Source organism: Protopterus annectens, chromosome 2.part0 (assembly GCF_019279795.1).
Source record: "Protopterus annectens isolate FY-2018-M chromosome 2.part0, PAN1.0, whole genome shotgun sequence".
NCBI classification, from domain to species: domain Eukaryota; kingdom Metazoa; phylum Chordata; order Ceratodontiformes; family Protopteridae; genus Protopterus; species Protopterus annectens.
This window is the reverse complement of record NC_056728.1, coordinates 107,381,441-107,525,619: the sequence shown is the minus strand read 5'-3', so window position 1 is coordinate 107,525,619 and position 144,179 is coordinate 107,381,441.

The following is a 144,179-nucleotide window of genomic DNA, read 5'->3' as shown; positions in this document are numbered from 1 at the left end:
TTCCTCCCTGTCCTTGCCACATATCCCCCAAAGCATCGCTACCACCTGCCCTTCACCTAGCATCTCCAAGCAGCAGGTCATAAACTCTCTCTCGAAAGCCAAAAACACAGCTTCTATGGGAACTGATAATATCCCAGACTGCACTCTAAATGGATTAAAACAGGAACTAGCTGCTCCGCCAGGTACTCTTTTTAACCACAGTCTAAGCACTGGTTTTGTACCTGCTGAATTGCAAACAGTAACCATCATCCTGTTACATAAAGGAAGTGCCTCCACAGACCCTGGGAACTATGGAACCATAAGCCAAACCAGCTTAATCTGCAAGCCTATGGAAAGAATAATCATGGACTTTATCAACAAAGATAAAGGAGACCTCTAAACATTTGACCTGACCCAGTCTGGCTTCATTAAAGGGAGATCCTGACTCTTGAACTTGGTGGACTTCTTTTTGACAGTCACCAAAGCCTTGGACAAAGGCAAATTCATGCAAACTGCCTATCTAGACCTGGCCAAGGCCTCTGACACTATTCCCCACTCAGGCATCATTGATAAACTCACCCAGATGGAGATCAACTCGTATTTTGTCAGGTGGGTTGCAAACTGGCTCAACGGTAGAACGCACACAGTCAAAACAAGTGACTCTACCTCCACCAGCAGACTCATAACCAGTGGTGTTCCACAGTGATGTGAGCTGGGATCCCTATAGTTTGGAATCTACTTCTCAGATGTACAGGCTAAAACAAAAAGCCTATGGCTGACAAAGTTTGTTGATGATTGCGAACTGAGTGCAACATCCTACAGGAGGGACTTACACAGACAAACGACTGGTGCCAAAGTCATGGGCTAAAACTTAATGCAAAAAAATGCATTATCCTCTTCAGCAAGAGCGATGTTCCTGCAGATTACCACATTAATAACAACACTGTAATCGTGCAATCAGTGGTAAGAGATTTGGGTACACAGGTTGACAGCAACCTTTTCTTTGACTTCTATGTCTCCACAGTGATAAAAAAGGCATTCTACATCACCCACCTCATGAATAAGGGCACTGCATCCAGAACAAAAAAAAGTTATAATCCACCTGTACTCTTCACTCATCAGGCCAATAATAGAGTACAATACTGCCTTTAGTATGTACCTTACCAGGCACCTGCAGCAACTGGAAAGACCTCAAAGGTTTCTTACAAAGAAAATTCAAGGGTTTCATGTCATACATTGACAGATTGAAATCACTGTCACTATACTCTGTGTCTTACAGACTTCTCATAGGTGACATCTGACTTGCATATAAAGCAATCTCAGATCCTGCTGTAATGGAAATGCTGCACATTCTTAAATCAAATGGTATAAGATGCACTCACTCTAGGCAACTCAGCCTAGTATTTGACATCAACAGGACTTGCTGGAGAAATAGATATGTCTCACAGAGGTTACCTGTCCTCTGGAGCAAACTTTCAATTCATGTGAAGCAGAGCCCTTCACTGACCCTATTTAAGCAAAATTTGGATGAACGGCTGGGAAACCGCAAATTCACTCTGGGAGTTTCATCTGTGTCCCTCTTGGACAGGGGCAGTAGTTGTTGATTTAGTTCTGCTTAATACCTTTATATTCTTGGGAACAGAAGTTGTACTTGGTTAGGCTTGGGCCAAGTAACCTCATATGATCCTATGTTGACTCTGTTACTTGACAAAATATGCTTGTGAAGTTCATTGGTCTAAAATAAAAACCTCCTTTGCTGAGTGGGACCAAAACCTTCCTTCCAGATAACAGGTAGATAGCCATTGTTAATTCACCATTTTTGGTAGCATATATTAGGCTTCCTGCTATCTCTTCACATGTTATGGAAATTATATTTTCCAACTTATTGAAGGCAGAGTATTCTAGCTGAGATCATTTTGAAGGGAAGAAGAGTAAATAGAATTGTCCACTGCGGCCAGATAATTTCTCCAACTCTGTAATATAGTGTGTTAGTTTATCTGCTGCTTTTGTTATGGTGGTACCATTTTGTTCTTGCACCTAGCACAGAACATTGTTCTTTCCCCTTCATTTTTCAGCTGTGGCTATATAATGCCTTATTGTCACCCTTCCTGATAACAAGTATTACCTCAAATGAAAATCTCCTTCTGATTGTTTCAGTATTTTTTTTTTGGTAGACTTGATCTGACCCTTGTTGTGTTGGTTCATGCATAGTCTGAAGGCTTCATTCTCTCTTTTCTTTTGGTTAAATAATTTGTAGATTTTCTAATGCTACCATTTAGGTTTATTACATCATTTTGCACTATGTATATGCCTCATAGAGATCATTTTGCCAATACAGCTGTTAAATATTGAGGAAAACCATGAACAATTTACCAACAGGTTGTGTGTGTGGCGTGGGGGGGGTGCTAAATTGTGATCTCAGTTAATAGGCACAAGATGATTGCTGACAGCACCATAGCTGCCAGTTGTAAAATCCAAAAATATGCATTTTATTAAGTTTGGTATGCATGAGGAATTTCACAGCACTATGGTCGGAGTGAAAAGGGGATAGGTTGAAACTTAGCTTGGCATTAAGGCAATCATGTTTTTCAAGATGATATCTGACATTTTTCTATTCTTTGTTAGTGAATTTTGCCTTCTGTACAAAACTGCTGATGTTTATAATGTCTAGAATTGTTTTCCCTATGATTGACTGGCACACAGTTTTCCCAAATCAGCAGAGGCATAATTTATGTCATTTAGTAGAAAAGAATTTCCTGCCTTTTCTAATTTCTCAAAATTATTTGGATTTCTTATACCATGACAGGAATTTACCCAATTCTTACGTAAGGGTACAATTAAAGCTCTTGAAATTAGTATTGTTTCAGTCTTTATGAACAAAAATGTAGAACACAGCACCACAGCAAACCAATAAAAAGCAGATGGCAAAGAGCAGTGTAAAAACCAAATAGACTTTTATTCGAACACAGGTGAGCGCTTTCACAATAAAATTGCTTCTTCAGACCATACAAAAAATCAGCAGCATCTCAAATATTTAAAATGCAATTAATTAAATTAAGATGGATTCTTAAACTATCAGCACATAGAGGTGCAGGTTTGAATGAATCAGTACTTCTTAAGCCAGTTCTGAAAGAAAGAAAGCTTCTTGAATAAGTATACTGCTATGTGTGTTTTTATGGCAATAGCCTTTATGGTTTCTGTCTTAAAAGAAAGCTGTACCTTTAAATTTTTATGGCTATTGTACTTGAATGTTTTTTACTGGCAGATATTTAATTGATTGCATTTTTTACATATTGTTTCAGTCTTTGATGTTAACCAAGAGAGCTCTTCTCAACATCTGCAATGTACCAGAACTGCTTCCTTCTGCAGTTCATATAGGGTAATGTGTATCAGTAGCATATTTAAGCATGCTTGAAAATATTTTTTATTAGACCTCTTGAATATATTATTATCTAGGTTCCGTTTTACACATTGCTCTAATTCCTGCCTACATACCCTGGTACTTTATATCTTTGTAGTATGAAAAATACTATAGGCACTGGGATTAGCTATTTCATTGGTTAATGTTACTTTTGCCTTTTTTTCTTGGACTACTTTAGATGATATTTCTCACTTCTGATTTGTTAAGTATTAGCAATGGGTGATCCTAAGTGATATAAACACCATTCCCTATAATGTTTTGTGTCTCTTGTTTCCAATGCTTCACAGCTACTTGTATATTGTAGTGTTTGCACAATCCCCAGTGCAACACGATTGCAATATTACTGTGCCTTTCAGCGCACACAGACCTTCAGCCATGATTGTTTTGCAGTCAGCAATGGGGTGTACAACTGTTTCTAGTTCTGTTTTACAGAATATGCACTTGCCTTTTTTCTCCCATTATTTCCAATAGACTTTGTAAATGTAGGTTGCTCACTGTCTTGGACTTGTATTATCATATTAGACTTTTTATCTTTTGGTTTAAATACACATCTCCTTAACCATATCTGTGTCAAATATTGGTCAACATTTAGATATTCTAGACATTTTGTATACTTGACAATATATTTGTGCTTTCCAATTTTCTTTCCTTTTCTTCTGGCCCTTTTCTTTATATTCTTTCTTTTTTGGCACATACATTTCTTGTCTGATTCTCATCCACTTTCGGTTTGATTTCCATTTATACTCCTTTCAGAATGCTTCTGCTAAACTTAGCAAAGATGTAATGCTTTAGAGCTTATACTGTTTTTGGATATGATGAGGTCAGCAAATATGTATGCAGTCCCACAATTGTAGACCTGCACATGTAGTCAATTTCAAGGACGTCCATGCTCCTTCAGAGAGAGGGATATATAATCATGGCATGCATGTTTTTAATATATCATTTGATAAACATGAAGAACTTTTCTTGTTTTCTTTTCCATTTGATTCAATGTTGTTTGAGGACAATCAATCACACCAAAGCTTCAAGTGAGACCAGAAAGAGGAATTTGTAGTTTGGACTTTGTTCTCAGATGTCAAGGCAATTTTTGGCATTAGCTTTTGCCTTCTGAAGTATTCCTTAGTAAGCTCTGTCCTCATTTGCTCATGATTTACTGCCAACCCTTCATTTACTCCCAAATATGTATGCACTCCATCCTGGTCAAGATCCTTTATATCATATTCTTGTCCTAGATTCATATTTTCCTGATATTGCAGAATCCCCTTTATGAATGTTGCTTTTGTACATTTATCAAGACTAAACTTAATTCTTGTATCATTTGAGAAAGTTTTAACCATTTGTAGTTGTTCTTTCAGATTCTCTTCTGATGAACTCATCATTTTTAAATCATCCACAAAAGCTAGAAATGTCTTTAAGCAACAATACTTATTTCTGGAAGTTAAGTTGGAACCACAACATGGTCTATTAAGTAAACAGCGAAATGAGTTAAGGGCAAGACAAAACAGCAGTAGTGACAAAGAATTGCCCTGGAATATTGCTATATGAATTTTTATCCTTAAGTTAATAATTTGCCCTTTATCATGGTTCAGAGGCAAAGTGGTTTGCCATTATTTTATGGTCAGTTCAATGGAACTGGTAAATGTAGGGTACATATGATATATCTATAAGCATTCCATAATCCACAAATGTGAGATAGTGTTGAATGCATTTTTCTAATCTATCCATGCCATACTTTAATTCCTTGCCATTTTACAGCTCTCTGTTATGGCTTTATCAATACTTGATCTTTTGTTCCATATACGTTTCTTTTATTACATTTTTAAAATGTCCAAAAAGTGCACAACAAGCCAACAGAGCATGGAACCAGCGTAAGAACAAAATAAAATAAACAAGTCACCATATATCAGATGCTGGTACCTAATGGCCCATACTCCACAGTTGCAAATAGATCAATATGACGTTCAATATGAAAATATACCAAATACGCTGCTCTTCGTCATATAAAAAGTTCTTTTATTCACAGATCGACACAAGTAAGCGCTTTCACCCATAGGCTTCTTCAGACTAATACACATCATAAAACACCTTCTAGATTTAAATATCCCACCTTAAACAGTGATTGGTTAAGATTTCAACATTTATAATATAGATTTAAAGCGCTAACACTGCAGAATTAGATCACACATAGAGACAGCTATAATACTCCTATACATAAAAAATGTGTATGAGAGATATATGAAAAATAAAAATAAAAAATACAGCAGTAATACTATGCATAAAAGAATCATGCATAAGAAACAAATAAGCATACTGAATAAGCATGTAAAACCAACATGTATATATATCTGTCATCACATGTATTAAAAAATATTATTAAAAACAACATCTATAAAAAAGCAAACAGTACAATTAATTAAAGGTCATTAGCAGCTGTTTATAATAATAAATAATTATTAGTGTGACTTAAAAACACACAAAACATATATCTGGAGGTTATTATTTGGGTTTAAGGAGTCTCCTACTTTTTAAAAATGGCTTGATTTGGACTTTGTCATTCAACCCTGGTAATTCATCCGCCCTCCACCTAATAATCCATCTTAGTTCACATTCAAGGGTCTGATTTATCAAATCACCACCTCTGGAATTACTTTCTAACTTTTGTAACACGCTAAATTTAAAAATGTGACTAGGACCATTTTCCTTATGATGTTTGGCTAGGGCATTGAACTCTGAACCTACCCTAATGTGATAAATATGTTCCCTAATGTGTTCCTTTAAAGACCGGTTGGTCTTCCCAACATAGAACGCAGGACATATTTCACATCTGGCCAGATATATGACATTCTTACTATCACAACTAGTAGAAGTATTAAAATAAAATGTCCATCCTGTAGTAGGATGAACAAAAACAGTATCCTTGTGAATGTACATGCACTGATTGCATTTGCCACATGGTACCGTATTATTGTCAGATGCATATACTCGTCTCCTAGGGAGAACGTTTCTTGGACTACATAGTAACTTCTTAAGATTTGGTTTATTCTTGAAAACAATATTGGGCTTTGGGCCAACAACCTTACTAATCTCATTATCCAATAGTAAGATATCCCAATGTTTAGCCATTAATTGTTTTAATTCTGAGGCATCCTTGGTGAAAAACATGGGAGCCCTAATGTCCACAGAAGTGGACACAACCCTATCCTCCATAGGAGTTGTACATTCAGAAAAATAAGGTTTCGCTTTCGTGGCTCTTAAATCATTGACTTCCAGAATAGTTTGTTCAACCATCCCTGCATCATAACCCCTTTCAATAAACTTAACCCTCAGTCCATCTAATTCCTTCTTATATCCTTCCTCTGTGGGGTTAAGCCTAGACGCTCTCATAAACTGACCTTTCACTACATTATTGAATACATAATGAGGGTGCATGCTATGCCTATGAAGCAGCGTGTTCCTATGGCATGACTTCCTATGTACAGAAGTATTAAGAAGTCCATTGCTAAGCCTAGTAACAGCAACATCCAAATAAGAGATCTCGCTTTCTGAAAAGTTTAAAGTAAACTTCAAAAAGTCAGTGGAGTTATTCATACTTTTAACAAACTCTAATAATGTATCCACATCACCTAACCAAACAAGGAAGAGATCATCCACAAATCTCCGATACATACCTACAAATCTCTTGAACAGGTCTAATTCAAACAAGAACTTATCCTCCCAGGCTTCCATCACAAGGTTGGTGTAGCTATTGGCACAAGAAGTGCCCATAGCTGTGCCATCCCGTTGCAAGAATATCTCATCTCCAAACATAAATATGTTGTTCAACAAAATGGTTTCTAGAAAGAGTGTTATTAAATCTATTTTCTCTGTGGTGTAATCAGAATGGTCACAAAGGTAACCTTGTGTAAATTGTATTCCCACATCATTAGGGATAACAGTGAATAAACTTACAACATCTAATGTGACTAAAAAGTACTGCATTTCCGAACCTAGTTGGCTGGTATATGCGTACAAATCTAATAAAAACTGTTTGCTGTCTCTAAGAATATTAGTATTCCTATCTACCAAAGGTCTAAGAAAAAATTCTGTATAAATGGAAAGGGGCTGCGTAACCCAGCCTTGACCAGCCACAATAGGTCTCATAGGGGGCTCCGACAAGGACTTATGGATTTTTGGTAACCCCTGTATAATAGGTATAAGGGGATTTTTAACCTTCAAATATTCATATAATTCCTTTGTAATAATGGATGACATAATAAGGTCATCCAACATATAATAGGTCTGAAAAACCTTCTCTTTCACTATTGTCATATCTATTTTAAGATAGAAACTCCTGTCACTTAAAAGTTGTTTCATTTCATCATTATAATCTAACAAGTCCATTAGAACAATAGGTCCGCCTTTGTCAGCTGGCCTAACAACTAATGTTTGCTCATTCATTAAATCAACTAGTGCCTGTCTTTGATGAAAATTTAAGTTATTCCTATACTTCATATCATGGTTACCTTCGAAATATTCATATATATCATTCTCTAACACTCTTCCAAAAACATCAACAACTGGGTGTAATTGTGGAACATAAGTACTATTAGGGCAAAAACGTTGACTATACCTCGTAATATTATCTTGACCAAAGTCCAACTTGAGTTGTATATTTCTAATAAACATTTTAGTATCAATAATAGCATCAACAACGTTATTCCTCTTAGTAGGGATAAAATTAAGTCCCTTATTTAAGACTTGTTCTTCATATTTAGTTAAAACCCTGTTAGACAAATTCACTATTAAAGAGGGGTTTTCTCCCACATTTTCTTTAACGTAGGACCCTGATGCTCTTCGGTCGATCCCTTCCTTTTGTGTCTGCCCCTGCTGGCAGAACGTCTCCTCCCCATAAATTGACCTTGTGCTATGGGGAAAACGGTGTGCACATTCTTATCAGGTAAATGACTCACTGATAAAGGATTAGCATTACTAGTAAAAGCAGTCTTACGACTTACAACTGCCTCTCCCTGTATGGGGGTGTTAGTACTATTAGACATAGAATTTGACATATGCACTACTGTTACCTCAGGCTCCGTATAGTCATGAGCATCACTACCATTACTTCTACTAACACTGTTCTCTACAAGGGGGTTTCTCATCCCTTCAGTCAAATTCGCTCTAACAGTCTCAATAACTGCAGAGCTGTTATTACTGGTAGATTCCTGATTAGTAGAATCGTTACCACAAGAAGCATCGTGCAAACCTTTATTAGAATTCAAGTTCTCAGACACAGAAAACACATGACTACGAGGATTATTACGTGTATTATTATTCTCGTATTGTCTAGGCCAAGTGAACACATGGCTATTTTTGAAATCTCTAACATCTCTAAATATCTTATTCTTTTTCTGTTCAATTAAACGTCTTTCGAACAGTAACACATCATCTAGTACTTTATCAAGTTTAACATCAACATTTATGCTCACATAGTTCTTTTTAATAACATTAAAAGATTCATTAACACAAGACCTTAAACTATCCTCCTCCAGTGTGTGAAAGTCTATGAGGAGTTTCATGTAATTGAAGCTGAGCTCAATATTGAGCTGTTGCCATTTAAAAAGTAAGTCAGGAAATCTGTTACCTGACGTGGGTATCTTGAGGATGCGTAGTCCACGGGGTACAATTTTCTTGGTGAAGCAAGCCTCAAAGTACTGTCGTTGTACTTGTAATTTCTTTTCTAAGCTGGATCTCTGTTATGGTTTAATGAAATCTGAAGAAGCGCGGTTGCACCGCGTGAAAGCGCTTATTCCTTTTTTGTTCCTGTTTCTGTTTTTGATTAAAAGGATATCTATTTTTACAACGAAGAGTCATCGTTTTATGTCAGCACAGGCGCTGCAGCTCTGTGTATGGTTTTTGGTTTGTTCAGATTAACAATTTGGTGACTTACTATCGCCAGTATCAACGGCTGAAATTGCAGGAGTATCTCACTGAATTGTCCTAAGTGGCTGGTTCACCGCTTTTGTCATTTACTGTGTTCTAATGGACTTGTTAGATTATAATGATGAAATGAAACAACTTTTAAGTGACAGGAGTTTCTATCTTAAAATAGATATGACAATAGTGAAAGAGAAGGTTTTTTAGACCTATTATATGTTGGATGACCTTATTATGTCATCCATTATTACAAAGGAATTATATGAATATTTGAAGGTTAAAAATCCCCTTATACCTATTATACAGGGGTTACCAAAAATCCATAAGTCCTTGTCGAAGCCCCCTATGAGACCTATTGTGGCTGGTCAAGGCTGGGTTACGGAACCCCTCTCGATTTATACAGAGTATTTTCTTAGACCCTTGGTAGATAGGAATACTAACATCTTTAGGGACAGTAAACAGTTTTTATTAGATTTGTATGCATATACCAGACAATTAGGTGAGGAAATGCAGTACCTTTTAGTCACATTCAATGTTGTGAGCTTATTCACTGTTATCCCTAATGATGTGGGAATACAATTTACACAAGGTTACCTTCGTGACCATTCTGATTACACCACAGAGAAAATAGATTTAATAACACTCTTTCTAGAAACCATTTTGTTGAACAACATATTTATGTTTGGAGATGAGATATTCTTGCAACGGGATGGTGTAGCTATGGGCACTTCTTGTGCCAATAGCTACGCCAACCTTGTGATGGCAGCCTGGGAGGATAAGTTCTTGTTTGAATTAGACCTGTTCAAGAGATTTGTAGGTATGTATCGGAGATTTGTGGATGATCTCTTCCTTGTTTGGTTAGGTGATGTGGATACATTATTAGAGTTTGTTGAAAGTATGAATAACTCCACTGACTTTTTGAAGTTTACTTTAAACTTTTCAGAAAGCGAGATCTCTTATTTGGATGTTGCTGTTACTAGGCTTAGCAATGGACTTCTTAATACTTCTGTACATAGGAAGTCATGCCATAGGAACAGGCTGCTTCATAGGCATAGCATGCACCCTCATTATGTATTAAATAATGTAGTGAAAGGTCAGTTTATGAGAGCGTCTAGGCTTAACCCCACAGAGGAAGGATATAAGAAGGAATTAGATGGACTGAGGGTTAAGTTTATTGAAAGGGGTTATGATGCAGGGATGGTTGAACAAACTATTCTGGAAGTCAATGATTTAAGAGCCACGAAAGCGAAACCTTATTTTTCTGAATGCACAACTCCTATGGAGGATAGGGTTGTGTCCACTTCTGTGGACATTAGGGCTCCCATGTTTTTCACCAAGGATGCCTCAGAATTAAAACAATTAATGGATAAACATTGGAATATCTTACTATTGGATAATGAGATTAGTAAGGTTGTTGGCCCAAAGCCCAATATTGTTTTCAAGAATAAACCAAATCTTAAGAAGTTACTATGTAGACCAAGAAACGTTCTCCCTAGGAGACGAGTATATGCATCTGACAATAATACGGTACCATGTGGCAAATGCAATCAGTGCATGTACATTCACAAGGATACTGTTTTTGTTCATCCTACTACAGGACGGACATTTTATTTTAATACTTCTACTAGTTGTGATAGTAAGAATGTCATATATCTGGCCAGATGTGAAATATGTCCTGCGTTCTATGTTGGGAAGACCAACCGGTCTTTAAAGGAACGCATTAGGGAACATATTTATCACATTAGGGTAGGTTCAGAGTTCAATGCCCTGGCCAAACATCATAAGGAAAATGGTCCTAGTCACATTTTTAAATTTAGCGTGTTACAAAAGTTAGAAAGTAATTCCAGAGGTGGTGATTTGATAAATCAGACCCTTGAATGTGAACTAAGATGGGTTATTAGGTGGAGGGTGGATGAATTACCAGGGTTGAATGACAAAGTCCAAATCAAGCCATTTTTAAAAAGTAGGAGACTCCTTAAACCCAAATAATAACCTCCAGATATATGTTTTGTGTGTTTTTAAGTCACACTAATAATTATTTATTATTATAAACAGCTGCTAATGACCTTTAATTAATTGTACTGTTTGCTTTTTTATAGATGTTGTTTTTAATAATATTTTTTAATACATGTGATGACAGATATATATACATGTTGGTTTTACATGCTTATTCAGTATGCTTATTTGTTTCTTATGCATGAATCGTTTATGCATAGTATTACTGCTGTATTTTTTATTTTTATTTTTCATATATCTCTCATACACATTTTTTATGTATAGGAGTATTATAGCTGTCTCTATGTGTGATCTAATTCTGCAGTGTTAGCGCTTTAAATCTATATTATAAATGTTGAAATCTTAACCAATCACTGTTTAAGGTGGGATATTTAAATCTAGAAGGTGTTTTATGATGTGTATTAGTCTGAAGAAGCCTACGGGTGAAAGCGCTTACTTGTGTCGATCTGTGAAAAAAAGAACTTTTTATATGACGAAGAGCAGCGTATTTGGTATATTTTCATATTGAACGTCATATTGATCTATTTGCAACTGTGGAGTATGGGCCATTAGGTACCAGCGTCTGATATATGGTGACTTGTTTATTTTATTACATTTTTGTTCTATTGCCATGAATTATCTTTTCCCAGTTGTCTATAACAATTTCAGTATATAATTTATATACTGTCAGAAGACAATTTATTGTTCTACAGTTCTTAAGATTGCTTGCAGGTTCACTGTTAAGGAGGAGTATAGCTTTTTCTGTTGTTATTCATGTTAGTGTCTAATCAGGATGTGCATATAAATAATTTTGACTCAGGGTTAAATCTTAGATTTCAAAAACATTAACCAGAAGTTAGGTATTACATCTCGACTCAGGGCTTCTCAGATCAGATTTATTTCTTAATTGTGTCTCAAATTCTTTGGCTGTCATTTCCTCCCATTGAATATCCCCCAAATTAGAGCTTCTGTTTATTTTAATTCTTCTATTCTTTTTGTATCGTTATGTTTAAAAGGAAGTTCATAAATGGAACTCCAAAATGTACTTTTTCTTCCCCTTCTTTTTGGTATTTTTGTTGTTTTTGCTTTGTTCTCAGTTCTCCATAAAATGCTTTGGGTCATCAATTAAATGCATTTTTCCTTTGTATTTAGCTGCATACCTTGTAAGTTTTTCTGTTTGTGCATGTATTTTTAGTTTATTATTGAAAATAGACTACAAGAAATCTGGTGTGTTTTTTATATTGTGTGTTGCTTTTACCACATCTGTCTAAAATGTTTGATGATCTGTATCCTTTTCTGTATTTTTATAGCAGTGATACTTCTTGGGCAGGATTTACGAAAGCTTGCATGGAGTTGTAGAGTAGTGTAAGACATCAAACAGGCAATATGTCTGCTGTGCGATCCAGGAACAGCCAGCAGGGGCGTGCTCGAGAGCTGCTAAAACTACTCTTGCACGGACAGCGTCATGTTATACAAATTACCTCATTTGCTGGTGAAAGCCATGCAAATGAGGTAAATTTGCAATCCAGGAAACACTAACCTGTGCGTGGAAGATTAGTGTTATCTGCAGAAATGTACTCTGTTGGTAACGGAGTATCGTTCTGCAAATAGCTAAACGGAGCTATGACAGATCCAAATAAAGGATGCATTCAGTTGAGGAAGCATGCCAATGGCCAAATATAAGGCCATTGGCATTTATAAATGTTTAAAATTACTAAAATCTAACTTTTTTCCCCGATCTCCAATGTTTAAGTGTAGCGCAGCACCGCACAAATGTGCAGTGCTTTAAAAAACAGAAAATAATTTAAAAAGATCCAAAATAGCCATTTTCACTAAAAAGCTTATCCTGCCATGCAGGTGAATGGCAGGATGAAGACAACATGGCCACTGAGTAGTGACTGCTAAGGGGGGGAATCTCAGTGTAAGAGATGTAAACATGCATTAGTAGGCAATCCTATGCAAATGAGGATAAGGATAGAGAATCCCAATTTTCCCCAGCATGTGAGCCATGTCCCAAGAGTATACATGTAGGAGTAGGGGAGTAGTAGAGTAGAAGATAGGTGACATCATGGGGGGTGGGGTTGTCAGAAAGACTGTATGCTTATTGGAGCACATTGTCTTGTGTTTGCCCTGAGTTGCTCAGAATTGCAAGAGGCGTCTCTACAGTTGTCCTTTTTGAAAACCAGAAACCAAAGGTGTACGCTGTGAATATATCTGAAATTTCTTGTAAACGTGCGTGCATGTGCGCGTGTGTGCTTGTTTATGCGGTGCTGCCCTGGGCGGAAGCAGAAAGGGAAAAGGAAGGAAAAGAAGTAGTAGGAAGTTAACCAAGGAGAACTAGCAGAGTTGCCAGGTGAAATATATCATAATCAGCCAATTACACAGGTAGCAGACTAGCCCATCCAGCCCAGCACTTTAAACTCTGCAAACAGCATTCTTCCCTGTTTTTTTCAAAGAACACTGCAACACTGCAGTATACAAACAGGGAAAGCTTAAAAACTTTAAATTTAGACAAAATGTTAGGGGCTGCTATTGCTATCATAAACCAACATGTGCAAGGTGCTGAGGGTGGTGATATTGTGAATGCTGCTGAGCAACCCACAGTGACGGAGAAGAGTGTACAGACCCAGGGTAACCTACCAGGGGTTACATGAGCTGGAGATAGTGGAGCGCTATAGGGTGGACAGAGACCTCCTGCAGCAAATTGTTGAGCTGTGCCGGCCACGCCTCACACACAGAACCAACAGAGGGGAACCCATCCCAGTTGATACCAAGGTATGTGTTGGCCTAAGAATACTAGCTACAGGTACCTACTAGAGACCAACTGGTTATATGATGGGGATTTCACAGACATCAGCATCCAGGGTACTGCACCAGTTCCTGGATGCCATTTCAGCACATGTCGGTGAGCACGTATATTTCCCCAATTCCCGTGAGGCATTGGTCAGCAATATGCATCTTTTCCACCAAATAGCAGAATACCCTGAGGTAGTGGGTGCAATAGACTGCACGCACATACACATCAAAGCACCACCTGGTGAGCGGGGTAGGGTCTACATCAACCGCAAGGGCTTCCCCTCCATCAACTGCCAGGTCATGTGCGATGCCCATGGCATAATAATGAATGTGTGTGCTGGCTGCCCTGGAAGTTAGCACGATTCCCACATCTGGCATCTAACACAGCTGTACCAGAGATTTGCCAATGGGGACATCCCTGATGGTCACCTAGTGGGGGATGCTGGATACTGACTGGAGCCGTGGCTGATGACACCCATCAGAAATGCACACACACCTGAACAAGAACTCCATAATGAGGCACACGCACAAACAAGAAACATAATTGAGCTTGTGTTTGGGATGCTCAAGTCACAGTTCCGGTGCTTGAACACATCTGGTGGAGCCTTGCAGTACTCACCAACTACATGTACCCAAATTGTCATGGTATGTGCCATGCTACACAATATGATCCTGTGGAAACAGCTGCAGCAGGAACAACATGGGGCAGGGCCAAACAGCCCCCCACCATTGCCAAGGCCTGCACAGGCATAGCATGACTCGGAGGAACAACCTGAACCTGCCCCAGTAGGCAGAAGGAGGCATGCCCAGTATGCCCTGGCCTTGGCAAAGAGGCAATGCATAGCACATAAACTGACTCATTAGGAACCCTGGAAATGACACCTCTCTCTGACTCGCACATACAGTAAAAGTGGTGCCTAACTTGACACTACCTGTTTTCAAACATGTATAGGGAGTGTACTATGTGCATCCGACATAGGCAGCCCTGCAGCACCACCTGAGGCATGAGTCCCTATTTTAAGCAATATAAAGCACTGCTAAGCAAATTTTACCAGTATTGAGCATTTTTAAATACAATTGCTCATAGCTGCGCACTGCGTTAACCAGCGCAACGTCGGGCAATGTTGGGCAATGTTGGGCAAAGTCGGGCAAAGTCGAGCAAAGTCGGGTAAACACGCTCACACCTGCTTTACTGTTCCTTAACCAGTCAGGTCTGACCAGCAGGAAAATAAAAAGCAGTGACAGGGCTCGAACTCATGATACTGTGCACTATAGTCACAGTACTGAACCACTAAGCCATGACAGCATTTCATTGGCACAGACACAACTTAAGTCATTCACACATACCAGTTGGGGGTGGTCACATACCTAACAGTCACAGCCAGCAGGGCAATTGTAGACAAACACAAACAAATGCTGTATCCTGCCCTCTGAAGAAGCATATGAGTAACCTCCCCCCAGGCCTATGCAGACAAATACCAGCAGGCCAGGCAGTGTGATGTGGGTTGGGTAGGCTATGAAGTCACAAACTAATATGCATGTAATTGGGAGCTAAGGTCTGTAGTACAGTGGTATGCCTCAAGCCAGTATGATAGGCAACATTACAGACTGAAATGGAGTACCTGACATAGCAGTGCAGGCCTAGCAAATGTGTATAAGTGTCAGGTGTACCCCTCATCCTATGTACACCCACAGTAACAATCAGGTGTGCCCCCCCCTGGGTAGAAATGTACAAATAATAGCTGTCCTCCCTGTATGTAGAAATGTTGATAAGTCTATGCAAATTGACTCATGGAAGCCATGCAGGCACAGCGTGCATCCTGTCGATGTACAACACAAAGGTGAGCCCTGAAGTAAAAAACAACTTGATTTTTCACACACATATAGTATATATGCCCATAGTGGGCATGCTCACACACTTAAACAAATTTAGCAAATTTCAGTCAGCAACATACTGAAAGGTCATACTGGGCATGCTCACACACTTAAACAAATGAAGCAAATGTCAGTCAACAACATACTGAAAGGTCATACTGGGCATGCTCACACACTTAGGCCATGTCTGAGTACAGCAGTGGGCCACACATATCTGCCAGTTGCAGTTCTTACTCCAGACACTTGTAACTATTCACCAATCCTGCCTTGCATACACAGTGATATGAAAACAGGCCCATATAATATATTGGACTCCTGTCATAATCAAACTATGTACTACAAGTATCTAGGTTGTTCAATGAAAGTGAAAATGCAAAGAAGATCAATAAATCTCCGATCAGTATCATCAAGAAACAATGAGCACTCCTAACATTATCCAAGCCATGTTCTAGCAAAAATATTGCCAAAGAGTCCATAGAAAACCATGAAGCTTTCTTTCGCTATGTCATAAATATTAATGTAAACTCATATATGTTCTGAGTCAGTGCAATGTGTAAATGAATACATGTACATGACTGACATTGCCAACATCTTGTCAGACAGGTTCATACATATTTGCCCCCCCTCTAACTGACAAAAGGGCCCATTACCATACCTGGAGATTGTGAAAACCCAGAAATCACATATATAATGGTTAAACAGCTCTATCCATACCTAAAAACACGGCATCAATGGGATGACATGGTTTCCCTGGCTGTGTCATATGTGATCTCCAAAACAAACAGACCCTGCACCTGAACAGTCTGTTGAGACTCACCCTCTGTACAGGATATGAAACTGTTGAATGGGTTACAGCAATGTTTGGCACACTCCACAAGTGTCGGTGCACAGCAGACCATGGGAACTGTAGTCTTAAAAGCCTAATAAGCCTGATCTGCAAGGCCATGGAGTCCATCATTATGGAACTCATAAACAGAGCTATTGGGAGCCTACAAACACCCGACACTACCCATTGTGGTTTGGTCAGGGGCAGATCATGGCTCCTAAACCTGCTAGACAGTTATCAAGGCAGTCACCCAGGACATACATCAATGAAATTAGCTCCACATGGCCTACATAGACCTTTAAAAGCCCTTTTCCAACATCCCACACACATGCCATATCCACAAAATCAACAACCTGTGCATAAACATGTATGGCATCTGATGAATTGCCAACTGGGGCACAGATAGATCCCACAAGGTAATAATTGTGGTCTCCTGTTCAAGCTGGTAACAATTGCTGTCCCCATGGCTCAGTCCTGGAACCCCTCCTGTCTGGTGTATACTTTTCAGAAATACAGTCAAGCATACGAGGGCTATGTTTAGCAAAGTTTGCGGATGACTGCAAAAAGGTTGTCATAATCGATGTTTGGGACAACAGAGACATCCTTAAAAAGGGTCTCAGTCAGACAGATGTGGTGTCAATATTATGGCCTCCAGCTACAGTCATACAAATACCACATAGGTGCCAACACCCTAAATATGGAGGTAATAATAAGGGATCTATGGACACATGTGGATAGTCATCTCTACTTCCAGAAACACATTCACAAAGTGGTTAAAAAATCATGCTATGTGTTCCCACAAACTGCCAAGGTCTTTGCATGTAGGTCAAAGGAGGTTCTCTCTGCTCATCAGTCATCAGACACATCAGAGAGTATCATGGCACACTTGCGATGAATCTGACTAGGCACCTTCAGCAGCTGGAAAGACCACAGAATGACTTCAACAAGAGGATTACTGTCCTCAAACAGTTGCCCCATGCAACAAGACTGAATTTAACTCAATCTGTACTCTGTTGCATACTGTCTACTCAGGCGATCTCTGCCCAACAGACAGGTCCATGTCCAATGCAGAACTGATGTACATGCGTTATCTGAAGTAAACCCAAGCTCACTGTGCCACATGCTCTAGGGATATCATCATCACAACAATAAATAGAACATGTTGGAGGGATATGTTACTAACTCACAGACTTCCCTTGCTTTGGAACAGGCTCCCAACCTACATTAAGCTAAGTCCCTAACTGACATGTATGTGAAACTGAACTGTCACACCATGGATCACTTCATTAGCTCTACTACACAGAGGCCTAGGGAACTAACCCCATGCGTGGTGATAGCTGCACACTCTGGCCATACTACAGGGAGCCATCCAGGACTGTCCCACCCAGCACACATCGCAATGGCACAAAAGACATGAGGTGCACATCTCACCCACTGTACATAACAGCCACCAGTATCTGTAAGCATTACAGTGTATGTGGTCCATGTGCCTGCTGCACAACATGACTGTACAATGAAGTACACATCTATTATCTGTAGACATGTACCTGTCACATAGGTTCATAGGTATGTAGTAGAATATCTTCGTGAAGGCATATATTAGCCTAGGCAAGTTGTGCAGCTTTCATCACCCCATTGGGTAGTCTACCAAGCCCTAGTTCTAATAGTTAGTACCCTACGCACCTTTCTAGTGGGGCTGCTGATGTGATGCCTGGCATGAATTGTCTGTTTCCCATCCACTCATCAAGGTTGCTATTGAAGAATGTCAGCGAGGGGCTCTGTCTGATATACATTGGGACTCTGTTCCACAGTAAGGCAAGTGTCCAGGATGGTACTCTATCCCACCAGCATGTTGTATTCATTGTTGTGATTAGGTTAATATGCCTGGAGTGTGTAGTGTGACTCAATTTTGTTATCCATAGATGGAGCATGTTCAGCAGTAATGTGTTGGACATGGCTCTGTATGTTAGACAGAGTGTGCCTCTGAGTAGGTGGTACACAACGGAGAACAGATTTAGTTTTACCAGTTGTGGCCAGTAATCCTCTTGGTGAGGTACCTCTGTGGTCTCTACAGATGCTGGATATGCTTAGTTGAGTACATCCAAAATGGTGCATTGTACTCAATGATGGGTCTGATGACTTAAGAGTAGAGGGCCACCACTACCTCTTTTGATCCTGATGCAAACCCTTTGTTGATTATGTGGGCCACATAGGATTTCCCAATCACTTTGGCAACATGGTTGTCAAAGGAAAGATGACTATCTACTTGTGTCCCCAGATCCCTTATTATATTATCAGTTTTAAGGGAGTAACACCTATGTGGTAGTTTGTGGGTACTTTGTTTTCCCCAAAGGGGATTACTATGCATTCTTCCACATTGAGCTTGAGGCCATGATTCTGACACCACACATCTGTTTCATAGAGTCCCTTCTGGAGAATATTTGTGTCATCCGGGAAATCTATTATGGCAAACACTTTACAGTTCCCAGCAAACTTAGTCAGCCACAACCCTCCTGTGTTGGCATGTACTTTTGAGAAATACCAAACATGAGGGACCCCAGGACTGAACCCTGGGGGACACCAGTTGTTACCGGTGTAGAGTCTGACATGTAGACAGCAACTCTTAATTTGTGGGATCCATCTATGAGCCAGTTTGCAATCCATCTTGTGATGTATGGATTCATGCCCAGGTTGGTGAGTTCATCTATGATACCTGACTGGGGAATGGTGCCAAAGGCCTTAGCGAGGTATAGATAGGCTGTGTGGAGCTCATTTCAATCATCTGTAGCCTGGGTAACTGTCTCAAAGAAATCCACTCAGTTCAGGAGGCATGATCTGCATTTGACAAAGCCAAACTGGGTGTGCTCAACTATGTGAAGGTTCCCAATGTCTTTATTGTTGACTTCCATTATGATTGGCTCCATTGCCTTGCAGATCAGACTCGACATGTTCATAGAGCGTGAATGCCAAGGGTCTTTTGTGGTCCCACACCTGTGGAGTGGGAAGAACATTGCTTGCAACATTCTGTGGATACATATCCTGTAGAGAGCATGTAGAGAGAGGTGTAAGTATCCTTGATGAATATGGATACATCCCTACCCTATGTGCTATGATCCAGGTTCTGATGTTGGAAGGTATGGAATGAGTAGTGTTGTGGTAGTGCTGGTGTGCTGTCTGGAGCCTTGAACTAGGTCTCTGTTACTGCACATATATCAATATTCTCCATACTGAGATGTGCCTCGAGTGTGTGCATCTGGAGGCTGAGACTTCTGGCAATGAGTAGCATTTAGCTCACTTTGTGGTTATTTGTGTTGGTTATGGGCTTTGGTTTGTCCTGAGTGACCGGTGTTCCACACCTGCAGTCAATGCCTCATTGGTCCGATCTGACCATAAGCTAATTACCCTACATATCCACATTCTGCCCTCACCCCCCATTAAGGAAACCATGTTAAAAAATATCTCCAAAGACAACTTCATGATTCTTAAGACAGAAGTGGTGAACTTCATGACACCCATGCAGATGGACAATATAATTACTACTACTGAATCATATACAATTGTACTTTATAAGCACTTACATGAGTGCATGGATCGTGCTATCCCAAACAGAATCAAGACGCTTTCCTCCAAGAAAAGGAAGCCAATCTGGTGGTCCCCTGCCATAAACAAACTGCACAACAGAAGGAAGAAACTGTTGCAAAAGGGGGTAAAACCCATGAGTGCAGGAGCTCCCTGATCAGCCTCAGTAAGAAGCTGTGATCCCTGATAAAATCCTCCAAAGCTAGTTATGAAAACAAAATTGCCACTGATTTTAAAGACAACCACAAAGCATTCTATAGCTATGCCAAGAATCACAATGGCAACACTCAGATCTGCTCTGAGTTACAGCACAATGGCACTAAATATACAGACCCAACTGATATTGCCAACATCCTGGCAGATAGGATCAGTGCTAACTTTACCCACTCTCACCCATGAAATAGCCCATCTCCATACTGGAAGAATGAAAAGTTGCTGTCTTCACAGCTGCACAGGTGAAAACCCCTCTGCAAAGCCAGGAACACAGCATCCATGGGAACAGATAACATCCCAGGCCGCATTCTACATGAACTACAGAACGAACTGGCACCACACCTAAGTACCATGTTCAATCTTAGCCTTACCTCAGGCTTTGTGCCTGCTGAATGGCGCACAGCGACGGTTATCCCACTACACAAGGGTGGAGCCACCACGGACCCCGGGAACTAGTGCCCCATTAGCCTGATGAGCCTGGTCTGCAAGTCCATGGAACGTATCATCATGGAACTTATAAACAAAGACATTGGCAATCTCCAAACTCTGGACCACAACCATTTCGGGTTTGTAAAAGGCAGATCATGTCTCCTAAACCTGATAGACTTTTTTGAAGCAGTCACCAAAGCAGTAGACAAGGGTAAGGTGGTTCACACAGCCTATCTAGATCTTGCCAAGGCTTTCAACACCATCCCCCACTCTTGAATTATAGATAAACTCACTAAACTAGGTATAAATCCCTATGTCACAAGATGGGTTGCCAACTGGCTCACTGACAGAACCCACACTGTGAAAGTAGCAGACTCCAAGTCCGACTTCAGACCAGTGACAAGTGGAGTACTACAGGGTTCAGTCCTGTGTCCTGTCCTGTTTGGTATCTACTTCCCTGAAGTACAGGCTAACACAGAAGGTCTTTGGCTAATGAAGTTCCCAGATGACTGAAAACTAGGATTCATAATCAAAACTACTAATGATGTGGACAGCCTACCAAAGGGCCTCACTGAGACAAATACCTGGAGTAAAAGCCATGGCCTCAAGCTCAATGCCAAAAAGTGCATTGTCATCCAATTTGTTAAAAACTCTGTACCCATGAACTACAACATAGACGGTAGTATACTTAACACTGAAAATTTGATAAGAGACCTTGGGACACAGGTGGTCAGTAGACTCTCCTTTGATAATCACATTGCCACAGTAGTCCGGAAATCCTTCGATGTGGCACACCTCATCACAAAAGGTTTCTCGTGCAGAAAAAAAGAGGTCATTGTTCCCCTCTACCCATCACTCATTAGATCCATTATAGAGTACAATGCCCCTTTTGGTATGTACCTCACAAGACATCTACAACAACTGGAAAGCCCGCAAAAATACCTCATAAAGAGAGAGGATTAGCAGCCTCAAATACATGCCCTACACAGACCATCTCTAAACATTCCAGCTTTACTCTGTCACATATCACCTACTCAGAGGTGATCTCTGCCTAACATACAAAGCTATGTCAAACACAGAGCTGTTGGACATGCTCTACTTAAAGAAATCCCTATCTCTCCGAGCTTCGGCCCCAAAACCCAGACCAAAATACAAAAGGAGGGGGTATATCCATTTTCATAAAGGATACCCACACCTCCAGGTTAGTGGCACAGCATGAGGCCTCGGAGACCATCCAAGTGCAACTAACAGTGGGAAAAGCTGCTTATCAGATTGTAGCCTGCTACAGATCACCTACCTTGTCTCAGACTCTCACTCAGCATTCCTGAGAACACTGGAAAATATAAAGGTCCTACCGAACACCATGATATTAGGAGATTTCAACTACCCAAACATTGACTGGGAGAATTACTCAAGTACGAACTCCTTTGCCTAATGCTTCCTAGAGTTTATAAACTCAAATGCCCTGGAACAGCTAGTCACCATGCCCACTAGAGGTGACAACATACTGGACCTGATCATCGCCAACATGGAGGATCAGTGTTCCACACCAGAGGTTAACCCCTCGCTGGTAAGATCAGATCATAAAGTAATCACACTGGACATCCACATCCCGACCCCACCCCAGTCAAGGAAACCACTGTGAAAAACTTTTCAAAAGCAAACTCCACACTTCTCAAGAACGAAGTGGAAAGTTTCAAAGCCCCCTTGCTACAGGATAATGCTATCCAATCCGCAGAATCTTTACAAGTGTATTATATGAGCATCTACAGGGATGCATGGATCGATCCATCCCGAGTAAAACTAAGACTCACTCCTCCAAAAAGAGGAAACCAGTCTGGTGGTCCTTGGCTATAAATAAGCTATACAACAGAAGGAGGAAACTACTACATGATAGATAAAAATTCCAAAAAGGTATCATTGATCATTATTAGCAAGAAACTACGATCACTCATAAAATCATCCAAGGCCAGTTTCTAAAGAAAAATTGCCAAGGAATCTAAAGATAACCACAAAGCCTTCTTTATGTATATCAAACATTCAGGTGGCAACTCTCAGATATGCTTTGAGCTACTGCAAAATGGCAAAAAATACACTGAACCAACTGACATTGCCAACATCTTGGTGGACAGGTTTAGTGCAAACTTCACCACCCCTCACCCCCAAAAGGGCCTGTGTCCATCCCAGAAGAATGCAGAGCCGCAGACATTACGGACATGCAGGTAAAAACAACCCTCTCCAAAGCTAAGAACACAGCATCAATGGGACTGGATGGTGTCCCAGGCTGCATTTTACACGAGCTCCAAAAGGAACTAAACCCTCACCTAAATTCACTGTTCAGACTCAGCCTTACCACAGGCTATGTACCCAAAGAATGGCATACAGCAACAGTCATCCCACTCCACAAAGGTGGTGCCACAACAGAACCTGGGAACTATTGCCCTATAAGCCTGACCAGCCTGGTCTGCAAAGCCAGAGCGAATTATCATGGAACTCATAAACAGAGACATTGGGAAGCTCCAGACACTGGACCCTACCCAATTTGGCTTTGTTAAAGGCAGATCCTGCCTCCTAAACCTAGTTGACTTCTTTGAAACAGTTACCAAGGCCATAGATGAAGGGAAGGTAGTCCACACAGCCTACCTGGACCTCACTAAGGTCTTTGACACCATTCCCCACTCTGGCATCATAGACAAGCTTACTAGCTTGAACATTAACCCCTATGTCATGAGATGGGTGACCAACTGGCTCATGGATAGAACACACATGGTCAGAGTTGTGGGTGCCATGTCTGACTCTAAACCAGTCACAAGTGGCATTACACAGGTCTCGGTCCTGGGACCCCTCCTGTTCAGTATATACTTCTCTGAGGTACAGGCAAACACAGGAGGGCTATGGCTGACCAAGTTCACAGATGACTGCAAACTAGGGGCCATAATCAACTCTCTGGCTGACAAAGACATCCTCCAGAAGGGTCTTACAGAGACAGATACCTGGTGTCAAAATCATGGCCTCAAGCTGAATGCCAGAAAATGCGTAGTCATCCCCTTTGGAAAAAACAAAGTGCCCACGAATTACCACATAGGTGGTAATCCACTAGGTACGGAAAATGTAATTAGGGACCTGGGGACCCAGGTAGATAGTAACCTGTCCTTTGATAATCACATCACCAAAGTGGTTACATACTCCTTCTATGTAGCCCACCTAATCACAAAAGGGTTCACCTCTAGATCAAGAGAAGACATTGTGCCCCTCTACTCATCACTCATTAGGCCCATAATAGAGTACAATGCCCCATTTGGTACGTACCTTAATTGGCACATGCAACAGCTGGTAAGACCACAGAAGTACCTCACCAAGAGGATCATGGGCCTCAAAGAGATGCCCTATGCAGCTCGACTAAAGAAACTCCAGCTCTACTTGGTTGCTTACTGCCTGCTCAGAGGTGAGCTATGCCTGATGTATAAGGCCATGTCCAACCCGGAATTAATGGACATGCTCCACCTCAAGAAAAACAAATCTCTTAGAGCCACACACTCCAGTGAATTAAACCTCAGCAAAGCAATAAACAGGATGTGCTGGAGGGATAGATTCCTGTCCCAGAGACTTCCCTCACTCTGGAACAGAATCCCAGTTGATGTTAGGCAGAGCCCCTTGTAGACTCTCTTCAAGAGGAATCTTGACGAGTGGATGGGAAATTGTGAATTTACCCCTGGGATCACTTCAGTGGCCCTGCTAGACAGAGGCCCAGGAAACTAATTTAAAAGGGAGGCAAAAGCCAACACATTCTGGCTAGGCTTATAAATGCCCTTGGGCAGATAGCCTAGTACTTACCTATGTACCTATGAACCTACACACTCTAGGGACCTAAACCTTGTCACCACAATAAACAGAACATGTCGGAGGGATAGATTCCGGTCCCAGAGACTTCACATACTCCAGAATAAACTACCTATCTATATCAAACAAAGCTCCTCATTAGCACTCTTCAAGAAAAATCTTGATGATTGGATGGGAAATAGGAAATTCACCCTGGGGATCACTTCTGTGTCTCTGCTCGACAGTGGCACGGGAAAATACATTTCTTGGGTGGCAAAATCCAGGGTACTTTTTTGGCTGGGCTTGTATAGGCCCCAGGGCCGATAGCCTAGTACCTACCTATGAACCTATGAACCTTTGAGCCTTGCCTACAAAAAGGTAATATGGGGACAGCAAGAGCCTTGGCCAGTATTCAGAAGCATAGGGGCGACAGATGCAAACCATCTGTAGCGAAGCAACAAGGCTTGTCTATCATACCATCACAGGCAGACAGAGACTGGATCCCCTTTGTATGACACTAGAAGCTCAGCCAATTGTTGAAGTTTATCATCTTTCTGTTATATTGCAGTATCATGTAGGTGAAGGTAAGATGCTACTCAAGGTTTGACCCTGTGTGTGCCAGCATGTGGTGCATCAACCCATATATGATATGGTCATGGCCTATGCATACAATGCACTCACAATACACCTAGTATGATAAGCCTGCTGAGGTTAGCAAATGTGAAAAAAAGTTTGTGCAGACTGTCAGCAAGTAATGTCTGTATTGCACCCTGTAACTCCATATTGCTTGCTGAAGTGTAAAGAAGTACTTAGTTTGGATTAAGAACACCGCACTTGCCGACTGTGTGAGTGTGCGTGTGTGTGTGTGTGTGTGTGTGTGTGTGTGTGTGTGTGTGTGTGTGTGTGTGTGTGTGTGTGTGTGTGTGTGTTTCTCTCTCCCTGGGGAGGAGCAACCTTTTTGGAGACTACTCACACACCTTAAAAGTGGTATACTCATCTTTGTCAAGTCTGATGATGTCACCAACCTACAAATATACCTGTGGAAAAGTGAAATTGCAATAATGTGTATAGCGTGTTGTATAAATGTGTATTGCTGTAGTATTATAATGTAGTTAGGGTGGGGTTTGAATCCTCCACTTGCCACCTGTGAGTGTGTGTGTCTCCCTGGAGCAGAGTGACCTTTTTGGAGACTACTCACACACCTTAAAAGTGGTATACTCATCTTTAAACGAACCAAACTAAAATGAAAACAAGCGAAAAGCCACCAACTGCAAATCCACGAATAATTTATTAAAATAACAATCGATATATAAAATACGATAATGAACTGTAAGCACTTTCGTTTAATTAGTATTAAACTTCATCAGCTGATGAAGTTTAATACTAATTAAATGAAAGCGCTTACAGTTAATTATCGTATTTTATATATCGATTGTTATTTTAATAAATTATTCGTGGATTTGCAGTTGGTGGCTTTTCGCTTGTTTTCGTATACTCAACTTTGTCAAGTCTGACGATGTCACCAACCTACAAATATACCTGTGGAAAGGTGCATGCCCAGTAATGTGTGTAGCGCATCGTGCAAGTGTGTATTGCTGTAGTATCATAACCTAGTTAGGTAGGGGCTTGAATCCTGCAATTGCCAACTGTGTGCCTCCCTGGAAAGGGGTAACATTTTTAGAGACTACTCACACCCCTTAAAAGTGTTATACTCATCTTTGTCAAGTCTGATGATTTTACCAACCTACAAATATACCTGTGGAAAAGTGAAGTTCCAGTAATGTGTATAGTGTGTCGTGGAAATGCATACTGTTGTAGTATCATAATGTAGTTAAGAAAGAGTTTGAATCTCACACTTGCTGTGCTCCAGGTGTGTGATGCCAATGTGGCGTGGGTTTTGATTTTTCTAGTGCATGACATATCGCAATGACAACTGTATGTGCATTACACATGTAAGGTAGCTGTGGGGCAAATCCATATACACACATGTGACTTCAAGTATTTCATAGGTGGGTACTCTGCTTTCTCCATGAATGCATGTGTTATCTTTGCCAGAGTGTGCTGGTGCTTTCCAGACCTTAGGTCACTTCTGTATTCTTGTGACAAGCTTAGCCACTGCAGTGATCCCTGGGCTACACATCTACTCATCATGGTTTCTATTGAAGAGTGTAAGTGAGGGTTTATGCTTTAGGTATATTTGAAACCTGTTCCAAGGCAAGCAAAGTCTGGCAAAATGACTAATCATTATAGGTGTGCAACAACCTCTGTGGATCTGCATGCAAACCCTTTATTGCTTATGTGCTCCACAGAGGGATTACCAAAACCCTTTGGTAATGTGATCATCAAAGGAGAGATGACTTAACACATGGCTCTATGTATACATTAGTAGCTGCTCCACATTTTGGGGGCTACTACCTATGTGGTACTCTGAGGATACTTTGTTTTCTAAAAGTGGATAACTATGCTTTCTTAGGCTTATAGCTTTACAGCATGAGTTTAACACCAGGTATCTGTCTGTATGATACCCTTTTGGAGGATGTGTGTGTGTCATCTGGAGAATAAAGTATAGCCCACAGTATGCATTGTCATCAAACATGGGCAGACATATCCCTACTGTGTCTCCTTGTACCTAAGAAAGCTATATGCCAAACAGGAGTGGTCCCAGGACTGAGTGCAGGTGAATACCACTTGTTACTGGCATTGAATAGTACATGGAGGCTGCAAATTTTACTGTGTGTCCTACATCTGTGTGTCAGTTGTCAAGCCATCATCTAACAATCGTTTATGGTCAGTCTGTTGAGGTTATGTATAATACCAGTATGTGGGATGGGTATGAATTGCTGGTGAGCTATAGCATGGCTGTGTTGACCTACCCTCCCTCACCTATAGCCTTGTTGACTGGCTTGGTGGAGGAGCCATGATCTGTCCTTTAGAGAACCTAAGTGGGTATAGTGCAGTGTTTGCAGGTTCATAATGTCTCTGTTAATGAGTTATATAATGCTGTGCTCCATAGCCTTCCAGATAACATTGGTCTGGCTTATAGGGTGAGAGTTTCCAGGACCTGTTGTAGTTCTACCCTTAATCAATTTATGTTAACATTTGCAATGGGAGTGATGAGGGTGGACAGGTTTAAGAATAAGTATATTAGAGGGTCAGGCCAGGTTTGAAGGTTAGTAGACCATGCCAGATAGGCAGAATTAAGTTGATTTGTACATGTGCTGAGGAGGGATGCAGAGTATATTGTGAAATAGATGCTAAGGATGAAGCCACCAGGTAACAGGAAAAGAGGAATGCCTAAGATGAGGTTTATGGCTGTGGTGAGAGAGGACATGCAGGTGGATGGTGTGATAGCGCAAGATGCAGAGGCCAGGAAGAAATTATGTACTGTGGCGACCCCTAATGGGAGCATCCGAAAGGAGAAGAAGAAGAAGACATTGTAGCTCAACCCTTGTGGACTGTGGACACCATTACCATGTGTCATTCCACAAGTATGTAACCTGTATAGAGGCTGAATCTGGACAGAGCATTTAGGTGAGTGGTGACTTCATATGTCAGCTTGTGTATGACACAGCCAGGGACACTGTCCAGTACCATTGCCACTGTGGTGTGTACTTTGTTAAAGAGATGTTTTAACTAGAGTGTCTGTGAATCATCAGGTTTTACATTCTTCAGGTCTGGAAATGTGGCCCTTGTGTAATGACAGGGTGGTGAAATCCACATTCAAACTGTCTGACAAGGAATTGGTAATGTCAGTCAGATAAGTGTACTTTGTGACCATTTACATTAACTGTGACCCGATCTGAGATTTCCCCTGTAGATTATGAACAACACTGAAGAAAGCTTTAGTGTTGTCTTTGGAATCCTTGCCATTTTGTATTTTGAAGCTTGCCTTGTATGTTTATTGAGGGATTGTATTTTCCCAATGATACTGACCAGAGAGGTTATCCCTTCTTGGTATGTAACTCTTCTGGTACAACTTCACATCTTCTATTATATATTTAGTTTATGGCAGGGGTCCATGAGATTAATGCACTTTTACTGTATAAGTGAGAATTTCTTGTGTTCATGATAGCACGGTCCATGCAACCTTGTAGGTGAACAGTGTGCATTAATAAAGGAATATGCAGCTGGGGCAGTGTTAACCTTAGTAATGCAAACCAATGACAGATAGTAACAACAGCATCACCCACAGCACAGTGTCAACCCGTGTCATACACACACGTGTACTCAAGTTCCAAAAATGTGTGTAGTACAATGCATACTGGCCACCAATAGAAAGTATGGAGTGTTAACACTGGCCAATACAGGGCATGTCACCCTGCCCATGTGTCCAATATGCACGTACATGTAGACAGTGCACCTCCAGCGTGTTCACAAATGTACACCTGCAGACCTGTGCTGCACACACCCCAAACTTACTCTCCACTGTATAACACATGCTGACACAACTACACACATCAGCCAAGTGGCACATGATCAAACAAAACACAATCAGAATAAACACTGGTGGAAGCAATACAACATTGCTAATTACAGCTTTAATGCATAATGCCTGATCAGCTACACCTTCAAGGATATCATTACACTTTACTCCTGACAACATGCTGCACATTCAACCATTGCTATACTTTATTAAAGTCACCCTCTGCAGCAGCACCATGTTAGACTGTTCCTGCATCGATGTTACAGATGACAGGAGGTGGCACAGGTTTCATCATATGCACAGGGTGTGTTGTTGGTTTGCCAGAGGCCTACACTGAGCCATACAATCGACATGTGTGTGAGTGTGTGGGCCAGGAGTACTGTTATGGGCCAATGTTGATGTAGTGTATGCGGGTATGTGTTTGCCCTAGGTTTCTGGTTTGTGTGTGTGTGTCTGCATGCACACAGTTCCACCATGTGGCTGCCATATACGGGGATTTGTGAGACAGCTACAGACTGTACCTGGCAGGCTTTACAGATCACCATCTCTGGCCATGGATACAGAACCTGTGCCTGACAGGGGTGCTACAGACAGTATCAGGTAGTAATCCAGACTGGGTACTATCCAAAGAGGTTGACATATGTCCACTGGATCCAGGTCCCTGCTGGGACTGGCCAGAGCCACATGCATGTGGTCTTCTAGGATGGTCTATGAACAGCCCCCCCAACATTGCTGGGGCTGATACTGGCACTACGGGAGTGGCTGTGACTTGCTGGACATCCACGGCGACCTCCAGCTGCTGATGTTGCTGGGATATGTCCCTGTCGATGTCTCATCTGTCCCGCACTGTCCTGACACATGGACATGACATTGTGGAGGACATCCAATGTCTCACCCCAACGTCTATCAATGACCTCAGTGTAATTACGTATGGCACCTGCTAGGTCACAGATACTGTCATTTATAGAGGTGTTATGAGCCCTCTGTGCCCTTAGTGTCTGCCTGGTGTACCGCTCCATTTGTGTCTGTGCCTCCATGACAGCCTGGAACATGCGTGTGGTAGAAAGAGGTGTGGCACATCTGCCAGGGGCATGATGACCAGCAGTGCTCTGACGAGAACCCCTGGGCATCTGCCTATGTGGTACCATTCCAGACATCTGGCTATGGCTGCTGTGTCCTGATACATGTGCTATAGAAACCACACTGTCCTGGCCAGTGCCAACCGTACACTGTCCCTCAGCTAAGAGCAATGGTGATGATGGATGTACAGGCAGTATGACTGTGTGAATGGATGGGGTTGAGACTTGTGTACTGTCAATTGGTGGCCCAACAACAGACCCTGACAAACCTGTCTGTGCCTCAACACACCCATCCTCATGAACACTGTCTGTCTCAGTGACATCAGGTTCCCTGCTGTACTGAACCAGCCCCACCTCGGCACCTGTGAGAGGAAAACAGGAATCACACTTTAAGACCTAAACATGATGTCAGACCACATGCACACATGCACACATGCACACATGAACACATGCGTACATGCGCACATGCACACATGCACACATGCGCACATGCACACATGCATACACACAAAAATACACTCCTCCCTAAAGCAGACATACACACAACACCAGCAATCTCAGAACATACACAATAGCAGCTGATGGTGAGGTACAGTATCACAAGCAAAACAGTCATATCACACATGTCAGGATGCAGGACATGTGCTGCTCAACAGCATGCAGTGCAATTGTAGACAGTCCTTGTTATTAACAGTATACATGGCTTTGATGCATGTGTTTTGTAATTAGGTGATGGGCCTCCCCCTGGAACATAATGCATACATGGACACAACATTGCTGTGCAGGTATGCAAAACTCAATAGCATCACAAGACATATGTGTCAGTTGTGCAAATGGTGATTGGTATGCATATTGTTTAGAGGTGCATATGTGTGCACACACACAACATTAAGGTGTATAGCAAGGTGTATAGCAATGAAACCTATGTGTAGTACTGGGGTTACAATAACTGGTTGGGGTATAGTACCATAGGCCATCATCATGAAGCATCATGTGGTCACTACTCATGCTATACCGGAACTGCACTACCTTGGCTACAGTCACCATTTCACAAACAGTTGTTACATGAGTTTTTAAGGAGGCCAATAAGGAGCTATCCCTGACACAAATGTGTAGTGTGTTGCAGAGTGTTTAAAAGCCCCATGATAGGCCTCTACCCCTCAGGTATATTATGTGTAATGTGTGGATGACATTTTGGATACTGGAGTGTGTCTTTACAGAGGGTTTGGGAATCCTTTATGTGTAGCATTTTAAAATGTTCTATGTATGACATAGATGTGTATGTTATGTGCATGTTGAGTATCAACTGTGCCTATCCAATAGTCACTACAGTCTAGCCACATTTGTTTGAGATGGTCTGGGTATTGCATGTGTTTGAGGCAGCTAATCATATTAGTGAGATGTGTGTGGTCTTACATCAAACATGCACAGCATGCATTATGGGTAGATGTGTTAACTGTGTACATGGCCTACACCTTAACTATGACATGCACTTTTTATTTACAATAATAAATGTAGAACGCACTCTCCAGCATATGTCCGCTGCCTTGATGTCACCCCAGAGGGACCTACATAGAGATGAGACAGTTTGTCAGTGGCCACAACTGTGGCATTGCTACTGTGTGTTTGCAATCTTACAGTACAACAACAATTTACATTCACAGGGCTACAGATTATGTTCCAAATGATCAGTATTGCACAACAACAGGCTCCACATCTTTTAACGACACACTCCACATCTCACATATGCATGATCTACCAATACAGATAACAGTAGTCTACAGATATGCCATGTTACCTGAATGCTCCATGTGTGCTTGCTGAGTGGCTCCAACCTCCATCATGGTGTATGTCTGCTGCTGTTGTTGTTGGGCAGGTGCCACCAGGCTCAGGAGCAGCTCCACATCTCTGGTGAAGGTGGATATTAACACCAACTCCTGTTGCAAGCTGTTGTCTCTGCCCATCAGCAGCACGCTGACGGACATGTCTGAGAAGATCACTGCAGTGGTGGCGTACCTGATCATATGCCCAGTTATGCAGATCTACTTCATTTACCCAGCGGACAAAATCTTGCCACATTGCAGTACGCTCCTGCTGGTCTTGGCTGGTTCGTGAGAACATGAGACTGTAGTGCTGAATCATACTGGTAGTAATTATGACATCTTCAGCACTGCTGTATGTGGGGTTCCTGTGATGTGCCACGATCCCTGGAAGACATAAATACGAAAATATATCTGAGCAAGTCGTATGGCACATTTAACATTATACAGTACAGATATCACTGAACTGCCATATATAGCAACCTATTAGCTAACCAAGAATGAAACACTTTAACTGCCACTTACTACTGCTCATCCCACAACTGCTTGGACGTGTCTGGCTCACTCTCATTCTAATGAACCATGTTCTGCACAGCAACAAAATAAAACCACTATTTAAGACTATACAAGAGTACCTGACACACTGTATGCAACACGATGCACCACCTAGCCACAGCAGATATACATCAAGCTGATGTGTAAAGAAATATATCATTCATCACAATGAGTGTAAGGTCCAGTAAATTTATTACTATTATACCACACAACTTGTTAATGGCAAACCTGTGTCCAAAATATGTGGACAATTGGGAATATAGGTCGCATACTCCTGTAGTACACTATGAATGTTGCTAGATATGCAGTTATGTTTTACCACACATATGTGAAAGGACATGTTACAGACATACCCACACACACATCAGACATAATTACAGGACACAAAGATATGACAGCCCAGATAAGCTTTCATTGTGTACTATACAGTACTGTTTGTCAGTACTTACACAACCTTAATCTTGAGAAATGTAATCTGTGATGAATACAGGGACCACACAAAACAGTGGATGCAAGCAATGTGGACATATACCATACTTTGCTGTACAGGCCCAGAGCTTCAAGTAGTACTACAGTACACACAGGATTTGGATTCAACATCAGTACCAATCAATAGTCATAGATGTAGTGCTTTAGCCTCCAGTGACACACCCTAGTTAAAACCGAGAGACTTAATCACACTGTGTACAATAGCACTTTTTCTGCCTAGCAACAGAATACACAGCTTTTGCTAGGATCAAAGCAAGGACCCATAATACCATGACATAAACAGTTTCCCACTAAGCTATCCAACAGATACATATATTTGACGTATTCACAAACACATTGACCATCACAGCCAGTTAACAGTACAGAGAATCTATTGCAACAAGCTGTAAGTGTGTATGAATATATATATATATATATATATATATATATATATATATATATATATATATATACATATATACACATATACACATCCATTGGTGTACATATACATATATATGTAAGCACATATATATTTCACCTTTCATAGTGAGAATATCAATTATACAAAAGATGTGAGGTGTACAGTAATGTAATTAAATCGCACAGTCTTGAGATAAATGCATTGAAGGCGTTCACAGCCCAGGTAGCTTTAGCAGGCCTCACTGGCTTCAACATTGCAAACTGAACAAACCACCCACAGTGTTTAACCACCACGTCATATACCAACACTGTATGCTGTCTTGTTTGTCACACACTAAAACCTACATACAAATATGCACATACTAACCTTCACCAATATATATATCTCCACCCTTCACAAACAGTTGCAATATGTCCCCTGCTCTATGCATATATACAGATGTGAATATATATGACACATATATTTCTCCGTATGTGTGCGGCATACACACACAAGGTCCACGCTGTTGTAAGTCCCTGGACCTCACAGCTGAACTGTTGGGCCTTGCTGCAAGACAAACAGGTGTCACATGTGAACACGCACTAACATTAGAGGGGGTATATATAGCTACAAATGCTAGATAAGCATACTAGACTGCTACAGCAGTTCCCAATGCTAAGCTACACTTTAATATGACTATCATTTATGTGTTGCTCTGTCACACCCATGTTTATATAATGGCAGCACTAATCCCCCCAACAGCCATTGGACACACTACTGCACAGAACACAGATAACATGGATCAGATCTTTGACATCTAATGCTGAGCTACACATTTCACAGGTATGTCCCACCGCCCACAGGTATTGTCCATAGCAGTAGTTAAGCAGGACATCTGTGCATAGATAAGTACTGCTTCCACATATGAATGGTTCACATTATGTAGACTACTCTTCAAAAACATCTACTACATGCCAGTAAATACATATGTGTCACATACCTTTCTTTTGTATGATTTGGTATTATTTATTTTTATTTTTCATTTGCTCTGCCTCTCTCTCTTTGTGTGTGTGTCTCTCTCTTTGTTAGTCTCTGCAATAGAGTGATTGAGTTTGTTGGCAGAGATTGCAGCCTACTTTTGTAGGTATTTGCACATGAGCATGTGATGGCCTCTGCACCAATTAGTGGCCACCATTTGCTAATTGCATGCAGCCTGCTGTGTAGTAATTGCAGTAATCACAGTCATAGCAACCCAGTACTATAAATTGCTAACCCAGGTAGGTGTGGCCCTTTCAGCTTTCTAAGATGGAGATCATCCTTGTTTGCTGTGGACATCATTGTTTAAGACCGAAGATTGGTATAGTTCTTATAGCAGAAGCCAGGGGTGTAGCCAGTGATTTACATTTTGTACTCAGACCTAAATGTTGCTGCTTCCAGTACACACTTGTCAGTGTAGAAATGTACTCACCCCTCAAAATGCTAACCCAAGATACATGGGAGGATGTACTTTATTTTCAAATTTTACAATTAACTGCCATACAAAGCTAGTTATTGAGATGTATTCCTTTGGCACAAGAATTGTTTGTGAACTGCTATACTGTGAATATTCATTTACTCAGTTCTAAACAGTTTGTGCTTTTTTAGTGTTGACATTAGCACAAGCTGCTCAAAAAAAACTGGACACATTTCAGTACTGCGAGTATGCTTACTTACATCCTTGGTAGACCCTGCACACACAGGTATATTCTACATTTGGGTAGGGGTGCAGATGTACAGAGAGCGTACGTATTATTGTGTGAATTTTATCTTGCTGGACATACAGGGTTGCTGTGTACATGTTAGTTTATCAAGGCAAGTAGTCCACCTGCATAACTCCCAACTGTGGACCTATCCACATGGTAGCCAGAGATTAGCCTGTTATTCTTTGTCTGTGCACCACACAGGTCTTTTCAGCACTAGAGCAATGGCATTGTTACAGTTGGTTTCTACCAGTACATGGCTACATCCTTTTGTATTTCAGTGCTGTATTCCTACATAAGGGTATGCTTCTGAAACTCCTTCCAAAGCTATTTGCACAGTCTGTAACAGCAGAAAGGCTGATATGCCTCTGTGTTTCTGCCTCTGCCAGACCTGTCAAACACTCAGGTACATATCTAAACAGACTCAGGGAAAAGTAGAGAAAAAGCCAGGGACACCTTTAAAATATTAGTGCCATTAAGTTGAGACTTTGAGAGAACCAGAGCATATGGATTAATACACCTTTTCTGAAGTAAAAGAAGTGTCTAACTCTTAATTATTGTCATTACTCATTACGTGTAATTCACCACCTTTCTGGCCAAAGTCAGTAGTTTTCGGAGGAATTCAGAGAGACAGAGCTAAATTTTGTTTCAAAATCAGGGACATCCCTAAAAATTAGGGACAGTTGGGAGGTATGGCCTTTGCCCTAAATAGATATGCCAGTGTTTGTCCTGCTATGATACTGTGTGGGGGTTGCAAAGTGATGGTGTAACATTATTTCCTGCTAGAATGGCTGCTTCTCTTATCACAGTCATGTAATGTAATCCCACAACAACTGTTGGTAAAGATCCACAGAACAAGTTGTGTGGTATTGATTTGCAACCAAAGAGAAGGTATTCCACTGAGTTTATTTTCGAGCAAAACACGGCTCAAGTAAAACAAGTAAAAAAACATAAAGTGTAAAGCGCTTTTCGTCCGGATGATATCCGGTCTGAAGAAGTCCGGATATCATCCGGGCGAAAAGCGCTTTACACTTTATGGTTTTTTACTTGTTTTACTTGAGCCGTGTTTTGCTCGAAAATAAACTCAGTGGAATACCTTCTCTTTGGTTGCGAATCAGTGCTTGTTTGTTCTTAGTTTCTGGAGGTTCGTTTATTGGTGGTAAGTTGTGTGGTATGGCATCCCTATTTTTCCTTTACATTCACTCATTCTGATGCATGATATATTTATTTCAGCACCAACTTGTACATCTACTGTGGCTTAGTGGTACTTCATGCAGTGTAGTGTGTACAAGGTCTGGGGTTCGAGACTGATAGAGGTGTTTTATTTTGCTGCTGAGCAGAACAAGGGCCCTCACATACAGAGTGACTAAAGCACTTTTAAACAGTTGTAAGCGGGTTTGCGTGGGTTTACGTGATTCTTAGCAATGCTTAGCTAAGCGCAAACAAGCGCACACTCGCGCAAACCCACTAACTACTGCTTAATAGTGCTTACTCCCGCTAACCCCCCCCCGCTCATTTCTTTGAAAGAGAAGAAAAATGGGGAGATAGGAAAGTGGTGAAAAAGGGGCACAAAGAGGGAAAGATGGTAAGGAAAATAGCTGGGATGTGCAGGACAGGTGTAGGGAAGGTCCATAGCTGCCCATTTCTTTAACAGCAACAGCTGTGCATATGGAATAAATTTGGAGGTACATATGAAACCTTCAACCCCTGACAGAGGGGTGAGGACAACAAAGTATATTATAATGCCAATTAAATTACATTTTATGTGTCCAAGGGACATGTGTGCAAAATGGGCAGCTATGTATGGAGCGTATTTTTTTTTTGGGAGCAGATTGCCTTTTTTTTTCAGGTGAGAGTGGAATGTGGGGTAGGGGAAGTAGGTGTATTTGGGGAGCTAGGTTGGGAAGGTAAACAGACAAGACAAACAAGATGCATACAGGGGCAGAATATGACACATGTGGTGGGTGAACACCATTGACGAGGAGGGATGTTTGGAAATCGCAAGCCCATGAGCCCACAGATGGCAACAGTGGAACTGAGATCCCCACCCATGGGCAGTCACCACTGCACCTTCACAGCCCAGAGGGTGGCTGTGCTGGGGGCTGTGTAGGAGGGGCAGGCTGACCAGGGAGTTGTGCCACTCGTGCCTCAAGCTGGCGTAGAGGTTCTGCAACAGAATGCTCGATCTCTCTATGCACCACAGCCCGGACCATTCGAATGGTGATAGGTGGCACTCCTCTGCCCACACTTGAATGGGGGGGGCCGAGCCCCATCCCCTGCAGCACTTCCACCCAAAAGTGGCACAGAGCCAATGGAGGAGGAGGTCCCAGGCTGGGCACTGGACCTGCTGGTGCCAGGTGCCATGGCCAGCTAAGGTGGGACAGGTGGGTCCGCTGGGACAGGTGGGTCTGCTGGGACCGGCCTTCCCATACAAACTATTTTTTGGAGAATTTAATAAAGATGTGGGTTAGTAACAGTCAACAGCATTCCCAGTTAGTTATAACAGCATGCAGAAGTATTCCCATTAACCCAACACACCAGAGTTTTAACAGTTGAAAAGCAAGCATAACACATGCATATATAGAACAATAGTGGCCATTACAACAGCATGCATGTTTAATTAGTGGCAACAGGCCACCAATATTGTGGCATTTGAACAAGGCACATGCATAGAAATAAATGCAAATATTTATAAACCAATAGGACATATGTCCCAACAAATTTTTGAGATTAGTCATACCCACTGAGGTGTGGAATTTTTATGCACATACAGTAGGGTGGAAAAAGATAGCTCAATTAACAACTTATATATCCTTCTAGTTTACACTACATTCCTATTAACTGCAGTTATATGTCCCTTACATGTATTATTACACTACCCAATGTCCTTCTATTTTGCAATTGGATTTTGCTAGATCATTATATACATGAGCTGTATCTGACATACAAACTGTCCAGGATGCAGATGTTACTGTTACATATTTTGAGTGATGCTCACACACACTACTGCTGAGATTGTACCCTGACAGCTCTACTTTCATATAATTATCTAAATATGTTCATGTGAAATTATCAGTTATATGTGAACAGCTCCCTACATTTCTGGCAGCACCCTGATATTTCTGGGGAACACAATACCAAGCTACTCATGTGTCAGATTAACCTGTACATGCTGGGCATGAACCAACAGTTGAGGGCTATAAATATGCATAAACGCTACTGGCACTCCCTTCATCCACTTTATATGGGCCTACCCAAGTGTGGGTTAACACTGCTTAATACAACAGTACTATTTCTAAAATGCAACAGTACAACAACATATCAAAGAAAATCACACAGACGCACTCCAGGAATTATACCTTTATTAAAGAATTATTACACCTTTATTTATTGGGTTAAAACACTTTTTTTGAAGGTTCTCTCATTTATTTTATATATCAGTACATGCAGAATAATTACTAACCTGCCTGGTGACGCAGCCTTTGCAGCCTATCTTCATGGGTTTGCTGATTCATAGCCCAGACACCTGCAGCTGTGAAACAAATGCAGCGATATTGAGACATACATATCCATAGTATAGACAAGCATAGCAATTCTTAACTACTTAATACAATGGCTACTTACTCAGTACTGGGGCATTTGCCATCCTATTAGCCTTTTGGATCCACTGGTCCAGTTGATCCTCCTTACGTCGCTTCAGGTCAGAGTAATGGTGCCTGACCTGCTCACCAGTCTGAGGAACGCCAGTGGCACTGGTGAGATCACGAGCTAGACAGTTCCAGGCCTCCATTTTGTATTGGGTGCCCTGGTACTGGCCCCGCAGGAGTCTTTCCTCTTGATTGTGGGCAAGGAGCCAAACCATTACTTTGGTCTTCTCAATGCCCCAACGTTGCGCTCGAAATCCAGTGCCTTCTCCAATACCGGCCATGCTGACTGCAGAAGGGAGCTACAACCAGTATTGGCAAGTATTCCTGCCTGTGGAGCTTAAATATGCCTCATTTCCCGCACTTATTTGTGATTGGCCAGTTCTGAAAAAACTCAGCTGTAGGCACACCTGCTTAGCTGATGTTAGCAATGTTTAATATTCCTTTGATAGATATGCGTCTGTTGAAAGTGCAGGGTTATGAAATGCTGTCATGGCTTAGTGGTTATGTACTGTGACTATAGTGCACAGTATCGCGAGTTCGAGCCCTGTCACTGCTTTTTATTTAACTACTGGTCAGACCTGAATGGTTAAGGTACAGTAAAGGAGTGTGGCCATGTTTAGCCGACTTTGCTCAACTTTGCCCGACTTTGTTCAGAGTTGCTCGACGTTGCCTGACGTTGCCCGATGTTGCGCTGGTTAGAGCGGTGCACAGCTGCACGCAAACATGTTCTGGTTGCACTAATTGGCTCGATGCACAGCTCCACACAAAGACATTGCGCTAGTTAATGCAGTGCTCAGCTACAAGCAATTAAATATAAATATGCTCAGTACTGGTAAAATATGCTTATCAGTGCTTTACATTGTTTAAAATAAGTTACTCATGCATCAGTATGCATAACCATTTCACCTTCCTATATATATATATATATATATATATATATATATATATATATATATATATATATGTATGTATATATATATATACATACATGTATAATTCGTTCACTACTACATATAACATTTCAATGCTTTTTACAAAACTTTAAATAATAAATGTCAGGAAATATTTTTGTATACAGATTTCCAACAGAAACTGGAATGTGTAGTGGTGGGACTCGAACAGGGAATGCCTCCTCTCTGTGCGAAGGCTCTAACCACTACGCTATTTCACTTAATTTGCATATATTTTTCTTATTATCCTTTTTGGTGTCTAAACTGCTAACTGTAGCTAAGCAATGGGCAAACCCGCGCAAACACGCACAAATACGGGCAGCTATATCGGAAATTAAAAAAAAAAAAAAAAAACATTTCTTTTTACTTTTTATATTTGTACGGGGTTTAATATATGGAGGAGTGTAGTGTTAGAATGTACACATGTGAGCGGACTTGCTCATGTAACTAGACATTTCCTGAGTTTCAAAATTGCAGGGGTGTGGATTTTTGGACTGCTCGGCAGTCCGACATGCCCCCTACACATGTCCACGCTCCGTGTAAGCTTTAGAGTTGAGGCAGCGTGCCCTCATTTATATGCATGGCGCGCTGCCGTCATAGTCTTAGACTGGTGTTTCCGTGTAAGACTAATGTAGTCTTACACGGAAGATTAGCAAATCCTGGGGCTTGTCTTAGTTGCTTTATATTTTTCTCTATTCACTGCTTCAGTGGTGGCGTTGTACATGTTCCCTTCCTTTCCTTTGTTATTCTACAGTTTTGTGGTAACTCTTTATCTACTATTCGTTTAGCTGCACAGTAATACATCCTGTTTATTTCTTTGTGGACTACTTCCTTCTAGCATAGGTGGGCACATTAATTTCTCATAATACTTGCAATTACTGTGTTTATCAATTTTTACCTATCTTCTAACATTTGGGTCATATTTACCATCTATAATCTAGTTATTTCATCTACCTTAATATCTTTGTCCATTTCTTTCAAATCTATTGATCTTTTTTTAGATAGTTTTCTTCTGGGCATTCTCTTTGCTCTCTGTTTCCTTGTTTGTCCCTTGCTGTGTAATTCTAACTGGGCTTTCATTTGAGTCTCCTACAGAAGGTTCCAGATCATTGTCCTGTGGCATGTCTTCTTCAGATGCAACCTGATCCATCTGCTGTTCCTTTGTCTCTTTGTCTATGGCCTCATTGACCCATCATGTTGCAATGCTCCCTGTGTCATTGCTTCCTGATCTTTCTCTTTCTAACTGAATTTTTTTGTGAGTCTCCTACAGAAGATTCCAGTACATCATCGTTTGGTGTATTTTCTTCAGCTGTTCCATGTTCTAGTTACTACCCCTCCTTCTGGGAACTCATTGGCCCATCATGCTGCAGTATTGCCTGTGTCAGAGTTTTCAATTTAAGTCATTCCCTTTACAGGTGGTCTATAAATTCAATTTGTATTTCTCTGAGTGAGAGATGGAAGGGGGTCCAAATGCAGAGATGGAATCTGATAGTGAGAGAGAAAATAAGATTGCTGGAACTAAATTCATCCTCAGTGCTGAGCACCTTCATGTGGTGGACTCTATTTTTTTTTTTTTTACAAAAGCTCATCAAGACAGCAGTGACACATATAGACTATATTTTATATATCATGGAGAAAGGTAGGTCAAAAAATAGAAAAGATGACACTAATGCCAGAGCTGAAAAAAATGGTAATGTAGAATATTCAGAATATGAACATTCTTGCCACAGGTTTAGGCCAGACTCAGGTTGAGGGTGGCCCTTCTGTGGTAGAAGGAAGCAGTCTACAGAGACAAAAAAGGGTAGGCCAAGCAAGAGACATACAGACAATAAAGTGGACTGTTAAGGATAAGGGGGAAATTATGTATTGCTACTATCACACAAAACACACAAACTTTCCACAGGAAATGTAGCAAAGGTAAGAGAGAAGCTGGAGAAAAGAAAAATACTTGCAAAAGAAAAACTGTTAAAAGCCACAGATAATTTAAGATTATTAATGCACCAGATCAAAACAAAACATTACCTATATTAAGAAAAAATGGGCTCCCTGGAAAAGGAAACAACAGAAGAAGTAAAACATGAAAAGGAATAAAAGAGGTTAGTGAAAGAAGCAATAAAGAAACATGGTTATAAGAAAGAAAAAGAGATCTAATATAGTACAATAGTTATGCAGACAAGGCAGACAAATATCAGTATAAATCAGCAGCTTTAAAAATATTTCAGGAGGAATACACGCAAAGATATACATATATTGTAAAATTCATAATTAAAAATAAGAACACAGAAGTGGAATGTAATTGAAAATAAGATGTTTAGTGAAGGAGACATTTTTTGCTGTAAGAAAGATTATGGGGGGAGTTTAATAAAGCCTACACAGTGTTTTTTACCATGTAGGCATTGCACTGCACTGCTTACACAAAAGTAAGCAGAATTTAGATTCAGTAAACACTGCTGAGCAGCGTGCATGCAAGGGCCAACACGGGAAGTTCCATGGCATGCAAATCACCTCATTCACCTCATAAGCAGGTGAATCTCATGCAAATAAGTCAGGTACAGCAATCCAGCAAGCAGATGGCCAGCTCTCCAGACTCCGTGTCAGGTCCATAGTGTACATGGAAAAATTCTGTGTACAAGAGTGTAGACAGACAAAAGCGGCTGTAAAACTGTAAATATATGGACAAAAATGACATGCCACATACAGATATGAGTGAAACTATCCTCCTGTGTGTCTGAAAAATTAAAGGAAATAAGTTAAATTCATTTTATTTTTTAATAATCTGAGCATGTTTGCACAGCATGCTGCGGTGTGCAACCACGTTTTATAAAAAAAAATAGTAAAAAACAAAATTAGTATTATGTGACAGAAATGTATTACAGGACCTTGCGTGGAGTATCTACAATGGTGCATTGGTGACATTCCTAACATGGTAGAGCTAAAAAGCATGTAGCTTCCAGGATGTGAGCATGGATCCCTATGCAAATGAGGTGGAGTTACTGAATATCATAAAAGGGGAATCATGTCTGCATATCCCCTTCGTGTAGGCAGAGAACCATGTAGGTGTTTACAGAGGAGGTTGTTTACAGAGGAGGTAGCTGACATCAGTGGAGGGTGTGTCCAATGACTGCTAAGCTTATTTCAGCTTAGCTGTGCCTGTTTGCATGGTGCGCCATTGTGCTGAGCATGTCCTTTTGGGGGGTGCACTAACTTCTATGCTTTGTTTAGTTAAGAGGCATGTGTTTCTGCATCTTTGCTTGGTGCACCACTATGCTGAGCATAAAAGTCTGGAGGAGGTATGTACAATAAGTGCTAAGCTTTATTTACCTATGGGGCACATGTTTGCATGGAGTGTCACAATGCTCAGTGTATTTAAAAGCCAGTGATATATTAATTAGTTTTGACCACCCCTGTTTAACTTAAACTATGGCCATTAAATAATGTCAATGAGATATTAGGCAGGTGCAATGCATCATAGGTATCCAATCACACAGTCTGCACCTACAGCAGAGAACTATAAAGTACTCTTACACCCTACAATCTGATTTTCCCCCACACTGTGCATCATTGGAGTACAGACTTGTGGAATTTTCACTGAGAGAATGCTAGGGGCTGCTACAAGTCTTCTATATCTGTATGTGCTAGATGCTGAAGTCAATGCTACTGCTGCTGACAATAGGCCTAGACAGGGAAGGAGAAGAGTGTTCAGGCCCAGGGTAACCTTCCAGGAGGTACATGAGCTGGAGATTGTAGAGCACTACCGGGTGGACAGGGACATACTACAAGAACTCACTGAGCTCTGCCACACTCAACACAGGCCCAGAGCCAACAGACAGGAACCCATCCAAGTGGAAACAAAGGTAATTGTAGCCCTTAGGATACTAGCTACAGGTACTTTCAAAAGACCAACTGGGGACAGGATGGGGGTCTCACAGGCATCTGCTTTCAGAGTACTCCACCGGTACCTAGATGCCATGCTACCACATGCCAATGAGCATGTTTCTTTTCTGCTCACCCCTGAGGTGCGGGCCATCAATATGCAGCACTTCTACCATGTAGCACACTACCCTGAGGTACTGGGTGCACTCATGTACACATCAAGTTACCACCCAGTGAGGAGGATACTATCTATGTCAACCACAAGGGGTACCACTCCATCAACTGCCAGGTTGTGCAACTGCCAGGTTGTGTGCAATGCCCAGGGGATTATCATTAATGTGTGTGCTGGCAGCCCTGGAAGTTATCACGACTCCTATATCTGGCATGGATTATAGCTGTATCAGATATTTGCTAGGGGGGGACATCCCACATGGCCATTTACTGGGGGATGCTGCCACTGCACTGGAACCGTGGATGATGATACCAATCAGAAATCCATATACACCCACCGAAAAATGCCATAATGTGGCCTATGCACAAACTAGGAACATCATAGGGCTTCTGAAGTCACAGTTTCAGTGCCTCATTATATCCGGTGGAGCCCTGTAGTACTCTTCAGCCACATGTGCACATATGTTCACAATATGTGGAAATAGTTGCAGCAGGATCAGCAAAGGGAAGGGATACACAGTCCCCCACCAGTGCCTTGGTCACCACAGTCACAGGAGGACTCAGAGGAGGAACCCCCTGATGATGTCCCTGTAGGCAGTCATAGGCATGCCCAGTACTTTGGCTAAGTGCAACCTTAGGCCCTAGGGACTGACACCTTACTTCTACTCACATACATATATTAAAATTGTTGATGCCAGGCAACCCATACAACCTGTACCTATCCATGTATTGGCTGTGTACTGCTTTCATCACACAGAGTCAGCCCTGAACTACAATCCTGTCAACTACTGCATTCACAAGGTAAGTCTAACCTACACACTACTTGTAAGGATTACTATAATATTTTATTGTATGCATGGATCTGCCGCATTTATGCAAGGCAATATTGTGGGCTCTGTGGACAGAAGTAACATCCACATAGGACTACAGATACCCAGTCCAATAGTATGTGTTCTCTAAGAATCACTAGGCCTCATGGTTGGAATATTCACTACATCGGTCAAGGGAGATATTAAACAGTGGGGTCACATGATATTCAGACTACTGGCTACCCCAGCAGATCATATGCTGTTGTTCCCCCACCCCCAACACAGCAGCATTCCCATATAACTGTTTGAACAGTAAGTCAGCAATGGTATATCAGCAGACCAGGCAATCTCAGGGCTGTAACATAAAACTCGATCACACATTGTATGTCACACATAATGCAGGAATAACAACGTACATATTTATGCTATTGATTTTGTGATGAATGACTCCTCTCTGTCTGGCAGCCTGTCTGGCTCAGTGGACCTGTCAAATTAGCATAGGTGATGGTGATAATGATTCTAATCTGTACGTACTTACATCTTTTGCATGTGAGGTATTATTATGTTGGTGTTTTCACGGACTGTCAGTCTGTGTGTTGTGTAACATTATGAACGCCAGTCACATATTAAGTACAGCAGACAGCTGGGGAATGCCATGGACATTTTCAGTGAAGTGCAGTACTGCAGAAACAGGGACAGATGTAATTGTCTGTAACACACAAAATCCCGGACTGAAGTACAGGTAGGTGTGGCCTGGAGTTACTTAATAAGTACTGACAGTCCCACTCGGCCTGTCCATACACTTACTTGAAATGAGTACAATTCTGTTGCCCCCTCAGCAAAATTATCTGTTATGTATAGCTATGTATATACATACAGATGTATATGTATACATATGCATCTGTCACTATCTCTCTCATATACATAGTATATCAATCTCTATGTAGTGTCAAATAGATATATACAAATATATATATATATATATATATATATATATATATATATATATATATATATATATATATATATTTATATTGAAATGATACATAGTCTCACCCCATATATCTACATAACACATATACATATCATACACACACAGTTACATTTATATATATACATCCCTGTTATATACATAAATATGTGTGTGGATATCTGTATTGTCCTTCATACCCTAACAATGGTGAGTAAATCTGCACTATCACACATCTATATTGTTAATCTAAGGAGCCAATCTAAGGGCTTAACAGTACATAATCCACTTACCTACAGACACCTGCACCTGCTAGATGTGACCACGTAGACAGACACAGGTGAGCAGATAGTGTAATGTATAATGTTGACAACACACGCATGGATAGGGCACATTGTTTCTGCCCACAGGCTTGCCTATCTAAGTGCAAACAGCCACATATGGCCATACTGGTAAATGTACACACATAGTTAGGGTAATAACAGTTATCTCACTGCTAGGATACTAGATACAGATAACAGTACAAAGCAATATCACTCTGCAGGCTACAGATGCTTTTCAACACAAGCCTAGGTTGTGTAATGCTCAAGTACTGTGCTTGCAATCACATATGCAACAGACTTAACCTGTGGAGTGTATGATAAGTACTGTGAGTTATAGTGTGTAAGGCTAGATAGATAGGGGTTCTAATCTCACTCCAGGCTACTTTGTGTGTGTGTGTGTGTGTGTGTGTGTGTGTGTGTGTGTGTGTGTGTGTGTGTGTGTGTGTGTGTGTGTGTGTGTGTGTGTGTGTATATACCCCTGCAAAACAACTGCCATGCCCTCATGGGCTATCCACCTGCCATAGTTATCCATTTTTTGGCCATGTAACTTGCTGCTGCCTTTCAAACTTCCCTCTTCTACAAGGCCTGATGATGTCATCCACCTTAAGACTACCAGCTGACAGGGTCATATCAGACTTAAGCGGTGGCTTGTGCAATAATTACTATGAACTATAGTGTGTAAGACTAGATGGGTAGGAGTTTTAATCTCACTCCAGGCTACTTCGTGTGTGTGTGTGTGTGTGTGTGTGTGTGTGTGTGTGTGTGTGTGTGTGTGTGTGTGTGTGTGTGTGTGTGTGTGCCACTATGGCATAAATATGATCACCTTTGTAACTTAGAAATAGGTAGGGTTGTGCAATATTTTATTTGTAGCATGTGATGTGGCCTAGAAATAAGTAGGGTTTTGCAGTATTTTATTGTTAGCATGGGATGTGCCCCCCAAAAGACTGAGCACAACAAGGCCCACTGATGTCATCAAGCGTAATATGCCCTGAACTGATAGTAATAGCAGACAGGAGGTGTGTTGCATGCATCACGTACTGTGATCTGTAGTGTGTACCATTACATAGGTAAGTTTTCTCATCTACATACAGCCAACTTGCACTACATGTCTGCCTTGGTGTGTCCTGTACACAGTGATTGGAAGTGGTGCTAGCCTCAATGTAGCCATGTTTGTGTGTGAGCCTGTTAGAGCATTTTACATAATGTTATGGAACCATATGCTGTTTGAACTTCACTAGCACAATGGTCATACAGCCCTCACAATCACATACATCTTGATACATGTAGTTACAGGATCAGCACATATTGCCCCAGTCCAAGAGGGACACAGGCAGATGCCCTGTGTTGAGATGATGGTCATGCAAACAATCATACAGATGGCATGTGCTGTGGTGCACTGAGATGCTCTGTGTGCCATTAGGCAGGATTCTGTTTCTAGGGTGTATTTAGGTCTGCTAAACAAATCTCTCCCACAAGCATGTAGTACTAATGTCACATACAAGATTAATGTCATTACAGTGAGTTATCCATCTACTATGCCTCCTACAGATAGGCAGCATGCAGTCAAGCAGGGTCACACATTGCCCTGTATGCAAGGCACAGATCATCTCTGAATAATCTATATGCCACAGGCTACAATGACACTTATTGCAGATGATCCCCACTGAACACATACTGAAGACATGAAATGTCCTTGTGAGGGACCATACTGTTGTGTTCAATTGCCAGTACTGCTTGTAAAGGTACGTCACCAACTGGCGATTGCAATCAGATATTGGCATGCTGAGGGAAGAGTACTTGGAGGTTATGCGTATGTCATTTATGAGTAACTGTGGACTCAGCTATGCCATATGATTCCTGCCATACCACTGTACAAACATGGTGATCTGAGCTGTAAACCTGTCTGGTCAGGTCTGTGTGCCCAGTTTATTCACCCCTGCTCATGTAGATCACAGGTTGCGACTGATGTGCTACTTACTAGGTACATAGGTCTAACTGATGGAAATGATACTACATATATATATTTGCATGGAGTTTATGGCCATTAGTATGTCAACAGGCATGTGTCTGCAATGCCATCTTGCAGGATAGTGACATACCACAGAGACTCTGAGTGCTCACAATTTGCAGGCATCAGCCACAGTCAGTCAGTAGTCACGTGTATTGTGGTTGAATGGATTCCAAGCATTAGAGGACCCTGGACTGTCCCCTGTTGAGCACTGCTGCTTACAGATCAGCTATTGGAGGTGGATGTCCCTATGTTACATATGTGTGCCAGCAATGGGCCACTTAGTGACCACTACAATGACAGTATTGTGGATGCCTAAGTGGGTGCTTTGTAAATGGTCCCTGAGTGGGGGGGATATACTCAGAAGCCTTAGCTCAGTCTAGGAAGTTGTATGCCCTAATGTGCCCTCACCCAAATCCTGGGTGACTGCCTTGGAAATCTCCACCATGTGTAACAGTCATCCTGCCCTTGTCACACATCCAAACTGTGGACAGTCAGTTGTGTGTATAACACATATATGTGTGCTGCTCAGCTCCATGATGAATGCCCCATATGGGCATACAGATATAGATACTTAGACAAAGAGGTGTATATTTATGTTGATCAGTGAATGCACCACCTGTGTGCATGGGTATAACAGTTGCCATTGTCCACTCAGCAGGCATGCAGCCAGTAGTGTCAGTATGATTGGAAGTGTTTCCCAATGGTGTTAGTAATCCTTATCAGATCACATGTGGGATGCAGCCTGTAATGTTAGCATGTGCAATAGATGCTGTGTATCTTCCAGTGAGAGGCCAGTTACAAACTGCTTTGTAAATATGAAAGTTATGGGACATGTTGTAGGAATGTCATGTGTCACATGTGGTGGGGACAAGGGAGTTTAGTTGATGCAGACAGTGCAGCAGTACAGGGTAGGTATGAGTACAGACCCATCATATGTGGCATCGTGATGTATGAGGTCACCAACAATCTGGGCCTGTCCTTTGAGGTCACACACATAACTACACTGTGCTCTATGGTTCTGCTTTGTGTGAGTGGCTACTTTTGTCACTTAGCATGTCTGCTCGATATCACAAAAACACTATGTGCTTTCTTTAGCTAAGGAGGTAGTGTGTCCATGTTGGGGGGGGCATTCTCACCCTAACTGTCACATAGCACAGTCCACTTGCTATTGTGCAGCCTGCTAATGGCAGTTGTCCACCAGTCAGGTTTGCTGAGCCATGATGAGCCTGGGTCCCTCCTGTCACATACAGCCAAGAGCATGCAGTTGTAAAGCTCTGACATAATGCATGGGTGTAGAGCTCTGCATACTTGCCTATCCCATCGGAAGGGGGATGTGCAGTCATGCTATGTCAACCTTCCCACAGGAGGTAATAAATGGCTTTCTTTACATATATGTCTGTAATGTCTGAATGGGGGGGGGTATGTACCAGTAGTTCTAAGGAGACTGATCTGTGGCCAGATCTTACCAGGGAGAACCTTACATTGGGGGGGCTGTACTGGTCAGCCATATTGGTAAACACATGATGCAATATGTTGTTCCCCATGTGGGGATGTCACAGCACTACTGCAGGGAATTGTAGGTAAGGACCTGGACCATCCTTTGAGCAAGTGAGCCGCAGCATGACTAAGCAAAATAGTGTGTACATACTACACTTCCCTAACATCTTTATCTGTGCTCTGTACAAACACCTTGCATGACTCTCATCTTGCAACATGCTGGAAGTAACTGCAATATTTACTTGCACAGAGGACAACTAGCATGCAATGCTGAATGGTATCCCCAGATCTCCGAGTAATGTCACCTGAAATGCCATGATAGTAGTTAGCATGGATATGAGCACTAAAACTGTTGTACACCTACTGACACTGAACCAAACACTGTTACTTTTGCTCAAGGCTAGATCATGCCTACCAACTGTAACCAGCAGAGTCCATTGGCTATTACACTATGCAATGGATGTCAGACAAATGTCTCATTCCACCAACCATGGCCTGATAATGTGTATGGCAATATTAGGCCAGCAGGCCTTGCTGGAAACTGTGTATATCATGTACAGAGTGTTATGTCAGCTGGTGAATAGGCAAATGTCTGACAGTCATACTATGGGAAGATAGCACTGGGATGCCTACTCTGTAATAATGCCAGTCACCAGTGGGGTTCACCATCCTCAATTATTGGCATACCCCATCTACCTATTCCCTCTTTGCAGTCACAGCCACTGTCAGTGACATCTGACAGAGTACATTAGCAGGTAATTGCATATTGGGAGTAATCCCACACGGAACGAACAGTTATCCAGTGTTCTCTGAGCCACTGACAAAGACTAACTGCCAATGAATGCATAAGACTATCCTGTGGGAAATTATCCACCCCTGCAAAATATTGTAGTGTCAGCACACTGGACACATTTGAGTTATTACACATGGAGTTATGGACACAGAGACTAATGCAGCCTTTGACTTTCATTGGTCGGTAAGATGTGGGAATGCATTCACTGTTGTACAACCTATACCAACAAGTTTGGGATATAAATCCTAGACTGTCACTGCTATACTGAATGTGGCAGTCATCACACCTATCATTGTGTGCAATGGCACCCATGCTATGTCACTACAAAGGTACATCATACAACTGTAGCAACCACACAGGTTCCATGGTATACCAATACACAGTGCAGATAACATGTCCTATGGAGCCCCTGTCATGACTGTATATGTGTAGTCTGTCTCCTAAATGCTTTGGAGGATGTGTATGGCTCCATACAGTGAGGTGCTGAATCCCACTGTGTACCTCCCACATATACATGACAGGACTAACATGTCTCACCTGTTCTACATACCTACAACATCACTGTGGTTTACATAGTACATGCTGGAGACAGGTATGTAACACGAACAGTACATCTTAAATGAAACAGGCTCCCCATGCATGTGAAGCACACATCTGCTGTGACACTCATTTTCAAGTTACAAAATGGGATGCAGAACATGACAATCATAACTGGTGTCTGGCAACTGTCTGTACTGGACACAGGATATTTATAGATGGGTCATCTCCATGGCCACAGCTTGTAGATGTGTGAGTTCACAAAACCCTGGTGATACTTTTCAAGGGTAGCAGACCTGTTTACAGATTAGGGATCCATGAGTATGCTGACTGTCGCCGTTGTCCTTGTTAGCCTGTTATACACATATGAACCTATGGATCCATGGACTTATACTGCTGTGCCTTGCTGAAGACATATTTCTGCTGTGCTGACATGCCACCCTGTGCTGCATGTGTATCCATAGGTTATTCCAACAGACTCAAGAAACAGAAACATAAACAGGTCCATGACACACATGTCATTGTGTACCTATACAGCCATTACAATATCAGACAATATAAGGTACACAAAAGTATGTGGCATACGCGTGACAACTGACAGCATACCATATCTGTTGGTGACCACTACAAGTGGCATTGCAAAACAAGACTACATTACACAAGTACATATTAACTAATATAGTCACCCTGTGTACCAGACACATAGCTTTATTTCCATACATCAATGGCGAGGATGACAGGGATGTGGCACAGGTATCATTACTTGCACAGGGTGTTGTGTGGGGGTGTAGAAGGCCTAGGCTGTCCCAAATGGTTAACGGCATGTGTATGAGTCAGGAAGAGAAGCAGGAAAGATGGACCATGGCAAGGTGCCATGAGTGCCTGTAGGTGACCTGCTTTAGACAGTAGTGTGTGAGGGTGTGCGTGTACACAATCAAGCTCAATACTAGACCTACATGTGTGTATGTTGGACAGATTTGGACAGTACATGGTAGAGTTGACAGTTCACCATCTCCAGCCCCTAACACGGGAACTGGCTCTGCCAGTAGTTGCACTGACACCTCCATGTCCAAGGTCAGAAGCAGTGCTAGTACCTGACGGTGACTACTGTCTGCTGGGACCGTGACCCCCACAGGAATGCCCAGGACCACGAGTACATGGCCTGCCATGTCATGGTGGGGATAGCATACTCTCTTCTGTAGCACTAGATGTATTGCCACTAAGGGAGCGTGGCTGTGCATGGCCACATGGACTCTCAGCAGATGGTGTTGCTGACCTACATACACTGACACTCAACTACAACCACATGTTCCAGCACAGACAATGTGCGGTCCAAGGCAGACACTGTCGCAGCCCACTTTCTGTCCACTACATCAGTGAACTGATCCAGGGCATTCCCAATGTGGTGGAGGCAGTCACGGATGAAAGACTGTACTGCATCCATAACCCTAAGCATACATATGGTGTCCCATTCAGAATGTGCCTGTGCCTCCATGACAGCCTGAAATATGGACTGAATGACCCATGATTTGACACCTGCAACAGCTGGTGGATGGACAGCAGGCCTCCTACAAGCACCACTGTCAATCTGCCAGTGTGGGACCTCGCCAGGTCTCTGGCTATGGATAGTGTCTACACTCAATAGAGCCATAGTTGCCACACTATCCTGTTCAATGTCCCCACCCTCTGACTGTCCAATATCTGTGGCCTCCGGGGACAGGGTATGTGTGGGCATACTGACTGTGTGCAGTGACAATGGGGGCAGAAGAGGAATGTCAACCTCTGGGACAGATTCAGCCCCTGAATCCCCCACCTGAGCCATACTGTGGCCACCATCATGATCAGAGTCTGTGGAGACACTGACATAAGGTTGTGTAAGGGAAAGAGATTAACCCCCACAGTCACTTGTGATAATAAAGGAAAAAGCAATACATAATACCTGCACTATTATGCTCTGCAGTACTATGTTGTGATATATGTAAGGCTCTATATACTGTTGTCACTATGATAGACCTGTTGAAAAAACAATCTCATATAGTTGGACATGAAGACAGTACTCTTCCCACTAACAGCTGTAGTTACTTGAAAATAACATCTCATTACTCAGCAATCTCATCAGCAACAGTGTGGTACACTGTTGACATTTGTGTAGACTCTGCACAGTTGACACATATGACACACTGTAGTGTCCTGACAATACCATCACATCTGTCAGCGTGGTCATATATATACAAGGCATAGGTATGAGTCTAACATGTGTACAGTCAGAATCTATGTGTGCAGTTGGCAATCATGCTGACAGTATAGCAATGCAGGCAGCAGCCCTGGGATGACAGTCTAGGGATTACAATGCTGTAAACCTACATCTATAACAACACAGTACCATGCTTACCAGGAACAGAACCATGGGCTTGACCAATACCTGATCAACCTGTGAAAAGTTAAGGGAGAGGTATTGTCAGTACCAAGGCATGTTCCAACATCACAATGAAATGCATCCATATATCTCACATTTACAGTAGTCACTGTGTTAATTGTTAAATCCTTGCATGAGAGTCAAACTGCAGTAAACCGCTCCCCCGGCAAAAGCAGACAGGCCTGACACCCACATAAGACTATGTATTTCTTGACACCCTGAATGCTACAGCATTGCAATGCTGATCAAACTAAGCTTACCTGCACACTCCTCAGCTGTGGACACTGTGGCACCCACATCCACATAGTAAGGTGTGACTGATGCTTGGGAGCTGTTGTGTGTGCATAGATTTACCAGGAATTCCTCAGTGGCTGATAGTGGTTCCTCTGCTGTAGGCTCTCCACTGGTGGCACCACAATCCCTGGCTACATCTGCTGCTCCTCTGCATGAGGCATTGATCATATCCGTTGTGCGGTGTCAAACCTGCTCATATGTCCTGGCCTGATGACAAGTGGAATTGGCATCACGGACAAAGTCAACTCACAATGTGTGTGCCATGACAGATACTGCTGTATGTTCATATAGCCAATACTGGAGTCTATTGTAGTGTGTCTCCAAGGGTCAACCCACCTAATATATCAAACCAACTGTGCCAAACAAATGGCAGTGTGCTATTACAACCACTGTAAAGGGAGAGTTCCACAAGCCCAGTGTGCCACATTGACAATATACATTCCACCCTTGATGTCTTGCACATCCTCTGTATGTGTAACAAATCTGGAGATCACTGACATGTCATTATCACATTTTTAAGAAAGACTTAATGCTGTAATCCCTATTCCCCATAAGTATAGTCAGATATCTGCATTCTGATATAAACAAGATGGTTACATACCTGATGGAATGCAGTACTCCTCTGCTGATATGTCCTGTACAGTACAATATATAATTCCTTCATGTAGATTAGGGGCCTTTTCTGATATGTTAGGCTGCACATTACTTGGGTGAGGAGACTACTTCATCACAGAGGGTAGGTCTATAGCAGCAATTTTTACATAGAGATGGGTGTGCTACAGGCTGCAGCTGCTGCTGCAGGTAATAGGCATAGGCAGAGAGTGTGAACACTTTGGAGGACAACAAGCTGTAGGAGTAACTCTTGGAGCTGTATCAACCTTGTTGTAGAGGCAGATCCAGAGTGAGGCTACCCTTTCCAGTCCAATTAAGGCATGTGTTTAAGGTAAGTATGTTAGGCAATGGTATCACTAGCAGAATACTAGTCCATGTGTTTGTTGTGTCCTTGAGCAACATGGAGGATTAATATAACAATATGTCCACCATTTGGTAACTGTCAGGCCATGTGTTACTGTCTGGTAGTAATTTGGAGAATGTATGAGGGCAGTCCTTGTTGCAGGCCGGTACTTCAAATATATATGTTAGGTGTGCAGTTGTGCCAATCAGCACTGTGAGTTTGAAAGGATTGTGTAGTTTACTCTGATATTAGTGGCCCTCATTTGCAGTACCTGAGCTGAATTTCTCTGTGAATGCATACTAATGCATGATGTGACACTTTATGCACTTATACCTTTGATAGAGGGATATGTGAAGTGTGTTTCTATCTGCAGGCCTGTGACCACATCAGTGAAGTGCAGATATTTAATTTGATATGCATTGTATGGATAAAGAGTGCATGACTCAATCATTATTTGCTGGCCTCACAATACTGGATTTGAACACAGGGCTGCATGTGGCAAAATGTACTGTTTACAAGGCATTTAACAGACTGAGCTAAAAAAATCACTGCTACAGTAGGTGTATTTGCAAGTTATATGTGCACACATACAGGCTGTGACAAACATTTTCTACATCCATCAATATATGCATGGCTTTATTTGGATATATTTCTGCAACAGGGTCCCAGTTGAACATGTAGTTTTCCATTAATGCCTGAGCAGGTGGATTTCCACATGTTGCTGATACAAGGGCACATTTACCTGCTAGCACTGGCCTCATGTACATCAATTACTATGTCTTTGGCTTTCTAGTGGTGTACTTTTGCACCAGAGTCCAAGGTACATTCCCATTTTTTCCATTATGTTTTAATCAAGTTTACACTGCACAGCATGCAGTTTTGCTGAAGCATGCTTAATAACCATAACTGGCAATTACTATGTTTTGTTTAAACCACCTGCTTTTAATTGAGTCGTGTGGTGTAGCAGGTTAATGCAGTGGTCTGCAGATGCGATGGTCTTGGGTTTGAAATATGGGACAGGTGTTTAATTGTGTATTACAATTTTAAAGACACATATATTCACTATAGCTCTATTTAGCTGAGCTTAGCGAAGTTGTGCGATGCGGCACATCACACATCATCACACTAAAAAGATATAAAGAAAGGAAACATGTGGAGATATGAAAATGGTGAAATAGGGTGCAAGCAGGAGGAAAAACATAGTGAAAGGCAGGTACGGATGTGCAGGAAGGGTGTAGGAAAGAACCATAGCTATCTATTTCTTGTACAGTAACAACTGTGCACTTTGACAGAATTTGTACATGACTTTGAACTCTCACCCCCAGACAGAGGGATGAGGACAACATAACTGTGTTGTCAAGCCAATTGGACCAAGTTACATGTGTCCAGTGGACACATGCAAAATGGAGAGCTATGTATGCGACAATATTTTTTTTGGGGGGCAGGTGCCCAATTTTTTTAAGGTGAGAGTGGAATGTTGGGGAAGGGACATAGGTACATGTGGGAGAGGTAGGTTGGGTAGGTGAAGATGCATTTATAGACAGACAAGACAAATAAGACAGCAGACAGGGGTGGTGTATAACACATGAGGGGGTGAACACCTTGGCTAGGAAGGGTGTTGTGGAAGCTAAGTCCCATGTGCTCCACAAGGCAGCAGCATGACTCAGATCTCCACCCATGGGACTGTTGATACTGTTCCATCACTGCCCTGAGTGTGGCAGTGATACAGGCTGGGCATCAGGGCAAGGGTGCCCCACTAGGTTGGCCAGCATGGCCTCAATCCAGTGCAGGTGGCAGTCAAACCCATGGTAGACTATACTGCCCACCAAAACTGGTATCTCATCCTGGGTGACAACTCCCCTTCTACCACCACTCCCAGGAGAGGGCGATCCCTGTCCTGTGGGACAGTACTACCCTACACTGCAGGTAGTGCAGAGGCAGCAGATGGGGCACCACCATTCTGGGTCCCAGATGTGCTGGGTTCTGGTACCATGGACAGATGAGGCAAGGTAGGCGGATAAGCCAGAACCAGCCTACCTTGATGTGCTGTGATAAATGAAGTATAGCAATAAGTTAAGGTTAGTAATAACTAAACCATTGTCAGTATTAACAATCCAAATACATGTTAATGTATATTATGTGTAACACAACATTAAGTAACATAACAGTCAGCATTTTAACAGCATGCCAGTAAGAATTAAACCATAAGGCCACCGAAACAGTTAGTTTAACAAAATATGTTAATATTGAGTCATAATAAAACATAACAGTAATAATAAATCAGTTTACCAAAATATATTTAGTTTAACAAAATATGTTAATATTAAATCATAATAATAAATAACAATAATAAATAAATAAAAATAAGTGGTAGGGAGAGAGAGAGAAACATTCCATTACTATATCCCTGAAAACACTAATAAATGCTCTACAGGGGTGTAGTGTCAGTTTTGAGTACAGTGACTTCAATTCTCCTTTAGCTGATGTAGCATGCACATACCTCTCAAGCTGTTAGCATGAGTCAGTATGGGTCAAGCAATAACAAATGCAGGTACACAGCTACACAGAATACTTTTACATAATGTGGACTTATATAACTATCAAGGTGTTTTGTAAGTGGATTTGCTAATATATTGGATTCCAGGTAATAATTTTTATGGTAATCCTGTGACAGACGGATTAGGCAGTTTTAATTACATGATGAGAAATCATGAAGAGGCATGTTTGTGTACATTACATAAACTAGACATCCATCAGGCTTTTCTTTGGCAGGCATGGGAATAGAACCCAATAGCTGTGAGTGCAGGGGACATCTGCAAAAAATGTAACAATTGACTGCAGGAACCTAGTACATACATACAAGGAATACAGCCATACTGGAAATATTTTGACAGATTTATTTAAGAATCAACAATGCTGCTTAATACTTTATTGGTATTACTGATATGTGTCTGTGAAATGTAAGCAGAATCATATCGGCTCATAACATGGGCTACCTCAACCATATACCTTTTGTTTCTGGAGTGGGAGAAAACAAGAGCATTATGTGACTGAATTTGTTTTGCATTCTAGAACTATTACAGTGTTATACTTGACTGCAGTGACAGTAGAATGGACATGCATGGAATACAACTATACTACATTTATTAAAACAGATTTCTTTAGGAATCAGCAATACTGCTTAACACTTTATTTGTATTGCTGATAAATGTCTGTAAAGTCAACACACACTATTTGGCCATACAGTGGGCTACCTCACCCATATGCCTTTATTACCTGGAGTAGGAGGAACAGAGAGCATTATGTGACTGATATTGGCATGGAGACTGTGTTATACTTGACTGCAGCAACCTTATCATAGACAAACAATGCATACAGCTCTACTGCAATGGTTATGACAACATAACCTTGCTGTACACAATGTTGCTTACTGTTATTGGTATTGTTTATTGTTTATTGTAATACAGTTATTATTATTCATTTATTGTAGTACAGCTCTAATTGCCCATTTATTGCACTACAGTTTTTATTGTGTATACTTTATTGCAGTAAATGCTTTACTCTTTCTTGCTTATTGCACTACTGTTAGCATAATAAATCCGTACTTACCACACTCACTGTGCAACCTGGTCAGGCACCTGGCATGTGACTCAACATTGTGAGCCCTCTCAACTCCAGCTGTTGGAAAAGAAGCACACCATTATGCATACCAGTTATGCAGACTTTCAGCTTGAAGTCTGATAAAACAGTGGAAAACATGCTTACATATCTGTAGGGCATTTCCATCTCTTGCCTCTTGGACCCAGGTGTCCAAGGTTCCCCTCTTTCTCCTCTTCAGGTCATCATAATGGTGATGACACTGCTCACCAGTGTGGGGGATACCAGTAGCACAAGTAAGCTCCTGGACAACTTTTTCCAGGCCTCTGCCTTACATTCCAAACCCTGGAAACACCCTTGCATCAGCCTGGGTTCATCATTTTTTACCAGGAGCCCAACAAAGACCCTAGACTCCTGGACATTCCATCTCTGTGCCCAAAAGTGTGCACCTTCACCAGCACTGCCTGTCATGTCAACAGATGATTAGACTCCAAGGAATGGTGTAGAATTCCCATCAATTGGCCTTAATACTGGCTGTTTTCCCACCCTTACACATCATTGAGAAACATTCAAAAAAGCACTGCATCACTTAGCAGCACACAAACAAGCTAAGCAGCATGGAAACACACACAACCAAGGTTTTAGCTAAGCTTAGAACCACACAAACAGGAGTAGCCATTACCATGTTTAAGCAGTCCTCAGCATAGCACAACAGTGTCATATTTCACAAATTTGCTTTTAAAATTAACCATATATGATAAATTAAATTACAGACCTCTTATGACTGCTACAGACTTGAACCCAGGGCCTATTAAGCATTAGGCTATAACTCTACCCATTTAGCTACTTGGATATTATGAAAAGTAGTATACCTTCACATATACTACTGGGCTACCTATTAGCATTGCTAAGCACTGCGACGCACAGTACAAACATGCTTAAATAGACCCAGAAATCAATAATTAATTACATCCAGTTTCTATTTTTAGCTGTCTGGCAGCTGTTGGCTATGTATGTATGACCACCACATCAGTACTGCAGCACTCTGTGCTGTGCCACACAAACAGCAATTAAAAAAGAAAATACTTAATCATGATAATTAATTACATCCAGTTTCTATTTTTAGATGTGTATCAGGTGTCAGCTGTCTATATGTGAACACAGCTTGGCATTGCTGCACTCTAGGTCATGCAGACATAAAGAGAGGAAAAAATGTAATAAATAAAATATTACACATTTGAAACCATTCACAGCATTTCAAGAGTAGCGGGAAGCATTACAGGGAGCCTTACCCTGTACATAACATTGGACCAGGTATCCACAACCATGGGTAGCTGCTACACTTCTCCCTACACCGATTCAGCATCCCTGTTCCTATGTTCTCCCTCAGCAGCACACCATGATTAATATACATGGCATGCTGCTGAGGGGGAACCGTGGCCATGTACATGGATACATTCTGTGTAGGCTCTAAACTATGCCTACATGGATTTTGTTAAATCCCGGAGTATATGTTTATCAAACAATCAGTCATGTTTTTGAGGTGAAATGGAGAAAGTGTGATAACATATTGCAGTTTGTGTTGTTTATTATAATCTGAATATAGAGCAGCTCCTGCCCACAATTTATTTCTGTAGCCCTGACTTATAAAAGTGGAAAAACCTCCTGATCACTAGGTGAACCAAGTGTAAAGAGATGTAAGTAGTACATATGGAATGCAGGATAGATGTTTTAACCATGTTTATGCCATACCACATAGGATAATTCACTCAGCACCAAGGTAAGCTTCTAGGCAGCTTAAATTTTTCATTTAGCCTGAAGGTGTTGATTAATCCCACCTTGACCTATAGCTGTCTTTAGAGTTTAGCTTGGAATGTCCATCTTGGGGGAAGAAAATACTCTATTCAGTACCCTTTCTAAGGAGATGTGTACTCCATCTCTTCAAAGTAAGTCTAGGGCTTACACATCTCCTACCAAACAAAGAGATGTTGAATGCCCTTCCTCGGAATTGAGACTGTCATCTAATCCATATTCTGCTGCTATTCTTGATGAAATGAGAATTTTAATAACTGAAAAGATTTACCAACAAGAGTAAAGGTATTCACAAAGTTAGCCACATTTGTTTGAATCATAAGAAAGAAAATTCATCCAATGTCATTGATTCCAATATAGATAAATACAACTTGAGAAGCATTATGAGAACCTTGTGTATGCTTAATGGCCTTAATGGCACCCCTAGTCTTAGATCCAGTGAAGTAGAACACTTTCCCTTTATCCAACAGAGTGAGAGGCTCTAGTCCCTGAGTGACCAGTTATGAGGGCTTTATGTTTTGTTTTGATGTTTTTGCTTATAATGATGAATTTTGCAGTGGAGCAATTAATGTTTTTCCCCTTTCACTGGTGTTTGGGGACTCTGTGTATGTGTTGTGGTGATTCAAGGTGCATATTAAAAGAGTTAGAAGACTTTTGGGATAAACATCTCACTACTTCAGTATAAATTCTGTTGGGCATATAGGGGTGCTCATTGGCTACTTTATATGTGGAGTTTGTTGCTTCCAGTTTAAATAGGTATCCACATTTCCCTCAGTTGCAATTACTGCCTCCAATTCAAAGGAAATACTCAATAAGCATCAGGCAATTTAGACATTGTCTAAGATGATCAAATAAAAGAAGGCTGAAGATGGAGAGTGATTTCTGATGTAAGGAGAGTACAAAGAATTATGATAATAGAGTTCGGATTGTATAAAAAGATACAGAGAGATTATATAATATACAAACAGGAAGTAACTCTGTCAACAGATCAGATGAAGGTAGGGATGAAGTACACTTACACCCTATAATATTAGGATGGTACAATTGGTAATAAAATTAATGAAGTCTGGATTACACTGACAATGGGAAGTTACTTGAATGGAGGATCTAATCAACAAAAACCTGTATAACTGTGTTGTCTGAGGATATTAAATATACCTGCATATACCTAGCTATAGCCAGAATTCTAGGACTAAGGAGTACTATGGAGAGTATTTTCGAGGTAACTGACAGTAGCGAATAAAAGAAGAGTGGGAAGAAATTTTGAAATCAATTAAACTAGGGGGCAGACAACTCCAGAGCCATTAATTGCAAAAATGCAAAGTGGGTGGGTATGAGTTTAATATAAGCTAAATAAAGTGAGCTTTATAACCAAAGCTAAACCATGCCTGATTTCCGAGGCAAAAAACAAACATTTCCACTTTACTCATCAGAAGTTACTTTCAGAAAGCAGTGAATCAAAATGATAAACCTCAAATACAAATATCAGGGGCAATGGAGGATGATAGAAGAGACAGGTCACAGTAATGGCATGGTGAGCTAATCTAAAGTAATACAAGTAGATGAGTTCCACTTCATGGCTAGAGGAGATAGACTGTGTTTCCATGGTATGGATAGAGGAAGTGAATGTAGGCAATGCAGATAAATGTAACAGTCTACAGGGTTGTTCAGTGGAGGTGGGGCTGTTTGAACAGGAAAATCTATCACTGGTAGGATACAGGAGTAAGGAGGAGTTTGGTATTACCAAGCTTAATTTGAAAGAAAGATGTTTAGGGGTGGTTAGAAGAGCACATAGAAGAGAAATAAGGCACGCCTATTTTTTTCATAATGCTACAAATGATGTAAGATGAACTGAAGTTATTTATAAAAAAAATAAATAAATAGATAAATAAATAAATGCACAAAGAACTTGGAGATCTAGGGAGAGTGATTGAAACACAGTAGACTACTAGGAGTACTGTAAGTCCCAAGGCAAGCTCATTACGGATGGGAAAGAAAAAATACATGGCTGTATTGGCTGCAAGGACTTTGTGGACAGAACAAGGGTTTGACCTCATATGGAGGCTGGGGCAGCACATAAGAGGAAAACAACTGTATGAGTTAAGTGGTACCTTATCCTCAAAAGAATTGCATTAGCAAACAAACATATGAAGAATCGCAAAGCAGGAAGAAAGGGCTCAGAAAGCAGGACAAGGAGTAATGAGCCATGCAGCACTACAAAAGGAGGAGGTGTGTAGGACAGGATGGACAGTAGTTTGGGAATGATGTTACGTCACTGAATGATAATATAGCTAAACTCCAGGCAGTAATAGATCAAAAAGGTACACCTGTGATAGGAGAAAATGAATCTTAGACAGACATCTGGCTATGTGGCTGACAAAAACAGGCTAATTTTTGACAGACTGAAACTGAGCTGCAACCAAAAGTTACATTACATATACTCCAATAAAAATGATATTAAATATAATGTATCCTGGTAAAGTTACAGTAACTTTTGGAACTGCATAACTAAACATTGGACTAGGGGAAATTTTTGTGAAGTATATGCCTCCTATGTTGACAAATAAAAGCATATATATAGTTTACTATAAAAAAATGAAGTAAAAAAAAAAACGTAGGAAACATTGAACGGAAACTGCAAATGTCTGCATATTGATTAGGCATAAATGTCGAATCTGTTGAACAAATTCAGCAGATTCGACATTTATGTCGAATACTGAAGGTGACATCAGTGTAGGTGCAAACGTAAGTTAAACTCCTACACTGGCATTCATGTTTTAGCAGGGGGCAAGCCTACTGCACCCCCCACACCCCCTTCAAACTATATATTCCAACTCCGAGATCGCACTACAGTGAGGAAAGGGTTACATTTCCCAATCTGCACTGTACCACGATCTCTACGCATATCATCAGTTACATATCAGAGAATGCACAGTTGCATTCGTTGATATTTACTCTCACTCTCATAACATTCGGCAACACAGAAATTGGCCAAATGCTGTTCGTCATTTCCATGTTCGCTGAACCTACCTTCAACATTTTCATAGTAAACCACATATGTATATATATGTGTGTGTGTGTGTGTGTGTGTGTGTGTGTGTGTGTGTGTGTGTGTGTGTGTGTGTGTGTGTGTGTGTGTGTCTTTTTTTTGCAAATGCTCATAATCTTCACCCCTAGCTCAGGAAGGATACTATATCAGCCCCAATTTGAATTAATGCTAAATAAATTATATCCACAAGCACTGTCTCCTGCAAATATGGTTACAGTTCTGTGTGTTTTGACATCAGTGATAACCGATCAGTGAAATAAGACTGATATGGGTTTTTCCCCATAAAACATTAGAGCAGCAAATTCAGCATAGTATGACAATGCTATGAGGGTGATTAAGAAAGATTTTAGATTTAGAGGTAACTGTGACAGATATGAGTAGTCATAGTCACATATGTGTAGTTGAAACCCTAACAGTTTTAATTTCACAAGAATGTGGTACTTTGGAGCTTTTAGAAGACCAGGAAAGTCAAAGGAGAAAAATAATACTCAAAAACTTGGGCAAGCTGAGAATGTGAAGGGTTAAGACCACTTGTATTTCTGAAGTGGGTAGTACTGGAGCTTCTGAGGAAGTCAGAGGTTCAAGACTTAACACTAAAATATGTTTATAGAGTGCTTCACCCTAAGTCTACTTCCCCAAGATGAGGCCAACGACAGTAGTAGAAAAACTCCATAATAATAATAACCACAGTTAGCAAGTGTAAAGAGCATCTTGGTGGGATGGGTTGCTGAAATACATGGGCAGCATGATTTGCAGGGACACCAATTACTTTGGGAGTGTTCTAAAGCACTAGACAAAGTCTGTGGCAGTAATGATACTTCACAAGGAAAAACAGTATTAAATTTTATAAAATGTACTTTGATTGGGTCTATATTATGATAATGCGCACTCAGAAGACTGAATGACACATAATCGACCCCATGTAAGTGAAAGCTTACAATGTCGAAACTTCAGAAACAAACAAAAAAAAAACCTGTAAAACATTACATAATGTGTTAAATATACCAATTCCGAGATCGCACTACAGTGCCAAAAAGGCAAAGTAGCGAAAGCAGCCAAACAAATTCTTTCCCAGGGAAAGAATTCTCTGAGTAGCCATTTCACTATTTTGCCTTTTTATGGTTTTCAGTTCGACAAAGATGCATTTGACAACCTGCATCTGTGACAGCGTAATAGAGAGCCCTTTGATTGATTAAAGGTACCGCTTCAGGATGGTTGTTTGTCAATCCCTGATACATTGGTTATTCCCACCTTTTTAAAGCAGACATGGCTTGCCAATATAAAGGAGCTGGCCAGCCTACAGACTTTTACGCCAAAGATGGGTTTTGCCATCATATGGACTAGTAGGTGGTGGAAGGTGTGCGGTGATGCTTATAAACTACCTGATCAGAGAGAGATTGATACCTTCACAGGTGTGAAGTGATGACGTGTGCAGCCTGGAAGGACTGTTTGCTGGTGAGCAGGCCTTTCTGGCTTATCTTCACGGATCTGGCAGTTCTAATTCTTGGTATTTTTCTTTCTTTTCTAATATTCAGAATGTTGTGTCATAATGTCACTGCTAAGGTAGTTTGAATGGTGATGCTTCCATCTCAGGGTCAGAGTATATCTCATGATTTAAAATATAATGTCGTTAAGCATTTAGATACACAATAAAGTTAAAAAAAAAGTAAAGTTTTTAATATTAGACAGCATGGGCTGTTCCTTTCTGAAGCAATGTGGTTAAAGTAATTACTCTTTAAATAAGATACTAATGCATGAAGCATATCATCATGGCAACAGCAAGGCATTGATGGTTCGGTGAAACAGTCCAGTTTTCTTGATTTCTACAACTTGTGTTAAATACAGCTTTAACAAAAGGGACAGCTGTAGTAAAGGGTAGTAATGTTAATCCCTACTTTTCTCATCACTACATAATCCGATATTGCCAGGTATATACTTGTTAAGTAAGTGGTGATTTGATCATTTGCAAAGAGAGGCTGGTAAAGTGGTGCTTTTAAGTTAATGCTATTTTAGTGTTTGGCTACGGAAAGAGAATTTACAACATTATGTAACCATGATGTTTTATTGAGTAACATCCACAATAAACTGCAATTGGATGAACACAACTGGTCCTAGCTTCTTCTGGGGGAAAAAATAAATATAAATGCATTTTTGGAGCCAAACCCCTGACAGCTCCTATACTCCATTATAAATACATACAAAACCCATGGTGTAACAAATGCAGACAACAGGAAAAACTTTGAAAAAACTGTGAATCTTTCCAGCTCTGTAATCACAACAGTGTTAGCAATGATTTCCTGTGATTAGCACCAAGTGAGGAGATGCAGTCAGTCTGGCTGTGAGAGATGAGTTACAACCTCATCCATTTGTCACTTGACCACTAGAATAATATCCTTCTGACAAAAGTTTTATGATGTATAGTATCTTGATTCTGTATATCCCTGCCTTACAAAGAATTTAGAAATAATGGATTAATGTAGAGATGAACCTTGAGTAACCCTGGCAGAGGATCACTGATTTCTGGGGAAGTATTTGCTGTTGGTTCATCTTAGAGCTAATGCTATGTTGTTTGAAGCTGCTGAATTATTCATTTGCAATGTCACTTTGCATGGTCTCATATTTTCCATCTGTGTATATATATTAAAGCTTGAAATTTAATGTCAAGTGACCAGAAGAAGCTAGGACAAGTTTTGTTCATTCAATTACAGCTTCATCTGGATGTTACTAGTGAAACCCCATCATGGTTACATAATGCTGGACATTTGGGCTCAGGTGTAGTAATATTTGCACTGATAGCTTGATATTTACATCCAAATTTACCTGACCAGATTCATTTGATGTAGATTTTGGAGTCTTGCTGCTTATTACTATAGACCACCTTGTCTCCAGTCTCTTATCAATGTCATTTAAAGACAAAAGTAAGACCACCCTCTTACATACATGCACAATTTCTGGGTGGATTCCTGACATTGTCATTTGGGTTCATTACCTTTTGACTGGTTAGTGGAGGTAGTTATTGCTTACTGCAACAGAGGTGCAGAGGAAGACAGTGTTTGCTGCAAATGACATGAAGGAATAGAGCTATAGATGCTGGACTTTTAGGTTATTGCAGGTGGCTCTGTAACTGTAATCATAAGCATCCATGTAGAGCTCCTGAGTAGGGAGAGGAGCCTGAAAAGGCAGACGTGGATTCAGGGAAATCAGGTGAATTCACCAGCAGAGCTAGCACTTGAGACAGTGGAAGAGAAGAACCAGATATTCTAGAGGACAGCAGTGCTGGAGCCAAACAGTCTAGATGTACCATTGGAATTTGCTCATGTACAGCTTGGCAAAGGGAACCAAGGGAATGGTGGATGCCATGTACCCCAGAGCTCAGAGAAATTCCCTTGCAGGAAGACCTGGAAGAGGAAGAAGATAATGGAAATAAGCAGTCATGGAGACGTCCTTGTGGGGCAGGAGACAAGCCAACATCAGAATGGCCTGAATCCTGCAGTCCATAAACAATTGGTCCTCAGAGGGAGGCAACACATATATTTTTGACACTGAGTGGGAAGCACATACTGTGTAAAAGAAGCATAGTTAAGTGAAGATTCTGAAGCAGAGGCTGCTGAGAGGGGGCTTGAATCAAAAGGTTATCCAAGTAAGGGAATATTTGAACTCCCTGAAGTCTGCAAAAGGCTACCACACAGGTCAGACATTTGATAAAGACCCCTGGATCTGTAGAATGACAAAAAGGGTAAGCAGAGAACTGATAATGATAGGAAGAAACAGAGAAATGTAAATATTTCCTGAAGGGAGGGTGAATAGGAATGAAGAGATAAGTATCCTTCAGATCCAGGAATATCAGCAAGGCTTGAGGAAGCCACAGAGCGAAAAGTGTCTGATGAGACATCCTGAAAGAAGGAACCTTAAGAAAGGTGTTGAGAAAGGACAGGTCTAAAATAGGCTTTCCCAACCCCCACCTTCCTGGGAACCAGAAATATTCTGGAATAAAAACCTGTTCCCTGCTGAGACAAGAGGAAAGGCTGGATGGTTCCCGGAACCACCAGATTCTGCAGAACTAAAGGAAATTGTAGGACATGACAAAGAGGATGCTGAGGGTGGCCTGAGAATAGAGTATGTGACTTTCAAGCTATACAGTAGCCATTTTGGATTACCAAAAGTACACAAGCATTTATGGGTATCTGTTGCCAAACAGGGAAAGAAAGAGTTGACCTGAGGGACAGATGAATCTGGCCAAAGGGTAGGAGTTCATAGGTGATTATTAGGCTAATGGCTTAAGAACCCTTATAAGCCCAGCCAGTGTAACCTGATTTTACCAATTATATGGCCCGAGGCGCAAGAGGATGACATGGGTTTTTGTATATACCTTGAGTATCTTACAAATTGCCCCCCCCCCCCACAGTAGACATAGGAGCTATCTCAGGTGTGAATTTGCAATTCCCCAGCCATTGACTCAAACTGTATTTGAAGAGGACCAGGGAAGCCCTCTTCTAAATGTGAATAAGAATCTTGTTCCAAAGAAGATGCGATCTCTAAGACACATCTCTCTCTCTCTCTCTCTGTCTCTCTCTCTTTGTCTCTCCCTCTTTATAGTATGTTTTCTTGAGTTGCTGGATAAGTTTAAATCCACAGATTGGGTGACCCTCATGCTGTTGACTTACAGATGTGTAGCAGGTCCATCAGGGCTGGATTTTTGAGTGCCTTTTAAGTCAGGCATAGGTCACCCACTTAATAGTTGGTAGAAGACAGAGTAAAATGATAGGCTATAGTCTATCCACATGGAACATGTTGTTTTCACTGTGTTGTTTCTTTGTGAGGAACATCTGAGGTCACTCCAGCTGCTGTAAGGGCCTAGTTAAGTACATGCCAAGTGGTGCATTGCACTCCATTATTGGTCTAATGAGTGCTGAATACAGCAGGACTATAATTCCTTTGGATCTGAATGCCATACATTTACTTATAAGTTGTGCCACATAGAAGGACTTCTTCACCACTGTGGACACAGGGGGGGTCAAAGTTCAGGCTACTATATATCTATGTACCTTGATCTCTCACCTCTGAGTCTACTCTTAGGGGTGTGCTATTGATGTTCTAATTTGCAGGGTTATTTGATTTCCTGAAGGGTATGATAATGCATTTTTTGCATTTAGTTTTAGGCCATGGTTCTGGCACCAGTCATTTGTCTGATTTAGACCCTCCTGAATGATGGGCAGCCACGGTGGTGCAGCGGTTAGTGTTGCCGCCTCACAGCAAGAGGTTCTCCGGTTCAATCCTCGGCTGGGGTACCTTCTGTATGGAGTCTTCATGTCCTCCCTGTGGTTGCGTGGGTTTCCTCCGGGTGCTCCAGTTTCATCCCAAAGACATGATGTAGGTGGATTGGACACACTAAATTGCCCCTAGGTGTGAGTGCGTGCATGTGTGTGCCTTCTGTGGAAGGTTAGGCGCAGGGCTGGCAATTTGACACCATAAAACTCCATTGCCAATCATGAGCAGATGGTGATCCAGTGTGGTGACCCCTAACTGGGAAAAGCCGAAAGAAGACCCTTCTGAATGATATTGACATCATAGGGGGATACAATGATTGCCCCCAGCTTGTAGTTGTCAGTAAACTTTGTCATCCAGGAGCCTTCCACATTAGCCTTGACTGCAGAGAAGTATATTACAAACAGGAGTGGTCCCAGTACTGAGCCCTGTGGCAAACCACTAGTAACTGGCCTCATGCTGGATCTAGATTCACCCACTTTAATCACGTGTCCTGTCCATGAGCCAGTTGGCTATCCATCTGGTGACATAGGGATTTATGCCCAGTTTTGTGAGTTTATTTATAATACCTAAGTGGAAAATTGTGTCAAGTGCCTTGACCAGGTAAAGGTAGGCAGTATGTACTGGTTTACCCTCATCCATGGCCTTAGTGACTTTATAAAAGAAATCCATCAGATTCAGTAGGTATGGCCTGCCCTTGAGAAAGCTACATTTGATCGGTTGACCAAATGATTGACTGATGGCCAAACAGCAGAAGATTTTTCAGAGAAAGAAGGCTTTTCACTCATAGCACCCTGAGAAGACTTGTCTGGAAAACCTCTCCTAGAATCCCACTTGCACCTAGAAGGCTGCTTAGCCTGCCTAAAAACAAAGGAAAGGTTTAGAAGGGTAATTTATCTGAAACTTAGAAACAGGAGAGACAAAGATTTGTTTTGAATCCTGTCCTGCATGACTCTACCCTTATCCTGAAGGATCTTAAATAATTCCACCATAGCAGTGCCCAAAATTTCTGGTTGTCTAAAGGAGAATCCAATAATTTGCCCTTGATGTTTTCAGGCAGAGCCTGAAGGCATAATCAAGAATAACTCCTCAAAACAGATCCAGGTGCAGCTTCCCTAAAAAAGGCATTATCAGCATCGTAGCTATATTTAAGAATGATGAGCCACCTGAGAAGTAGAGCTCAAAAGGGAAATAGCAGAAGCCTTACCCTCTGAATCAGGCAATCAGCAAGAATACTCTGAAGTTGGGAGAGAATAGCAAGGACATAACTATTCATATGGGTTTGGCAATTAATAGGCCTGAATGCTAAGGTAGCAGAGCTATATACTTTATAACCATACCTATCCTTGGCATGGATGTCATTATCAGAGTGTAAAAGCTTAGAAGAAACCAGCAACTTGGAAGGTTATCAATGGCTACATAAATAACAGCAGGAGCAGAGGAAAGGCTTTTATATAAAAACTGTTGAGCCCCAGAACTTTATAAAACCTGTCTGGTTTCATAGAGGCAGGAGGCTGACTGACAGTCAGTGGCTTGACAGGCTGCAGTGAAAGTATCCTAGAGGGCAGCCAGAACTGGAGGGACTGCAGAAAGCTGAGGAGAATCTATTTTCAAGAATTCATATTATCTTTTTTGAACATCAGAAACCTGGGAACAGTCCCACTTTAAATGTTACATTATATGAATCACCATACCTCCAAAAGGCAATTCTCTATAGGAGAATCAGAAGAAAGTGAATCCTCTTCCTCAGAGCCCAGGACAAGGGGAGAGTGGATCTGAGAGGAGTAAGTCAATGACTCCTCATCAGAGGAATCAGAGTCCCTAGCATGTTTGGAAGGAGTGAAAGTCCAAGGAGCAGACGCAGGAACAGATAATCCTTGAGGAGGTCATAAAAGCATTGAAAAGCCCTGACTAAAATCCTGACATTCTTTGTGTGGCTCTTTAGACACAGAGCCCACATGTTTAGTTTTCTATTACTTTCTAAAAAAAATGTCATTTTAATGAATTTGAAGAATTCCCCTAGGCTGCTCCAAAATAATCAGCTGTGTTCCCCCTTCCACATCTGCACCAGACATAGGCACGGCCTCAGTGGACATGTGGATAGTCAACTCTTTGTCGGCCTCCAACTGGGCCATGGCACAGGGAGCTGGCAGCAGCACCAGATGGTTCTTGTGTTCTTCATCCAAACCAATGGAAACTTCCAGTGGAGGCTGGACTGCAGCAGGATCAGTTTGCTCCTTTCTGACTTTCTTTTTAAGTGATGACTGAATGACAGCATGGGAGAATTCAGACATGGTACCCTAAGCCAAAAGCTTCACTCACTGGTTCTTTAACTAAATGGAAATAGATGACAGATGACTGCAGAGTGTCTTAGGGACACATGCCTGACAAATCTCACACTGCATATGGTCATGGGTAGCACCAAAAAAACAAAGACAGTCTTTGTGTCTATCTTTATGGGGAATCTTGCCCTCACATTCTCATTTTTCCCTTCCTGGATGACATATAAACTAAGGAAATAGTTAGAAAAAGGAAAGGAAAAAACATGAATGGGGCACTTATCTGTAGAAGGCTAGGTAGTGGAACCAACTCGGTAAATGGCTTTCAGACCAAATTCAAACATAGCATTCGGACTGATGTCAAAGTTTTTTGGATTAGGTGCTTGTACATCACATATGTACCATATGCCTTGCATGTAGGACATACATCTGCTGTCTGGAGCCCAGATGATGTAAAGACCTTGGTATGCTGGCCAGATATTCAATTATCTTTGGCAGGATATCCCAGGACTAAAGAATACTGCAGCTGATAAGGAACATTTTACTTTCATACATTCTAACAAGGCCTGGATGGTTAAATTATCATAGCTTTGGGGAGGGGGTATTTAGCAGTTTCCATGACAAAGGAGTGACTATATTACATGGTGGCACTTCAACAGTTTGTGCCAACCATGAGTGCAGTATGGACCTGAGAAGTGCATATGTGCAATGTTAAAAGTGGTTCATTTTCAAAGGATCACAGAAAATAGGAGTTCTCTGCCTTCCTAGATCTACAGTATACAGTCCTGATTGTCTAAGTGGGAAAAAAGACCCTGCCAGCATTTCAACTATCCGCCAAATGTATGCTTTAGTATGGAATGCAAGAAATGCAAGTATTTATGGGCTTGCCCCATAAAGCAGGTCTAGCCAGCTTTGGTTGGTCCCCAACAAGCAGTTTTTACTCCTCGGCTTTAACCCAGGAATAATGCACAAAGGTCATTGGCTAGACATAACCCTCCAGTGTACCACTATTGATAACTGGGTTGCAAGCAGAAAAGGTCTTTGATCACTTAATAACATTGCCTTATTTGTTTAGAACATTACAGTACTGAAAACATTGTGGTTATGCATATTTATAAATGTTTTATTTGATTTATGTGGATTGGGAACTGGACACAGTCTTTATATATTTCATTGTGAGTGGGAGGCAGAGAGTCCCTGTTACGTCCAACTTCTGTGCATATGATGTGTTGGTGACTCTCCCTGGGTGTTCAGACAAATTGGAGAGTATAGTTAACATGCTAAATGATTTTTGCAAAGTATACAGTTTAAAGATTAATGAAGCCAGTTTCCAAATTCTTTTTGTGGGATTAGTTCCGTTAGTTAAGATAAATGAGGCTATTGCCTTTACCTGGTTACTATCTTCATCAAAAAATATTTTGGGATTGAAATTTTTCCAAAGTTGATCGAGATAAAGAAAATATAAGCCATGCATTCACTATCATGATTCCAGACCTGATTAGACAAGTTGCTGGCAACAACCCAAATAACATCAGCCAGTGTGTTTAAAATCACTTTAAATAGGAAAATAGCAGCAAAAATCTGTTTAACCTCAAAAAGTGAAGAAAGAACTCAGTATCCAAAAACATGTTTTCTAGGTTCATAAGTTCATAGGTAGATACTAGGCTATCTGCCCTAGGGCATTTATAAGCCTAGCCATAGTGTATTTGGCTTCCGCCTCCCAATTAGATTAGCCTACTGTGCCTCTGTAAAGTAGGTCACAGAAGGTACCCTTTTAAGATTAGTTTACTGTGCCTCTGTCTAGCAGGGACACAGGAGAGATCCCAGGGGTGAATTTGTGATTTCCCATCCACGTGTCCAAATTTCGCTTGAAGAGGGTCAGCGAGGGGCTATGTCTAACATGAATTGGGATTCTATTCCAGAGTGAGGGGAGCCTCTGGGAAATGAATCTGTCCCTCCAGCATGTCCTATTTATTTTTGTGCTGAGGTTTAGGACCCTGGAGCGTGTAGCTCTAAGGGACTTGGATTTTTTGAGGTGGAGTATGTCCATTAATTCTGGGTTTGACATGGCTTTGTACGTCAGGCATAGATCAACTCTGAGTAGGTGGTAAGCAACTAAGTAGAGCTGGAGTTTCTTTAGTCAAGCTGCATAGGACATCTGTTTGTAGCCCATGATCCTCTTGGTGAAGTACTTTTGGGGTCACTCCAGTTGCTGCAGGTGTCAGGTAAGGTACATCCCAAAAGAGGCATTGTATTCAATTATGGGCCTGATGAGTGATGAATAGAGGGGCACAATGACCTCTCTTGATCTAGATGCAAACCCTTTCGTGATAGTGGGCTATATAGAAGGTCTTTCTAACCACTTTGGCAACGTGATTATCAAAGGAGAGATTACTATCTACGTTGGTCCCCAAATCTCTAATTACTTCTTCAGTACTTAATGGATTACCACCTATGTGGTAATTTGTGGGCACCTTGTTTTTCCCAAAGGGGATGACTATGCACTTTTTAGCATTTAGCTTGAGGCCGTGGTTCTGGCACCAAGCATCTGTCTCTGTGAGACCCTTTTGGAGGATGCTTGTGTCAGCTGGAGATTTGATTATGGCCCCCAGTTTGCAATCATCTGCGAACTTTGTCAGCCATAATCCCCCCGTGTTAGCCTAAACCTCAGAGAAGTATATACCGAACAAGAGAGGTCACAGAACTGAGCCCTGTGGGGCGCCACTTGTAACTGGTTTGGATTCGGACATGGCACCTGCGATTCTGACCATGTGGGTTCTATCTCTGAGCCAGTTTGCAACCCATCTTGTGATATAGGGGTTGATATTTAAGCTGGTAAGCTTATTTATGATGCCCAAGTGGGGTATTGTGTCGAATGCTTTTGCGAGGTCCAGGTAGGCTGTGTGGACTACCTTGCCCTCATATATGGCTTTGTTAACTGTTTCAAAGAAATCAACTAGGTTTAAGAGGCAAGATCTGCCCTTAACAAAGCTGAACTGGGTAGGGTCCAGTAATAGTAACCAAACAACGTAGAAATTAGAAATAGAAAAACACACCAAACAGCCAGTATGTAGCAGCAAAGTCTCCTTTATCTCCACAAGACCTGGTACCTCGGCATCTCGCCTTCAATGGGTCACAATACGTTACAAAACAGTAACAGTCTTTATACACAAATCAATTACATCAATTATTCAATTAATTATACAATTAAATTCAAAAAATGGAGGGAAAAAAACGTTTTTTAAAAAGACATATTTTTTAAATACATATTTTGTGAAAAAATATCCCAATGTTATGACAACAAAATTACTCAAAATTACTAAAAACTTCATATATATTAATAATTTATAATATATTCCATAATATAATTTCTAGCAATATGTGAATTATAGGATAAATATTATAATTATATTTTAATAAGTTCAATGGTGAATTAATTCTTCAGATACTTAATTCCAAGTTTAAACCAAAAGGCCTTAATGTATTAAACTTCAGAATCATCCTTGTTTCAAGTTCTAACAATTTGTCACAAATATTGTCACCCTTAGTGCAGTGAGGTTTGCCTAGTATACTAGGTAGGGTCCAGTGTCTGGAGGCTCCCAATGTCTTTGTTTATGAGTTCCATGATAATATGCTCCATAGCTTTACAGACCAAACTAGTCAGGCTTATGGGGCGATAGTTTTCGGGGTCCGTTGTGGCACCACCTTTGTGGAGTGGGACCACTGTAGCTGTACGCCATTCTTTGGGTACATATCCTGTAGTAAGGCTAAGTTTGAACAGTGACTTAATGTGAGGGTTCAGTTATTCTTGGAGCTCGTGTAAGACACAGCCTGGGACACCGTCCAGTCCCATAGATGCTGTGTTTTTTGCTTTGGAGAGGGCAGCTTTCACCTGTGCATCTGTGATGTCAGGGAGGTTACATGCAGTGGGGATAGGCATTTGCTCCTTTGGGGGGGAAGGGGGGGAGAAGTTTGCACTGAATCTGTTTGCCAGGATGTTGGCTATGTCTGTAGGTTCGGTCTATTTTGTACCGTTATGCAACAATTCAGAGCATATCTGGGAGTTTCCACCCATGTTCCTGACATAACTAAAGAAGGCCTTGTGATTATCTTTAGTGTCTAGGGCAATTTTTCTTTCGAAACTGGCCTTTGATGATTTTATGAGGGATCGAAGTTTCTTGCTAATACTGATTAGAGATGCCTTCCTTTTTTGGGATTTTGCTCTGTCATGTAGTAGCTTCCGCCTTCTGTTGTATCGCTTATTTATGGCCGGGGTCCACCAGACCGGTCTCCTGTTTTTGGAGGAGTGAGTCTTGGTTTTATTTGGGATAGCATGATCCATGCATTCCTGCAGGTGCTCATAGAATGCATTTGTAAAGGATTCTGCGGATTGGGCTGTATTATCCTCTGGCCCAGGGGCTTTGAAGGATTCCACCTCAGTCTTGAGAAGTGAAAAGTTGGCTTTGGAGAAATTCTTTACAGTGATTTCTTTGGCTGGGGTTGGAGACGGGATATGGATGTCCAAGGAAATTTGTTTATGGTCTGATCTTACCAATGAGGGGTTTACCTCTGGTGTGGAACATAGAGTCCCCATGTTGGTGATGACCAGGTCCAATATGTTGTTCCCTCTTGTGGGAGTGGTGACCAGTTGTTCCATTGCGTTAGTGTTTATAAATTCAAGGAACCGTTGGGCGAGGGTGTTTGGGCTTGAGTAGTTTTCCCAGTCAATGTTTGGGTAGTTGAAGTCACCCAATAACATAGTGTTTGAAGAGATCTTCATATTCTCCAGTGTTCTCAGGAATGCCAAGTAGGGTTCCTGTAATAGGGAGGGTGTTCTGTTGCAGGCTACAAACTGAAAGGCAGTTTTGCCCACTGTTAGTTGCACATGGATGGTTTCCGATGCTTCGTGCAGTGCCACTAACCTGGAGGTGTAGGTATCTTTGATGAATATAGATACTCCCCCTCCTTTTGTGCTTCAGTCTGAGTTTTGGGGCCGAAACGCATGGTATGAGTTATAACCTGGTAGTGCTGGGGTGCTCTCAGGAGCCTTGAACCAGGTTTCTGTTACTGCACAGACATCAATTTTCTCCATACTGAGGAGAGTCTCGTGTGCATCTTGAGGTTTAGACTTCTGGCATTGAGTAGCATTACCTTTAGTTTTTTTATCTTTGGGTTGTCTATGGAGGTGGGTTTGTCCTTTGAGCCTTGCCTAAAAAAGGCACTATGGGGGTGGCAAGAGCCTTGGCCAGTATACGAAAGCCTAAGGGTGACAGGTGCAAGCCATCCCTAGCGAAGCAACGTGGCTTGTCGAGCATGTCATCCCAGGCTGACAGACACTGGATCCCCTTTGAATGACACCAATACTTTAGCCAATTGTTGAAACTGATCATTTTGTCTTTATACTGTGGCATCATTCTTGGTGAGGGCAAGATGCTACTCAAGGTCAGGGACATACTAGACTGGGCTACATGGTCAGAGAGCTCCTCTATGTCTCTTTTCATGTAGTCCAGGGAGGTACGTCTCAGGTCATTCACACCAGCATAGACAATGACGGAGTCATACTTGTACATGCTTTGGAGTGACCTGAGTGCTTGCGTTATGTGGCAGATCCTGGCACCCGACAGGCAGCTTACAGTGACCTTCTCCTTGTTCAGTCTGGTGAGTGGGATGTCAATGTGCCGGACAATAGAGTCCCCTATAACAAGTGTATTTGGTGTGTTGTTTGGCCTTATGGGCTGTGACTGTGAGGCACACTGATTTTGTGAGATATGTGATTTGTGGGTATTGTTGAGGGGTGGCTGTTGCTTGGATATCTGCTTAGGAGGTCTTTGCTGTTTAGGCAGATTTTTATTTACAACCTCCGAGTATGTTTTTTTGTGTTTATGTGTTGGGTATGCAGATGCAATAGGTCTGTGTGAGACTGGATTTGTGGTGTGGGTGGTTACCTTTTCCTCCTGACTGACTGTGCCAGTCTTGGGTTGAGAGAGCTCTGCCTCCAGTTTGGCTGTGTAACTGCATCCCTCACATGTATTAGAGTTTGTTGGAAGGAGGAGAGGGTTGTCTGTGTACATAAGGCAATTGTAACATTGCCTCAAAATTCCCAGATTCACCAGCTAGACTGGAGAGTAACCTTGAAACTGACCCTTGGACGTACCAGATTAGTATAGGGAACTGTTTTTTTTACTGATCAGATTAGGGAAGAAAACTGATTTTTCACTTGATCAGGAAGGACCAATCGGGAGTCTAATACTTATGAGAAGTCAAGGAGGGTGTAGTGCTTTAGTAAGTTGGTGTTTCCTTATAAAAACTGAGCAGGTGCAGGGTTTTAGAAAGAGAATAGAGTGATTACTTTGAGAGTTTGAACAGTTCTAAGGTAAAAAGTGAAGAGCAGACTTTGTGGAGCCTGGAATAGTTTAAACCTATTTAGGCGGCGCTGCCCAGCGCTGCTCAGTGCACAAAACCACGCAAAAAGAGAGTTGTAGGGTTTTAAGAGAGAGAATTCAAGGAGTTTAGAATTGACCCAAAATGGCCTATAACACTACAGCTTCTAGGTAGTAACCACTCCTCCAGGGACAGGCAGGCTGTTTAGTGTTTACCACTCCCACTGGTGAACACAGAGACTTCCCTTTAGCCCAAGCAAGCAATGGCCTTCTAGAAACTTCCAAACAGTTCAAAACAGCAAATCTGTAACTGAACTTTCTTAACTTTCAGAAAGTGGGAAAAAAGCAAGATTTTTTTGTTTTTTTTCTTTTTGTTGTAGTTTAAAGGGAGCTGAGATACACAGGCAGCAACATAATCACAACAGTGCAATAAATGACCCCACACTTGAGTGCTAGGCCAAAATCAGGTAAAATGCAGTTTTTAGAGAAAAAAAAAATGATTTTAAATTAAGTGCAACACAGGAAATGCAGTAAACAGGCTCTAGATGTGTTCCAAGTACTGTTACTGTTACAGATATAAACTTTAGCAAGCCGGAAAATGCCAAAAAGTAGGCAGCAAAGCAGTAAAACTTAACAAAAAATCAGAAGAAAATACTTAAAATCACAAAAGTGGCTCCTTTTCTTCTCTCAGCGTTTTCTCCTCTTGGTAGGTGCTTCAGCAACAACTAGCAAGCCTGAAAAGATGCCAAAACCACGAGGCAGCCTGGCTTTAGGAGAGAGAGATCAAGGAGTTTAGAATTTACCCAAAATGGCCAATAAAACTACAGCTTCTAGGTAGTAACCACTCCTCCAGGGACAGGCAGGCTGTTCAGTGTTTACCACTCCCACTGGTGAACACAGAGACTTCCCTTTAGCCCAAGCAAGCACTGGCCTTCTAGAAACTTCCAAACAGTTCAGAACAGCAAATCTGTAACTGAACTTTCTTAACTTTCAGAAAGTGGGAAAAAAGCAAGATTTTTTTGTTTTTTTTCTTTTTGTTGTAGTTTAAAGGTAGCAGAGATACACAGGCAGAAAAATAATAACAACAGTGCAATAAATGACCCCACACTTGAGTGCTAGGCCAAAATCAGGTAAAATGCAGTTTTTAGAGAAAAAAACGATTTTAAATTAAGTGCAACACAGGAAATGCAGTAAACATTCTCTAGATGTGTTCCAAGAAATGTTACTGTTAAAGATATAAACTTTAGCTAGCCGGAAAATGCCAAAAAGTAGGGGTAAAGCAGTAAAACAACAAAAAATCAGAAGAAAATACTTAAAATCACAAAAGTGGCTCCTTTTCTTCTCTCAGCGTTTTCTCCTCTTGGTAGGTGCTTCAGCAACAACTAGCAAGCCTGAAAAGATGCCAAAACCACGAGGCAGCCTGGTTTTAAGAGAGAGAGATCAAGGAGTTTAGAATTGACCCAGAATGGCCAATAAAACTACAGCTTCTAGGTAGCAACCACTCCTCCATGGACAGGCAGGCTGTTCAGTGTTTACCACTCCCACTGGTGAACACAGAGACTTCCCTTTAGCCCAAGCAAGCACTGGCCCTCTAGAAACTTCCAAACAGTTCAGAACAGCAAATCAGCAAATCTGTAACTGAACTTTCTTAACTTTCAGAAAGTGGGAAAAAAGCAAGATTTTTTTGTTTTTTTTTTTCTTTTTGTTGTAGTTCAAAGGTAGCAGAGATACACAGGCAGCAAAATAATCACAACAGTGCAATAAATGACCCCACACTTGAGTGCTAGGCCAAAATCAGGTAAAATGCAGTTTTTAGAGAAAAAAAATTTTAAATTAAGTGCAACACAGGAAATGCAGTAAACAGGCTCTAGATGTGTTCCAAGTACTGTTACTGTTACAGATATAAACTTTAGCAAGACGGAAAATGCCAAAAAGTAGGTGGCAAAGCTGTAAAACTTAACAAAAAATCAGAAGAAAATACTTAAAATCACAAAAGTGGCTCCTTTTCTTCTCTCAGCGTTTTCTCCTCTTGGTAGGTGCTTCAGCAACAACTAGCAAGCCTGAAAAGATGCCAAAACCACGAGGCAGCCTGGTTTTAAGAGAGAGAGATCAAGGAGTTTAGAATTGACCCAGAATGGCCAATAAAACTACAGCTTCTAGGTAGCAACCACTCCTCCATGGACAGGCAGGCTGTTCAGTGTTTACCACTCCCACTGGTGAACACAGAGACTTCCCTTTAGCCCAAGCAAGCACTGGCCCTCTAGAAACTTCCAAACAGTTCAGAACAGCAAATCAGCAAATCTGTAACTGAACTTTCTTAACTTTCAGAAAGTGGGAAAAAAAGCAAGATTTTTTTGTTTTTTTTCTTTTTGTTGTAGTTCAAAGGTAGCAGAGATACACAGGCAGCAAAATAATCACAACAGTGCAATAAATGACCCCACACTTGAGTGCTAGGCCAAAATCAGGTAAAATGCAGTTTTTAGAGAAAAAATGATTTTAAATTAAGTGCAACACAGGAAATGCAGTAAACAGGCTCTAGATGTGTTCCAATCGAATCGGTGAGCCTATGGTGATAGGCTAGAGTGGTTACCAGGCAGGTTAGTAATTATATTTCTGTAATTGTTATACAATATAAGTGAGACAGCTTGTAAAAGAGTTCACTGTAGTTACATATTAATAAAGTTCAAATAACGCTAGAAGAAAGATCCTGCTAGTACTGTATGATTAGATAAGTGATGCAGCCTGTAATCCAGAAATAAAAATTAAATAAGTCTGAAATAGTGATTACCCACCTGAAGTGTAATATTAGATAACCTGCTGCAGCCTGAAAATCAGTGGTAAACAAGCTAAAGACAACAGACATGTGTCAAATACATCCCCTTAGAAAATCTGCCATATGAAACAAGTGAGTCTGTTGGAAAGGATTGTTGTAATCAAGTATGACATGTTAATAACGCCTAGAATAAAGTACCATCTTGAATTGTAAAAATAAAACAAGTGAGAGTGTGAAAAAGAGGTATGAATCGACCAAGAAAGCTGTTATAACTTCTGAATAAAGTATACTGCAGTCAGTACATAATGAAATGAATGAGACAGCCACAACCAAACAGTGAAATGTTTGAAATAAAGTACTGAAGCTGAATGTGTCTGTGCCACAATTTGGATATGTTGCTGTACCCTTGCAATATGGAGATAGTATGGTTGTATGAAATAATGAACATCCACAGTTGTCTAGAGCCATATAAATGAAATGTAGCAGGATGCTGTACCTGAACATAGCCAGATATGAAATGTGTATGAATAAAAATACAATGGATATTAATGTAGCAGTAACAGTCCCATCACCAATATTCCTAAGGTTACATATAGGAAACTGTACTAAGACCTGTAGGGTATATATATCTGCAGCTACTAGAGATGTACAGCATATGTATAGGTAGTTGAAGTTGTTAATAAAATATTTCTTCACCCTACCCTATATTCACAAATAATGCCATTCCACAACAAACTGGGCATGTGTATTCACAATTAATTCCTATGGACATTTGTCCTGTTGGTTCAAACATATTTGCATGTACGTTGCTGCATGTGCCCTGTTCACATATCCAAACCTGATGGCCTGTTGCCATCAATCAACCCTGCATGCTGTTGGATTGTGTACTGTTGTTCAAAATATGCATGTGTTATGCTTGCTGTTCAATGTTTGGAATTCATGGGTGTTTGGTTAATGGGAATACTGATGCATGCTGTTACAACAAATTTTGAATGGTATTGTTTGTTACTAACCCAAAATGTCATAAAATATTTCTAAACATAGGACAACAGGGAAGGCGGGTTCCAGCTGACCCACCTCTCCCACCTCAGCTGGCAAGTGCACCTGGCACTAGTGCCCAGGCTGGAACCTCCTCCGGTGGCTCTGTGCCACCTTCAGGTGGAAGCACTGCAGGGGATGGGGCTCGTCCCCCCTCTGCAAGCGTGGCCAGAGGAGACCGTCCACTCACCCTCCAAAGTGTCCGGTCTGTGATGTGTAGCGAGATCAGGCATTCTGTGCTTGAGCCCCTACGCCAGCTTGAGGCTGGGGTGGCCCAACTCACAGGTGTCCCTGCTGCCCATCCTACACAGCCTCCAGCACAGCCCCATCCTGGGCTGTGAAGGCACAGTGGCAACTGCCCATAGGTGGGGATCTCAGTTGCACTGTTGCCATCTGTGGGCTCATGGGCTCGCGATATCCCAACATCCATCTCCGTCAATTGTGTTTCCCTCCCACATGTGTCATACTCTGCCCCTGTATGTATCTTGTTTGTCTTGTCTGTTAACCTCCCCTACCTACCTCCCCAAATATACCTACTTCCTGTACCTCACATTCCACTCTCACCTGAAAAAAAAAATAAAAAAAAGGCACTCTGTTCCCGCAAAAAAATTACGCCCCATACATAGCTGCCCATTTTGCAGACATGTCTGCTGGACATGTGAAGTGGTAATTACAATTGGCTGTACAACATATTTTGTTGTCCTCACCCCTCTCTCAGGGGTGGAAGGTTTTAAATTTCACACCAAATTACAGACATATGCACAGCTGTTGCTGATAAAGAAATGGGCAGCTATGGGCCTTTTCTACATCCTTCCTACAAATCCTGAGCTTGTTTTCCTACTGTCCTACCCTCTTTGTGCCCCCTTTTTCACCACTTTCCTATCTCCCCATTTTCTTTTCTTTCAAAGAAATTATTGCAGGTGTGCGCGACAGTAAGCACTTTTAAGCAGTTGTAAGCAGGTGTGCACTTGTGTGCACTTAGCTAAGCGTGTGTGCGCAAAGCTAAGCGGCACTGCGCATGTGTGAGCTCCGCGCAAACCAGCGCTAACCCGCTTACAACTGCTTAAAAGTGCCTTAGTCACTCTGAAAGACAAGGCCTGTAGTCTGATCAGCAGCAAAATAAAATTCCTCTGTCAGTCTCGAACCCAGGACCTTGGAAACACTAGTCTGCATGACTTACCACTAAGCCATGACTGATATACAAGAACTTTGTGCTGAAAGCAATATATCATGAAATAGTAGGACTGAATGTAAAGGGAATATAGGAAGGCTATTACACAAAGCTTTTCTTCTATCTTTACTGGCAATTCTTGTGGATTTGTATAACATTAGTGTGAGAAGAGAAACAGCCATGCTAGTAATAATGTGACAGTAGCATCTTGCAAACCACACACACTATCAGAGCAGGATAAAGGATAAACACTGCCATATTCTAACAGGTAAGAGGCCAGACCTCACAACTGTGACTGATTTACAGGGATGTCCCTGATTTGAAAACAAATGTTAACTGTGCCCCACTGACTCCCTGTGAAATGTGCTAACAGTAGGCAGAAAGGTGTTTTATCCCACGTAATGGTAACTGTCAACTACTTAAAGTCTGCACTACTTGCATGTCAGAAATGGTGTATTAATACATATGCTCAAAATACCCCACAGTCACAACTGCAGAATATCTGAAATATATCACGGGTGTATCCCATTGATATGAACCATTCCCTGAGGCTGATAAAAGATACACCTGAGAGTATCTGAGGCCTGCAAGTGTCACAAACCCACAGGCATATCATTCTGTCTGCTGTCACACACTCTGTGAATAGCTGTAGAATAGCTTCCACAAGCACACCCACATGTAGGTGTACAACCCACAAATATCAAAGGAGGTATCCAACTAATAACATAAGGACAGTATAGCAGTTTACAAGCACTGCATGTGCCTGCTATCCATAACTGTTAGTACAAAGTACAAGGTGCCACTACTGCTCAGCAGCAAAATAAAATACCCTTGTAGGTGTCAGCCCCACACCTTGGCCAGACCAGACTGCATGCAGTACCACCAAACCACAACAAACATATAAGGAATTGCTGCTGAAAGAAATATAGCAAGCATTACAAGGAGTGAATGTGAATGGAAAATAGGAAAGCCATAGCAACACATTCCAGTAAAGACACCTAGCAGGCATTCAAGGAGTGAATGTAAAGGCCAAATAGTGAAGCCATAGCAACAAATTGCAAGAGCCACTGCTGTAAACCAGTTACTCCACAAGTCCCACAGGAAAGTGCATACTCCCATTTAAACAGTATTAGTATTATTAGGTGTCAGTTAACATACACACTGAGAAGAATAAACTGGAGGAAGCAGTAGTCAGGTGTCAGTACAACATGCATGTCAGTGCCTACAACACAGCCTGAAATGTGAGAGAGATACCAACCTTTACACTCACACAACAGTGTCCACAGCATACCAGCATGGTCCCCACCTTGAAAATCTGAAAGGGCAACGCCTACCTAACCTAACATTTTATAGCGCTGTCCTGAAATCACAGTGAGAACTGCAATTACCACACAGCAGGCTGCATGCAATTAGCAAATGCTGGCTAACAATTGGTGCAGAGGCCATCACATGCACATGTGCATATACCTTCAAAAGCAGCCTGTACTCCCAGTCCACACATGCAATACTTTCATTGCAACATCCGGAGGGAGAGACAGAGAGAGAGAGAGAGAAAAAAAAAAAACGAAAAAGAGACACAGACAGCCGAAAATAAAACAATACAGAACAGCAAGCTAACCAGCAGCAAGCCATCACAAACAGCAGTGTCAAACAAAGGTAATGTAAACTAATAATGTAATAGTCTACATACTGTGAACTCTCCATATGTGTTAGCAGTCTGTATCTATATATATGAAGATGTGCATAGGACAGGGGACATACTGCAACTGTTAGTGAAGGCTGGACATACATATGTATGTGAAGGATGCTATGTGCACATATCAATGTAGGTTGTAGTGCAACGTACAATGTAGGTTGCACAGTAGTCGATGTTTAGCAGTATGTTAGTGTGTGTATTCATATTTGTAAATAAAAAGGTACATATATATATATATATATATATATATATATATATATATATTATGTATATGTATGTATATTTATATATGTATCTATATATAATATGCATATATGTATACATAGATAGAGAGGGATGTAGAAATAGATAGACCCAGAATGATACCACAGTACAAGGACAAAATGATTGACTTCAACAATTGGCTAAGCTTCTGGTGTCATTCTAAGGGGATCCAGTATTTGTCTGCCTGGGATGACATGATCGACAGTCCATGATGCTTTGCCAGAGATGGCCTGCACCTGTCGCCCTTAGGATTCTGGATACTGGCTAAGACTTTTGCCACCCCTATAGTGTCTTTTTCAGGCAAGGTTCAAATGACGAATTCACCACCGTAAACGGTGACATCTGTGACATCTGTGCAGTGACAGAGACCTGGTTCAAAGCTCCAGAGAACACCCCTGCATTACCAGGCTTCAATTCATGCCACACCTTTTGGCCACCTAACCCAGAAAGAAGCACTAAAGGCGGAGGCGTGTCCATATTCATTAAGGATATCCACACCTCCAGGCTAGTTGTACAGCATAATGCATCTGAGACTAACTCTGGGCAAGACTGCAATCCAAATTGTAGCTTGCTACAGACCCCCCACCATGCCCCAGGATTCACACCCCTCATTTCTTGATACACTGGAAAGTATTAGGATACAACCCAACACCCTAATAATGTGCAATTTTAACTACCCCACCATTAACTGGGAAAACTACTCATGTACCAACTCTTTTGCCCAACGTTTTCTAGAATTCATAAATACCAACACCTTGGATCAACTTATTCACACCCCCACCAGGGGCAGCAATATCATATCCTAGACTTGGTCATCACCAACATGGGAAACTGGTGTTCTACACCAGAGGTCAATTCCTCGTTGGTCAGATCCAACCACAAGGTAATCAGCCTAGACATCCACATCCCAACCCCAGCCCCAATTAGGGAAACCATCATAACAAACTTCTCAAAAGCCAACTTCACACTTCTTAAGACAGAAGTGGCAAACTTCATGACACCCATGCAGACGGACAATAGAGGTATGACTGCCAAATCCTACACAAATGCACTGTATAAGCACTTACACGAGTGCATGGATCATGCTATCCCTAATAGAACCAAGATGTTATCCTCCAGACAAAGGAAGCCAGTCTGGTGGTCCTCTGCCATAAACAAACTCTACAACAGAAGAAAGAAACTGTTGCAAAAAAAAGTAAAATCCCATGACTGGAGGAACTCCCTGATCAACCTCAGTAAGAAGTTGAGATCCCTCATAAAATCCTCCAAAGCTAGTTACAAAAACAAAATTGCCACTGACTCTAAAGACAACCACAAAGCATTCTATAGCTATGTCAAGAATCTAAATGGGAACACTCAGATCTGCTCTGAGTTACAGCATAATGGCACTAAATATACAGAACCAACTGATATTGCCAACATCCTGGCAGATAGGTTCAGTGCTAACTTTACCACCTTTTCACCCCCTAAAGGGCCCATCTCTATACTGGAAGAATGCAAAGTTCTTATAATCACGGTTGCACAGGTAAAAAACACACTCTCCAAAGCCAAGAACACAGCATCCATGGGACCTGACAATATCCCAGGCTGCGTTCTACATGAACTACTGAATGAACTGGCACCCTACCTAAGTACCATGTTCAATCATAGCCTCACCTCAGGCTTTGTACCCACTGAATGGTGCACCACGACACTTATCCCACTCCACAAAGGGGGAGCCACGACGGACCCCAGTAACTACCGCCCCATTAGCCTGACAAGCCTGGTCTGCAAGGCCATGGAACGTATCATCATGGAACTCATAAATAAAGACATCGGTAATCTCCAAACTCTGGTTCCTACTCAGTTTGGATTTGTAAAAGGCAGATCATGTCTCCTAAACCTGATTGACTTCTTTGAAGCAGTCACCAAAGCCATAGATGATGGTAAAATGGTTCACACAGCTTATGTAGATCTCGCCAAGGCTTTCAACACCATCCCCCACTCTGGAATTATAGATAAGCTCACTAAACTAGGTATAAATCCCTATGTCATAAGATGGGTTGCCAACTGGCTCATGGACAGAACCCACACTGTGAAAGTAGCATATTCCAAATCCGACATCAGACCAGTGACAAGTGGAGTACCACTGGGTTCAGTCCTGGGTCCTCTCCTGTTTGGTATCTACTTCTCTGAAGTGCAGGCCAACACAGAAGGTCTTTGGCTAACAAAGTTTGCAGATGACTGCAAACTAGGAGCCATAATCGCAACTCCTAACGATGTGGGCAAACTACAAAAGGGCCTCACTCAGACAGATACCTGGTGTCAAAGCCATGGCCTGAAGCTCAATGCCAAAAAGTGTATTGTCATCCCCTTTGGTAAAAACTTTGTACCCATGAACTACCACATAGCTGGTAGTCTACTTAATGCCGAAAATGTGATAAGAGACCTTGGGATACAGGTGGACAGTAGTCTCTCCTTTGATAATCACATCGCCACAGTGGTCGGGAAATCCTTCTACATGGCTCATCTCATCACAAAAGGATTCCCATCCAGAAAAAAGAGGTCATTGTTCCCCTCTACTCATCACTTATTAGACCCATTATAGAGTACAATGCCCCTTTTAGTATATACCTCACAAGACAACTACAACAACTGGAAAGACCACAGAAATACCTCACAAAGAGGATTACTGGCCTCAAACATATGCCCTATGCAGACCGTCAAAAAACTACAGCTTGACTCCATGGCATATCGCCTACTCAGGGGTGATCTCTGCCTAACATACAAAGCTATGTCAAACCCAGAGCTGTTGGACATGCTCCACTTAAAGAAATCCCAATCCCTCTGAGCTACACACTCTAGGGACCTTAACCTTGTCATCACAATAAACAGAACATGCTGGAGGGATAGATTCCTGTCCCAGGGACTTCCCATACTCTGGAACAGACTACCTATCTATGTCAAACAGAGCTCCTCATTAGCACTCTTCAAGAAAGATCTTGATGATTGGATGGGAAATGGGAAATTCACCCCGGGGATCACTTCTGTGGCTCTGCTCGACAGGGGCATAGGAAAATACTTTTCTTGGTGGCAAAAGCCAGGGTACATTTATTGGCTAGGCTTGTATGGGCCTTAGGGCTGATAGCATGTACCTACCTATGAACCTATGAACATATATAGATAGATGGATAGAATATGTATATACATATATTATGTAATAGACACATACATATATATATATATATATATATATATATAGATACATACACATATACAGACAGATATGAATGTCTACAGATATGTATGTATATGAATATCTCTCTCTCTCTCTCTCTCCCTCTCTCTCTCTCTATATATATATATATATATATATATATATATATATATATATATATACTGAGAGAGGCACGTGCGTGCAGATGTATTGCAACAGGTGCCTGGTGACAAAGGCATGGACTGAACACCAGTGTGGATACAGGAGTACCATACCCCATTCCAAAACACTTACACCACTAACCACCACATATGTGGTTGCCTGCCTACTACTGGATGTGTCAGGAGGGAACATGGGAAACAAGTGTACAATAGCCTCCCCTTTGATATTCACAGTGGCACACTAGTCTTGTAATACCTGTACATGGTATGTGTCAGCAGAAATGGTGTGTCAGCTAGTGAAATGTAGGTCACTGTACCCCTCTACACCTCACAATGTCCTACACGGTATGTACCTCCCATGACAACTACAGAAAGGGAGAAGGACACAGTCATACCTAACAAACAGTGATAATGCCCTCAAACACATTACCTATGCAGAGTGACTGACAAAACCACAGATAGAGTGCCTCTCAGACTACCTACACAGAGGTTACCACTGCTGGATATACATAGTTAAGTCACACCTATAACAGTTGTCCAACAACCATGGTAACACCTCACAATATCCCCAGCATAAATGACCTATGTCTGTCATCCTTGGCACCGCAGTAAAGAGCTCATGGTGGAGGTACAGGTTCCTACCCACAAATAAGCCATACCCTGGAGTAAACCACCCAGCATGTTGAATGTTATGCAGATAGGGAGTATGCCATATGAGTCACCCTGTGTAACTGTTTGACAGGAGCAAGTACAATCACATTACATGTGTCCCAAGGGGCAGGGTAGCATAACAGTATGCTGCTGTAGGTCCAGGCCCAATAGCATACTACCTGCCTATGACACAATGCACACACACATGTACTCATTGCAATACCAACTATGTGAGGTGGAATGAGTGTGCCACTGATTGTGTGCAAGGTCTGTAATGGTGTGATTGCTCAGCATGACTTTGTGTCTGTCATGGTAGTGTGTGTCCTTGGTGTGAGGCCAGAGAAAGATGTGTCAGGTATTGGGATACAAACATACTACATTGCCATATGTTGTGCTGTGGTTCCCTGTATGTGACTGTGGTGTAGGTATGGTTATGGCAACAAAGACTACGGTGCATTACCAGTGACATTTGTACTGTGCAATGCATGCATTGCATGGGTTGACAATGTTCTCCATACATTACCTTGATACAAACCCCCAGTGTGAGGCTGTGCATTGGACCTCAAACAGTGTGCAGACTGCTGGTGTATACTTGTTTGTTGTATGGAGTGTGCCAGGCACTGTCACAGAGTTGTCTGCTGAGCACTGATATGTGATCATTTACATGTGTATCCCCCAATAGACAGACAGATGCTATATATGGCAATTCAGTGATATCACTACAGTAGAGTATTATGTGTGCCATATCACTTGCTCACATATTTTTCTTTTTCTTCCAGGGCAATGGTGCACCAGCGCAACCCCACATACTGTGCTGCAGAAGAAGAGGAGATACACCAGAGCCTGGTGCGGGATTTTGCCACACTCTTTTCCCGCACCAGCCAGAACCAGCAGGAGAGGGCTGCACTGTGTCCGTCGGGTAAATGACATAGGCATGCATAACCGGACATATGAGCAGGTACGCCATCACTGCAGTGATTTAATTAGAAATGTCCATCAGCGTGCATCTGATATCCACAGGCAACAGCTTGCCACAGGTGGTGGGGCAGCTATACACCCCCCCCTCACCAGACTGGAGGGGCTCCTCCTAAGTGTTGTGGCTCCAGCCCAACAACAACATCCGCACACATGTGTAATGATGTAGGCTGGAGCCACCCAGCAGGAAGACTTGGAGCGTGCAGGTAACATGCCATATCTATAGTTGACTGTTCTCTACACTGGTAGTTTATGCATGTGTGAGGTTTGTACTGTGTTTGTAGCTGTTATCCTGGTAATTATTGTGCAAGAGTGATATTCTCAATATCGGCAGTAGACCTGTTAAAGCCAGCTGTTGTACTACTGAACTGTATCATACTCACAGTATCAATGGCATAGTTGTTCCCACTGACAATAAATGTTTTATTTGTGCAGGTCCCTCTGGTGTAACAGCAAGGCAGCCAGTCCATGCTGGTGAGTGTGTAATAACAATCCTTTAAAACTAATGATAATAATACCCTAAAATGGTATTGCTATGTGTGTGATTGCAGGTGTGTTTGTGTCTGTGTGTTTGTATCTCATGTACTGAGGAGTGTGCATATATGCATGTGTGCATGTGTGCATGTGCGCATGTGTGCATGTGTGCATGTGCCCATGTGTGCATGTGTGCATGCGCGCATGTGTGCATGTGTGCATGTGCCCATGTGCCCATGTGCGCATGTGTGCATATGTGCATGTGCCCATGTGTGCATGTGTGCATGTGTGCATGTGCCCATGTGCGCATGTGCCCATGTGTGCATGTGTGCATATGCGCATGTGCCCATGTGCCCATGTGTGCATGTGTGCATGTGCCCATGTGTGCATGTGCCCATGGGTTCTCGTGGGAGCATCCGTGGTCATACTGCCCCTGCCAGACGTGCCCACAGAGGTCTTTCAACCTCAGCTATGTTCCGGGCTGTAATGCAGGCACTGTCACGTATGGAACGGTACACCAGACAGGGTCTGAGGGAGCTGAGAGCACATCGCACTGCTATGAATGACACTATGCGTGACATTGCGGCTGCCATCCATAATTTCACCGAGGTCATTGACAGACGTTGGGGGGATACATTAGATCTGTTCCACAACTACATGTCCATGAGCCAGGGCAACGCAGGATGGTTGAGGTGTCGACGTGGACGAATGCCAGCAACAGCAGCAGCTGGCAGTCATCGCAGATGACAACAAACCCGCGGCCGCTCTCATAGTGCTAGTACCAGCCCCAGCAATGCTGGGTCTGTGCTGTCATCAGACCACCCTAGGAGACCACGTGCATGTGGATCTGGACAGTCCCAGCAGGGACATATCTCCAGTCATCAACCACCTGCTTCTGATGACAGTACCCAGTCTGGCTTAGTACCTGATACTGTCCGTAGCACCCCTGCCAGGCACAGGTATCATGACCATGGCCAGAGACAGTGATCTGTATGACCTGGCAGGTACAGTCTGTGGCTGTCCACAAACACCCATATATGGCAGCCATGAGGTGGAACTGTGTGCATGCATACACACATGCATAATGCTAACACCTAGGGCTAACACATACACGCACACACTGCATCAACATTGCCCCATCTTCTATGGTTGTCCCTCACTAACACACACACACACATACATGTCGATTGGTTGTATCAGTGGCAGACTCAGGCATACCAAGTACACACCCTGTGCATATGATGAAACTGTGCCACCTCCTGCAATGTGTAACATCGATGCAGGACCGGTTAACATGGTGCTGATGCACAGGGTGACTACATAGATGTGTAGTAATATTATCATGTTGTCAACTGTACAGTGTAATGATATCATTGTGGGTATATCCCAGCATGCCTGATGCATTAACAGTATGATTGTCATTGTATTGTTTGGTACACCCCTATTAATTACCATAGTGTAATGTCTGCACATCTTTGCATTCTGGTGGTAAGGCTGTAAACGGAAGGCCACCTACATAGGTAGCATAGGGGATAAGAAAATGGAAGTAATGATACTCAATGGTGGACATGTAAACTGCAAGATGCATGCAGTACAACCTCTACTCTGCCTGGAGAATGTTGATATCTGTGCAGTAATCGACAACAGGTTCAAGACTCCCAAGAGCACCCTAGCACTACCAGGTTACACCTCATACCATGCTTGACAGCCCCAAAACACACAACTAACTATGACAGGAGGTGAGTCTCATTAAATGTCAGGGATACTGTGGTGGCAGGACAGGTAGCATACAGCCTACTAAGTTGGGAACTGCTGATTGAGGGCTCAGTGTCTGTTATTCTAAATGTGTATTAGTTCTGGTTTAAGCACTTGGGCTTCAGGACAGTTATTTGACATTATGAAGGTTCATGGTCTGCACTCTTGTGGGAGGAGAGGCTGGACTCTGCCCGTCTGAGCTGGGAATTTCTGGCTAAAGGCTTATAGTGCCTGCATATTTGAACTGTTTCTTACTGAAATTGGTACACCTTGTTTGCTGTAGCATAGACTAGATCCATGCCTGCTGAATGTAGCTTTGTTTGTATGCTTGTTTGCTTGTTATTTCCCTGAAACACTAATTCCACCTGAAACACATCTTTACAGCACCTCTGTGGATCCGTAGTGGCATCTGCATTGCTTACTGTACATATGTCCTTGTTTCACTTGACAGAAAGTTAGTGTTGGTCATTTATGCAATTAAGTTACCTGTAACACATTGCATTTGAGTTACCTGGCACTTGCTCACTAAAGCATTTATATATGCCAGCACTAACAAATTAAAAGCACTACACCCTCACAAACTCACCTTGAGTACCTTGTTCCCCATTGGCCCTTTTTGTTGTTAATTATAAAGGAATTCCCAATACTATTCTAGCATGTCCAAAGGTCAGTTGTCAATCTCCTCTCCGGTCCAGCTGGTGAATCTGGGAATCTAGAGGCAATGTTACAACTGCCTCATGTACACAGACAACCCTCTCCTCCTCCCAACAAATTCCAACACATGTGAGAGTTGCAACCATATAGCCAAACTGCAGGCTAAGCTCTCTCAACTCAGTACTGGAAAAACCTTTCAGGAGGAGAAGGAAACCACAGTCACTACAATTGCAGTCTCACATAGACCTACCACGACAGCAATCCAAACAAATAAACACACGAAAACATACTCAGAGTCTCTAAATAAAAGTCTGCCTAAGCAGCAGACACCTCCAAAGCAGACACACAAGCAACCGCTACCCCGGAACAGAACGTGTGCAACACATAGCTCACAAAGCCATTGTGCCGAACAGTCACAGCACGTAAGGCTAAACAACACACCTGCTACACTTGTGATAGGTGCCTCTTTCGTCAGGTACACTGATGTCCCAGAAGAAGGTCACAGTGAGATGCCTGTCGGACGCTATGATCTGCCACATAACACAAGCACACACGTCACTTCAAGGCATGTACAAATATGACTCAGTCAGTGTCCATGCCAGTGTGAATGACCTGAGACGTACCTCCCTGGACTACATGATAAGAGACATAGAGGAGCTCTCTGAGCATGTGGCCCAGACTGGTATGACCCTGATCTTGAGTAGCATCTTACCCTCACCAAGAGTGATGCTACAATATGTAGACAAGATGATCAATTTCAACAATTGGCTTATGTCTCAGTGTCATTCAAAGGGGATCCAATGCCTGTCAGCCTGGGATGACATGCTCGACAAGCCACACTGCTTTGCTAGGGACGGCTTGCACCTGTCACCCATGGGCTTTTGGATATTGGCAAAGGCTATTGATACCCCCATAGTGTCTTTTTTAGGCAAGGCTCAAAAGACAAGACCACCTCCATAGGTATCACAAGGGATAGGAAACTAATAGTAATGCTACTCAACGCCAGCAGTGTAAACCTCAAGATGCATGCACTGGAAACTGTCCTTAGCATGGAGAACATCAATATCTGTGCAGTAACAGAATCATGGTTCAAGGCCCCCAAAAGCACCCCAGCACTGGCAGGTTATACCTCATACCATGCTTGTCGGCCCCAAAACTTGCACCAAAACAGAACAGGAGGGGGAGTATCAATATTCATCAAAGATACCCACACCTCCAGGTTGGTGGCACAGCACGAAGCATCAGAGACTATCCATGTGCAACTAACAGTGAGTAAGACTGCCTTCCAGTTCATAGCCTGGCACACACCACACTCCCAAACCAGGTAACCCACTTGGCCTACTTAAGAATACATGAATATCTGCAGGTGTCTCCAAACAACAATATATTGGGCAGCTTCATTTACCTACACATAGACTGGGAGCATTACTGTAGCTCCAACACCCTAGGTGTAAGGTTCCTAGAATCCATACACTCAATTGCTATGGAACAACTTGTTACCACTCCCACAAGAGGGGAAAACATGCTGCACCTGTTCATCACCAACATGTGAACTATATGCTCCAGACCAGAAGTGTATCCCTCGCTGGTAAGATGACACCATAGTCTACTCTCACTGTATATTCACATACCAAATGCAGCCCCTGCACAGAAAACCACAGTCATAAAGTTGTGTAATGCAAATTACATGTATTCACATGAGGCAGGCTTCACACATGGGAACTATTTAAGGTCACAGGTACATATGTCTATGTGGCAGACACATACCTCATGTGGGCATTGACATTACTGATATGATCTATGTTATACAATATTAAGAGCAACACCCCAAACACATGGCATTTGTAAGATTCAAACCCCTACTTAACTATGTTATGACACTTGAGAGAGATGCATTAGCAGAGCACGCTATTTGCATTACTGGGAGGTGTCCTTTCTCCTGCTATACTTATAGGGTGCTGACATCATCAGTGTTTAGAAAGAGGAATGTGCATCATGCAGTGTGTTCTTCTAGTTGCCAAAAGGGACATTTTTTTCACACAGAATTGCACACATACTAACCCCCTCCCCTACACACACACTGAGCATTTGCAGGATTGAAACCCCTACCTAACTATGTTATGACACTTGAGAAAGACGCATTAGCGGAGCACGCTATTCGCATTACTGGGAGGTTTCCCTTCTCCTGCTGTACTTATAGGGTGCTGACATCATCAGTGTTTAGAAAGAGGAATGTGCATCATGCAGTGTGTTCTTCTAGTTGCCAAAAGGGACATTTCTTTCACACAGAATTGCACACACACTAACCCCCCCTCACCCAAACACACACACACTGAGCATTTGCAGGATTCAAACCCCTACCTAACTATGTTATGACACTTGAGAGAGACGCATTAGCGGAGCACGCTATTCAAATTACTAGGTATCTGCATTTCTCCTGCAGTATTTATAGGGTGCTGACATCATTATTTATAGTATGTACATCTATTACTATCTGTCAGTTAGGGGGATAGCATATATATGCATTAACAGCCACCTACGTCAGGGTCAGATATGCACATCAGCACAGCCAGGTTATGTTTTATACCATGCTTTGTGACCACAGGACCTGTAACACACAACACAACCAGTTCAGACCACCCCTCCCATATCCAGGACACACACTTTGCTTCCCTGGGAACAGTGTAGGATATGAAGGTGTTCACATACACCATTACAGTTGTTAACATCAAGTAAAGGTATATTGTGTGGGGGAACTACTCAGGCCTCAACAACACCACCCTACAGCCACTACAATTTGTGAATCCATGTGCTATGGCAGGACCACTCACCACAGCCACAAGGGGGAATACATATTGGACCTGACCATCTGCAACATGGGGACTGTATGTTCCACACCAGAGGTAGACCACCATTGTTAATATCTGACCATACCCAACTTTTCCTGGACATCCATATCCCATCTCCACCCCCAGGCAAGGAAGTCACTGCAAACAAAGTATTTATTAAAAGCAGACTTTGCACTTGTGAAGACTGGGTTGGAAGACTTCAAAGGACCCATGCTGGGGGATTATACAGGCCACTCTGCATAATCCTTGACAATAGCATTCTATGAGCATCTGGAAGGTTTGCATTGATCATGCTATCCCAAATAAACCCATGACTCCTCCACAACAGGAGACCTGTCTGGTGTACACCAGACATATATAAGCTGTACAACAGAAGGAGGGAGCTAATACATTACAGAGCAATATCCCACAGAGGGAGGATGCCTCTGAACAGTATTGGCACGACACTTCAATCCCTCAAACTCATTGGGTCAAGGTGTTGACAGTGATATTGTCCAGACACTGCAGATAAGGCTCCCCTCAGTCTGTAATTGATGCCCAATTACTGTTATAAGTCCTTGCCAACCATCTTCCAGAAAACACCAGCCACATGGATGTGACATTGCAAATTCAACCCCTGGGATCTCCACTGTGTCCCTGCTTGATGGAGGCACAGCACACTAGCCTTAAATGGTGCCTTCTGTGACCTACTTTACAGAGGCACAGTAGCCCACTGTACTGGGGAGGCAGATGCCAAGCACACTCTGGCTAAGCTTGTATTCCCTAGGGCAAACAGCCTAGTATTGACCTCTACACCCATATGTTTAATTTTCAGATGCACAATATTTGTTGCTGATAAACTGTTTGCAGGTCTTTATTGCCATAGCTTTCCCTGTTTCTAGAAACAACTTGTGTATCTGTGGAAGATGTTTGAATATGAGAGGGATCCACTATTTAACTTATGTCTCTGTAGTCATTTAACTGTGTGCACTGGGCAGATTGCTGTATTGTGGTTGGTTCCTGGATTAACACATACAAATACCAGATATGTGTGGCCAACTGCTAAACTGAGACATGGCCTAAGTGTGTGAGCATGCCCAGTTCAGGCTTTCCATGGCTTGTTGCCTGACATATGTCTCATTTATCAAAGTGTGCGAGTATGCCCAGTGTGTGCTATCCATATGTTGAAATCTGCAGTCCACCACATTTGTGGTTGTGTGTGAACTTCAACAATATTTCACATTTATAGTTGTGTGTTGGGAGTCATGCTGTGTACTTACTGCCCAACTGCTTTGTGTCTAAACCCAACAGGGATTATACTGTGCATGCAGGGTTTCCATGGAATAGTTTGCATACAGTTGTCAACATCCTTTCATACTGACCAAACACTGTAATATCGTATAGTGTACTGGTTCAGTACTTTCACTGTGGTGGACAGTATCCTGGGTTTCAGTCCTATCACTGCTTTAAATATTCATAGTGAGCACACCAGACTGGTTAAGGGCCAGTTGTGCACATATGACCATGTTGCATTTTGTTCGGATATGGTCTACTTAAACCAGGCTTGTCCAACATTGGTAGTGTATTCCACAACTTGGGTGGACATTGACAAACACTAGCGATGTGCCCTAGGCCATTTCTACTGCTAGTCAGAGAGTGTGTTTGTCCTTCAACACACATTGTAACTGGATTTTGACATGACATATTTCAAGGTTAGTATACTGTGCCTCTGTCTACCCGTGACATAACAGTGATACCCAGGGTAAACCTACCATCTCCCATCCACTCATCAAGATTCCTGTTGAGGAGAGTCAATGAGGGACTCTCTGGCTAACCTGTACTGGGAGTTTACTCAAGAGTGGAGGGAGCTTCTGGGTTATGGATCAATCACTACAGCATGTCCTATGTATGTCAGTGCTGGGGTTCAGGTCTCTCATGTGCATAGCTCACTGGCATTCAGATTGTACAAGGTGCAGCATGTTCATTGATTCCAGCTTGGACATGGCTTTATACATCAGGCACAGATTGCCTCTGGGCAGGCAGTATGGCACTGTGTGGAGCTGCAATTTGTTTCATCAGGCAACACATGGCAGCTGTTCGAGCTCTTTGATCCTCCTGGTGAGGTACTTTTGGGGTGTTTCCAGTTGCTGGAGGTGTCTGCTGAGGTACATCCCACAGGGGCCATTGTACTCAATTGTAAGGCTGATGAAGGATGACTGAAGAGGCACGATGACCTCCCCTGATCTAGATGTGACTACCTTCATGATTAGGTGGGTATATGGTATGTTACTGTAACCAATACAGCCACATGGTTGTCAAATGCACGATATCTATCAACTTGTGTCCCCAGGTCTCTTATTACTTCTAAAGTACTTAATGGGTTAACACCTATGTGGTAATTGGTGGGCACTTACTGTTTATCCACAGGGGATGACTATACACTTTTCTGCAATTAGCTTGATGACATGACTCTGGCACCAGTTGGCTGTTTCTATGTGGCCCTTTTGTAGGATGCCTGTGTTAGCTGGAGGGTCAGATATGGTGCCCAGTTTGTAGTCCTCTGCAAACTTGTTCAGACACAGTCCTTACATGTTGGCCTGTACTTATGGGAAATATATACCAACAAGGGAGGTCCCAGGACCGAGCCTTGTGGGATGCCAGTTGTAGCTGGTTTGTAGTCTGCCATGGCTGCAGCATTTCTGACCATGTCAGTTCTGTCCTTGGGCTGGTTTGCAACCCATCTACTGACACAGGGGGTTTATATTTAAGCTGATGAGCTTATCTATAATGAACACTTGGGGTATTGTATGGAAGGCTTTTGCAAGGTCCAGATAGGCTGTGTGGACCACATTCCTCTCATCAATGGCCTTGATGACTGTTTCAAATGAGTCAGACATGTTTAAGGGGCAGGATATGCCCTTAAGAAAGCCACACTGGGTAGGGTTCAGTGTCTGTAGGTCCTCAATATCTTTATTTCTGAGGTCCATGATGATCCTTTCCATAGCTTTGCAGACCAAGCTTGTCAGGATTCTGGGGTGATAGTTTGTAGTATCCATTCAGGCACCGCCTTTGTGGAGAGGGACCACTGTTGCTGTACACTGCTCTTTGGGTACATATCCTGTGGTAAGGCTGAAATTGAGCAGTACTGTTATTTGGCATTCCATTCTTCTTGGAGTTCATGTTGGACACAGCCCAGGATACCATCTCATACCATTGATGCTGTGTGTTTTGCTTTGAAGATGCTGGCTGTTACATCAGCATATGCAATGTCAGGGGGCCAGCATTCTGCTGGGATAGATATTTGGCATTTTTTTTTTTTGGGGGGGGGGTTGCACTCAACCTGTCAGGTTGGATGTTGGCAATGTGTGTGGGTTTGGTGTATTGTTTGTAATATTTGGTAATTCAGAGCATATCTGTGAATTCCCAACAAGGTTCCTACCATCAGTTAAGAAAGCCTTGTGTTTATCCTTAGTGTCCTGTACAATTTGTATCTTCATAGGTTCATAGGTTAATACTAGGCTATCTGCCCTAGGGCATTTATAAGCCTAGCCAGAGTGTGTGTGGCTTTTGCCACCCCTTGCTATGTGAATATTATGCCCATTTAGGGTTTACTTTACTGTGCCTCTGTCTAGACGTGACACAGTGAAGACCCCCAGTGTAAATCTACGATCTCCCATCCACTTGGCAAGATTCCTGTTGAAGAGAGTCAGTGAGGGGCTCTGCCTAACATGGAGTGGGATTCTGTTCCAGAGTGTAGGGAGCCTCTGTCCCTCCAGCACATCCTATTTATTTATGTGTTGAGGTTGACATCTGTCGCTCTCATGGCTCTGATGGATTTGGATTTTCTGAGGTGGAGCATGTCCATCAATGCTGTATTGGACATGGCCTTGTACCTTGGGCATACATCGCCTCTGAGTATGCAGTATGCGACTGCATACAGCTGGGGTGTTGTCAGCCAGGCAGCATATGACAAATGTTTGAGACTCTTTATCCTCTTGGTGAGGTACTTTTGAGGTCTTTCTAACTGCTGCAGGTGTCGGGTAAGGTACATCCCAAATGGGGCATTGTACTCAATTATGGGCCTGATAAGAGAAGAGTATAGGGGCACAATGACCTCTCTTGATGTAGATGTGAATCCTTTCATGATAAGGTGGCCAATATAGGTGGTCTTTCTAGCCACATTGGCAATGTGAGTGTCACATGTGGGGTTACTGTCCACTTGTGTCCCTAGGTCCCTGATTACTTCTTCCATACGTAATGGATTACCACATATGTGGTGATTTATGAGTACCTTGGTTGGTATTTGGGGAGACATTCATACTCTCCAGTGTCTTCAGGAAGGCTGAGTGGTGTTCCTGGGTCTGAGAGGGTGGTCTGTAGCATGCTACAAACTGTACAGCGGTTTTACCTACAGTTAGTTGCACATGGATGGTCTCTGATGCTTCATGCATTGTCAATAACCCGGACGTGTGGGTATCTTTGCTGAATATGGATACTCCCCCTCCTTTTGTGGTTTGGTCCAGGTTTTGGGGCCAAAAAGCATGATATGAGGTATAACCTGGTAGTGCTTGAGTGCTCTCAGGAGCCTTGATGCAGGTTTCCATCACTGCACAGGCATCAATGTTCTCCATACTGGGGGGGGGGGGGGGCCTTGAGAGCATGCATCTTGAGATTTAGGCTTCTGGCATTGAGCAGCATTACCCTTATGTTTTTTCCACTTATGTTTTCTAGGGAGGTGGGTTTGCCTTTTCAGCCTTGCCTACAAAAGGCACTATGGAGGTGGCAAGAGCCTTAGCCAATATCCAGACGCCCAGGGGTGACAGGTGCAAGCCATCCCTGGCAAAGCAGTGTGGCTTGTCAAGCATGACATCCCAAGCAGACACACATTGGATCCCCTTGGAATGACACCAGTAACTGAGCCAATTGGTAAAGCTGATCATTCTGTGTTTGTACTGTGGCATCATTCTTGGTGGGGGTAGGATGCTGCTCAGGGTCAGAGTCATATCGGCTTGGCATACATAATCGGAGAGCTCCTCTATGTCTCTTTACATGTAGTCCAGGGAGGTACATCTCAGGTCATTCACACCAGCATGGACAATGACTGAGTCATATTTGTACTTGCTTTGGATTGACCTGCGTGCTTGTGTTATGTGGCAGATTGTAGCAGCTTACAGGCAGCTTACTGTACCCTTTTCCTTGTTCAGTCTGGTGAGCGGGACATCAGTGTGTCTGACTATGGAGTCACCTGTTACAAGTGTATCAGGCATGTTGTTTGTCCTTATGGGCTGTGACTGTTTGGCACACCAACTTTGTGTACTATGTGTTGCATGTGCTATGTTTGGGGGTAGTGGTTGCTTGGGTGTCTGCTTTGGAGGCCTCTGTTGATTTGGTGGTTTTTAATTAGAGCCTCCGGGAATGCTTTTGTGTGTTTATGTCTTTGGTTTGCAGTTGTGATAGGTCTATGTGAGACTGGGTTTGTGGTGTGTGTGGTTACCTTCTCCTCCTGACTAGATTAGACAGTACTGAGTTGAGAGAGCTCAGCCTCCAATTTGGAGACGTGGTTGCATCTCTCACATATATTTGTATTTCTTGGGGGGAGGATGGGGTTGTCTGTGTACATGGGGCAGGTATAACATTGCCCAAGATTCACAGATTCAACTTGTTGTAGCTGGCCTTAGTGGATTTTATGAGTGGCCATATTTTATTGCCATAATACTGATCAGAGATTACTTCCCTTTTTGGATTTGCTCTATCATGTAGTGGCTTCCTCATTCTCTTGCATGGTTTGGTAATGGCTGTGGTCCACCATGCCAGATGCCTGCGTGTATGGTATTGGGCCTTGGTTTTATTTGGGATTGCATAATCCATGCATTCCTGACAGTGTTCATAGAATGCATTTATAAAGGGTTCTGAGGTGTGGCCCATATTTTCCACAGGCACAGGGCCTTTAATGGATTCCACTTCAGTTTGGAGCTTTACACATGTTTTTCACTGTGGTTTTCTAGCCAGGGACTGTGGTCAGGATGTGAATATCCAGTGTGATTACTCTATGGTCTGATCTTACCAGTGAGGGATACACTTCTCATCTGGCCATAGAGTACCCATGTCGCTGATTATCACATCCAGTATGCTTACCCCTCTTGTGGGAGTGGTACGTTGTTCCTGAAGATTTTGGTTTATGGATTCTAGGAACCTTTGACCTAGGGTGTTGGAGCTGGAATAATGCTCCCAGTTTATGTTTGAGTATTTTTCAGTCACCCAGTATAATGTTGTTTGGAGAGCTTGATATTTCCATGTGTTCCAACGTAGGCCTAGTGCAGTTCCTGGCATTAGGAGGGTAGTCTGTAGCAGGCTACAAACTGGCAGGCAGTTTTAGCCACTGTTGCTTGACCATGGATAGTCCATGCTGCTTCTTGTTGTGGTACCAACATGGGGGTGTGGTTATCCTTGACAATTATTGCTACTCACCCTCCTAGTTCCCAGTTTTCTGTTACAGGACAGATATCAACATTCTCCATGCTGAGGGGAGTTTAGACTGCATGCATCTTGCAGTTTAGACATCTGGCATTGGGTAGCATTACATCTAGGCTCTTATCCCTTGTGATACCTATGGAGGTGGGTTTGTGTTTTGAGCCTTACCTATTCAAGGCACAGTGGGGGTGACAACAGCCTTTGCCAGTATCCTAAAGGCCAGGACTGATAGGTGCGCACCATCCCTAGCAGGTGGAGCATCGTGTCTTGCTCAGCATGTCATCCCAGGCTGGCACGCATTGGATCCCCTTTGACTAACAGCAATACTTAAGCCAATTATTGTAATTGATCATCTCGTCTTCATATTGTGGCATCATGCTTGGTGAGGGTAGGATGTTAGTCAGGGTCATCGAGTTTGAATATACTACATGATGTTACATTGCTTAACACATGGCAATCATGCCTCGGGTGGTGCTTCAGGGCTGTCTATGTTGGATGCACATACTACACTCCCTGTACATGTTTGATAGCAGGTTGTGTCAACTTAGGCATCCCTTTTACTATATGTGTGAGTCAGATAGAGGTATCATTTCCTGGGTTCCTACTGAACCAGTGTATGTGCTATGCATTGCTGCTTTGCCAAGGCCAAGGCATACTGGGCACGCCTCCTTCTGCCTACTGGGGCAGGCTCAGGTTGTTCCTCCTCTGAGTCACGCTCTGCCTGTGATTGGCTTGGCAATGGTGGGGGGCTGTTTGGCCCAGCCCTATGCTGGTCCTGCTGCAGCTGTTTTCGCAGAATCATATTATGTAGCATAGCACATACCATGACAATTTGGGTACATGTAGTTAGTGAGTACTGCAAGGCTCCACCATATGTGTCCAGGCACCGGAACCGTGACTTGAGCAGCCCAAACACACGCTCGATTACATTTCGTGTTTGTGCGTGTGCCTCATCATGGCATTCTTGTTCAGGTGTGTGTGCAGTTCTGATGGGTGTCATCAGCCATGGCTCCAGTGCATAGCCAGCATCCCCCACTAAGTGACCATGTGGGATGTCCCCATTGGCAAATGTCTGGTACAGCTGCATCAAATGCCAGATATGGGAATCATGGTAGCTTCCAGGGCAGCCAGCACACACATTCATTATTATGCCCTGGGCATCACACACAACCTGGCAGTTGATGGAGGGGAAGCCCTTGCAGTTAATGTAGGCCCTACCCTGCTCACCGGCTGGTGCTTTGATGCATATATGCGTGCAGTATATTGCACCCACTACCTCAGGGTATTCCGCTATTTGCTGGAAGAGATGCATATTGCTGGCCAATACCTCACGGGAATTGGGGAAATATACATGCTCACCGACATGTGCTGACATGGCATCCAGGAACTGGTGCAGTACCCTGGATGCTGATGCCTGTGATATCCCCATCATATCACCAGTTGGTCTCTGGAAGGTACTTGTTGCTAGTATTCTTAGGCCAACATATACCTTGGTTTCCACTGGGATAGATTACCCTCTATTGGTTCTGTGTGTGAGGCATGGCCTGCACAGCTCAACAATTTTCTGCAGAAGGTCTCTGTCCACTCTATAGCGCTCCACTATCTCCAGCTCATGTAACCCCTGGTAGGTGACCCTAGGCCTGTACACTCTTCTCCGTCTCCTCACTGTGAGTTGTCTGGCAGCATTTGCATAGTCACCACCCTCAGCAAGTTGCATATGTCTCCTTATAACAGCTATGGCAGCCCCTAGCATTTTTGGTCTGAGTGAAGCCTTTTCAGTTTTCACTTCTAATAGCTTACTTCTCTGTTGCAGTGTCTCTTGAGAGAAACATTCTGCACTGTTGTTTGCAGAATTTTAAGTGCTGGGCTGGGCTACTGTTCTGCCTGTGTAATTGCCTGCTTCTGATTGTTTTCACCTGCTAGCTCTGCCAGTAATCCCTGCTAGCTTCCTACTATTTCCCATGCTTCCTTTTTCCCTTCTGTTTCCTCAGGGGGGAGCAACGCGCATACCAGTAAAATCACGCTCACAGTGGCTAACACGCATGCACACATGCTTAGACGGACCTGAATCTGCTTATTCGGGTTAAAATGCATGCATACCAGCGCAAACAAGCTTACAGGTGTTTAAACAGGCTCCTACATGCTTATTCTGCCTTAAACGTGCGCACTCACGCTTACACGTGCGCACTCTAGCTTACTCGTACCTACCAGCGCGCACACACGCGCATGCACGCCCAGCAAGAAACTTTGGTGTTATCCATAGTGTACACCTTCCATTTCTTGGCTTTCCCATACCTACTTGTTGACACTCCTCTTTCCATGATGTGCGACTGACAGCTTTCACATGCCACTGTGTCCAATGAGCTGCATTCCTTTCATACATTCCCCCTGTGATGTCACCGATCTCCTATTCTGTTACTCCCCCTTATCCTACTCCTACACTGCACGGAATGTGCTCATTTTCTATGTAACAGTGCGATTCATTATCCTACCACTCATTTACATAGGATTGCCTAATAATGCTTAGTTACATGTCTTACACTCCGCTTCCCCCTTAGCAACCCCTACCCGGTGGCCATGTTGTTTTAGCCTGCTATTCCCTTCCATTGTAAACTCATGCTTTGCATAAACCCACATTTGTGGGTTTAATATTTTTATTTTTCTGTTTTTTTATGGCGCAGCCCATTTGCGCGACGCTGCGCTACATTTAAACATTGGCGATCGCCAAAAAAAAAAATGTTATTTCATGTTTGCATCAGGGTACGTTGCCAGTGGCCACATATTTGGCGATTAGCATGCTGCCTGGGACATTTGCAACCTTTATTTGGAGCTGACAAGGCTCCATTGTCTTATTTGCAGAACGGTACTCAGTTATCAACTGAGTACATTTCTGCAGATAACACGGCTCTTACACGGGTAGGTTTCTGCTTCATGGATCGCGAAATTACCTCATTTGCATGCCTTTCGGCTGCAAGTGAGGTAATTAGCATATCCACACCCTGCCCATGTAAGAGCTGTTTTAGGTGCTCTCTTACACGCACATTCAGGCTGTTCCTGGATCGCGATGGCTGCATGAAGTCTTACACTACTCTTAGACTCTGTGCAAGCCATCATGAATCCTGCCCATAATTATTCATTTAAAACTGCAAATACTAGAAAATTGTTACATGGTTACTGCTTGTAGTCAAAGTTGAAAGTGAAAGTATCTCTCTTGCTGTTAGGGCGATATGTCTTTCACTGGCTTGAAGACAACTCATTCCATGTCACAGGAATTTCAATATCCTGTGTGACAAACTTCCTGTGACTCTCATGTGTGGAGCATCAGGCCTCTAAGACAATACAACAAATGCAAAGCGAGAGCTATGACTTTGAAACCATGACAACAGTAACCCTGTCTGCAGGTAACTACTAGAATACTTTAACTCATAAATAACCTGGCAATTTTGTGCTGAAGAGGGCATGTTCTAATAGGCTCCTAACTGAAATGTTGGGATTGGCAATGCCAAGTCCTGACACAGTGAAAGAAAAAACAGTGGAAATGCATGAGTGAATAATAAGCAGTGCTTTACTTGTTAAAACTTGTTTTTGTAGGGGGGCAAGCTCCCTTGCACCCTCAATGTAAGATGCAAGCCCACCCCCAAACTTACATTTACCAAACCCTGAGATTGCTATCCATGAGAGAAAAGGGAATATTCTGAGAATTGGCAATCTCAAACTTAGTATACGTAAGTCTGGATTTTTTTGGCAATTTGGTCTCCACATTACAGGACTCTGCACTCCAAGTCCTGATATTTCAAATATTTCAAATAGTTACCATTTTGATAATTGTCAGAAGTTAATGAAATGTTCTTTTCATAGAAATTCAAAGCAGATTTCATTGCAGAGGTCATATGCAGGACTGCCATTGATGTTTGTCACACCAGTGATACTTCGGGAGTCTTTTTTCCTTTTTTAACCCAGCTTTCAGTATTTTGTTAGAAGATTACTTTTAAGACATCTTCAAGATAATACAATTATGAATGTATTTTCTGTTACTTGTGAAGCACTGCATGGAGGAAGCTACAGGAAAGCAAGGCTTAAGTTCACCTTACAAAGACACTGCATAACGGAAACAGTTTCTTCATCTTCTTCTATTTCAGTCCCACATCTGTTCTCAAGAGACTCTGTTCTGGAAATTTCCAGTCCTGCCTCAATAACACAGCTGAAATTATGAAACACTGCTTGGTGCAAAACAGATATATCACTAGAGATGACATGGCAAAACATAGCAGAGGGCATGGGAGATCTATAAGTACAGATGAAACTGTGACACACTGCATAGTACCACTAGGGGTGGGTGTTGGTATAAACGTTAAGGTGTTTACATCACAAACAAGTGGTACAAGCTTTGATTCTTACCATGGGGTAATAGGCAAGGCTTAAAATGGCTCACAAGAGCAGCTAGTCTAGCAGCTACCTATGAACTAGAGCTGAAACTGTGAAATACCGTGCACATTGCATCGTACACAGAAGATCTATCACTAGAACTAAAACTGTGAGACATTGTGTAGTGCACTGGAAATCTATCACTGTAGCTGCAATTGTGAAATATTGTGTAGTGATCAGGAGATCTATCACTAGAGCTGAGATTGTGAAACATTATATAGTAGTTAGGAGATCGATCACTTGACAGTTACAACAGAATCTCCCTTTTGCCAACTTCCTGTATCTTAAAGTCCCAGAATGCTTTTACACATTTCAGCTCTACTGCAAGATTACAGTTGTGCAAGCTTTTTTCACCTTTACGTGGTGTTTTTCTATTTCTGTTTTATCTGCAGTTTTACAATAGTGGAGTGGTAAAAAATAAATAAGGGGTACTGAGTGTGAACCCCAAAAAAAGGGCTGCAGGGGACTTCTCTCTTTGTAAAAAGTTCTTTAAAAGCAGTGACATCCACAGTTTTTTTTTTTTTTTTTTTTGATGACTTGGCTCACCCAGTTCAATGTCAGGGTTGCCTTTGAAGGGATTGGTAGTATAATGAACATAGCATTTGAGCCATCTTACAGTTTTCACCGACTCTAACAAAATATTCTTTCATACTTTGTCTCTGTCACTTGTCAAGAGAAAAGCTTGATGAACTCAAAACTTACAGCAGTTTCCCTGAGTTACTTTGATCTAAAAAATATTAGGTGTTGCATACATCTTACTTTGATAAGGTAATTTATAATTGGAGGCAGTCTCACAAATCTGTTGTGTGTTTGCCTTGTAAGAACAAAGATGCAATGCTTTATTGTGTTACCATGAGACCCATGTAAAAAATACTGTTTGCAGATCACTTATACACAAAGACCTAGATATTTGCTTATGCAGCAACTTCTGCAAAGCTAAACAATCTATCATTCTTAACACGTAGGGATGCTAGGAGGTGTCAGACTTGCATGTCTGGTGTACATAATGTGAAATAAATAATGGTATTTGTTTTAGACTACAGGGATGGTTCTGCCCTTGTGCCTCACTCTGCATAATCCCTAGAGGGAATGTTTATTTTCTAAAAGTAGGGCAGTTTCATTCTAAAAAAAAATCTTAATATGATACCTATTGATCCTCGCACAGCATTTAAAACATGGAAAGGAAGGCAGTAAGATATTAAATCTAGTCTGACAGATACAGAAGAGTAAGGCTATGACCTAATAACTACTCCACGATTTCATTCTTTCATTCCTTCATTCTCCATTTTTCTACTGTGTGATTCCAAATATGTCACTTAATGCACTTGAGTAACTACAGATGCATATGTCTGACTAGTCTAATATGCAATGCCAATGAAAGAAGTATCACTGAAATGATAAACAATGACATATGAAACCCTTCAGACACTGGATACACCCCAATTTGGTTTCGTCAAGGGCAGGTCATACCTACTCAACTAGGTGAACTTTTTCAAGGAGGTCAGCAAAGAAATGGACAAAGGCTAAATGGTGCACACTGGTTACCTTGATCTGACCAAAGTATTTGACATAATATTCCACTCGGCCATTGTTGCAAATTCATGAAACTAAGTATAATTTCCTATGTCACCTGTGGACCATCTCAAAGCCGTATGCCTGTATTTGGTCTCCTACAGGCTGCTGAGATATGATCTACGCCTGCATTACAAAGCATCCTCTAATCTTCCTCTGATGGATCTCTTGCACAACTGCAAAACAGCTAGCATCAGAATAACCAGATCTAGGGACATAAACCTTGCTTGCAACATAAATAGGACATGGTGGTGGGGCAGGCATGTGTCTCAGAGGCTACCCATTTTGTGGAAGGGGCTTCCCATCCATGTGAAGTAGATTTCTTCCCTAATCCAATTTAAGTGTAACTTTGACCAGTGAATGGGGAATCAGAAATTTACCCCTGTTTTGGCACCTATGTGTCTAGTAGACAGTTAGCCTGTAAATGCTTGACCACCCATGCCCAAGCCTACATATACCCCTTAAAATAACCTTATGGTATCAATACTTGTCAGATACATTTGGGAAGCATGGTTTAGCATAAAAAGGATCCCCCTGGGGATTATCATGGATGCCCCTGGGGAATTACTCCTATATTACAATGAAATGATGCTTACATCTTGTTTTACCAATTTAAAAAAATAAATATAAAATTAAAATAATTATATAAGTAATATTTGGATGTATTTATTTATTAATCAGGTAACTGCACTGGTCAGTTGTGGACTGTTTTCAGCTATAACCCAAGCCACAAAGGTAAAGCTAAATGCAATGCATGCAAGGAGAGTTTGCAGTTATTTATTGTAAGCTGGGAGAACAGAAGATGCAGAAAGTTCGTAAAGATGCCAGCTAAAATATACAAACTGCACAAGGGCTATAACCAGGGTTCAGCAGTGAACTGTTGTTTCTAATGCTGCGTTATCCCTACTGTAAGTAATCACAAATATGCATACATGCATGTGCATTCACACAACACACATACACACACTGACTCCTCTGTCTACATTTCATATGCACAAGAATATGTAAATACTTCATAAATCACACAGAGCACCACACCACTGCTTTACTAGTGCAACAAACTTGTTTCTATCCAATTTTTGTCCTCACTTAATTAGACAAGATAAGATGTAACATTGTATCAGCAGCTGTGCATTGTTCTACTTTTCAGTGTGAGTGTACTGCAATTACATTTCTGTATGAACGGGTCAGTTTTTAAATTCATTTTTTCTGTTTATGTTTTTGTCTTTGCTACTACTAGACAGTTTCATTTCTGTCTATTGCTCTAAAAAGACTATAATACAGAAAAATAACACTAATAAAAAATGAAAAACAAAATAAAACACAAGCCATAATTATTCAATCAGAAAATGGAATCACTGGCAAAGCAGAGCCGAATGTAAAAATCTACAGTTTGTTTGGGTCTTTCGGCTTTTCCCTGTTAGGGGTCGCCACAGCAGAACTCCGGTCCGCTAATGATTGGCAGTTGATTTTTACGTACTGGCTTGCCAGGCCTGACGCACAGCCTTCAATGAAGGTACACCCATTCACGCATGTCTCCACGCAGAAGACACTCTAACTGAGAATCGAACCGCACAGCGTCTTACTGTGAGGTGACAATGCTACCGCAGCACCACAATCTACAGTAACTAAAATAAATGAAAAATATTGTGACAGCTGGAAATCAAGGAGATACCATGTGCTCTCCAATAGAGAAAACTAGACAGAAGGCATGTAAAACAGAAACAAAATTATCGAATGTTTTGCTTTCCAGAAGTTTCTGTATAAACATGTCTAGATTTTTGTGTGTAGTGTTTCTGCAATGAGTATGTTCATAAAGAAATGTGTGCCACTGTTTATCTTTATACAACAATATTTTGTACATATAACAGTTAATTATTTTATTGATTTTTCATGGAAAAAGATTAGGTAGAAGTAAAAAAATTAGGTAAAATCATAAAATGACTTAGAAATAGGTCAGCTACAGTTCACTGTGTTTTTTTTTTCAAAATATTTATTTTCTGCAATACTGTTGGAAAAAAATGTTATGCAGGCCTGCTTTTCTTCTATTACTATAGATGACTGACATGCAGGTGTGTTGAAATGTCTTATGAGACAGGAATAGTTCGGCACACCTTTTCTTACATTACTGTCACTGCTTGAATTATTATTGTTTAAAACACAATAGCTCTAGATGAAAGCACAGGTGAGTATCTACAAATATTTGATTGACTTGTTGCCATGGTGAAATAGCTCACTGGCAAACAAACACTGGCAAATTACTTTGTACCGTGGACAAAGTCCTGTTAGTAGGTTGACAGTTTTTTTTTTTTTCTTTGTGCTGATTATATACACTATTTTTATCAGTTTTGTGATTTCTTTGCTAACATTTTCTAAAAGAATGAGCAGGCATGAGGATATCACATATCTGTTTATATATGCATGGGTCATTTTGAAAGGAAAACTGCAATATGTAAGACAGAATCAATTATTTGAAATGACTGAGCATGCTCTATCTCGTACATCTGAAGCACTATACATTGGGAGTATAGCATTTGTGATTATGCGCTGTTAATATTGATAATCTACTGGTACATCTGCAGAAATGTATATGCATACATAACCTAAGGGGTCCACTAACTGAGTCTTATTTATTTGACACACAATTATCCAAACCAAAAATGTCTAAAATAATTAAAACATGCTAGCCAGGCAATATAGCATGTCTCAGCTTATAATTCAGGATGAGCGCTCATCCAAAATTAAAAACTGAGACATGCTGCACTCCCTGCCTAAGATGTTTTTTTTTTTTGTTTTGTTTTTTTCAGTTTGTTTTCTAAATTGAGTTTTTCCAAAATGTCTAAAACCTTGGGATGTCATTAATCAAAACAGTGGCACTTCCTACACTGTAAACCACACACACAAATAATACTTTTGCAAGCGTCCCTAGCACACATGTACATACACAAGAGTCCCTAGCACACATGTACATACACAAGAGTCCCTAGCACACATGTACATACACAAGAATCCCTAGCACACATGTACATACACACTCCACATGTGAGACACATGCATAGAGAAATGAGAGAAGGTAAGGACACTACAATATTCACCTTCTTGCTCTTCTGCAGGTCTATCTGCCATGAGAGGAAACAATCACTCTTTCAGACCTGATATGTTGAGTATCGATGAACAGTAAGGCTCTCCAGCTTAACAGGATTATTGCATTTCGTTTGCAAAATAGTCATTAACTATCAGTTCATAGGACTTAAGGATCTGGAGTTTTACAGATGGAAATTTTTGTATATTTGTTGGTGGGCAACAGTGATCAAATATGCTTCCAATGAATACTGTTTTATTTTAAAGCAAACACTTCACTATTACTTGTTGTGCAACTGTGCTACATTGTAACTAGTACCTGTGTACTGTTTTCGCAGCTGATTCATTTTACTATCAATAGTTAGGCAACTGTGCTACATTGTAACTAGTACCTGTGTACTGTTATCGCAGCTGATTCATTTTACTATCAATAGTTAGGCAACAGTGCTGCATTGTAACTAGTAATACTTCTGTACTATTGTCTCATCTGATATTTCCAATTCATAAACTGCAGGGAGAACTTTTGCAATTTTGCAGATATATAACTTCATTCATTTTCTTACCTTTTTATAGTTTATGAACCTAGGAAGCATAATCGATTTTCACAAACCTCAAGTCTTTTCCCTACTACCACTAAATAAATATATGTGTACAAGTCTCTCTCTCTCTCTCTCTTACTCTGTGCATGTGTGTGTATGTGTGTACATGCTTACAGCTGACAACAGTGAATGTTCATATGACAAACACTTTTTACTATTATATTAAAAAAAAAAATCAAATGCTCATGTGAGCAAATATTCTGTTACACTGGATTTCTGCTGGCAGCCTTTTTACATTACATCCCCTTGCCGCAAAGTAAGGGAATTTGCCATTACCCTACTGTTGCACAATGTCTGAGTTATTATATATAATTAGTAGCGGGTGGGGGGTGCAGGGGTGGCTTGTCCCCCCTGAAAAAAATAAAAATAGAAATGATTTTTGTTTTTTGGTATTAGATCATTTTACACTTTTGTGTAAAATGATTGATTTGCTTTTGATTGCTCTAATTAGTGTTTGCAGTTAGCTGATGCTTATATATGTTTATTATGAAAATGTTGAAACACAAAATCTAGAAAATCAATCTCTAGAGACCATGATATCGAAAGCCCAAAATGCCAGACTTGCTCCTCTGTAGGATCCATGTTATCACTTATTCCTGAGTCTCCCTTTTTAGGGAGTTTCAGTATTCAAGTTGTTTGCAATTTTATCTTTTAATATTATCATCTAAGTATTTACATTTTTAAGATTTTGTGTTAACATTTTCATACTAAACTATATATATATATATATATATATATATATATATATATATATGTGTGTGTGTGTGTGTGTGAGTGTGTGTGTGTGTGTGTGTGTGTGATGTTTGCTCAGAGGGTGTTGGTGGAGCAGCATAGAGAAGGTCAGAAGGAGTTGCACTGTTTTTTTGTGGACTTACAGAAAGTATATTACAGGTGCCTAGAGAGGAGTTGTGGTATTGTATGAGGAAGTCGGGAGTGGCAGAGAAGTGTGTAAGAGTGGTACAGGATATGTACGAGGGTAGTGTGACAGTGGTGAGGTCTGCGGTGGGAGTGACAGATGCATTTAAGGTGGAGGTGGGATTACATCAAGGATCAGCACTGAGCCCTTTCTTATTTGCAATGGTGATGAGCAGGTTGACAGACAAGATCAGACAGGAGTCCCTATCGACTGTGGTATTTGCAGGTTATATTATAATTTGTAGTGAGAGTAGGGAACAGGTTGATGGGACCTTGGAGAGGTGGATATATGCTCTAGAGAGGAAAGGAATGAAGGTCAGCAGGACTAAGACAGAATATATATGTGTGAATGAGAGGGAGGCTAGAGGAATGGTGAGGATGCAGGGAGTAGAGGTGGCGAAGGTAGATGCGTGTAAATACTTGAGATCAACAGTTCAGAGTAATGGTGAGTGTGGAAGAGAGGTAAAGAAGATAGTGCAGGCAGGGTGGAGTGGGTGGAGAAGAGTGTCAGGAGAGATTTGTGATAGACGTGTACCAGTAAGAGTGAAATGGAAGGTCTACAAGATGGTTGTGAGACCAGCTATTCTACATGGACTGGAGATGGTGACATTGATGAAAAGATAGGAGTCAGAGCTGGAGGTGGCAGAGTTACAGATGTTACGATTTGCACTGGGTGTGATGAGAATGGACAGTATTAGAAATGAGTATATTAGATGATCAGTTCAGGTTGGATGGTTTGGACACAAAGCCAGAGAAGTAAAATTACCTTGGTTTGGACATGTGCTGAAGAGGGATGCTGGGTATATTGGGAGAAGGATGCTAAGGATGGAGCTGCCAAGTAAGAGGAAAAGAGGAAGACCTAAGATAATATTTATGGATGTGGTGAGAGAGGACATGCAGGTCATTGGTGTGACAGATCAAGATGCAGAGGACAGGAAGAAATGGAAACAGATGATTCGCTGTGAATCATCTGTTTCCTAATGGGAGCAGCTGAAAGAAAACAAAGATATATATATATATATATATATATATATATATATATATATATATATATATATATCTTAGAGAATGAGAGAACAATTAAAATAACAATAAAAAGTGACAAAAGCATGTAATGAAAATACTCATCTACCCTAAAGTTTTACCGGATAAATGGAGTAGAATTTCAAAATCTGCTTTTATGAAACTTAATTGAAACTATGATTAAGCTACAAAACTATCATATCTCAATATAACCCTGACAATGCTACTAAAACAATGCCACAAAACTACCTGCCCTTATTAAAAAAGCTGAAGTATTACCTCTGAAAAAGTGGTGAAAAACACCCACAAGACAATTTATTCATAAAACCGAAGTAAACTATGGGAATGCCTTTTCAAAAGACAGGTTATATAATTATTGCAACTGAAAAAAAGGAAAAAGATGGGTAAATGGAACATGTAACAAACAGTCTGGCTGATATAGAATGACTTATTCTCTAACTATTGGGAAACTCAATTTATGATTTGTGACTTCAGTACTTATCATGAAACTCATTCCCTATATTTACAGTTCAAGTTATTTAATGAATCAGATACAAACTACACCACACATTCCGTGTGTGTGTGTGTGTGTGTGTGTGTGTGTGTGTGTGTGTGTGCACTTGCATGAGTACTTATTTTATTTATTTACTTGTCTTTGTTTTCCTGGAAAGTCTGGGTAATACCAGTTTTCAGCGGAGGGCCTGGTAGAAAAGCTTTATTTGCTTATACTGCATTATACTAAGTTCCAGGTAAACAAAAAGTAGTTCAATTTTTGTTTAAATGTATACACATGCAGTAGTAACATTTATATATTCTAAGATTTTCCAGAGTTACAAGTTACTAAAGAGAAAGGCCATGTGCAACTTAATGGATTTTACAGGTATCGATTGTGTAAAAAAAATTGTTTTTTCATTTCACTGAAAGGTTGACAGTATTATGTTTAAGGAGAGTATTTGGAGAGTATTGTATGGTGAACACAAAGTCTCAATCTTGTGATGAGCAAGTGAAGGACCAGGAATGGTTAAGATGTTGTTTAAGCAGTGGTTTAAAACTATTGAGTTTGTCAGAGAGTTTTATTTGTGTGGGGATACTATTCCACTATTGGGAGTAGAGTGAGTCTCCTGCAACATTATTTGGCTTATTTGTAAGTAATAAGAATTTGTTACTAGAATTGAGGTCCCTTGCTGGACAGGTCAGTAATAAATTATGTAGTGCATGGCATTTTTCTGGATGATGAATGAGTTTGTGTGCTGTAATTAGTTGTGAATATGTCAGGTAGTTGTGTAGTTCAAGCCAGTTTAATTGCTTTAAGCTATGACAGTCATGTGTCCTATGAGGGAGACTGGTGACAAATTTAGCTATTTTATTGTACCAGGTGGCAAGTTTCTTTCTTTGAGTATTGTTTCAGTTTGTTAGGATAGGAGTGGCGTATAAGAGAGTTTGCAGTAAGAAGGTGGTGGCTAGAGTTTTTCTTGCAGTATCTGTAAGGAATCCATTGATCCTATAAAGGGAGCCTAGTTTCTGGTGTGTATATTTTATGGTGTGTAGTATATGGTGGCCATATTTGAGATTGTCATCTATTATAATGCCTAGAGATTTACTGTGAGCTACAGTCTCAATGACAGTATTATTTGCTGACTTTATGGTAAAAGATTGCTTTTGATTTTGGTGACTTTTTCGGGTAAAAAACATTAACATAGTTTTCTTGTGGGTGAGTAGGAGGTTTGATTCTTTGAGCCAGGTTTCTACAGAGGAGAAGTATTTTTGGGTAATGTTTTGGAGCTTATGTATTGTTGAGACCGCACATACTATGTTGAGCCATATGCATACTGAGGTATACTAGCATGGTGAGTGGAGGTGTGGAGGTTATTAATAAATATATTAAATAGGAGAAGACCCAGGATAGAGTCCTGAGGGACACCTGTAGTAACTGGTTGAAAGGAGGAATAGGTTTGTTGCCATTTCACAGCTTGTTGCCTTCCAGACAGGTAGCTAAGAAACCATGACAAGGAGTACTGTGAAAGTCCTATTGAGGGAGAGTAAAATGAGCAGTTGCTGGTGCAAGGTAGTTTCAAATGCCTTTGACAAGTCTAAGACCATGGTGGACACAAGCAGGCCATTGCTTCTGTGTTGATATATTATATTGGTCAACTGTAGTAAAGCAGTAGTGGTGCTGTGCTGGGGCCTAAAGCCATGGAGTGCGTCTGACAGCAGGTTATTTGAGGTTAGGTATTACATCAGCTGCGTATGGATGCATTTCTGTAATATTTTGGAGAGGGGGACAGAATCACTATTGGTCTGTAGTTATTAAACTCTGTAGATTTGCTACCTTTGTACAGTGGTAAGATGTAGGAGTTTTTATCACAGTGATGGGACATATCTTTCTGCTATGGACCATAGTTCTTGGTATGGACACAGGGAAGTCTATGACTTCTATGGCCATTTTTATGTAGTTTGATGGTACTTGGTCTACAACTATGGAAGTTGTTTTTAGTTTAAGGAGCATCTTCATTATGAGTGAGGTGGGTACTAGAATGAAATTGTAGAGCTTGTAAGTGGTTTTGGTTGGATATGGGTAGAGAGAGGGGGTCAGATGTATTAATGTCTAGGAGAGATAATACTGATTGTATAAAGTAGGAATTAAACTGTGTGGAGAGTCTGTCATATTGCCTGTTTTTGGAGAGGGAGGGGTGGTCTTGCTGGGTGGAGTAGTTTATTTAGTGATGACCAAAAAAAGCTTTGGGTTGTTTTGATGTGTGTCTTGTAGGTAGGTATAATATGTTTGCTTACCCTGTTTGACATGGAGTTTTGCAAGGTTTCTAAGATGTCTAAATTGTTGGAAGGCTTTTTTAGTTTAATTTTTATACCAGTTTTTTCCAGACTTTGCCCTTTTTATCATGCATTTCTTTTTCTTTTGTGAGCCATGGCATAGAGTTGGACTGTACTCTTTTATTATATACTGCTGCTAGATTATTTAAAGTCTGTAAGAATGTGTTATTAAATTGTTCTACAGCAGTATCTAGAGGCACTGTTTGAAGTATATTCCAGTTATATTGTTTTAGTGTTTCCTTGAAAATATCTTTGCTGAAATTGGTTGTATTACATATCTGATTATAGATAATCTGTTCATCTTAAGCTATGATGAGTTCAAATGGCATATGTTGGTATGGGATCATGTATGCTATCTGAGAGGCAGCCTACTTTCTTCAGTTTGTCTGGTTTGTTTGTAAGAATCCAGTCTAATGTTGAGTGTCTCCCTGACGTTTTATTGATTCTCGCGGTTGTGGTTATTAATTGTTTGATGTTGTATACGTTTATTTATAAGTTTATTTACTAAGATTCAGAAAAAATTCCATAGAATGAGGCACATACTATACACTGTAGAGCCCAGGCATCAATCTGTAGACACCATGTGTAGTGTATGGTATCCCATGATGTGTTATCTAAAACAGTAAACTCTCTCACTATCTCCATTTACCCTGTATTGTGTTTATGATAAAATGTATCATACCATATAGCAGTTGATTTAATTCATTTTTTTATATTGGTTGTCATGTATTCCTAAAACAAAGTTAGAGTTAAGGGTCGGTGATCCTGGTAACGTAGCTATTACTGTATGTGTATTAACACCCTGGCCCTGATTTCACAGTGTTGTAGGCAGTCAGTGCTGAAAACAGAGCTCTACAGAAATACATTAATTCAGTTAACAACCAATGCATAATAAGCAATCATCATGGATCAATGAAATATAATCAGACCACAGTGATCAACAAATTCAATCTATCATCTGAAGCTAGACATGTAAGATTATAGGTAGTTTAATCATTATTATTTTCTGTGATATTAAAAAAAATGCAATTTCTTCCTCAATTTTTATTTATGTTCTGATATTTTTATTAGTTTGTATTTGTTAATATTAGTCATAGAGCTTTATGTTTACCCCACTGATTTTTTTTATGATATACATTATGTCACTTGTTTTTTATCACTACTGTCACATGATTTACTACACATTTGTGAATCTATTTAAATGATGTGTTCTTAAAGTTTACAGTTTAATCAGTTCTGAAGGAGTCTGGTATAAAGTAGACAATCTGCTAAACTATTAAATGTGCTGTGGATGCATTTTGGTTGTTATTTTTATCTGTTTGTTTCATTATTACAGACTGTGCAGACCAGAACAGAGGTTAGATACTCATCAGGCATGGAGTTAAAAACATATAAAAAAATCCGGCTGCCCAGATTAACTGCTAATAACTTAAAATTCAGTAAATGCATTGCTGATTTTATTGAGAGGATTATTTATTTTTATTTATATATCTATCGATATAGTACATTGATCTCAATGGACCATTTTCAGGCACAGCCCTGATGAATAGGATCACATAAGAAATTAACAGAACATATTTACAGATGCAAGAATATGCTATAGCATTTAGTTCAAGAAGCAGTTTGCAGTCTCAAAATGTGGATGGAAAAATGGAATTAAGCTTAGAGCTTTACGGATAAGATGTAGCCATACTGACTGATATGGCTTATGCTACAGGGATAGCAGCATAGCATTATACAGACAGGTAAGAAGACATTACAAGATGCAATACAGAATAGTTGCAGGAAAGGACACCATGGAGAGAAGATAGATAAAAGGTGAAAGAGGCAAGCAGAGGGAAGAGGAGTAGAAAGGAGTAGTGTGAGAGAGATGCAAAGAGAAGAGGGAGGTAGGAGGAATGAGATGCAATAAGTAAAAGGCTGACAGGATGAGATAAGGAAGAATGAAAAAGGGATAAAGGGGTGTGTAAGGGAGCTGCAAGGTTCACGTAACATGGCCTAAGTGCAGTTGCACTTTGTTTGGGTAAAGAGATGCTCCCTGTGCTGTTGTCTGAAGTCAGAATACTTTTTGGTTTAAGAGAGGAATGGAGTCCCATACTTTAGTTGCTGGGATAGAGACTGCACAGTCAGTGCAATAAAGTTTACTTTTAAGAGTTAGTAGGGTGGGTTGAGACTGAGAGACACCCCTGACATTATATGTGGGGAGGTTGGTGAAAAGTTTATGAGTGAGAGAGGACGATGTCTCGGGAGAAAGAGCTTTGTGAATTAGTGATCCTAGTAAGAGGGTGGCTCTAAAATGTATTAGGAACCATTTAGCTATGGTGAGAGTTAGGCAGTGGTATTCAGTATTGGGGGAGTTAGCAATGAACCAGCAGAGTTTATTGGAGATAGTTTGTAAGGTGGTGGCATTTTTATTATAAATAAAATATTTTTTTATTTATATTTTACTTATAGTTATTTCAGGGATAATATTTGTGTGATATATTCAGCATTAGTCAATGGTGCAGAAAAGTTACAGATTACAGAGAAAGAGATCATTAAAAGATTAGTGAAGTTAGACCATACCAAGGTTACAAGTACTAATGAAATAACAAACAGAAATGGACACTCATTGAAAGCATTAGTATACATTTTAAGGATAGTTATGATTCTAATGAAATGCCAGATTGGCAGTTTGTTAATGCTAAACCAATGTATAAATGCAAAGGCCATATGATAGTACAAACAACTACAGGCAAATAATTCTTCTGTCAAACACTACAAAGGTCACATCACAAACAGACAGAAAAGCTAGATCTGTACCAATTTGCATCACTATATCTGGTAACAATCTTAAAGTAGCTGTTGGAAAGATTCTTCAAACAGATGTGGTCCTTACAGACTTTTCTTTAGCTTTTGACAAAGTTTATCATGATTTGGTAATAAATTGCTTAACTTGGGGAATTTCCACCTCCATTGTAAAAGAGGCCATAGATTGATTAAGAAACACAACATGACAGATAGGCTATCATTAGAGCTGTAGTTTGCTCTTCTAGCACTAGGATGTATTCCCCAATTTGGCATCCCACAACTCTAAATTAAACAGCATGGTCTGTTTTCTCCTCTCTGTGCTCCTCAGCTCCTCACCTCTTAAGATACACACTACTCCTCTTCGCTATTGAAGAGGAAGATCTTGAGGGAGTCATTCTTCCCGATGTTCAATCTGCACTCTTCAACTTTAAGAAAGCAAAAGGTCTTCTGCTTTAAACAGTAGTACACACATCTGCACTTCAAACTTGACACCAATTACAGTAGTAACATTAATTTTTGAGTACCTGTACTGTAATTCGGCCCCATTGGCAACTGCCAATCCTTCCACCCCACAACTTCTTGTCTTGGGGTGGCTGCCACCTTTTCTGTACTCTAACTATACTTTTGCCTGTCACACTCAGGATCAATCATGGGATACAGCAGCAGAGAACACTATGGATCAGTTTTAGAAACATACCTGTTCAGGCTCTACATTACTAGATAAAACAATATCATCGAGATATTTCACTGTTTCGATGCTGATCACCCGAAGCTAGGAAAATATATGACATGCACTGATAATTACAGCAATGCTTAGTCAATCTCTATAAATAGGGTGACCTGACAACTTGGAGATTAACTTCGATGAGACTAAGCATATGAGTTTCAGTCCATACCATGTACAGAACTTTTGTATACATGTCAGTCCATCAACAGCACTTTACAGAGTGCTGTACATATTCAACAAAAAAGAATGAAACATGTTTTCCTGAACATTGAAGGTAAGTTTGTTTTGTAGGTGCCTCATGTGAGGGAATACCCCAGACACTCCCCAACCTAAATATTCCTAATTTTAAGTGATACAACAGTGGAGGAAAAATAAATCGTCAGTGTTGGGGAAACTCATTGTGCTCTATTTGTATCATGCAGCAATCAAGGAAAGTACTGCCAATGGATTGACAGGAGCCCAGAAGATTTATGGGATAAGCAACAGAGCAACAGAGCAGTTATCTACCTTTAAAGATATAGGAATATAGGTAGATACCAACTCAGCTTTGGAGATCACAGAAAATGTTGCAAGAGACTGCAACAGGACTATTGGGTACATCAAACAGCTTATTAAATCTAGGAAGTTAATTTATATTGGTCATATCAGGCCCAAAGCAGAGTATTTTAACTATATATGATACCCCTATAAAACTGTTTGCAGATCAAGGTAGATGTAATACAAAGGAAGTCTGGTAAAATAATAACTAATTTAAAGAACCTAACATATAAGCAGAGGCTGAAGAGATTAGATTGTTTTCAGTTAAATGTGGCATAAACATAGCAATCTGATACAATTCTGTAAGGTTATTCAAGATGAATTCATATGGGAGTGTCTGGGACTAAACAAAAGGGAAACTACTCCACAGGCTAAACTGAAAAGGTCATTTAAAAAAACCAGCAGAAACTTTCCCTGGTTCTCTAAAAGAGTCGTAGCAGATTCAAAAGCATAGCCCACAGATATAAGAAACTACAATAATTTAACATCATACAAAATGAAAATTAACAGGTTGCCGTTTGGCCTGACAGGCTGAAAGAATTTTTTGCCAGAGCCTGAGTCTGCAATACATTATATTATTTTTCTACTGATAAAATAAAAAGGGGTAATAGAGCTTTGAGAACATAAGTTTCTGCAGGAAATAGTTTAGAACAACTTATGTAAGACTTCGGAGTAAAGTAGAAACAATATATATCCTAAGAGCCATAAAAAATAGTACATTTTCCCATCTACTCTAATTTTCATCTGGAAAAGGAAAATTGCAAAGCAGTCCGAATGCGGTTATATATTAATGGTACTGAATTTCCAGAGTGTAATGCTAATGGATAATACATATTTTGTTATGTTTCTTTCTTCAGATGAGTCACTTTATCAAGTTTGAATTATAGCTGAAAGGTTATCTGTAGTAAAGTTACAAAGGTTACTTTAGCATTATTCAAGTCCACTAAATTTAATGACAACACCCTGCTAAATATATGAACTTTAAGTTCTTTATCAGTTAATTTTATTAAATTTTACTAGGAGTTTTGGTCTGGTTACGGAATGGAGTTGTAGCTCCTGTTATTTTCTCAGACATATAAAACAATTAATCTTTTATGTTTAATGGTTCATCTTATCTTCATGTTATGCCTGACTACCAACATCTTCAACCTTGTTTAGTTCTATATGCAAATATAACCACTCCTATAAGGCAGAATGTTGAGTCATAAAGGCTACAGATCTATTATCAAGCTATATCCAGCAACATTTATTGTCAGTGAATTTATTTTAACTTTTTGTAACCCTGTTTCATTTGTTTAGCAGTTTCCACAGTGGTGACTTGTCAGTTTACATATTCGCTCTCATGCCGGATGCATTTGTTTGAGGGAATGGTATAGCCATAAATCAAGCACAAATGGTTAAGATGGATTTAGAGGTCTTACTTTGTGAGCATACACATGCCTTTGCCATCTATTTGGAAACTACCATTAATCTATGACCACAACTATGTGCAGCCAGTTGAAAGGTAGTTTCTTAATGTTGACTCAGATGACTGAGCACTGCGTTGTTTTCTTCTTGAATCTTGCAATTGTTTTTGTATTTCTTTCTTGGCCAATGTGTGATTTAGATTGTTACAATTTTATTGTCAGGTTTCCTTAGGTATTTAGCAAACGAAGAGGATCTTTTTGTCTGTCCTAGAACTATATAGTTACCTGAAGAGTGCCTGCATTTAGCGTTTACTGTTGCAAATCTTCAAAGTATGAAAAACTGAGTTTCTTCATTGTCCTGCTTAGTATTTATCAGTTAAATGCTCCAAGGATCACAAAGGTCATTACTGACCTATTAAATGTGAGAATTGCATTCAAAGGTGATGTATTTTCCACATGGTGCTGATGTAAGAAGTACTTAGCAAATTTAATTAGTCAAATACAATTTTCTCTAAAAGTTGTTTAATTAAGTGCCCATCTTATCTGAGTATATTTTTTCTGGATAAAGCATTTGTAACTAAACAAGATTTATCAAGGGTACAAAGATCAATCAAATCATACCTTGGCTGTGGTATAGATGATCCACATCAAGTCTTTAATTACACGTGAAGATGGTTCTGGAGCTTATTATGTGTTAACACATTTAGAACTTTATTTTATTTTTATATGTATGCATGACCCTTTCATGGAATGAACCTAGAAGGATTTTATTATTCATTATACAGTGGTTCAACAGTAAAAACGAGCAGCCATATAGCCATTCTGTTTTAACTGCTGTACAGTAGACTCCCTCTTATCTGGTCTCACTGGGACCGGACCTTAGGCTGGATAAACAAATGGCTGGTTAAGCAGAAAATGCGAACAAAATAGCATTTATAGGATATAAATCATCTAGAATAACAGGATTTGTTCTAGGATGCATTTTTTAATGAATATGAAGTCTAAAACTCAAATGTCTATCATTATTTACCCTGAGGAGGCAGAAGTGCTCTTCTTCTCTGTTGTCTTTTGCTAGGGCTATGGCAGAAATTTAATGGTCGGTTAAAGAGGAGGCTGGTTAAAGAGAGGCTGGATAAGAGGGAGTCAGCTGTAATAGTTCTGTACTTTTTTATTGCTATTATAGGAGATAAGGAAAAAGGCAATTTGAGTGAGTTAGATGATTGCTTGTTCATTATATTTAAGAAGCAGAGTTTCAGCTATGTAGCTCTCTGCCCATATTTCTATCTCTGCATGTATAGATATATGCATACTTATATATATATATATATATATATATATATATATATATGTGTGTGTGTGTGTGTGGATATATATATTTATATATATATATATATATATATATATATATATATATATATATATATATATGTTGTTCTTCTTTTGGCTTTTCCCGGTTAGGAGTCACCACAGCGGAACTCCAGTCCGCTAATGATTGGCAGTAGTTTTTTTATGGGTGCCGAGGTGCCAGCTGGATGCCCAACCTTCAACGAAGACACGCCCATTCTTCACATGTCTTTCGAACATCACTTGACCACAGGGAGGACATGCAGACTTCACACAGAAGGCGCTCCAGCCGAGAATCGAATGGGAGAACCTCTTGCTGTGAGGCAACAATGCTACCGCTGCACCACCGCAGCATATATATATATATATATATATATATATATATATATATATATATATGTGTGTGTGTGGTGTGTGTGTATACACATATATATATATATATATATATGTATATATATATCACAACAAGAGGTTCTCTGGTTCAGTACTCAGCTGTGGTGTATTCTGTGTGGAGTCTTCATGTTCTTTCTGCATTCGTCTGGGTTCTCTGTATACTCTCGTTTCCTCTCTCATTCCAACAACATGCTGTAGATGGATTGGAGAGACTAAAAACTGTTTGTATGTGTCAGTGTTCATGTGTGTGTGTCTGTGGTATGGAAGCAACTACCATGGCAGGGAAAGACAGCCGGTGGTGGGAACATTGGCTCTAGATGATTGTCATTTTTGAAGTGACACCCCAACTTCATATTCAAAAATGGGAAAAAGGGGTTATTGGTGAATGAAGATATATATATATATATATATATATATATATATATATATATATATATATATATATATATATATATATATATATATATATATATCTACATACAGATATAGATATACATGGCGGGGAGTCTATATTGATGCATCTAAACCCAACTGATCTAATCTCAATAGAGCCAAAATCATTTAACCCAAAGTATAATACATTGAAAAAATACATTAAAAATTGAAAAAAATGTTTTATGGGGATGGGAGCAAGCAACCCTGCACCCCTCATGTGAGGGCTGTGCCCCATACCCCCTATTAATTATATATTTCAACTCCAAGATCACATAACAGTGAGGGAAGCAAAAAAATCCCTTGCCTCTCTGTGTTAAATCTTGCAGACGCAACCAGCATTTTAGCATCCTCTGTGTACGTGACTTTAACCCAACATTCACTTGTACTAATGTAGGTGGAGTGAGGATGCACTAAAGGGTAGGAGGAGAGAGGGAACAAAGTAAGAGGAAGGGAGTTAAAGTTAAAGTAGTGAGGTAGATGAGCAGGGATAGAGTAGGTGAACAAGAAGTGCAGAAAGGGAAATATAAGGGTGGGGGCGTGAGATGGGTAGCTTAGTAGTTATGGGACAGGTTAACTTTTCATTTTTCTTTTGCCACTATGTTTGAATTTAATTCAGTTTCTTTCTGTTAAAAATATGTATCTACAGTTATATTGTAAAGTAGAGTGATGTCCGTAGATGAGTATCCATTGGGCAGTAGTTAGGTATACATCATTCTACAGGCTACATGGAATGCCAATGAAAATCTGTAACTATTAAGATTAAGATGTTTAAATTTTTTCATACTGAGACTTGTATTTTCTTTTTGTGGGTGTTCTTTTTATGCTTTTAAAGTGAGGTTTTTGTGTTCTGCTCAGGTGGCATAATCTTGATAGAGGCCTGTTTTCTAGGCTGATAGTTTTGTTTGAGTTTCCTGCGTTTCTGGCAGCCATTTTCTGCTGATTGTCTTCATTATTATTGAGAGTAACAAGGCCTCCTGACCTTCTGTAGTACGAATGATTGGGTAATAGCAAGGGCTGAGTAATAATCTGATCTTCCAACTCCTCCATTCTTACTGCTATATAAACCCTGTGTCTTATAAAGGTTCTGCTTGTATTGTCAGGCTCTGGATTGCATTGCAAAAGTGGAAATTCCTTAAGATTCCAAGAGCAGAATAAGTTATTTCTTACACTTATTTAACTGAACCGCACTTCTGAAATGCTTAGAATTGTGCTATACAGTTGATCTGCTACATTTTGCACTGTTATAAAGCTTTTTTTATTGTTTCACTGCATTTATGCACTGTTTTATACTGTTTTAACATTACTTAACTGTAAACTGCTTTTTCATACTGAGAGTTGTATTTTCTTTTTGTGAGTGCTCTATCCGAGTTTTTCTGTGCATTTTTGATAATTGTCTGTTTACAGTTAAAAGCATTCTCTAGAATCTGCTCCTTGATCTGTTTAAAACTTTCATTTAGTGACTACAGCTGGGAACTGTAATTTTTCCTACCCACCCTCCCTAGTGTTGTGTGTTCTTATACTTGGTGGCTTTGCAGTTGCCCGCCCATACTGTATATTGATCTGTGACACTCCTCCCAGTCTAGTGTCATTAGTTCACACAATGTAATAGAGAACATTTGTGAAGGCCAACCCACTCAGATTCTTAACGTTGAATTAACTTCTGTTCCGGCTTTCTCCATTTCCACTTTACTGAAAAAAAAATTCTAAGCTTGCTTCCCCCCTTTCCTGTGGCAGGTCTTGTCCAGATACAGATTTGCTGTGTCCAGGACTGTTTGTGAGCTCCTAAGCCCCCCCCTAACTGGGGTTAAACTATTCATGGCGCCATAAAGCCTGTTCTTCAAAATTTCCCTTGCAACTAGCCAGCTTTTTAGTTTTAGCACTCAAATCTGTTTCTTTGAGCTCAGCACTTGCTCAGAACTCACTGTAAGCACTAAATAAGTTACAAATTACTACAGCACTCAACTTTCCTCACTTGTCTAAAGGAAAACAGTTTTTAGTACTTAATAAACAAGCACCTATTCAGGCATGTCTAAATGTCAGCTCCCACTGTTTTCTCCTGTCTACCTGATGAATCTGGGCATCTTGGGATAATGCAGCAATTGCCTCATGTACACAGACAACCCTCTCCTCCTACCACTCAACACTACGACCTGTGAGAGATGCACTTATATAGCCAAACTGGAAGCAAAGCTCTCTTCACCATAGACTGGCCTAGACAGTCAAGAGGAGAAGATAAACACTTGCCACACTCATCACAGAGTCCCTCAAACCCTACACCACCAAAACACACACACAGATGCACAAAACACACATCTACATTCGCGGAGGCTGTCAGTACAAATCTGCCCAAACAACAGAGACCTCTAAAGCAGAAATGCAAGCAACCTCCACCCCTCAACACAACCCAAATGACACATAGCCCACATACTCAGTGTGCCACTCAACTGCAGCCCATAAGGCATAACGTACCCAACACTCTAGTCATAGGTGACTCTATAGTCAGACACACTGATGTTCCACTCACCAGGCTAAACAAGGAAAAAGTTACTGTCAGCTGCCTGTCAGGTGCCAGGATCTGCCACATAAAGCACGCACTCAGGTCACTCCACAACAAGTACAAATATGACTCTGTCATTGTCCATGTTGGTGTGAATGACCTGAGACGTACCTCCCTGGACTACATGAAAAGAGACATGGAGGAGCTCTCTGATATTGTAGCCCAGGCAGGTATGACCCTAGCCCTGAGTAGCATCCTGCCATCACCCAGAATGATACCACAGTACAAGGACAAAATGATTGACTTTAACAATTGGCAAAGCTTCTGGTGTCATTCTAAGGGAATCCAGTATCTGTCTGCCTGGGATGACATGATCGACAGACCACGCTGCTTTGCCAGAGATGGCCTGCACCTGTTGCCCTTGGGATTCCGGATACTGGCAAAGGCTCTTGCCACCCCTTTAGTGCCTTTTTTTAGGCATGGTTCAAATGACAAATTCACCACTGTAACAGGTACAAGCAAGTAAAATCTGAGGGTAATGCTACTCAATGCTAGAAGTCTAAACTTCAAAATGCACTCACTCGAGGCACTCCTTAAAATGGAGAACATTGAAATCTGTGCAGTGACAGAGACCTGGTTCAAAGCTGCAGAGAGCACCCCTGCATTACCAGGCTATAATTCATACCACACCTTTCGGCCACCAAACCTGGACCGAAACACTAAAGGTGGAGGTGTGTCCATATCCATTAAGGATATCCACACCTCCAAGCTAGTTGCTCAGCATAATGCATCCGAGATTATCCAAGTTCAACTAACTCTGGACAAAATCGCAATCCAGATTGTAGCTTGCTACAGACCCCCCACCATGCCCCAGGATTCCCACTCCTCTTTTCTTAATACACTGAAAAATATTAACACTCTAATAATGGGTGATTTAAATTACCCTACCATTAACTGGGAAAACTACTCATGTACCAACTCTTTTGCTCAACGTTTTCTGGAAATCATCAATTCCAATGCCTTGGATCAACTTATCCACACCCCCACCAGGGGCAGCAATATCCTAGACCTGGTAATCACCAACATGGGTGACAGGTGTTCCACACCAGAGGTCAGCTCCTTATTGGTCAGATCCGACCACAAGCTAATCACCCTAGATATCCACATCCCGCTCCCACCCCCATTAGGAAAACAACCGTAAAGAATTTCTCCAAAGCCATCTTCACGCTTCTTAAGACAAAAGTAGCAAACTTCACGACACCCATGCAGATGGACAATAGAGGTATGACTGCTGAATCCTACACAAATACACTTTATAAGCACTTAAATGAGTGCATGGATCATGCTATCCCTAATAGAACCAAGATGCTATCCTCCAAAAAAAAGAAGCCAATCTGGTGGTCTTCTGCCATAAACAAACTCTACAACAGAAGAAAGAAACTGTTGCAAAAAAGAGTAAAATCCCACGATTGTAAGTAAGAAGCTGAGATCCCTCATAAAATCCTCCAAAGCTAGTTATGAAAAAAAAAATTGCCACTGATTCTAAAGGCAACCACAAAGCATTCTATAGCTATGTCAAGAATCTCAATGGCAACACTCAGATCTGCTCTGAGTTACAGCACAATGACACTAAATATACAGAACCAACTGATATTGCTATCATCCTGGCAGATAGGTTCAGTACTAACTTTGCCCCCCTCTCTCCCCCTAAAGGGTCCATCTTTATACCGGAAGAATGCAAAGTTCCTGTAACCACAGCTGCACAGGTAAAAACCTCACTCTCCAAAGCCAAGAACACAGCATCCATGGGACCTGACAACATCCCAGGCTGCCTTCTACATGAACTACAGAATGAACTGGCACCCACCTATGTACCATGTTCAGTCATAGCCTCACCTCAGGCTTTGTGCCCATTGAATGGTGCACCGTGACAGTTATCCCACTCCACAAAGGGGGTGGCCACAACAGACCCCGGGAACTACCGCCCCATTAACCTGACGAGCCTCGTCTGCAAGGCCATGGAACATATCATCATGGAACTCATAAACAAAAACATTGGTGATCTCCAAACTCTGGACCCCACACAGTTTGGGTTTGTAAAAGGCAGATCATGTCTCCTAAACCTAATAGACTTCTTTGAAGTAGTCACCAAAGCCATAGATGAGGTAAGGTGGTTCACACAGCCTATCTAGATCTCACCAAGGCATTCAACCCGATCCCCCACTCTGGAATTATAGATAAACTCACTAAACTAGGTATAAATCCCTATGTCACAAGATGGGTTGCCAACTGGCTTACTGACAGAACCCACATTGTGAAAGTAGCAGACTCCAAATCAGACTTCAGACCAGTGACAAGTGGAGTACCACAGGGTTCAGTCCTGGGTCCTCTCCTGTTTAGTATCTACTTCTCTGATGTACAGGCTAACACAGAAGGTCTTTGGCTAACGAAATTCACAGATGACTGCAAACTAGGAACCATAATCAAAACTCCTAATGATGTGGACATCCTACAAAAGGGCCTCACTGAGACAGATGCCTGGTGAAAAGACATGGTCTCAAGCTCAATGCCAAAAAGTGCATTGTCATCCCCTTTGGTAAAAACTCTGTACCCATGAACTATCACATAGGCAGTAGTCTACTTAACACCGAAAGTGTGATAAGAGACCTTGGGACACAGGAGGACAGTAGTCTCTCCTTTGATAATCACATCACCACAGTGGTCAGGAAATCCTTCTACATGGCACACCTCATCACAAAAGGTTTCTCATCCAGAAAAAAAGAGGTCATTGTTCCCCTCTACTCATCACTCATTAGACCCATTATAGAGTACAACGCCCTTTTTGGTATGTATCTTACAAGACATCTACAACAACTGGATAGGCTGCAAAAATACCTCACAAAAAGGATTACTGGCCTCAAACAGATGCTTTATGCAGACCGTCTCAAAAAACTCCAGCTTTACTCCATCACATATCGCCTGCTTAGAGGCAATCTCTGCCTAACATGCAAAGATATGTCAAGCCCAGAGCTGTTGGACATGCTCCACTTAAAGAAATCCCAATACCTCCGAGCTACACACTCTAGGGACATAAACCTTGTCACCACAATAAACAGACCATGCTGGAGGGATAGATTCCTGTCCCAGAGACTTCCCATACTCTGGAACAGACTACCTATCTATGTCAAACAGAGCTCCTCATTAGCACTCTTCAAGAAAAATCTTGATGATTGGATGAGTAATAGGAAATTCACCCCGGGGATCACTTCTGTGGTTCTGCTTGACAGGGGCACAGGAAAATAATTTTCTTGGGTGGTGAAAGCCAGGGTACCTTTTTAGCTAGGCTTGTATAGGCCCTACAGCCAATAGCCTAGTACCTGCCTATGAACCTATGAACCTATGAATTTATGCAGTTCTAAGGATTGCAAAAATATACAATGCCATTTCAAGAGTCACACAACTATTAAAAACACCAAAGCAAATGTTTGTTTCGTTGAAAAATTTACCAGATACTGATTTGAATCTCAAGTGGAACATTTAAAAAGTGCAGACATCATTTATGGAAACATTCTGAGCTCTTTGACAATAAGTAAATATCCAAACATTTCTTGGTTCATGTGCTCAGAGCGTTTGACTAATACCCTCTTTAATACAAGAAGTCATAGTAAGTTACCACCAGTGCTTGTGTGCGAGTTTCTAATGTGAACACCTTTATCATCTTTCATCACATATTAGTAGAACAGCATAGACATGTTCACTATGTGAAAAGTGTTTACACATATAAGTGCATGTGTGCATACCCATATTGGCCACACAAGAACACACATCACACATTTGAGGTTATTCTTGGCAGTACTTCAGATTAAAAAAATATTATTCCAAACACATATTTCGTTTCTATATTAAACATCAGTGGAACCGATACAGGTAACTCCATGTGGATTGCAGGAGGAGGCAATTCTGGGTGCTGAGAATAGAAGAGAACAAGCAAACATCAAAGGCTGAAGCAATAATAGTTTCATGAATTAGGTCTATTCCTGTCACAGTTTAAGAAACCCTAAACGTTTGGAGAAATTAAAAAAAGTGAAGAATTATTTCCAAGAACAGCTTTCATCTCCCTTGGTATTATGCAGGGCCTCATGATGAAATATACTTGTATTAGGTTACAGTATCTGCAAAACTTAATGAAGCTTTTTTTCAGCAATTTCTTGCACATTGTCAACATGAATATGAAAATAAATGACTTAATGGAGTATCTTGTGATTACAAAACTGAAAGCTGAAAACTTAATTATCTGACCAAGTTTTTTGATGATGTGGCTATTACAGAGAAAGTAGAAGCTATTAAATATAAAATGGAAAAACTAGTACAACATGTACAAGGAAATGATACTTTAAAAAGTAAAGGCAGAAAGGTCATAATTATCCATTATACTTCAAAAGAATTGGTAATTGCTTTACTAGGTATTGTATTCTATTGTAGACCGAATTTCCTAACTTTATATATTTCTTATGTCTGGAAAAGAAAGGAAGAAAGGAGGTATGGATATTTTTATATTATGTATGCTGACGGTATTTTACTTTGCTGCTTTTATTCTCATTTCTAAGTAAAAGTTGTGCAGAAATGCTTTTAGTATTTCTTAATTTAAATCTGAAGTGGAGGTGTGTAATTTTTACAGCAGGGCTTATTACTGTCTGCACCTCTGTATCTTCATCGGGTTTAACTCATGTTCACGATACTATGGTGTCTAAACAGTCAGTACAGCTTTACTGCATTCTCATACAGAAAGAAAGCAGTGGAAAAGTTGTATCCTAAATTAAATGAACTTGCAGACTAATGAATCTATTTCCCCTTTGATTTCCAGGTCTCCATGAGGTAATCCAAGACTACAGTATACCCTTGTGGTAATAGCACTCTGGTCATCCTGACACACATCCATTCTTCAAATTACAGAAAATAAAGTACTTAAACAGCTGTCCACCTCCCAAGACCACCACTATCTTCAATAAGTAAATTAAACAACTACCAATTACAGTGACAGCCTCTCTGCTTCTTTACTTTCTTACAGTTAAGCCTCTATACTCTAATTACCACTTTCCACTGGCCAGTAAATGCAATCTCCACCTCTTGCCACCCACCCACACACTTAAGCCCTATGCAGAAATGAACTTGGTGCACCCAACTTAAAATCAGGCCACTGTCAATTTCATAATCAACTCAAAAAGCTTTCACAAAAGTAACACCTGCCACCTTGAGCTCTTTAACTCCTTGTTTAGGAATCTGCTAAAAGAACACCTGGCAGAAGCTTCTAATTGCACATGCCTCAAGGCAACTATTAGATCTCCAGGCCCTAGGTTACTTGTTAACATCTCTAAAATGTAATAATTTTAAAGTGTATTAAACTGCACCAAACCTAATATGCATATATCAGCAAATCAAGTTATTGTTCTAAAATGTTAATAACTATAATGTGATTTTGTGTTATTATGTACACGTTTTGCTTTATGTTATTAAATACTTGTTATTATTTTCTATCATTTAATTTAAATATATATATATATATATATATATATATATATATATATATATATATATATATATATTAATATTATTCTGTCAGCAAGTAAGCCTTTGGCCTCAGTCATAACAATTTCAATCAATCAATAAATAAATAAAATAACACAAGTAGAAAACATTGATGTAGGCACAGACACAAATCAGTAGCTAATTAGCCTTCTTAGTATCATGTGCATATCCTAACATCTTGGATCCCACCTTCCTATTTGGTAGAATTTCTCCAAAGCAAAGTAAATTAACATCTTCCCAACAAAACGTTGCTATTATATTTGAAAAGGAAGATGCCTGTGAGATATTAGATGGGTATTTGTGCCAACACATCAGTCATATTCCTTCATGCTAAAACACCAATCTGTTAGCCAGGAACGTAAGAATTCTAATTATTTATGTCTGGTATGACGCTGAAGAAGGGGTACCTACTGGAAATTTACTGGCCATTATAATAACCAAGTACAACTCTGCATCACATCTAATATGATTAAACTGCTGAGTCCAGCTTTTTCATTTTAGATGAAGATTCCATCTGGTTAGAAAATTATACATTTGTTAGAGAAGCTTCACCCTTTTGCAACAGTTTCTCAGCATCTATAGCTTATTCCTTAAGGGGTTATAAGTCATTTTTAAGCTAGCTGCTCTTCTGGGACATTTTAAGCTTAGCCAATTTTCCTTTCAAAGGTGAGAATCAAACTTTTTACCTTGAGTCTGTGATGTAAGCACTTTAGTCATTATACCAGCCCCCAATCCCATTCATCAGCAGTAGTTATTACGACATGTAGTCAAAATGCAATTATATACTGACACTGTTTTTTACAAATGAGTCCTTTCACTCCAGCATGTTTAGCTGTTGATACAAGTCCCTTGCTGATCCTGTAAACATTTCATTAAAAGAAATAATGCCCAACATAAATGCTAATTCTTGCACTCTGTTTTATCTAGTGAACACAGCTTGTTATTGATTAAGGTAATCATAGCAGTCAGGTTACAACATAATTGGCTTAATTAATGCTTCTTTTCACTGAAATGCATTCACAAGCCCTTTAAAATCTCAATTAACAAGGAATCATGGAAATAAAGACTGTGCTGATAAAAAAAAAAAAAATCCACCTTTCAAGACCCCGTCTTAGGTATAATAATTCCCCTGCTGTATAGTAACTTCAGTGTGGAAAAACATACACTATGACTTCAAAATGAATGCAGGCACCTTATGTCCAAGGGAAGCTGGTTACAAATATCATCTAACAACTCTGTTTTGTACTTTTGTGATATCCCTTACCCATTACTTTTTCAGTAGTAGTAGTTGCATTTATAATGTCATTCTTCATCTTTAAAAGAAGAAACGGAGTAATCTGAAGTGAAACAAGAAGAATGTGGTACTAATGTGGTAGCAAACAATGCACTTAGGTCTATTTTCACCGACTATTAGTTAACTAACATAAAAGCTAGGAAGGTCATATCTGTTACACTTTTCTTCCTCCTTGTGGATTTCTACTGTAACTGCAGCTCTAGTAAACAATTATTGAAAAATGGATGAAAAGCTGTGACATTTGATCTTACCTTTTTTGCAACTTTTTAATAACATAGTTGTACATAATTTTTTGATTAAACTTTTTTTCCGCAATCCACCACCCACAGATGTATGCTATTTTCCCAATCTTACCCCCAAGAGCTGACGGAATTGTTTTTCAATTGCTCTTTTAGCTGTGCCATTTATTTTATACAGATTTTATATTTTATACTCACATTTATTGATAAATGGAGGTGTTTAGGTGAAATGGCAGTGGAGTTTTTAACCAGATTGTTTAATGAAATCTTGGAAAGTGAGAGGATGCCTGAGGAATGGAGAAAAAGTGTTTTGGTACCAATTTTTAAGAATAAGGGTGATGTGCAGAGCTGTAGTAACTACAGAGGGATAACATTGATCAGTCACAGCATGAAGTTATGGGAAAGAGTAGTGGAAGCAAGGTTAAGAAGAGACGTGATGATTAGTGATCAGCAGTATGGTTTCATGCCAGGAAAGAGCACTACAGATGCGATCTTTGCTCTGAGAGTGTTGATGGAGAAGTACAGAGAATGTCGGAAGGAGTTGCATTGTGTTTTTGTAGACTTAGAGAAAGCATATGACAGAGTGCCTAGAGAGGAGTTGTGGTATTGTATGAGGAAGTCAGGAGTGTCAGAAAAGTATGTAAGAGTGGTACAGGATATGTGCGAGGGTAGTGTGACAGCAGTGAGGTCTGCGGTGGGAGTGACAGATGCGTTTAAGGTGGAGGTGGGGTTACATCAAGGATCAGCTCTGAGCCCTTTCTTATTTGCAATGGTGATGGACAGGTTGACAGACGAGATCAGACAGGAGTCCCCGTGGACCATGATGTTTGCAGATGACATTGTGATCTGTAGTGAGAGTAGGGAACAGGTGGAGGAGACCCTGGAGAGATGGAGATATGCTCTAGAGAGAAGAGGAATGAAGGTCAGCAGGACTAAGACAGAATATATGTGTGTGAATGAGAAGGAGGATAGAGGAATGGTGAGGATGCAAGTAGTAGAGGTGGCGAAGGTGGATGAGTTTAAATACTTGGGGTCAATAGTTCAGAGTAACAGTGAGTGTGGAAGAGAGGTGAAGAAGAGAGTACAGGCAGGATGGAGTGGGTGGAGAAGAGTGTCAGGAGTGATTTGTGACAGACGAGTACCTGTAAGAGTGAAAGGGAAGGTCTACAAGAGGGTAGTGAGACCAGCTATGTTATATGGGTTGGAGACAGTGGCATTGACAAAAAGGCAGGAGTCAGAGCTGGATGTGGCAGAATTAAAGATGTTAAGATTTGCACTGGGTGTGACAAGGGTGGACAGGATTAGGAATAAGTATATTAGAGGGTCAGCCCAGGTTGGAAGGTTTGGAGACAAAGCCAGAGAGGCACGATTACATTGGTTTGGACATGTGCTGAGGAGGGATGCTCATTATATTGGGAAAAAGATGCTAAGGATGAAGCTACCAGGTAACAGGAAAAGAGGAAGGCCTAAGATAAGGTTTATGGATGTGGTGAGAGAGGACATGCAGGTGGTTGGTGTGACAGAGCAAGATGCAGAAGACAGGAAGAAACGGAAACAGGTGATCTGCTGTGGTGACCCCTAATGGGAACAGACGAAAGAAGATGATAATGATACTCACATTTATTGATCCAAAGATAAAATATGTTTGCTGAAGGTGATTTGTTTGGTGTCTACATTTATTCTCCATCCACTAACAGCTTTATTTTTAATAAATCCAGTATTTTATTATTCAAATGCAATTTCTTCTATCTATTCAGATAATTAAATAATACAACACTCTCAAATGGTGCATTAATGGCAGTCATTTTTTATAAATCACCTTGTAATAATTTGCCAGTTTGTCTTTTTGGCTTTTCCTGGTTAGGGGTCGCCACAGCAGAACTCCGGTCTGCTAATGATTGGCAGTAGATTTTTATGGTGCCAAGTTGCCAGCCTGACCCCCAACCTTCAGCGAAGGCACGCCCATTCACGCATGTCTTTCGGAGGCCATTCAACCACAGGGAGGATATGCAGACTCCACACAGAAGGCCATGAATCGAACAGGAGACCCTCTTGCTGTGAGGCAACAACGCTACCACTGTACCACCACTGTACCACCGCGGCTTGTAATAATTTGCCAGTACAGTAGTAAATTGCATTACTCCACAATGCTCTAAGCCACTGATATGAATGACTAACTGTTATACTAGCTGCAGACAGTGCTGGGGCCATTATCATATCACAGTAATGGGAGGAATATTGTTCTATGTGAGTTCCCATTGATGGGAGCTTATCTGCATCCTGGGTGGGACAGAATAGGGTAGTCTATGGTAGCAGGTTTGCCTCTACTGTGTGGGACTCCCTTATTGAAAGGAATTTTGCTGCCATATAATGGACGTGTAGAGAATTTTTTACATTAAGTTTAAATTAAATGTATTAATTTAATAAGTGTATTATGCTACTCACCACTGTCTGCTGAACAATGTACCAGCTGGGAAGGGGTATTGTTACAGCTACATCCATTACACCAGTTGATTGTATGCCAGTGGAGTCCCATAACTTATACTATGGGACCCAGCGCATGCAGCTGTTGGTGGGTGTGTGAATGGCACATGCTCAGAACATGGGCTCATTAGATGGTGAGTGGTTAGGATGTAAAGGAGCAAGATCGCACATAGTGCCAATGGGTTTGTAAACCAAGCAGGGCTTGGTGCTCTCTTCCATGATGCACAAAGTCTACCTCAATAGTATAACTGTTTTATGAATCTGGATCGTGTCTATATTATATCATCAAACACCTAAATGTCAACCCCTAAATGTCAAAAGCTACAAAGCGCGAATCGCCAATTACACAAATTTTTTTACAAGGAAAAAATTTGCTTGCCCGTCATCGGGTATTTGCCCTTTTCCCCGATGTAGAGCTATCTCGGAGTTGGTCTATTTAGTTAGGCGGGTGTGGGGGGCAAAGCCCCCCTCTAAGTATGTTTTGTTTTCCACCGGCCAAGGGAATTTTTACCCTGTAAATAAATTTGCATAATTGTCCATTCGCAGTTTGTAGCGTTAGACGTTTAGGTGTTCAACAACCTAAATGTTCGATGATATAATATAGACTCTCTGGATCATATCTCTTCAAAAGGAAGCAATTCACCATTTATGCTTTCTTGGCTTTCGTGTGCCTAAGACATATGCATTTGCTGCCCCGGCTTTACAGTTTTTTAAACACAAGTTTTTCTGCCTCTAGAACTAATGGCTAACTTTAATTGTTGATTTTTTTTCAGATATGCGAGATGCCAATTTCTCTCATAACATATTTTTTGTAACCCCATATTCCAAGTCTCCCTACAATCTGATGAATAATATTGGGCATTAGATGGATTCAGATCTTCTGTTTCTCTGCATTCCTTACCTTCATTGTTCAACTAGACATATTGTGCTAAGCTAAAAGGTACACTATATGAAGAGAAATTAGAGATAACCATTCTCCAAATAGGGGAGACTCATGCATCCTACTACTAACTGTCACTCTACTGTGAGACCCCAATATTAAATTATTCACTATTGACTGGATTTTTTATGCAGCTCAGTTTCATTTAGAATAGGTGAATGACTAAGCAGGTACAAAATAAAGGCAAGATTACCACCTTCACCACATTTTTTGCCATCTAAAAGACTGAACTTATATACAGCTGAAGAAAGTAAGCTGAAAATCCTATATCATAGAGTAAACAAATTCTTATTAATAGTAGTTGAAAAGTATGCTCAAATTCTATTCCTAATGACAGAGCCTTTACCTTTTCCCCATCCTAGCCTTACTTTCACCATTTTGACACACTGTACATAATTCTTGTGATTTTGCCAAACTCTCAAACACATTAAGGACTGATTCTATTTTATCATCAGTATTTTCAGCCATTAATTTGCAATCATCCTCATATAGCTGTAAAACATCATAAACCAGTCACTACCCTTCAGTTCCCGAAAAAGTATACTCAGAAAAACTGAACTGGGGACAGGGTAAGGTTGTCCTTCTTTATGCCTCGTGATGCTAGCATTGCTATCATAGCAACTGAGTATTATAATACAGCACTTTAATTCATATTAGAAAATGGACAAAGTATGCATCTTCATTGTGATTGGAGAATGAACATTTGTCAGCAGGATGTACAGGTAAAGGTAATGGGTTAAAAAAAAGGCAGACATTTTTTTACACTTACTAAACATAGATTTGCTGTTTAGTGAGTATAAAATGAAAAAAGAAAGAAAGAAAAAGGTGTGTGCATAGGTTTACCTTCATAGGTGCGTTATGCACTGGGGCGAATCCACTTTGTGCAAAAGGAGGTTTCCAAATTGGCAAAACCTCAAAAAAAAAAAATGTCAGAATGTGCAATTGGCAAATGCACTTTGGCATTCGTTAATTGCAGATTCAACATTTTGGGTGCAGACTGCACTATAGCAGGGATCGGGAAATGATCCCTTTCCCCACTGTAGTGCGATCTTAGAGTTAGTATATGAAAGTAGGGGGGTGTGGGGTGCAGGGGGCTTGCCCCCTGCAATACGACGTGTCTTCGACATTTTAGTTCGAAAATCAGCGAATCTGCTTTTCGATTTGCTGATTTTAGAACTGCTGAGAATGTCAAAGTTTAAAATTTGAGCATTTGGTTTGCCCAAATGCACGATCGATATTGTCATTTCCGACAATATGAAGGTAAACCATGTACATACGTGTGTGTGAAAGAGAGAGGAGGTCAGGGAATGACAGCGAGGGAGACGGAGATGGCTCATACCAACATCTTTCAACTCCAACAGGCAGTCCATCAGCATGCATTGCCTGAACAATAAGAAGTGCAAAACTTTAGTATCTAACAATATTGACTAACTTTAATTTTTGCACAAATCCAAAACTCAGAGCTGCTGTTAGTTGAGGTAGGATACTCACGCTAAAACACTAGTAAAACTCAGTCCAAAAAGATGCGTGACTTTCCAATGAGCAATAAAATGAAAGTAGAAATTCAAACAAATAAATCCATGTAAGTTAGCAAATTGTTTATTCCAAACGAGTAAGCGCTTTCGCCAAAGGCTTCTTCAGACTCTTTACACAAACTAAAACTTTGAACATCACTTTTAAAACCAACAAAAGCTTGTGATAGGATCTCTATAATCACATGTTTCCTTCATTTAAAAATACAGTAACCCATTAAACTCAGTACCATGTATGTTACCTTGTTCAGCTAAGAAAAATACTGGTATATTAAAAGTAAGAACTGAATAGTTCAAAATAAACATACATAAAAAAACATACATAAAAAACATACATAAAAAATGCATCGGTGCCCAAACATACATTATATTATATTAAACAATTGAGTATATCTCAGAGCCTTGTCATATTTACTTATCATCTCATGGTGCTTTAGGAAAATCTCGTACTGAACTTTCAGGCAGTATATATCAAAAAGCCATTTCAGACTTGGTTAGTATAACCCAAACTGCTTGTAATGCACATATTTACAAAGTGTGACTTTAGATATTTCCGTGTTTTACTGGAAGTTCATACTATCCAGAGTAGACTCGTAAAACAGTCAACAATTACAGGTGGTTAAAACTTGTATCACATTAGTTAGGCTATTCTCGTATAAATCAAAAGTTAAAACAGTTTTTCAAAATTACTTATTTTCTGCAGACTCTGAAACGCTTTTAAAAATCACAGCACAACAAAGTATTCCTTGGCGTATGTGCCTGGTTAATTCTTGAATGCAAAACAAAGAACGCTACTGTGCATTACGCACCATAGCGTTCATAAAAATAAACATTGTGTCTATTTAAAAAAGCCGATTAGGCTTACAACAGGCATAAGTACATGACGAGCTTTTCAATAGCTGTCCATTAGTTCATGCCTTAGTCTCTTCAATCTCCGTTAATAAACAGGGACATTTGACATTTCAGGATGTGAACGTAACTTACAAAAATGTGGGTGGAAGAATGCTTCAACAATAAGCGAAGCAACAAAACGTCTATATGGAAACAGAGCAATATCTTAATAATTAACTTGACTCTCGTACAGATCCACAATGGTGGAAATAAGCACACTGACTTAAGCAACCATTAATTGCACTTTATAATTGTTACATCCTTGATACCCAAATTTAAAATATAGACATTGTGAAATGTTAAAACTCTTATGTGGTGAAGCGGAAAATATAGGGAAGGAATACATGAGGGGGAAGGGGAAAATGGGAAGTATTTTGGCACATATATTCTGTTAATCCCGAATGGCATCCTGAGGTGTCTTACATTAGTTTTTATAAACAGTACTTTTCAATACTAAATATATGTGTGCAAAGATTCATTTCTTATGACAAATGTTGAAAGTATATGAAATGCCTACAATATGTCTGAGTATATAGATAGGTCATCTACACCATGGTCATAATGTTGTGAGGAAAATGTACCTAACTAATGTGGAATTTAGAACAGTTAGTGGGAGATCTCTTTACCTGCGTAATCTTCTACTTTTCAAAAATGGCTTTATTTGGATTTTATCGTTAAGGCCTGGTGGTTTATCGGACCTTAATCTTATGATCCATCTTGTTTCTTGTTCTAAAGTTCTGTTAATTAGATCACCACCTCTGAATCCTTCATACACACATTGAATGGCACAGAACTTAAAGGAATGACTGGTACCAGTTGAACTTTTATGTCTAGCCAATGCATTGGTTTCTGTACCTACTCTAAGGTGGTGCGTGTGTTCCCTAATCCTCTCCTTAAATGATCTATTTGTTTTCCCTATGTAGTAACTATTACATCCTAAACATTTAGCCATATATATGACATTTTACTTTCACAGTTGGTGTTAGTGTTAAAATTGTAAATGCGTCCTGTAGTAGGGTGCTCAAAACTAGTTTCTTTATTAATATAAATACATTGATTGCAATGACCACAGGGTACTGTGTTTCTATTCACTGTCAACCTGTTAACTAGTGGATGTCTTGGTCTACATAGGATACTCTTCAGATTGGGAAGGTTTTATAAGCTATACGAGGTGTGGGGCCAGCAATCTCACTAACTTCTATATCTGAATTCAAAATACCCCAGTGTTTCTTCATAATGCTTTTCACTTGCAGGCTCATTTTACTAAAAGTAAGGTTAGCTCTAACTTCATTCCTAGAGGAACTTGAGCTAGTGGTCATTGCTTCATGTGCCATAAAATATGGTTTCGCAGTACTTGTTCTTAAGGTCTCCACTGTGTTAATAGTGTCTAATATTTCTTTTTCTTTGTAACCTCTCTCCAGAAATCTCTCCTTCATGTCCTCTATTCCTGAAACATAAGTTTCTTGTTGTGGATTCAATCTAGATACCCTCATAAATTGTCCTTTAAGGACGTTTTGAAATACATGGCCGGGATGCATACTTTGTCTATGTAATATATTGTTTCTTTGGCAATCTTTCCTATAAATAGTTGTGTTGATCATACCATTGGTCATTCTAAATACTTCCACGTCCAAAATGGAAGATTGCTAACTGAGAAGTTTGCAGTAAATTTTAAGAAGTCCGTGGTATTGTCCAAGTAAGAAACAAAGTTTAATAGGGAGGGTTCATCTCCAAGCCATATAAAAAGAGGTCGTCCACAAAGCGACAGTACATTGCAGCATGTTCTATAAATGATAGATTATTGAAGAGAAAAATATCTTCCCATCTGGCCATGACTAGGTTGGCGTAGCTATTTGCACATGATGTGCCCATAGCCACGCCATCCTTCTGTAAGTAAATGACTTCTTCAAATGCAAAGACATTATTAGTTAATATAGTCTCTAATAGCAGGGTCACAAGGTCAATCTTTCTATCAGTGAAGTCTGAATGTGCTTTCAAATATTCAGTGATCAGTCTTATTCCTACGTCATTGGGGATCACTGTGAATAAGCTAACCACATCAAGTGTCACAAAGAAAAAGTGTTGGTTCGTATCCAATGAGTGAGTTTGAGAATATAGGTCTAAAAGAAATTGCTTACTATCTTTCAGGATCTTCTTATTACCATTAACTAACGGTCTAAGTACACTCTCTAGATAAATAGATAGGTTCTGTTACCCACCCTTGACCTGCAACAATAGGTCTAAATGGTGGGTCTCTGCTGTTCTTATGGACTTTAGGAAGTCCCTGTATGATCGGTATAGTGGGATTGTTCACCTTTAGGTATCCATACAGCTCTTGTGTTATGTCATGCGATAGTACCAGGTCATCTAGGGTATTGTAAACACTAAAGACCATGTTATTTAAATTAGCCTTAGTTACTTTTGTATATGTAGTTGTATCTTCAAGCATCTGAAACATTTTATTTGCATAGTAAGTATAGTCCATAATGACAACCGGTCCTCCTTTATCTGCTGGTCTTATTACAATAGACCTGTCATTTCTCAATGAATTCAAAGCTTGCCTTTGTTTATAGTTTAAATTACGTCCATGTTTGGATGGTTTATTCTCTTGATGACTTCTATATATTTCATCTTCCACTACATTCCCAAATACCTCTATAGTCGGGTTCAGTTGTGGAACATATGTACTATTTGGACGATGCTTACTCATAACTTGGCTACTATCTGAGTTGCCAAAATCCAACCTTAATTGTAAATTCGAACATACATTTTTGTTTCTATAATAGTATCTACTAGATCGTTAGGTTTTGTAGGAATAAAACCTAGGCCTTTACTTAAGACCTGTATTTCATATTCATTCAGTGCCCTACCAGATAAATTCATGATTAACGATTTTGTCTCCCCACATTTTCTTGATTGTGGGGCCTAGTTGTTCCTGTTCGTCTATTGAGCCTTTCCTTTTCTGTCTCCCCTGCTTGTGGACCTTCTTTTGTCCAAAAATGGTTCTGGGCTATGGGAGGGCGGACATCTGTTTGAATTGAAAATGGCACTGTTTGCTTTTGGTCTAACTACTGCTGCACCTGATCTCTGTACGTCTGTGATGCAACCTGTCAAACTCTCACCTAACTCACCTTGGTTCTCTCTCCCATTACTTAGTATCTGTGAGGGGCTGTGAGTCTCTGTCTCTATATGATTAGATTCTGTCAACTGTGGATCAGGTCCTGTGCTGTTTCCAATAATTGGAACTTCAGGACCATCACTCTGTTTATTACGTGGGGTGAGTTTGTTGGACAATCTATTTTCTGTGTTAATATTTTGTTGATAACTATCTGGTTTGTTAACAGGTGTGGTTAAGGTAGTATTCCTGAAACTTTTACCTGTTACACCTGATGGTCTCTGAGATCCATTTAAATCAGAATTGAAGTGTGAGTTCGGTGTCATTTCCCTACTATTCAGTTCTTACTTTTAATATACCAGTATTTTTCTTAGCTGAACAAGGTAACATACATGGTACTGAGTTTAATGGGTTACTGTATTTTTAAATGAAGGAAACATGTGATTATAGAGATCCTATCACAAGCTTTTGTTGGTTTTAAAAGTGATGTTCAAAGTTTTAGTTTGTGTAAAGAGTCTGAAGAAGCCTTTGGCGAAAGCGCTTACTCGTTTGGAATAAACAATTTGCTAACTTACATGGATTTATTTGTTTGAATTTCTACTTTCATTTTATTGCTCATTGGAAAGTCACGCATCTTTTTGGACTGAGTTTAACTTTAATTTTTAGCAATTTACCAGAAATAATTCTATGATGAAAATAGCAAAGCTATGCAGCAAAATCAGGGGCAGTTGAGAGGCATGTGAGGGTTGCAATGTCTTACATTTTGTGTTTTTTTTTTTATTTGATAATAATGAGACATCTAAGCAGTAGCCACACAACAAAGTAGCTGCAACTGCTGGACAAGTGCATGTGCGCATGTGAGTCTGTGTCCCTCTGCTGCTGAAGTTGTGTGTGTGTGCGTGTGTGTGTGTGTGTGTGTGTGTGTGTGTGTGTGTGTGTGTGTGTGTGTGTGTGTGTGTGTGTGTGTGAAAAAGTAGACATTAAATGCCTAGATAGCTTATAGTTTAGATGTAAAATAATTCATCCAACAGCAGTTACATATGCTACAGCAGGCCTGAAACATTAGGCAGAGGAACATCAAAAACATAAAAAATTTAAAAAATACACAGTAATTAAAAATATAAAAAAAATACACAATAATTAAAAATATAAAAAAATTAAACAGTAGCCCATTCTCTAAGCACAATATTGCCCTTCAGGGTGGGCATTATCAGGGAATGCATTACTTTACTGATAATACCCACCCTGTTATGCCTTATTGTTCACGTGAATTCTTCCAACTGTTCTGTTCTTTAGGAAATGCAACTCCAATGAGTCAAAGGTTTTTCCTACAGCAAGCAGGATAACTACAGCAGTACTTGCTTAGCTCTGTAGCAAGCAGGATAACTACAGCAGTACTTGCTTAGCTCTGTAGCAAGCAGGATAACTACAGCAATACTTGCTTAGCTCTGTAGCAAGCAGGATAACTACAGCAGTACTTGCTTAGCTCTGTAGCAAGCAGGATAACTACAGCAGTACTTGCTTAGCTCTGTAGCAAGCAGGATAACTACAGCAGTACTTGCTTAGCTCTGTAGCAAGCAGGATAACTACAGCAGTACTTGCTTAGCTCTGTAGCAAGCAGAATAAAGTACAGTTGTGTACTCTTACATAAATGTAGATGTTCGAGCGTGTTCACTGTTGCAGTCATGACTGTAGGGTTCTTCCTGCCAGCAGCAGCCCCCGATCGGCCAGAATCCCAAAGTCTGGATCGGGCGTCAGCTGAGGTCGTTTTTATCCTGACGTCAATGTGCCAGAAGGTATAAAGACCTCAGCTGATGCCATTTCCCCAGTTTTTCTTGCCCCAGATGTCAAGTGCCCAGAAAGAAAAGGTTAAAAAAAAAACCATGCCCAAAACCTCATCAGCCAAAATACCTCATAACAGACAATACTCAAAGAAAAAACAAAAGAGGGGGTAGGAGGGAGGGTAACCCAGACTGCAACAGTGAACACACTCGAACATCTACATTTATGGTAAGAGTACACAACTGTACTATGTCCTTCGTGGTTCACTGTTGCAGTCATGACTGTAGGGTTGAGTCCCAAAGCTAAGAAAGGGTGGCTGGAGGAGAAACAGAGGGAGCAGTCACAAAACCTTATAAAACGGCAGAAGCAAAACCGGCCCTGGATTTAGAATAGAGATGGAGGTTGTAATTCTTAGAAAAAGTATGTACAGAACTCCAAGTAGCAGCCTCCAAAATATCCTTGGTAGGAACCCTACAAAGAAAAGCTGCTGAAGTAGCAGTAGCCCGGGTAGAATGAGTCCTAACATTAACAGGAACTGGATTACCATGATAAGAGTAACAGAACTTGATGCAATGGGCAATCCACTTGGAAATAGTTTGCTTAGTGATTGCTTTCCCTTGAACAGTAGGAGCATAAGCGACAAACAACTGATCAGATTTACGGAATATCTTGGTCT